The following is a 144,179-nucleotide window of genomic DNA, read 5'->3' on the forward strand; positions in this document are numbered from 1 at the left end:
TTTAAGAAATGTAGTTGAATTAAAATTAATCTTTTAATTTTTAGGTCTTAACAAATCTTTCCATACATTAAGGTAAATATAATTTCCTATGAATGTTTTTCAAAGTTCAAACTTTAATTTTGTGTTTCACTTTTAGGCCTATAATCTACCTGAAAGTGATTTTCTCTGTGTATTTTTTTTCTGTGTAGAAAACCAATTTTATATTAAAGTACTTTAAAAAAAGGTAAGTGATTTGGGGCCATATTTTATTCCACTCCTGAAAAGAGAAAACCCATTTGCATGCACTGGGAGATAGGCCAAGATGCCATTATTAATCATTTACCCCATTTATCATTTACTGATCATCTTTGTTGAGTCCTAAACCTGGTGGCCTCTGGCTAGGGAAGGTAGGAAGGAGGAAGGCTCTACACTGGCTGAATTAACAGGATTAAAGCACAGGGGAAGGGAAAGTCTGCTTATTGAAGTTCAAAGACCTCGAACTTGCCTCCCTCAAAAGCCAAGGCTGTCTCAATATGGACAAGGAAGCAGGCTTGCTTCCTTGCACCCCTGGAAGGGACTGTGGGACCCCGCTGGCCCCAGATGACCAATCCAGATTAGGAATTTAACTCATGCAGGATGAGCGGATTTCGAGTGAGGCCTCCGATTCCACAGGGCTCCCCAAAGGTGTTTCAGGGCACGGTAGATACCCTGAGATTTAAATCGAGGTTGCTGATTTGGCTCCACTGCTCGTCTCCACCAAAAGGACAGGGACCAAAGGCATCAGCCTTTGTGCATCTCTCAACCTAGGAGCCTCTGGCACAGATTAGATACTGAAATATACTGAAATGAAGCGACTAAAAGCAGGTAAATGTGAGCGTTTACCATGTGCCACTCTTATCACTTTTAATCTTCACAACTCTAAAGCAGGTACTGTTATCCCCACTTTACCAACAAAGAACTGAGACAGAGGGGTTAACTGGCCAAGGTCACGTGCAGTGAGTTTGTTTAACCATTACACCACTCCCTCACTCCTTCCTAGTCCAGGTAAGGGCAATGCTTTGCACAGATAAGGGACTCAGGTTGAATTGTTATTATCCAATTAAGACAAAAGTTTTTTAGAAACTCTGATTTATGTCTTCTGTTTTTCTTAGAAGCAAGTGGAGTGCAGGGTATTAAATAAAGGCTATTGAAAAGGTACTAAATAAAGATTATTAAACAATAAATAAATAAATAAATAAAGGGTACTCACTAAAGGATATTAAAAAAAATAAAGATGCCAAAAAGAAGCCCCTTCATTCAGCCTCAGGAGCCTTTACAGATCAAGGGTTCAAGGAAGTTAAGAATCACAGCTCCAAGTCAGGCTATTTCCGCAGTAAAATGAAAAGTCTTCACAGCTTATTTCCTTTAATTACATCATAAACCAAAAATTAGAACATACAGGAAACAATAATAGTTACATAACAATTTACTTTATATATTCATATATAAAAAAACATTTTTTTTAATTTTTTTATTTTTTTAGTCCAAAGATTTTTAAAGCAAAAGGAATCCTCTACTGCCACCTTGGATTTTATTTATTTTAAATAACCCTCCCTCCCTCCCCCCATCCTCAAGCGCCAAAAGTACTGGGTGGAAACGCAGTCGCTTGGACAGCTAATGGAGGCTGGTGTTAAGTCACCATGTAGGGAACTGTGTTGCCCCAGGGACCGGCTAAGTGTTGGGGCAGGCCTGGTGGAGAAACAAGCAAGCAGCAGCTCCCACACACTGAAGCTCTCACTCCAGAGCAGGCCGAATGGCTGGACAAGGCTTAGGCCAGACAGCAATGTTGGGGATCAGACCCTGCTAGTCAACCATCCTCTGCACTTTACCCCTTCCTCAGGGGAGTGGGGATGGAGGCGGGGCAGTGCAAAGGGCGAAACAGCCTGGTTTGAAGATAAAAGTTGCTCCCGCAGCACCATTTACCCATCCATCTCTGTCCCCAAGTAGAGTCTGAAAGGCAGGGGTAGTCCTCACAGTTCTCTGAGCTCTGCACAGGCCCCGTCTCTCAGGTCTGTGCTCTCAGGGTCACTGGAAGGTGGGCAAAGGTGAGGAGAGCAGTTGGGAAATGACCGAGGCAGGTTACTTGGAAACAATTCCTGGGAGGAAAAAGGAGGCCGCCAGAATGGGAGGCATCTGAAGGGTGATCATAAAACAGGAATGGAGAAAGGCAAAATTAAGAAAGCCTTTCTCTGCCTGTAGTAACCCTTCGGACTGGGTAGTCACAGATCCTCAGGGGCCAGCTCTGAGAGCTGCAGCATGATGAGAAAAAAAACCCACAAGCATCTTATGATGAGCCCCATCTCATGGATCTTATATATGTTAGAGGTTAGTGTATAACTTGGGGGTAGCGTGAGGAGGGGAGTAAGAGAAGAAATCTCAGGTTCACCTCTTCCTGTACTTACTAGAAATTAACAGTCATAAGAGAAGCACAGATAAGAAATTATTTTTAAGGGAAGGAAAAAACTGATGTAAACCCAGAAAAGTAGCAGCAAAGGTTTCACTTATTACAGATCTATTATATAGCACTAGGGAAGAAAATCATTCAAGTCTTTAGGGGGAAAAGGTAAAGTAATTAATCAAACCATGCCAGTTAGAGACTCCTTTTCAAGTTAGGATTTTCTAAGACTTTAGGTTCTCATTCGCTAGTGCCATAAAAAAAAGAAAACAGAAAAATGACTTCAGGGGCTGAGAAGGGTTAGGCTAAGGTAAGAAACACATACATGTACGTGAGCAGCAGTGTAGTACAGATTTGAATGAATAACAACAAGTAGTATAAGAGACAGTGACAAGCTAAAACTTAGTGGGGTAAATCTTTCTTCATCCACTTTAATTAAAAAAAAGAAAAAAAATCACTTCAAAGATTTCCCTGGGTTCTTGGGGATATGGCAGAAGAGAACAGGTATGTGTCTGAACACCTCTCTTCTCTTATCTCTCCCTGGGGTGGGGATTCTCATTTACTGCCTACTTGCTCTTGCCCTGGTGAAAATCATGCCCAGAAGCCGATGGGAAGCACTGGTGGTGTTCAGTGGTGCCAGTCCCCATCTGGATGACACTGGTTAGGTGTGTAGAAAGTAGAAGCCCTCCTTGCCACTAAGAAGGGCATGGAGTTCATTACATGGAGAGGAAAGTAAACCTATTCACATGTTTCTACATATTCAGCTGTTTCTATATATTCAGGACAGATGCTTGTACCTGAAGCAAAGTACCCCAGTTCCAGAACTGATTCTCTCCTCTACTTTGAATGTCAACTACCATTTCCCCACCCCAATTCTTCAAAACAAGACACTGAAAAACACAGAAAATAAACAATGTCAATTGATATAGTTTTGGTTGTTCATGGTTCTTTTTCCTAAAAGGGCAGTGAACTACCCTGGCTGAGGAAGCACTAGGTCTCAACACCTATGAACCAACCTCTACTAAGGGGTTACTCAACAAGCACAGAAGGCAGAGACGGAGGAAGCACATTATGGAATTTTCTTAACACACACATGATTTTGTCCAACAATTTTTTTCTCTGCTGAAAATTAAGGGTAACTCTCTTGGGCTCCAAAGATTCACTCAGACTCAGCTGAGAAGGTCTTACTGACTTTCCAAAGGATCAAAGGCTTCAGAGATGCAGAACTGATGTTCTTAAGAATAAAAATGGGCAAAATAGGTAGACTTGCCTTGGGAGGGCACGGGGGTGGGGTGGGGTGGCGGGGGCGGTGCTGCAGAAGCCCTTCACGCAGAAAACTCACTTGCCTCAAATGGTAGTTTCTGGTAGGTAGAAAGTTTGTCCCAAGTGAGAGGGCAAGGTTAGAGCAGCACGTTCTTTGCTGGAGACCCAAGATGTTAAGTCTGGGCATCTGGATATAGCAAATATAAGCCAAATTTTATTCCCAAATTACCTGGGTTAATTATACCCTATCGACATGGTTGTATACAGCTCTCTGTATCTTCCAATCTTACAATTAAAATTTATGAGAGAAATAAAGGTGAGGAGAGGCTGAGACTATTAATTCCCCTCACCCTCCTGACACTTTAGCATTCTTTGGTCCAAGATCATTGTAAGCAGGAGGGTTCTGCCTCAAGACCTCCAATGAAACATCCTACACGTCTTCTCAAGCAAGACTTGACTAATTCACATGGCCTGGATTTGAGGTGGTTAAAAATCCTAGAACTGGTGGGCAGACAGAGAAGGCAATCTTTGTATAAAATGTTCCGGAAGCTCAGAGCATACCACTGCAAGAGTCTGTCAGCCAGGATGCACAACAAGGATAGAAATCTAACCTTAAATCATGTACACAAGGAGGGAAAAAGCAGAACAGTCCAATTTTCTTTAAACCCTTCCTCTCTCACTAGTGGCAACTGTCATAAGCAATCTGACTTTCAATAAACATTAAATGGACAAGGGTCCACCATGATCAAGTGTTCCTCCCCTCTAAATACAGTCACCAAGGATACGCTGCCCACAGGCAGGCAGGAAACCACCTCTTCTTTCCAGGGACACTCTCACACTTCCTAACAACTTCAAACCAAGACAGGTTCCAACTCATACTTTGTTTAGCGCCCCCATGGCATTAGTGGGTTATCAGACCAGTAACAATGCATTTTACAAGGCAATTAGAAGAAATAAAAGAACTTGACTGCTATATAGCATTGTAGCTATACTGAACCATTCAAACAGTTTGGAAAGCCCAAAATAAAGCCTCATAAAAATATTTACCAGGTTGCCCTCTAAAATGTGATATAAGGCATATGAAAAATTTCTGACTTGTATGTCTGCTAAATCAACTTAATGGATGTGGAAATTTATAAAAACCACTTAATCTGAAATACTTTTACATCCACTAAAGAGCAGAATAGGAGGAGAAAACATTTTTTTACATGAAGCACGATGTGCTTTCACATTCCAAATATTGGAAAAAGGATGAGGGTAGATCCTCTTACTCCTCATGTCTAACAGTTTGATTTCAAATCCAGTAAGCAAACATCAAAGATCACCCAGTGAAAAATGGCCTGAGCTACCTGACAGTTACTGAATTCAAGGCTGCCCAGGATAGTTTGCCCAGATCAGGACAAGGATCCAAAGAGGAAGCTAAACTGAAGACACGAGAATAAATTAGCAGCATTGCTGGGAGTGAGATGGAAGCTTTCCAAATAGAGGGCAAGGATGGGTATAGAAAGGACATACGAGAAGTCAATGCAAAAAAAAAAAAAAAAAGCTGGAATCATCACCTTGATGGGGCCAATGAAGGTGTAAAAGATACTGATGATGCTAAAACATGTAAGGGGAAAAGGCTGCTTAGGAAAGAGATGATCCAGATGCATAATAACTTTGAGGGCACCTTCTTACTTATCCCAAATCTCTTCTCTCCGTTCGCTCTGTATTTTTTTTTATTATTGAAGGCATATTGTGGAGTGGCTCTGGAGTCAGACAAATGGACCAATAAGTTTTTCCTAAGGAAGAGTTTCTCCTACATCAGTAAAGCCTTATTGGACTTTCAAGAGTGTCCCTGAAGATGAGACAGGAAATACTACGTTCAGATGGCAGGGCCCTTCCACCTGACCAAAACTTACCATGTTCTGTGTTCTCGAAGTCCTGGTACATTTCATCAGCTGACATAGGTTTTAGATTGGCATAAAAAATACATGTCCTTCCAAGCTTGGTGGGCCAGAAGTTTGCTTCAGAAAGGAGCAAGGTTCCTGCCTGACCACATACATGCCAGTGCTGCACACTCCAGGGCCTTTATTCCCTCTCTTGACTCTGTTCTTGGCCCAGACAGGCAGGGCTCGCCTCCACATGGACCTGCACATGGGTACACTCTTTGAGAACAGAAACAGCATTTCTAAGATCTTCATGTACTGGTGAATAGGGTTTTTTAAATAAAGAAGTACCTCAAGAGCTTCAACTATTGGGAAATTCGAATCCACACTCACTAATAAATCAGGGTTTTGTTCAGACACTATTTTTTTTTTAAACTTGTACGTTAGAGCACCTGCACCCTAAATATTCTTCTTTTTAGTTTTATTTGAGTGAGGACCCAGGGATCTGAATATTATCAACCACATCTGGAAGTGTGTGTGCACATGTGTGTATCTGTATATGTGGGGTATAGCCAGGAGAGTGGGTCTCACTTTAAAAAGTATATTCCTTATATGGTAATCTGAAAAGAGGATAAGGGAAGGGAAATGAAAAACACACATAATCTGAGCTTAAAAGGGCACAATGGGATTTAAAATAAATTAAGCGCTAAATAATGGTGGATAGTACAGATTCCTAGGACCTTTTCAACTGATCGCTTGTGGAAAAACAAATCACACTTTATTCTTACATATGCTGGTAGAACCAGCACCTACAAGCATTAAAACAAGCCTGATAACAGCCTGGATCATGCAGAAGATGACCTAAGATTATAGTGGACTGGACATTAATGTCCTAAAAGACAAAAAGTCACCCTACTAAAAATCACACAAGGTCTCTAACCTTGATATTTAGAAGTCTACTTCTCGTACTTCAGAAACTCATTATATTTCCCTCATCCTCCATGATTTTTCTTTTTTCTTTTTTTAGTGGGGGGAGCTTCTTCTTTGACTCTGAGTCACGGGCACTAAATTCCCTGCCCTCAGCTCTGGTGACCAGGCTGGGAAGAGACACTGAACCCCCTACTTCCTCTCAATGTTCTCTTTCTGCTGCCCCAATGCCTTCACCTGGCTACTACAGTATTTCATTCACAGAAACTCTGGAGCACAAGAGAGATATGGCTGACAGGTTCTGGTCCTTTGAGGCTCCAACATTAGATATGATACCATCAACAATGACATACAGTTGACCAGCTGTGATAGGGTCATTCTTGAACCCCTGATAGGCTGAAATGGGGGGGAAAAAGAGAAACTACCCGGCTCAACCGCACAACTCCTCTAGCAGCATTCCTGCTAACGCAGAACAAACCTCAGAGACACAAATCTTAGATGCCACTGATCACACCTAGATTTCGGTGAACACACAACACATCTGAGCTTGGGTGGCGGCAGCTTTCAGGTTCAGTTTTGGGATTTGCCATTCCACCGTTTCCTAATAATGCATTTCTCTCTCCTTATTAAGTTAGATGGAAGGAAAAATGTGCAGGGGGAATACCGGGCATATCATGCATGTTATCATTTATCACAAGATATAACAGAAACCAAAAGGCAAAGTTTGTTTTCATCAAAATAGTCCTAGCTCAATTTCTTCTCAGAATTTTTCTTGCTTTTGTTATAGTTTCCCTTTAGACTGGCAAAGATTCAGGCAGGGTCCCCTAACGGTAAAATTTAGAATTAAAAAAATATTTATTGATAATGTCTCTCTTAAAAATGTTTGGTAACCCCAACTAATCATCCAAAATGCAAACTGTAAACATAACAACAGCGAAGGAGTAACAAGTGTGAGTAAGCAGACTGTGCACAGACGACAGACTGAGCAAGAGTGCAGGAGGGAGCAACAGAGAGTGAAAGACAGGTACACAGTGTGCTACAGAGAGTGACAATTTGAGTGAATACGTCATCACTTTTGGACCACAGCGATTTCAATGCAACCATTTAGGAAACCTCTGGGCCAAATACTAAAACACAGGAGGAGGAATGGACAAGCCTTCTTTGTGAGCACGCTCGGCATGTTGGCATGGGAACAAGGAAGCACAGAAGCTCTGCAGTCATCTTACAATGGATGGCTACCATTGATAGGATGCAAAGAAATCTTCTCTCTGGTCCCTGGATACAACATGTATTGTTTTTCTATGCTTTCCTTGACCCTGGAGGACTGCAGCTGCTGTTCCAAAACTGCCAAAGAAACCCCTTAACAAAATAAAGAAACCACAGTAGCAGTAACACTGGGTTTGCTGGAATGCCCCCTTCCGTCTACCTTGCTTCTGATTTTCTTCTGGGCACATCCAACAGGAATGGTGAAGTTTTACCAATCCGCATGATAAAGCCAGCACAAACCCAATCCCCTGGTCACAGAGACAGAGTGGGTGGGGGTGAGAGTGGGTATGCGTATGTATGTGTGGCTCTGGGGATCTGGACGCTGCCCTCACTTTGTAACCTTTGCCCGGAACACTGGGGTCGCTTCCAATGGAGATCCATGGTAACTCTAGAAGTGTCATTAAATACTCAGTTCACCAAGGTTGACCACCTCCATTGTCATAGGATGATGCAGCATCTGCAGAAGCGCTGTCTGCTGCCCCCTACTGATGGGGGTGGAGTGACAGGTGCGAAGTAGGCGTGGACTTTAATATTGGGTAAATGGGTCTGAAACAAGACAGAAACATTACTAAGAGAGAGGGCTTAAACAGAAAGAGCAATGTTGCTTTTCAGAAAAACCACTGAGGGACTGAGTGTACATGAGGGCAGGGCAGAAGCTGAGCACAGACGGGATGTTGAGAGACCTGGGTTCTACTTTGTACCATCCCATGTTATTCTAAAAGACCAAAAAAGCTCACATAACTGCTTCCATAATAATAAAACTGGGGAAAAAATTCATGCTAATCTCTTAACCTGTCCCAAAGGGGTTCCCAGAGCTGGAAGAAATCATATAAGCTTAAAAACTTAATTTTTTCCAAGCCATTATGGACAATGTTTCTTCTGATATTTAAAAAAAACCTCATTATCCTCTTTTAACAACATGCTTCTAATTTTTACTACATAGTTTCTAAATTCCTACTATGTTCAAGGCACTGTGCTAGTTATGTAAAAGGGCTGCAAAGATGGTCAAGATGGAGATCCTGCTTTTAGGGGACTTATAGTCTAGACATGCACATAAATAGCTAAATTAGAGTGTCAAAGTGCTAAGTGACTCTTGAGGATTCAGAGGTGGAAGAGACTCCTGACAGTCAGGCAGGTCCAAAAACCCTAATGTACGTAGGCCATACAAGACGCTCTGGTTGACCTGTGGCTCTCCTCCTCTTTTGGTGTTGAAGAGATATGAGTACAAGGCCTCCCCATTGCAGTTATGTTCTCAGTCCTCTAGGTCTGAAGGGAGAGGCGGAACTGAGGTCAACTGGAACTCAAGATGAAGTGTGCTGCTCCTTTATGCACTCAGATGCCATAAGGCCAACATGGGTATTTTTAAAGGTTGATTGTAAGGGCCAAATTAAATTAACACAGTGCCTTTCCCACAACAGGCGTCAGGCAGATGTTCCAATAAATGTCTGTTGAGCTGAATAATCCAACATATAGATTCATCCAGTCTTTTATAAGCTCCTTGCTGGCAATCTGTCTTTTAGTCATTTGGCTATACATGGGTCTCTCTATTATGAAGGATGGGGCAAAAGGAAAAGGTAAAAAACCACGTGATCCATTTGTTGCCTTAAAAAAATATGAACCGCAGCAAAACACTTTGATATGAAAGGAAATACAAATTAAAATTTTAAATCCCATTTAACTAAATATTTTCTTTATGTTACTCCTTTTTTTCCTTTAGAACCAAAATCTGACATTTGCTTTTCTGACTCTGGGCATGTTATCAGAGAGACTGCTGGGAGGAGATCTACTTTTCGTCCCTTCAGTGGGTATTTTCCTACCAAATATCTGGAACAACAGGTAAGAACTATCTACCCTTAGGTTTGCTCTCCATCTTTTTTTCTCTTTGCTGAATGTCCACATAAATATAAATAATCACAGGAATCTAAATCTAAAAAAAGGAAATGGAGGGAAAAAATAAAGAAAGAAGGAAAGCGTGCTGAGAACACTAGAGCCAGAGGGTGATGCCACCATCTTTACCCTGAGTCTCTTGATTCCAGCCCGTGTGATTTGCTGGCAGTCATAGAGTTCTATCCGTTCAAGGCTGTGACAGCTCTTCAAGTGCTCCAGGGATGCATCTGTAATTAGGGGGCAGTTGTCCAGTTCAATCACCTCCAGCTGGTCATGGGCGCAGGCCCCGTTCCCCAGGTGACGAATTCCATCGTCTGTGATCAGCTCACAGTGAGACAGACTCTGCAGCCAAACAGAGCAAGGAAGGACACTGAAATATTTAATGGCATTCTTCTACCCAGAGGCCTGTGTGCAACCAAAAAGGAGAATTTTCTGGTTTGAGTCTGAAGTATACGGAGCCATCACTGGAGCCATGTGGTGAAATAAAGAACACATACTGGAGTTGCTTGGGTTCTGCTTTTGACAATCAATGATCAACATTTCTCTGTGTGATTCTAAATATATTTTGTGAATTCCTATAATGACTGTGAAATAGTTGATAAACAAAATATCTCCCCCCACGCTCTCCACACACAAATTATTGATACTTTTCTTCTCTACAGGGACAAGTGGGGCTTAAGCTTTTCCTGTAAAAAATTTTCTGGAATTTGGACTAAATGTTGAATACCTGGTGCAGGGGCATGCCCAAATAGTTAATTAACCTAAGATAACTCTTACAGCTGTAAGATGTGGTCACCTCTTCACTTTACGAGTTTTCCTTAAATCCCTGGTTCCTCCATGCGAAACTCAGAACCCTCGACCGAAACATAGTTTAATGTGCCACAAAACACCAAAATAAGCCTAGGTACAGAACAGTCAACCAGAATGCTTTCCCACAGTGTTACTGGAAGCAGTAGCAGAGAACGACCCCTAGTAAAGCCTTGATTGGTTTTATTTTATAGGAACACTTGGTCCCAATGGGAAGCAAACCGTATTTCAGGCCATCTCATCTCCTGGATCTCTGGAAATTTAAGCACTGTTCAGGCTGGAGTGTAATTCATGTGGGAGCGAGAACTCATACTCTCCATGTCAGTTTTCAAGCTCCAAGCATTGATACAGAAAATGTTTAACTTTTCCAGTTTCTATCTCAGTTTCTCCCTTCATGCAGGTCCTCCCTTGGTCCTCTGTAAGTTGACAATTTGGAGAAATATGCTTTCCCCAAATGGTAGCCAGGCACCAAGATGAAAGTAAGAGCTGGGTTTTGATTAAATCCAATAGATACATAAAACTTCCACAGTGAAACTCACCAATACTTGAAGTCGAGGACAGTGTATAGAAAGTTGGATTAATGTGCTATCTGTTATCTGAAAGAAACATATAAGTTTATTTTAGGTATAATTCCAAAAAACTCATAGGTCATACGTCATTCTTGACTACACTAGTATTTTAGACTGATATCCTGATATCACTCATCAAATAACAGAATCGTAAGGTTGAAATCCCATCAGCTACCAGAATCTGTTCTTCTTCTTTTTTTTTTCATAAATTTATTTATTTCATCTATTTTATTTTTGGCTGAATTGGGTCTTTGTTGCTGCATGCGGGCTTTCTCTAGTTGCGGCAAGCAGCGGCTACTCTTCATTGCGGTGCACAGGCTTCTCATTGCAGTGGCTTCTCTTGTTGTGGAACACGGGCTCTAGGTGCACGGGCTTCAGTAGTTGTCGCTCGTGGGCTCCATAGCACAGGCTCAGCAGTTGTGGCGCATGGGCTTAGCTGCTCCGCAGCATGTGGGATCTTCCCGGACCAGGGCTCGAACCCGTGTCCTCTGCATTGGCAGGCAGATTCTTAACCACTGCGCCACCAGGGAAGCCCCAGAACCTGTTCTTTGAGAACCTATCCAGGCTGGGCTTAAACTCATCTAGTCATCTTTGAACAGGTCTGTCGAAAATTGTTTGTTTTTGAAACAAATGGAAATGTGTTCCCTCATAACTTCCACCCACTGGACTTTGACCTCCTTAGAACCATCACAGAAGTGAATCAGAAGACACTGCTCCATGAAAAAAATTAATGTAGGAACACCCTCAAATTTTTAGATATCTGGCCCATATTTTTATAAGCCATGTCATAACTCAGGATTGATAATTGGCATGTCAGTTATTTTCCCTAAGGGTGGCAGAAAGAGGCTGCTGCTGGGTTAACTACGAACATTCAGTAGGAAGAACTCCTGAAGGAAGAACAGTATTTTATAGTTATCTTAGGATGGAGAGTAAATCAGCATTTCTTTTCAAATTTCTCTCCAATTCTGAGATTGTTGTTATAATACACATAATTTCACAGGGGCTAAGAAATGGCAGAGGTGGGGAACTGGAGTGTGCACATCACTCAGAAGGACTAACACTGGAAAGGACACACAGGACATTTAGGCATGTGCAAGAAACAGATGGATGTGAATAAGTTTTACTTTAATAAGAACTAATAGGGACTTAGTGTCCGGATAACAAGTAATTTAGAAAAATTGGCGTCTATAGTTATTGAAGTATGTTCTCTTCTTTATTTTTACCATTAAAAAAATTCACTGTTCTATCTTCTTTTTAGGAGTCCCTCTTTAAAATTTCTCCCCAGCCAACTAATAAGCTGAAAGCTCTTAAAATTGGTAATAAAAAAAACCTGTTGATAAGAAGCTAAGTCTGCCTGCCTGAAGGGCAGGGTTCCATACAGAGTTGGGTCTCCAGGGTTAATGATGTAAGGGGCACTGGGTCCAGTTAAGCTAAAAAGGGGCAGTGATATCTATCAGTGTGCTGGGCCTTTAATTGTTTATTAGCATCATAACCCTGTAGGTCTAAGGAAATATCTTAGTATCTTTATGGTCTAAATGCCTGAGCCATCTTTCTTTCCAATGGCAATCTTACTGATGGCACGTATTTTCCTAGTTCCTTAGCAAAAATACCATGAGCACCTCTGCTGGTATGCCTGGAGGACACCTCAATAAATGGAGAGTCAGCAGTGCTGCAGGCTCCCCACTATACTAGGGTAGGGAATTGAATGTTCTGATGTGCATGTATTGTGTAAGTCTCTACCGTACTATATTTCTGAGTAAAAATCCACAATCTTACCTGAACACACTCTTCCAGGTCCATCTTTTCAAGCTCATGGCAATTCTATAAGATATAAACCCAAACATTACAGTACAAACATTTAAAATTGGGAAAAAATTAAGGTCAGAAAACTAAGAAGTCGTATTAAATAGACTGATGAAATCTTAAGAGCTTCAGTGTTGGTATCATTCTTACATCACTTCCTGCCTTATTCCATTAATTACATATTTTTTTAAAATTTATTTTTATTTATTTATTTTTGGCTGCATTGGGTCTTCATTGCTGTGTGCGAGCTTTCTCTAGTTATGGCGAGCGGGGGTTGCTCAGCAGTTGTGGCGCAGGGGCTTAGCTGCTCCGCAGCATGTGGGATCTTCCCGGGCCAGGGCTTGAACCCGTGTCCCCTGCATTGGAAGGCAGAGTCTTAACCGCTGCGCCACCAGGGAAGTCCCTAATTACACATTTTTAAAAGGCCTTTATCACCGTGAAATTTCTCAATTATTCCACACTTAAAAGTATCTAACATCTTAAAAGTCCAAGGGAGTAAATTTCCTGAACATTGATACTGAACTAATACAGAGATCCTTTCAACCAAAAATAATTTAATGAAAATGATTTCTTTGTAAGCACAGAAGGGGAATTTGTATGTCCTCATCTAGTTATGCCATGGGCTGCCCCCACCCCCATTAGTATTCCACTGATCTGCCTGAAAGCAAATGCCCTTCCCATGTTCCATTACACTGGTCAAAGACGGTATAATTTTAAATACTATTATTATACAGTGATTTACAAACCACTCCATGTATTAAAATCTTGTGGAGAATACAGAAAATCTCTTAAAACCTCTCCATTTAAATCAGGCTTATATGTTTCTTTCAACATTACTCTCATCCACCAGTTGCATACCAAATAACCAAATAAGCTTCTTTCAAAAGCACTAGGAAATTCCCACTTAGTTTAACATAATCTTATGAGGCGGCGGAAAATCAAGTCTCACGAAGGAATGTCATGGTCTCCAACGCACGTCTGCCTTTCCAGAGCAGCTGCCTGTAGCTGCAGCCCAAGGACGCTCAGGAACACCAGCCACAGAGACGTCCCCCCACATCCTACACCCTCAATTCTGGTGCCATTCCACATTTCCCTCATTGCTCATTCTTCTGAAATAAAACAAACCCTGAACAAAACCTACAGAACCTGAAGAAAACACTTACCCTGGCCAGAGTGGTAAAGCCTACATCTGTTAGTTGAGAACACCTTGCCACTTCTAATATTCTGTTAAAAAAACAAAGTGAAAGTCAACCCATTGGTCCCTGAAAACTGGGTTTATTAAAACAGCCAGAATTTAAGAAAACAACCTCTTATTCCCTAAGGACTATATAACACGGAGTTACATTCACAGCTAAGCAAGTCTGTATACAGATCTTGCTATTCATTTTCATGGAGTCATCATAAAGTGGTCCTGTAAATACCACATTTTAGGGTGATGCAATCAGAAGAATATAATAGAAGCTTGTAGTTAATGCCAAAATGCATGAGAAACGCATTTAAAAGCCTTCTTGATGGCATACTGCTTACCCCCAGAGGGCAGCCTGCTCCTAGAAAACAAAGGAGATGGAGATAAATACTCTGTCTCAGTTAATCTGTTGCTAAAGTAAATTATTCTCTTTCCCTATTTTACATGTAGGCTCACTAAGATTTAAATAGCTTTTCAAAATACTATGAAGGGACTGGTTAATCATAGGCCTGTCCCAAATATGAAATTCCATACTTATGAAAAAATACCCTTAAGCTTCCTGCCTCCTCCCACAGGCTCCCAGGGAGGCCCAGTGGAGAGGGCAGCTGAGCCCCTATCAGAACTGCTGAACACCACCCTAAATATCAACCACAGGGCTGGGGAATCAAAAATAGTAGCTCTTCTTTGTGAAAAGTCTGGTGGTGTCTGCACGACAGTACCAAAGAACACTGTATGTTTGCTTACAAATTACTACAGAAGTTGAAAAAAAACATAAAGCTAAAGTATAAGGAATCATTATCAACTGACAATCAATTAAAATACTGTATCTAATGGGAAAGTATGATCTGACTGAACCCAACTTTTAAGTATCACATTTGAGAGCCTTTCTTTTCTAACAATAAAATAAACCATGAAGGAGAATGGAGCTGAACATCCCTGTCTTTAAAACAGAAAAAGGTAATACGTAATGTTTTTTAGAGAGAAGACTGGCTACCTCCTCAGCTCCTGGCGAGTATTCTACTCTAGGCTTCCGAGATTACGAAGGCCCGTGGCCAGGTGATTACAAAAAAGTTTTAAGAAAGTTTTTATTGGTTTACAATGATTCTTATGTGTAAGACAAGTGGTTTCATAGGTTCTGGAGCTAGACTGCCTGAGATGGAACACTTGCTCCTGCACTTACTAACTGTGAGACCTTGAACAGGTTACTTGACCTGTGCTTCGGTTTTCTCACCTATAATACAGAGATAATAACAGTGCTTGTATGGTGTTACGATGATTAAATGAAGTAATATTTGTAAATAATTTAAAACAGTGGCTGACATGTTTACTATATAGTAAGTACAATATAAGTTTTGTTTTAAAGAACAAAAAAGGTATACGGGGATTATCCCTATTTATTACAAATAGTGTGCTGTGTGCTCTTACAAAATCAATATGGGCTTGATACCATGTGCATGCTAACACTGCATTCTTAGTGAATAGTCAGCCAATCCTGTATTTAGGTAGAGAAGAGGAGCCACAGAGAAATAAAGCTTGCTTTAAAAGACCATCAGCACAAAGGAAGAGCTGTTTTTTCTCTTTAAATACTCCCTGCTATGTACCTGGCATCATTACTACAATATAAATAATCACAGGGTGGGCTTCTAAAAACTTTCTTCAGAAAGGAATTATATGAAAGTATTAATAAGAGAAAATGCCTTTATTTCTTTTCTCAAGTAATGTGATAAAATGCTGATATTTTTCTAGTATGGATAGCCAAGAAGCAGAAAATGAGGACTATTACCCCCTGGTTCAGGCCAATTACATGGAATCAAATGAGGTACAAAGCAAGTAGGTACGCATCTGAAAGGGTAGTAGTGGCCTTGTAGTGTCTACCTTAAAAAATTCAAGGTTCCAAGGAATAAATATGAGTGAAGGAGGCCACTGCTCCTTTCCCCTGATTTTTTGAGATAACCAAGAAATGTTTACCTAAGCCGTGGGCAGTTCTGACCTAAAGCGTTCAGGATGGCATCTGTGATGTTGGAGCAGCCAGAGGCACAGAGGGACTGTAACTTATGGCACCCTCTGCATATAGTAATGAGACCTTCATCTGTGATTTGCTAAAAAAAAAACAAGAGGGAAAAACCCATAGTTATTAGTAACTTGGCAGAAGATGAAGACAGAAAAAAGCTACCTCTGTGAAACAAGTGCCAAAAAGAAATAAAAGCAGATTTGATATTAACCATGTAGCAGACCTAAAAGAAAATGAATACACTTTGTTTCTTCCTTCCAGTTCCTTTTGATTTAGCTTTCAAGAGAATCTGTGCTCATTTCTGGTGCAAAGGGAAGAAGCTATAACAGGGTTCTTTTAACCTAATGGGACTGACAAGACTGGGAATAGATGGGGTGCATCATGGTGTAGGTTCAATTAAATGATTTTAAAACCTAGAAAACAGATAAAAACAGCAGTATTTTAATAGTATAAATGCATTTACAAGTTCAAAATTGATACTGATGTTAAGATACTTTAAAAAGATGAAACAACCTGTGGATCACAGCTATAATCTCATATCAACCATAAATCCATTTATTTCTAAATTTTAGTTTTATAATATAAAGACTATCCTACCTAGAAACAACCTAAATGTCCATTGACAGACGAATGGATAAAGAAGATGTGGCATATATATACAATGGAATATTACTCAGCGATAAAAAGGAACAAAATTGAGTTATTTGTAGTGAGGTGGATGGACCTAGAGTCTGTCATACAGAGTGAAGTAAGTCAGAAAGAGAAAAATAAATACTGTATGCTAATGCATATATATGGAATCTAGAAAATTGGTAGTGATGAGCCTAGTGGTAGGGCAGGAATAAAGATGCAGATGTCGAGAATGGACTTGAGGACACAGTGGGGGAAGGGGAGGCTGGGACATAGTGAGAGAGTGGTACTGACAATATATACACTACCAAACGTAAAATAGGTAGCTAGTGGGAAGCTGCTGCATAGCACAGGGAGATCAGCTCAGTGCTTTATGACCACCTAGAGGGGTGGGATAGGGAGGGTGGGAGGGAGGCTCAAGAGGGAGGAGATATGGGGATATATGTATGCATATAGCTGATTCACTCTGTTGTACAGCAGAAACTAACACAACATTGTAAAGCAATTTTACTCCAATAAAGATGTATAAAAAAAAAGACTATTCTAATTTAATGGAGATAAATAGTTGTATCCAACTCAAATATAATTTGTCCTGATGGATTTGCTAATTTTGTGTAAGCCTCAGAATAAAGCTCTCCTGTCATTTCTGTTTAATCAAACAGTATTCTTAGGTTACAAGGACAACTGAAACAGAAATCAAACTTTAAATATTCACTGCCTAAATCAGTATGTTCTCAGTATTATAGAACTGAAACAACATACAGATGAAAAATGGATGCTAAGGCAGATACAAGATCTGTCATGAGAATAAACTGATGAGGCATATACACATGTAGAAGTACCTTAAAAAAGTGCCACACAGGGGCTTCCCTGGTGGCGCAGTGGTTGAGAGTCCGCCTGCCGATGCAGGGGACACGGGTTCGTGCCCCGGTCCGGGAAGATCCCACATGCCGTGGAGCGGCTGGGCCCGTGAGCCATGGCTGCTGAGCCTGCGCGTCCGGAGCCTGTGCTCCGCAACGGGAGAGGCCACAACAGTGAGAGGCCCGGGTACCGCAAAAAAAAAAAAAAAAAAAAGTGCCACACAAATGTGACGTATAGTTATTACTAAACAAGGATAACTGAAAGAAATGTAAATAAAGAGAGAAGCAGCAATCCATAAACGTGCATATTTAGCAGGCCAATGGAGTTTGCGGCACACATTATTAACAAAATACTGGGAGGGCTGTGTTGCCTTTTCTTTCTTAATGTTTTGAAATCTACAAGGGATTACTGAGGAAGAAAGTCATATTAACAATACTTTAAATTGTTAAAAGAGCAAAATCTACTAAACTTTTGTGTTTTCAAATTAGTCAAGAAAAAGAGACTACATTAAGTGTGTACTTTGGTCCCTTCAATAGTTCTGGGCAGAAACTTCAAGAAGTGTCACGAATGCTGAGAATCATTTCATCACATTGTACAGAATGACAGAAGGAATGACTCATGCCCTATGATCTGGTTGAAGGTAAACAGTAAAATAAACATATGACAGAGTTGGTTCTTTATGCTTACTAATTGGTTTCTGTCTGCTGGAAGGGTAAAGGAAATGAAACTAAAATGGCAAATGGTAGGTATGGTATACATGTATTTATATGTATGTATGTGTGTACGTACGTAACATATACACACACACATATACAGAGTGCACATGTGTATATTTATGTATGCATATAAATAAAATCTGAAGATGTACAAGAACAGTTTTTTCCTGTCACTGTAAGATGATGGTTTCGTGCTTACAATAGCTGTGTAAGATCTTTCTTTCAGGCCAAATATTTGTTTCATAAATGAAAGTAGGCAAATTCTGGTAGTTAGCAACTATGGAAATCAAAATATCATTCCTTTAACTCAGTCTCTAGGAGCCTCTGAAACAGATCGCTATCAGCACCATCCCTTAAGGGCTGGGAGGGCAGGGTGCTTAAATTGCACAAAACGTGGCCCTATATGTGTCATCTTTAAACTAAACAACCACTATGCTCTAAAGTTTCAGGTGACCAAACAAGAAGGAGAGAGTATTATACACAGAAGGCTTAGCAAAAACAAAGAAAACCCTCACCAACTTTTTTCATTGCTATGAGAGGCTCTCACTCCAAGGCAACACATATATGCAATTTTCAAGGCAAGAGGCAAAAGCTAAAGGTGTATTGTCCATGTTCTAGGATCCTGAATAGTTTCAGCAAATTCTCTGAACAAAATTCAGGGGGTTTGGGATAGACACAAAAAAGCTGATAGTCTAAACAAGCCAAATGTGAACTACAAATACTACTTGAAAATAATTTAAAGGGTACATTTTGCTTGTCATCTGCTTATATCAATGATTCCCAATAGTCATTACTCCCTGATAAATGTTAGTCGGTGTGACTGCAATTAATTTACCAAAAATATTTTAAATGCCGTAGTCTGTGAAAAATTTACTTCTAAAAAGTAGAGTTTTCTTAAGTAGAAGAGAAAGGGGTGGAGCTACAGTTTAGCTTATTTGGAATTCTGTATAAGCTACCCTCTATCTCATCTACGTCAAAGCCCCTAGGGGCGAGTACTGTTGAGCATTTAAAAAGTCATCTATGACTACTGCATCCCCAGGGTTGAAGCAGACAAACTACTGGTCTTTATGACTGAAACTCTTACAATAATATTATTGAAATGAATTACTAATACAGAAGAGTTGTGGGAAGGACTGCTTACTAAGCAAGTCTGCAAGTTCAAAGTCACCAGTTCAGGACAGTGTGCACCTATGTACTTGAGAGCTTCATCTTCTAGCTAGAAAGATTAAAAAGAGAGAAGAAATTATTACTGACATTGTTTAAAATATTAAAACCTTAAATCTTAAAGATTTAAGAGTGTACACATTCATCAACACATTCTAAATATAGCCAACCAACTTTCAAAGGAACAAATGAACCAGAAACAATGAACTATGATCATATAAACGTGTAATTCAAATGATTAGTACAGTTATCAGTATTTGTTATCAGTTCTGACCATGTCAAATTCATATTATCACCAAATCAAGGGAAAGATAAAATAAACATTGCCTAATGTTTATGGATTTTTCTTCTGATAAATTAAAGATGCCTTGCAGCATTTTGCTGAGGGATTTTGAAACTAAAATAACTTTCACATTGCTACACTCCCTGTAAAGTTTCTTAACAACAAACTTTTGGGAACAGGAGCTGAGAAAGAAATCTGTAGTTTATCTGCTGCTAGAAGATCAGTGCTATGCGTACAGTGCGGAGAACAGATCACAAGTAATTGACTATAATGACGCACCCCAATCAATATTTTTCAGGATTCCATAAATAACCAGGAGCTCAAGTTGTTGTTTTAAGGTGGTCATACTTTCAAAGCTCTGTTTCAAACCGTGGAAATCCTCCCTTCATGGTGAAAGAATGAGGGCATTTTTGAATAGAATACAAGGCATGGCTTTAGCAACCATTAATAAAATAAGGTAATAAGAGCCTAGCCCTACTTTGTCAGTCACTTCTAAACCCACTCTTGATCATTTCCTTCCAGGTGTTGTTACCATGTCAACTCCTTTTTTTTCCCCACTGTAAAACACTGAGATATTAAAAATTTTAATGACAAAATATGTTGGATTTGTGATGTGACTGGCAGGAAATAAGCACCAATACTATAAAATGTAGCTTGCTGTATACTTGGCACATTTAAGAAAAGCTCTTGGTAGTTAAACTAGTGGAAACTGCCAAGACTGTCTTCCTTGCCTATCCAGTTCAAGGTCTCAGGCAGTGACAACATGACAAGTTGTCTTTTCAGATTAAATTACATGAAACCCTTCTTGCCTGTGGCACCTGTTCCATATTATGATTTTGTCTTCCCATCTTGCCTCCCCTCAAAAATTTATCTTTGGTCAGGCAGGTGTTAATTCTTCTATTTTTTCACTCTAGGGAAAACCCTTTAATTTTTGGTAAACATGGGTCTTTGGTCAGTAATACACAACTACTACGTATCTCTCAAGCCAACATCTTGGGCTGCCCACCAAGTTCATGGTGCCTCTATCATTCACAAGTAAGACAGGGAGTATTACCTGTGTGCAGCCTTTTAAGAATAAGGCTTTAAGACCTCCACAGCCTCTCACTAGTGCTTGGATACCATCCTTGGTTACTTGGTCACACCAGGAAATGTTTAATTGCTCCAACAGTGGACATCCCTCACTTAGGATAAAACAAAATGAAACAAACATATGACTAAATCCAATTCCAAAGGCACCAAAGTCTCATTTTATTGGCCATCTAGTTGGGGACATATTTACTTAATGTAGATTTAGAATACAGGCAATTCTGTAACAAAAGGGGCATTTATCAACGCTCATGGTGTTCATGTGGACTACATCACTAGGAGGGCTAGCTCAAATCCACCTTAACTAACAAGCTCAGGCACAATGCTGTTTTTCAGATACATCAGATTTTTATGGAGGTTTATACTTTTCAAAGTATATTCTTTTTGCACTTATCACAAATTTAACGGTCTCTATATAGGAAATGGAAATTAAGCGACTGGTTCAAGTTAACAGAGTAATTAATGAAGAGTCAGATTCAAACTCAAATTCTCTATCAAATAATTCAAGTACTTATCAAAGTAATAATGAGGCCATTTAAACTTTTATTTAAAAAATTACAAAGGATCTGTAAATTCTCTCTCTTGGGAAGTATCTAGGGTACAGTTTCCACAGGCTGAATTTAGGATATATTGTATTATTAGATCTCTGCCTTCTATCAAACACTAGCTTCATCTTTGATCTTTGATTTCACATTTAAACTATGGAAGAATCCCAAGCTCTGTGGCATTCTTTGGAAAATACTGCTTTAATTGTTTTATAAAATAAAGCCAGGGGATCTTAGTTCAAGTTTATTCTTCAACATTAATAGTGTGACTTCAGGCAAGTCACTTCGGGAAGCCTGACGGAACCTCTCTTAAACCAAGATTAGCAGTAGCCCTTCTATGTTCTCCCCAAACTAATGCACTCATTTCTACCATAGCACTTTTCCCGCTGTAATATGACAACACATTTAGTTTTTTTTTCTTCTACGAGACTCTGAGCAACTTAAGGGCAGCAACAATATCTTATTCAGTTACCTCCCATGGTTGAATCACAGTACCCGGCATTCAAAAATGTTTTAGATTTTCTTATCTGTAAAGTGTCTGTCCTATCTACCTCACAAGATTTCAAAATAAATGAGATCATTTATGTGAATTACTTATGAACTATAAACACTGTTATACTATCTTATTTATTATCCTACACCAGCCTTAGATACATGTGTTCAGTGCTCATAAGGAAGGTATAGAAGGAGACACATTTTCAGATTACTTACACTCTACTTAACTAAATTTACATTTCATCTTTTAATGGCTTAATTCTTACTATTCATAAATGTAACTAATACATGGCACTATGATCTTTTATAAAAGGCTGATAAAAAAGTAAAAGTACAAAGACATTGGGCATTTCACCCTCCTTTTAAGATATACCTTTTTGTAATGCACTTTTAAAAAATACAGTAACATTAAAACAATGAAAACTTACTGAGCACTTACTATACATACAGAATCCTGCTAAGCACTTCATTCATGTACAAACTGTACTATTCTGTTCAGAAATCCTAGTTACCTCTATCATTTCACCTGAATGTGTCCTGTAATTTGGGCAAGGAATAAAACAAAAGATCTATTTTGAACTACAGTACGTATCTATAAAACATAGTTTCCTTCAATTCCAACTTTATTTTAGTTAATAAAAAAATAAGTATCTGTTCTGATTATTGGACATTCTTGTTGTAAGAAATTTACCTCAGAGCTTTTAGAGACATGTTTGTTATTGATGTACAGGAAGCCAAGTCAAGGTGCCTGAGTTTGGAACAGAACTTGCTAAGGCTAGTACATGTACTGAAAAATGGAAAAAGGAGAAAATAATGAATAAACAAATAAGAACACATCCTACTAAGGATATTAGTATGATATACCAATATCATACACAATTCTCAATAAACAAATAAGAACACATCCTTGGAATATCATACATGACTCTCACATGTTACAAGAACTGTAAAATTTCCATACCCCAAATAAAAGCAGTTATAAATCCAGGGACCTTTCATGCTAAGGAAGAGGCAGGTTTACAAAGGATAAAAAAAGCTGTGCTGTTTATGAGAATGTGCATGAGGGGAAGATGGTGCCTGATTCACATTTGGAAATGTTAGTAGCTACTGACAGCAAACTACATTTGTGCTGATAAGAGATCTACATGCATTTTGTAAATTCAGGAACACCAGAAAGATAGCTAGTACCTGCCAGCAAGTGGTGAAACATGAAGCCCAAAACCTCTGTCTCTGCTCTTTCACTTAAATCTCTTTCTGCTCAGATAACCTTTTGCATGGCAGTAATGAAAAAATAGGATTTTTGCAAGGTATACAGAGGATGGACCAGTGTTGGGCTGAAACAAACTAAGTTATGTAAATTACTGCTTGCTTTCCTTTATGAATTCCTTAAAGGCTCTTTTCCCACAGTGGTCAAGTTCCTCATTTAAAATTTTTTTAATTACAGACAATCTCAAATATACTCAAGAATGAATAACAGAGAATGCACATGTACCATCATTAAGCTTTGACATTTATCAATATTCTACTATTGCTATTTCATCTATTTTTCTCCTTTGTTTGTTTCAGTATTTTAGAGCGAATCCCAGACATATTATTTTACCTGTAAATATTTCAGGACATATTTCTAAATAAGGATTTTAATTCCTTAATGTCTGACACCCAGTCTGTGTTCAAGTTTCCTCAATTGCCTCATAAATGCCTTTGTCAAATTGCCTCTTGTGGTTTTATTTTGCAATTTTGTAATGAACACTCTTTCTTGTGTTTGTTAACCATTCATCTCTTTCCTTGGTGAAATGTCTAAATGCTCAGGCTTTTTTTTTTTAAATTAATTAATTTATTTTTTTGGCCATGCAGCACAGCATGCAGAAAGAACCTTAATTCCCCAACCAGGGATTGAACCCATGCTCCCTGCAGTGGAAGCATGGAGTCTTGACTACTGGACCGCCAGGGAAGTCCCAGGCCTATTTTTAATTGGATTGCCTTGTTATTGATTGTAAGAATTCTCTATATATTCTTGATACACATTTTCTTTAATTTCTCTCAGTAATGTTTTATGGTTTTCAGAGTCGAAATCTGGCATTTCTTTTGGATTTATGTTATCTGCCAAAAGAGACAGTCTTCCTTCCTTCCTATTGGTATGCTCTTTTTTTTTTTTTTTTTTTGGTAAACTTATTGCATTGGCTAGAATCCCCAGCAGAATGTTGAATAGAAACTCACTTTGCTCCTGACTTTAAGGTAAGGCATTCAGTCTCTCACCATTAAGTACATTGTTAGCAGTAGGTTTCTCATGGAAGCTTTTGATCAGATTAAGGAAACTCCCTTCTATTCCTAGTTTGTTGATTTTTTTTTTTTTTTTTTTTTGGCTGCGCCTGGAGGCTTACAGGATCTTACTTCCCCAACCAGGGACTGAACCCGGGCCCTGTCAGTGAAACTGCTGAGTCCTAACCACTGCACCTCCAGGGAATTCCCTGTTTAAAATTTTGATCACGAATGAATGTTGCATTTTGTCATGTGCTTTTACTGTATCTAATGATGTATTAGTTAGCTACTGTTGCTCAGCAAATTACCTCAGAAATGAGCAGCTTAAAACAATAATTATTTATTATCTCATGGTTTTCATGGATCACGAAAATAGGCACAGGCAGCTTAGCAGGGCGACTCTGACGCCACGTCTCTCACAAGGCTACCATCAAGGTACTACTGGCCACAGCTGCAATCATCTCAAAGGTAACTAGGTACAGATTCCCTTCCAAGCTCATTTAGGCGGATGTTGGCAGACCTTAGACGATCTAATTCCAAGCTTACTCATTTGGTTTTTGATAGAATTCAGGTTCTTGCTGGCTGCTGGCCAGAGACCTCAGTTTCTTGCCACATGGACCTCTCCACAGAGCTACTCACAACAGGGCAGCTTGCTTCCCCAGAGCTGGAGAAGAAAGTAGAGCAAGATAGAAGTCACAGTCTTTTTGTAACCTAATCTCCAAAGAGATATCCAATCTCTTTTGCAGTATTCTATTGTTAGAAATGAGTCACTAGGTCCAGTCCACGCTCAAGGGGAAAAGATTACACAAAGGTGCAAATATGAGGAGGTAGGGATTATTTGGGGGTCATTTTAGAGGCTGCCTATCATAGTGAGATGATCATGTGGTTTCTGTCCTTTATTCCAGAGGGCAGAAAATCTCACCAGCTGCCTATTTTTATATGGCCACAAGTCAAGAATGGTTTTGGCATTTTTAAATGGTTGAAAGAAGATACTATTTTGTGACATGTGAAAATTAAATGACATTAAAATCTCAGCACCACGCAATAAAGTTTTATTGGAGCACAGCCATGCTCATTTGTTTATGTATTGTCTGTGGCCACTTTGTAAAACATTGGCAATGTTTGTAAAACACTGGCAGAGTTGAGTAGCTGTGACAGAGACCATATGGCCGACAAAGCCTTAAATATTTCCTTATCCAGCCCCATACAGAAAAAGTTTGTTGATCTCTGCTTTATTCTACTAATTATTATGAACTATTACATTAACTGATTTTCAGATGTTATACCACACTTGTATTTCTGGAATAAATCCCAGTTGGTTAAGATCCAACCCTTTTATATGTTGCTGGATTCAGTTTGCTAAAATTTTGTTAAGTATTTCTGCATCTCTGTTCCTGAGGAATACAGTAGATTTCCTTTTATTGTGAAATCTTTGTTTGGCTTTGACATCAGATATTTTTGGTATCAGAAAAATATTGGCCGGAGAAAACAAGTTATGAAGTATTTCTTCTTTTACTTTATGAGTGAGTTTGAGTATTGGTGTTATTTTTTCTTTAAATATTTGATGGACTCACCAGTGAAGTCATCTGGGCTTGGGCTTTTTTTGTGGGACAATTTTGAATTACTGAATGTACTTGCTATAGATCTATACAGATTGTCTATTTTTCTGTTGAGTCAAATTTGGTAATCTGTGCCTTCCCAGGAATTTGTCCATTTCACCTAAATTGTCTGATTTGTTAGTATGAAGTTATTTATGGTATTACCTGATAAACATTTCATCTGTCTTTTGGCTACTTAGTTCTCTCCTTTATTCGTGCTTTTGATAATCTGAGTCTTCTCTCTTATTTTCTCAGTCTAGGTTTGTCAATTTAAAAAACTTTTTTCAATGAACCAGCTCTTGGTTTCATTGATTTTATTACTGTTTTTGTTTCCTATTTCTCTGATATCCAATCTAATCTTTATTTTTTCCTTCTTTTTGCTTTGGGCTTTGCCCTTCTATTTTCTTAAAGTTGAAGGTTGTTACTGATTTGCGCTTTCTTTCTTTCCTCTTTTGTGATATAGGAATGCAGAGTTGTATCATTACCTTGGCTGAATCACGTAAATTTTGGTAGCTTTTCATTTTCATTCAGTTCAAAATTATTTAGAAGCATGATGCTGAATTTCCAAATACTTGAGCATTCCCCACATTTTGTTCTGTCATGAATCTCTAGTTTAATTCTCTAGTTCTGGTCAGAGAACATATTTTGAATGATTTTAATCTTCTTAAATTGATTAAGACTTGTTTAGTGGCCCAATCTATGCTCTATCCTGGAGAATGTTCCAGTATGTTTGTAAAGAATGTCTATTCTGTAATCATTGGGTGGAGTGCTCTATCTGCATAGTATGCATTTTTCCATCTGTTTACTTTCAACCTATTTGCGGCTTTGAATCTAAAGCATGTCTCTTGTAGACAGCACACAGTTGCGTCTTGCTTTTTGTTTTTGGCTGCATTGGGTCTTCGTTGCTGTGTGCAGGCTTCTCTAGTCGTGGCAAGCGGGGTCTACTCTTCGTTGCAGCGCATGGGCTTCTCATTGTGGTGGCTTCTCTAGTTGTGGGCCACCGGCTCTAGGCACATGGGCTTCAGTAGTTATGGCACGTGGGCTCAGTAGTTGTGTTGTGGGCTCTAGAGCGCAGGCTAAATAGTTGCGGTGCACGGGCTTAGTTGCTCCGTGGCATGTGGGATCTTCCCGGATCAGGGCTCGAACCCACATCCCCTGCATTGGCAGGTGGATTCTTAACCACTGCGCCACCAGGCAAGCCCCAGGTGTTGCTTTTTAATCCATATTGATAATCTGTCTTTTGGGTGAAGAGTTCAGTCTGTCTACATTTAATAAAATTATTGATATGGTTGGATTTTCCCTCCCATTTTGCAATCCTTTTCTGTTTGCTTCATGCTTTTTTCGAATTTGTTTTTCTGTGTCTCCTTTACTGTTTTCTTGTTTTTAAGTGTACGTTTCAATTCCTCTGTTGACTTTTTACCTTTTTCTTTCTCTAATTATTTTCTTATAGTCTGCTCATGAAATACCATATGTATCTTAATTTACCATAATCTATTTCAAAACAATAACTTAGGGACTTCCCTGGTGGTCCAGTGGTAAAGAATCTGCCTTCTAATGCAGGGGATACAGGTTCGATCCCTGGTCGGGGAACTAAGATCCCACATGCCACGGGGCAACTAAGCCCACGCACCACAAGTACTGAGCCCATGAGCCTCAACTAGATAGCCCGTGTGCTGCAAACTAGAGAGCCCATGTGCTCTGGAACCCACACTCCACAACTAGAGAGAGAAAAAAACAACCCGCACACCACAACTAGAGAGAAGCCCGCGCACCACAACTAAAGATCCTGCACACCTTAACAAAGATCCCACATGCCACAACTAAGACCCAACACAGCCAAAAAAATAAAATAAATTAAAACAAACAAACCAATAACTTAATGCGCATAAAGCACAAGCATGTTGCTTCAATACATAATGGTTCCCTCCTCTCTCTTTTGTGCTATTATTTTCATATGTTCAAATATATTTCATATATTACCTCTATATATACATTATAGACCTAACAATACAATGTTATAATGATTGCTTTATACAATCTTCTATTTTCTAAAGAAGTTAAGAGAAGATATGAAAAAATCAGAGTCTTAGATTTACCCACATATTTACCGTTCCCGATGCTTTTCATTTACCAATTCCTAGGGATCCGAGTTACTGTCTGGTATTTATTTCCTTTCATCCTGAAGGGCTTACTTTACTATTTCTTGCCAGGCATATTTACTAGGGACAAATTCTCTCCCTTTTTGTTTATCTGGGAATGTCATTATTTTGCCTACATTTACAGAGGACAGTTTTGCTAGATACAGAATTCTTGTTTTGTTCCTTTCAGCACACTGAGTATGTCACATGGCTCTGGTTTCCATTATTTCTGATTAGGTCACCCATTAACCAAATATTCTTTTTGTATACATGAATTATTTTCCTTTTGCTGCTTTCAAAAATTTCTGTGTTCAATTTTCAACAGTTTGGCCCTAACATGTCTAGGTATGGATATTTTTATCCTTCTTGGGGTTCACTGAACTTCTTAGATCTGTAGATTAACGTTTTTCATCAAATTTGGGAGGTTTTCTGCCATTAATTTCTCACTTTTTTTTTTCTTCCTGCCTCTTTCTATCTTGTCTGGGATTCATTCACATTCTACTCTTGATGTTGTTCCACAGGTCTCTGAGGCTCTGTCCATTTTTCTTTAATCTTTCTGTTCTTTAGACTGGATGGATAATTGCTACAGATCTCTAAATTTATTTTTTTTAATATTTATTTATTTATTTTTGGCTGCATGGGTCTTCATTGCTGCGCAAGGGCTTTTCTCTAGTTGCGACGAGTGGGGGCTACTCTTCGTTGCAGTATGCAGGCTTCTCATTGCGGTGGCCTTTCTTGTTGCGGAGCACAGGCTCTAGGCGCGTGGGCTTCAGTAGTTGTGGCACATGGGCTCAGTAGTTGTGGCTCACGGGCTTAGCTGCTCCGTGGCATGTGGGCTCTTCCCAGACCAGGGATTGAACCCGTGTCCCCTGCATTGGCAGGAGGATTCTTAACCACTGCGCCACCAGGGAAGCCCTACAGATCTCTAAATTTATTGATTGATTACCTGTTTTTCTGGGGTTTTTTTCCCCCTAGCTTTACTGACATGTAATTGACATATAACATTATGTAAGTTTAAGGTATACAATGTGATGATTTGATACACATATATGTTGTGGAATGTTTACCACAAGAAGGTTAGTTAACACTGTTTACCTCACATAAATACCATTTTGTTGTTGCTACAGTGAAAACATTTAAAATCTACTCTCAAGTATACAATACAGTACTGTTAACTATAGCCAACATGCTATGTATGTTTTAGATACTGTATTTCCAATTCCAGAGTTTCCATTTGGCTCATATTTTACAATTTCTTTTAATTGATATTCTCTATTTAACAAGTTATTATCATACTTTGCTTTTGAAAATTGGGTATATAATTAACATGTAACATTATATTAGTTTTAGGTGTACAACAAAATGATTCAATATACACATATATTGCAAAATGATTACCACAATAAGTCCATCCATTACTACGCACGGCTCCAATTTTTTTTTCTTGTGATGAAAACTTAAATTTCTTTCTGGCTGCGTTGGTTCTTCGTTGCTGCGCACGGGCTTCTCATTGCAGTGGTTTCTCTTGTGGAGCACAGGCTCTAGGCGCACAGGCTTCGTAGTTGTGGCACTCAGGCTCAGCAGTTGTGGCACTCAGGCTCAGTAGTTGTGGCACTCAGGCTCAGCAGTTGTGGCTCTCAGGGTCTAGGGCTCAGACTCAGTAGTTGTGGCACACAGGCTTAGTTGCTCTGCGGCATGTGGGATCTTCCCGAAGCAGGGCTCGAACCTGTGTCCCCTGCATTGGCAGGTGGATTCTTAACCACTGCGCCACCAGGGAAGTCCATGAAAACTTTTAAGACCTACTTTCAATTTTTAGAAATCTGATTTCAGTGTATGTAACGTGCACATATTTTTATTAAGTTTATCCTTAAGTATTTTATGTTCTTGGATGTTACCACGAATGTTGCTATATTTAAAATTTCATTTTCCATTTGTTCGTTGATGGTTTACGGATACAGAATTAATTTTTGCATATTGGCCATGTTTCCCGTGAACTTGCTAGAACCCTATCATGCCATTTAAAAATTATTTTCTAATCTGTATGACCCCACTTTTTCTTCCCTTATTGTACTAGGTGGACTTCCAGTACAATGTTGAATAGATGTAGTAGACCTAATATCCATGCTTTGACCTTAGGGGGAAATGTTCAGTATTTTATGACTAAATACAATGTTAAAATTAGGTTTTTCATATATACAAGTTATCAGGTTGAGGAAGTTACCTTCTCCTAGTTTGTTTAGAGATTTTATCCTTAATGGGTGTTTAATTTTGTAAAATGCTTTTTCTGGATCTATTGAGATGATCATGTGATTTTTCTTCTTTGATCTGTTATTAAGTTGGAACTTAATAACACTGACTGATTTTGCATGTTAAAACAACCTTACATTTCTGAGATAAATCCAAATTGATTATGATTTATTACCCTTTTCATATGTTGCTGGGTTCAATTTGATAATATTTTGTTACGGATTTTTACAAGTGCATGTGGGATATTGGCCAGTAGTTTCCTTTCCCTGTAATTTTTATTTTATTTTTGATATCATGGTAATGATGATCTCATATAATGAATTAGAAAGTTTTCCCTCCTCCTCTATTTTTTTGAAAGATTATTCCTTTCTAAAATATTCGATAGAATTCAGTACTGTGCAAGCCTATAGGTTTTTGTTTTTATTTTTTGGTGGTAAGGTTTTTAATCACCAATCCAGTTTATAAAGATATAAGACTATTCAGATTTTCTATTTCTTTACAGTTTTGGTAATTTGTGTCTTTCAAGGAAATTATCTATTTCATCTAAGCTGTCAAATTTATTGGCATAAAATTGCTCACAACATCCTCTAATTAACTTTTGAATCTGTGTAGAAACTTTAGTGATATTTCTTTTTACAGTCTTGGTACTGGTGATTTGTGTCTTTTTTTTTTTGCAGTACGCGGGCCTCTCACTGTTGTGGCCTCTCCCGCTGAGAAGCACAGGCTCCGGACGCGCAGGCTCAGCGGCCACGGCTCACGGGCCCAGCCGCTCCGCGGCATGTGGGATCTTCCCGGACCGGGGCACGAACCCGTGTCCCCTGCATCGGCAGGCAGACTCTCAACCACTGCGCCACCAGGGAAGCCCCTGTGTCTTCTTTCTTGACTAATTTCGACAGAGGTCGATCAAGCTTATTGATTTTATTTCAAAGAAACAGCTTCTGGTTTCATGGATTTTTCTCTACTCTATGCCCATTTTTTATTTCATTGATTTTCACCATTATCTTTTTTATTTCCTTCCTTTTACTTATGTAGATTTATTTTTCTTTCTCTAGTTTTCAAAGGTGGAAGATTTGATTTTAAACCTTTCTTTTAAGATAAGCATCTACAGGACTTCACTGGTGGTACAGTGGTTAAGAATCCACCTGCCAATGCAGGGGACATGGGTTCGAGCCCTGGTCCGGGAAGATCCCATATGATGCACAGCAACTAAGCCCGTGTGCCACAACTGAGCCGGCGCTCTACAGCCCGCGAGCCACAACTGCTGAGCGCACGTGCCACAACTACTGAAGCCTGTGCGCCTAGAGCCGTGCTCCGCAACAAGAGAAGCCACCACAATGAGAAGCGTGCACACCGCAACGAAGAGTAGTCCCTGCTCACCGCAACTAGAGAAAGCCCGTGTGCAGCAACAAAACCCAACGCACCCAAAAATAAATAAAATAAAATAATTAAAAAACAAAAAAGTTAACCAGTTGTAACCTCAAAGAAAGCAATAAAATAAACAATGTGTACCCTGTGCTTGGACTGTCTTCTACTTTCCCTCATTCAAGCAATTCTAAAGAGCCCATCTCTTTCATGAGACCTTTTTGAAAAACAGGAGGATCCACTGACTAATCCTGGCCACTCCCTGTGTAAACATCTTCTTCACCTTCCAATAGGCAACAATTTCCCTACATAATATTTAAATGTTATTTGATACATGTTATTACCAATAGATCCTTAGGCTGAATGTTTTTTATGTCTACCTTCTTATGCCTATTGGGTCTGTGACAGTAAACTCTGAAGGATGGAGGATTATGCTTTCTTTCTTTTATATTGTGACTGACACAAGACACTGTACTTTTAAAGAGTCATTTAATAAACACTCTCTATATTGATTACTCTAAGCTATGTTTAAGATTTTACATCTTTTTATAGCATCACCTGTTTATGTGTCTTTTGAATGATAGCTACTAGTGTCTTTTTGAAATATAAGTAGTCCTATATTAGTATTCCCTACTGCACATTCACTGACTACAGTTTTAAGTTTTCTTTTAAAAATCAAAACAGAATTTGAGCCAAATTCTAAAATAAGTATCTTATTCTATTTCTAAATTTAAACATCTTTCCTCTATAAAACCAAAATGAAATTTGCTAAATATATTTAGTAGTCTGCATTAAAAGCTAGTATAGGCAGGACACAAGAGGCTATGACTTACCCTTCTAAAACATAAAATACTTACGCATCTGTAGTCTTTGTACACCCATTGAGATTCAGTACTTCAATGTTCCTACAGTTTTGTGCAAAGGTCCTTTACAGGAAAGAAAGTAAAGGGTTTGAGGTGAAACGGGCACAATTCTCGGCATTAAAAAAATAATAGAAGATACCAATAGTGGTAATAATGGATATTACTGGTACAAAATGGTACAAAAAGTTGTTCACAATTACGAATAAATTACTTTTCAACCATAAACTTTTAAACATCAATCTTTGTCAACCAAAGTTAAAATTATCCTAACTTCGAGTAAACAAACTTAAAAAAATTTACTCAAAGCTCCAAACGAACCATTTATAATATGGGGAATCTGGCTTTTTGGGGGGAGCACTTGTTCTTGTTTTATTCTCAAAACCACACATCCCACTACTGGATATTTGTGTTATAAGCAGTGAACGTGTATTTGGGTTCAGAATAGCTTAGGAATATGAAAACTATTCCAGCCTTTTCTGGGTGAGACAGTGCTGTTGTTCTTCACTTCAGTCAAGAAGATGAGTTAATCGATAGCTATGTTTTTACCTTAATGCATTGTCTCCCACTCCGAGACACCCACGAAGACTTAGCTTTCGTAAAAAGCCCCCACACCTTTTTGAAATATTCTCCACTACCCGGCCCTGTAAAAAAAGAAGACAGGTATACAAAGATAAGCCACCACACCGTTTTTGAAAAGACCACATCCTCGTTTTTAAGAGACTTCTACTCGTTTTAAAGACCTAATTAGGGCTTCCCTGGTGGCGCAGTGGTTGGGAGTCTGCCTGCCGATGCAGGGGACACGGGTTCGTTGCCCGGTTCGGGAAGATCCCACATGCCGCAGAGCGGCTGGGCCCGTGAGCCATGGCTGCTGAGCCTGCACGTCCGGAGCCTGTGCTCCGCAGCGGGAGGGGCCACAACAGTGAGACGCCCGCGTACCGCAAAAAAAAAAAAAAAAGACCTAATTAAATCAATATGAAAATTTCAACTTACTGGGAGAAAGCTTTCCTGATTAACCCATCTACTTGAAACATACCTAAACCCTATATTGTTATTTACTTTGTTCCTCTTGTAAGATACCCTGCATTTGAGGAAATGGTGCTCTGTAGTTCTCTTATGCCACTACATCAATGTAGATTCCCCTCCTGCAGCCACAGGACATTAACTCTCTCTATTATTTCTGTGTATTTACTATAGTGCTCTAAATACAGCAGAGACTCAATGAACACTTCACAAAAGCTTGCTGAATGGTTTTGTAGGCCAGGCTGCTTTAAATATTTACATCCATGAAGATCAGAGAATTGTGAAAAACAGAAAAATCCAGCATGTCGGTGGGTATCATTTTAAAAGTACTTTATGGGACTTCCCTGGCAGTCCAATGGTTAAGACTTCGCTTTCCAATGCAAGGGGTGTGGGTTTGATCCCTGGTTGGGGAGCTAAGATCCCATATGCCTCGTGGCCAAAAAACCAAAACATAAAACAGAAGCAATATGGTAACAAATTCTATAAAGACTTTAAAAATGGTCCACATCAGGGCTTCCCTGGTGGCGCAGTGGTTGGGATTCCGCCTGCCGACGCAGGGGACGCGGGTTCGTGCCCCGGTCTGAGAAGATCCCATATGCCGCGGAGCGGCTGGGCCCGTGAGCCATGGCCGCTGAGCCTGCGCGTCTGGATGACTGTGCTCTGCAACTGGAGAGGCCACAACAGTGAAAGGCCTGCATACCGCAAAAAAAAAAAAAGGTCCACATCAAAAAAAAAGTCTTTAAAAAAATATTAAAAAATAAAAGTACTGGGCTTCCCTGGTGGCGCAGTGGTTGAGAGTCTACCTGCCGATGCAGGGGACACGGGTTCGTGCCCCGGTCCGGGAAGATCCCACATGCCGCGGAGCGGCTGGGCCCGTGAGCCATGGCCGCTGAGCCTGTGCGTCCGGAGCCTGTGCTCCGCAACGGGAGAAGCCACAACAGTGAGAGGCCCGCATACCGCAAAAAAATAAATAAATAAAATAAAATAAAAGTACTTTATGAAGATAATATAAAGTTCATGTGAGGTTTTTTTAACTTCTTACATGGATTCTCAAGACCACTAAGTTCCACTAGAACTTAAAAAAAAAACAAACCCAACAGAAAAAATAGCTACATCTAAATCTAATTTAATCCTTATAACACAGTGAGGAAGCTATTACTTCCACTCTCCAGATGAGAAAACCAAGGACTACAGAGCTCAAATTCAGGTTAAATAATTTAAGCTTAAGCCATTCTTCTCCATTTTAGAGAAAATAGGCAATACTAAGAGATAAAATATGGGGGAGAAGTGAGAAGGGAAAAAATCTCTCCCCAATAAAAGTAATCCAATTCATTCTCTACAAAAACTATCTATAGGTTCCCCCAGAACCCAGAATGCTCATCAAGAAGAATTTATGCAGATATCATGCTCCAATAAATTAACTCCACTTATTTTTAAATAAACAAATATGAAAAGACTTCCTTAAAAAGAGCAAACAAAGGTTCACATTTCCACCACAAAAATAAAAACAAAAATGAGTCCTATTAAAACTAAATAACTCAGTATTACTTCAGTAAAATAATTCTGCTCATTCTCAAAAACTGAACCAGTTCTTGGGAAAATTGCAAGCTCCCATGAAGTTCAGATGCGCTGAAATGAACAGTCTCTCTCTCCAGGGAAAGGAGATTTATGTGGTTGGGGCTAATCTGTCCTATATGCTGCAATTACATTCTAACGAGAGAGATGGGGCCACACACCACGCAGTCATACCTCGATATCCCTCTGGAAATCAAACAGGTCAATTCGCTGCCAGTTACTGCCATCCAGAGCCAGAACATTCCAGGCCTATTTTGAAGAAGAAGAGACAGAATGAACAGAAGCTGAAATGAAGGGGAAAAGCTAGCAAAATTCAAGTTCACAATTCAACCTACTAATGATTGAAATTGACCAAAAAATTTCTTAGCACCTCCACCATTAACTCCCCAAAAGTCAGTCTTATTTCTGATTCATACTTTATTCTCCAAGTAGATTATCTCATAAATGAGTGGGTACAGAAATTAGTAGCTACGAAAGATCTTACATTAGCGGGCTGGGGAAAGAACAGGTTGTGATAAGTATCACAGCCGGAAACTGTTTTCTAACTTGAGTTTCCAATCTCAAAATGAGATAATCCAGCTAATGAAAAGCAAGTCTGTTACTCTATCCCTCAACTAGGAACGAGGTGAGTGTGAAACCAAAGAAAGAAGATGGCACTCTGAATGTAGTGTGTTCAATACATATGCCATGTTCAATAAAAATATGCTATTCATAGCATCACTTGTTTGGACCCAAAACTGTGATATGGTGACCTGGGATTTACAAAAGACACTATCATTTCTCAGTATACATGACAGAGACTTAATGCTTTCCTCATTACCAATTTGCTCACTCAGGCATGTTTTTCAATTGGTCATCTTTTCCTTCAACTTGATTCAGTGGTAATTTTAAACACTGAAAGTTTTAAGACTTCTCATACATTTCTTTAATTACCTAAAGGGAGGCAAGAAAGCTTCCAAGATTTTCAACCTTTCAGGATAAGGTGAAAAATGACTCCACTAAGAGTTAACCTTTTGCGGATCGTTCTGTATTTTAATCAGAAAGCCTTTAAACGTTTTCCCTACTGAATTTAAAGTGTAAACAAAAGTCTTAACACTGTTAAGTTATAAACTTAGAATATTATCTCTTACTACAACAATTCAAAACACAGATTCGATACTGAAATTCTAAAACGGAAATTAAAGATACACTTATAAGCCCCAGGTAACTATCACACAATCAGTAAGAAAGATGTCAGGGGTATGAGGGTTAACAAAGTTATTATTATAGAAATCTTTAAGGTTTTCTCAGGATTTCGATGTTACTTTTCTTTTTGTGGCTTCATATTTTTCCAACAGTTTCTTAAATGGCTCCATGGGAGACAAGAGATAAAACCTTTAAAGATCATATGTTTACCAGATTCTTAGGCTAACTCTATCTCTGATTTGATACTTCTCATTTCCTTATAGTATTTTCTTCAGCAAGCAGGACACATGCTAAAGTGAGACTAAAATTAGGAATGACAGGTTCCTCTCTAGAGTTTTTGTTGTTGTTTTTTTTTTTTAAAGCAAATTAACTAAATACTTCAAGTACAGAGAATAACAGGCTAACTACCGATGTTCCAATTGTACAGATGTAATGAAAATTGGCATTCTGCTTCCTTTTAAGTTAAAACACATTAAGAAGGAAGAGGAACCTGAACATGAAAACAACAATTAAAACTCACTCAAATCAACATTCTTGAGATGAGACTCTGCAACCAAACAGGTTAAGACACTGGTCTGGGAATTTTGTTTCTCAATGATGACCTCAGCTTCATATGGAGACAAAAAAGAAACCCCACTCATTTGTACCAGCCATGACTAAGGCAACCACTCAGGTACCAGGAACAGAACTGTCATGAATAGAAATCATCAAAATATGCCTGATTGTTTCTTAAATAGCTGAGATACAGATTTAGTATGGCTTTTAGGATGTAGAAATTACATTAAAGTTAGCAAGATGAGGTGGATTTTCTATGGCAAGTTTTGTGGGGGTTTTTTTTGAAGGAAATTGGTGATGGAAATTTGAAGGAAAACCTGGGTCCACTTAACAGAGGTAAACACAATACTCTGATGCTGAGTATTGTGATATAACCATATTACATACTCAGCACCTAGGACTATACCTGGTACATAGTAGGTTCTCAATAAGTATTTGTTAAACATCAAAAAGCCATTGTCCAGTTTATAAAAAGATGATAACTGTATGTACTCATTCATTTTATTAATTATTATATATCTGTATTACAAAAGAGACTATGAATGATTCATAAAGCAATTTTCCCACAACAGAGATTCTATTCTTAATATTAGTGGCAGCAATAAGATTGTCTCACTGTTTTGTCATAGTAATGTCAATTGACAAAAATGGATAAGTAAGAGTAATGCAGAAACTGACTTTGAGAATGGAATTTGGTTTGCTCTACAATTTCTTAAAAATTAAATTCTAGCTATAACCTTTTGAGAAAAAAATATAGGGAGATATCAAGAGCCTTCCATGTATGTACATAAAATGAATAAGGGAAACATAATGAAATACTATATTATTACAGTTCTGAGTAAAGCCTATTCTTTTAATTTGCATGTTTAGTGCTTTTTCCTTGAAAATGTTTCTTCTGTTTATATTACACAAATAGTCAAGAATTTCAAAAAATTAAAGTTAGAGATAGTACATATAGTAGAATTCCACTGTAGAATTAACATGGGTTTGGGTATCCCATGGGTGAAACCACAACCTTGGAAACATAACATACAACTACCATCTGAAGTAAATAGTCGGCCTACTACAGAAGCTGATTATCATTAATGTCAGGAAGGGATGCTCTTGTAATCATGTCAGCCATTCTTACCCTGGAGACCTGAGCACAGCGACACAAGGTTACAACATCCAGAAAAGAAAATATCCTAAAAAGAGACGGAGGAAAACTTTATTATATGATGAATTACTTTCTCTTGATTTTTCCTTATAAATAATTGGCGATGTTAACACATGCACAAAAGGGCAGATGTTCTTTAAACAATAACACAAAAAGCTGGGGCAATTTACAATACTGCCCATAAAAATGTAGGGGGAAAAGGTAATCTTTTACTTGATAATGTACGTGTAAGTACCATAACGAGTTCATTTATTCACATCAAGGGATGATAAAATATTTCTGATACTTTTTAAAGTAAAAAACCAATTTCCACATTCTGGTTATCAAAAGAAACAGGCCAGGGGATGGTTATGTTTATAAAGAATTTTACAGCTATGAAGGAAAAAAGATAAAATATTGGTAAAACCTAAAACTGAGCAACTATAAAATGTTAAATCTCTATATATTTAATTCCAATTTGGGAAATTATAAAACTCAGTTAACACATCAATGTCAGGACACACCACCTAAAATTCTTCTCAGTCTTAGAGAGGCTAAATATTTATTTTGTAGCGTTATTACTTGAAATAATTAATTTGCCTAAAGGACGATAACTCTCTATACCATAAACCACCTGTAAAAACAGCTCAGAGCATCCTGGGAATAAAGTGAACGGGTTACTTGTGCCTACAGTTCTCCTTACTCATGAATGCCCTTAAAGATCATTTTGATCTGAATAACAAGTAAAGCTCTTGTGCAGGTGGCAAAAGGTACAACATAGCGTATACTTTAAAGATGATATTCCTTGAGATAGCTGGAGTGTTACAAAATGGAGGTCAGGAAGCATTAATCTGGAGACGAATGAAAGCTACACTTTCTTTTCCGTTATTACTCTGAGTTAGCTTAATAGAGCAAAATTTTGTTATTTAGTGATTAGAGGCTGTCAATCACATTTTAGAACTTGGAATAAACTGAGTTAATAATTACATCAGACAAAGTTATATGCATTTTGTAAATAAAGTTTTTTGAAACTCTTTAAAATTTGGGTAATATACATAACATTAAACTTACCATTTAACCACTTCTAAGGGTATAGTTCAGGAGCATTTAAGTACATTCACACTGTTGTGCCACCACCACCACCATCCATCTCTAGAACTTTCTCATCTTCCCAAACTGAAACTCTGGACACAGTAAACAATGACTCCCCATTTCCCTCTCCCCCAGCCGCTGGCAACCACCACTCTACTTTCATTCTTTACAAATTTGGCTACTCTAGGTACTTCATATGAGTGGAATCATGGTATTTGCCCTTTTGTGACGGGCTTATTTCATTTAGCACCAATGTCTTCAAGGTCCATCCATGTTGTAGCATGTAGTATCAGAATTTCCTTCCTTTTTAAAGCTGTATACCACATTTTCTACATCTGTCCATAGACGGAAACGTTGAAACTTTCTTGTTCCCTGAGGCGGACTTGCTACCACCCTGATGGCTCTCTTTAATAAAATAAATTTCAAATGGCGGAGGAGGAACCAAGTTGGTGGAGTAGAAGGACGTGCTCTCACTCCCTCTTGCAAGAACACCAGAATCACAACTAGCTGCTGGACAATCATCAACAGGAAGACACTGGAACTCACCAAAAAAGATACCCCATATGCGAAGACAAAGGAGAAGCTACAGTGAGACGGTAGGAGGGGCGCAATCACAGTAAAATCAAATCCCATAACTGCTGGGTGGGTGACTCACAGAGTGGAGAACACTTATACCACAGAAGTCCACCCACTGGAGTGAAGGTTCTGAGCCCCACGTCAGGCTTCCCAACCTCGGGGTCCGGCAACGGAAGGAGGAATTCCTAGAGAATCAGACTTTGAAGGCTAGTGGGAATTGATTGCAGGACTTCGACAGGACTGGGAGAAACAGAGACTCCACTCTTGGAGGGCACATACAAAGTAGTGTGCACATTGGGACCGAGGGGAAGGAGCAGTGACCCCAGGGGGGACTGAACCAGACCTACCTGCTAGTGTTGGAGGGTCTCCTGCAGAGGCGGGGGGTAGCTGTGGCTCACCGTGGGGACAAGGACACTGGCAGCAGAAGTTCTGGTAAGTACTCCTTGGCGTGAGCCCTCCCAGAGTCCGCCACGAGCCCCACCAAACAGCCCAGGTAGGCTCCAGTGTTGGGTTGCCTCAGGCCAAACAAGCAACAGGGAGGGAACCCAGCCCCACCCATCAACAGTTAAATGGATTAAAGCTTTACTGAGCTCTGCCCACCAGAGCAACAGTCAGCTCTACCCACCACCAGTCCCTCCCATCAGGGAACCTGCACAAGCCTCTTTAGCCTCATCCACCAGAGGGCAGACAGCAGAAGCAAGAAGACTACAATCCTGCAGCCTGTGGAACAAAAACCACACTCACAGAAAGAAAGACAAGATGAAAAGGCAGAGAGCTATGTACCAGATGAAGGAACAAGATAAAACCCCAGAAAAACAACTAAATGAAGTGGAGATAGGCAAACCTTCCAGAAAAAGAATTCAGAAAAATGACAGTGAAGATGATCCAGGACCTCGGAAAAAGAATGGAGGCAAAGATCAAGAAGATGCAAGAAATGTTTAACAAAGACCTAGAAGAAGTAAAGAACAAACAAACAGAGATGAACAATACAATAACTGATATGAAAACTACACTAGAAGGAATCAATAGCAGAATAACTGAGGCAGAAGAACAGATAAGTGACCTGGAAGACAGAATGGTGGAATTCACTGCTACGGAACAGAATAAAGAAAAAAGCATTAAAAGAAATGAAGACAGACTAAGAGACCTCTGGGACAACATTAAACGTCAACAACATTTGCATTATAGGGGTCCCAGAGGAGAAGAGAGAGAGAAAGGACCCGAGAAAATATTTGAAGAGATTATAGTCAAAAACTTCCCTAACATGGGAAAGGAAATAGCCACCCAAGTCCAGGAAGCGCAGCGAGTCCCATATAGGATAAACCCAAGGAGAAACACGCCAAGACACATAGTAATCAAATTGGCAAAAATTAAAGACAAAGAAAAATTACTGAAAGCAGCGAGGGAAAAATGACAAATAACATACAAGGGAACTCCCATAAGGTTAACAGCTGATTTCTCAGCAGAAACTCTACAAGCCAGAAGGGAGTGGCAAGATATACTTAAACTGATGAAAGGGAAGAACCTACAACCAAGATTACTCTACCCAGCAAGGATCTCATTCAGGTTTGATGGAGAAATCAAAAGCTTTACAGACAAGCAAAAGCTAAGAGAATTCAGCACCACCAAACCAGCTCTACAACAAATTTGCTAAAGGAACTTCTCTAAGCGGGAAACACAAGAGAAGAAAAGGACCTACAAAAACAAACCCAAAACAATTAAGAAAATGGTCATAGGAACATACATATCGATAATTACCTTAAACGTGAATGGATTAAATGCTCCAACCAAAAGACACAGGCTTGCTGAATGGATACAAAAACAAGACCCATATATATGCTGTCTACAAGAGACCCACTTCAGACCTAGGGACACATACAGAAAAAGTGAGGGGATGGAAAAAGATATTCCATGCAAATGGAAATCAAAAGAAAGCTGGAGTAGCTATATTCATATCAAATAAAATAGACTTTAAAATAAAGAATGTTACAAGAGACAAGGAAGGACACTACCTAATGATCAAGGGATCAATCCAAGAAGAAGATATAACAATTATAAAAATATATGCACCCAACATAGGAGCACCTCAATACATAAGGCAACTGCTAACAGCTATAAAAGAGGAAATCGAAAGTAACACAATAATAGTGGGGGACTTTAACACCTCACTTACACCAATGGACAGATCATCCAAAATGAAAATAAATAAGGAAACACAAGCTTTAAATGACACAATAGATCAGATAGAGTTAACTGATATTTATAGGACATTCCATCCAAAAACAGCAGATTACACTTTCTTCTCAAGTGCGCATGGAACATTCTCCAGGATAGATCACATCTTGGGTCACAAATCAAGCCTCAGTAAATTTAAGAAAACTGAAATCATATCAAGCATCTTTTCTGACCACAATGCTATGAGATTAGAAATGAATTACAGGGAAAAAAATGTAAACAACACAAACACATGGAGGCTAAACAATACGTTACTAAATAACCAAGAGATCACTGAAGAAATCAAAGAGGAAATCAAAAAACACCTAGAGACAAATGACAACGAAAGCACGACGATCCAAAACCTATGAGATGCAGCAAAAGCAGTTCTAAGAGGGAAGTTTATAGCTATACAAGCCTACCACAAGAAACAAGAAAAATCTCAAATACACAATCTAACCTTACACCTAAAGGAACTAGAGAAAGAAGAACAAACAAGACCCAAAGTTAGCGGAAGGAAAGAAATCAAAGATTAGAGCAGAAATAAATGAAATACAAACAAAGGAAACAATAGGAAAGATCAATAAAACTAAAAGCTGGTTCTTTGAGAAGATAAACAAAATTGATAAACCATTAGCCAGACTCATCAAGAGGGAGAGGACTCAAATCAATAAAATTAGAAATGAAAACAGAGAAGTTATAACAGACACTGAAGAAATACAAAGCATCCTAAGAGACTACTACAAGCAACTCTATGCCAATAAAATGGACAACCTGGAAGAAATGGACAAATTCTTAGAAAGGTATATATAACCTTCCAAGACTGAACCAGGAAGAAATAGAAAATATGAACAGACCAATCACAAGTAATGAAATTGAAACTGTGATTAAAAATCTTCTAACAAGCAGAAAGTCCAGGACGCGATGGCTTCACAGGTGAATTCTATCAAACATTTAGAGAAGAGCTAACACCCATCCTTCTCAAACTCTTCCAAAAAATTGCAGAGGAAGGGGCTTCCCTGGTGGCGCAGTGGTTGAGAGTCTGCCTGCCGATGCAGGGGACACGGGTTCGTGCCCCGGTCCGGGAAGATCCCACATGTCGCAAAGCAGCTGGACCCGTGAGCCATGGCCGCTGAGCCTACGCGTCCGGAGCCTGTGCTCCGCAACGGGAGAGGCCACAACAGTGAGAGGCCCGTGTACCGCAAAAAAAAAAAAAAAAAAAAAAAAAAAGAAAAAGTTGCAGAGGAAGGAACACTCCCAAACTCATTCTCTGAGGCCATCATCACCCTGATACCAAAACGAGACAAAGGTACTACAAAAAAAGAAAATTACAGACCAATATCACTGATGAATATAGATACAAAAATCCTCAACAAAATACTAGCAAACAGAATCCAGCAACACATTAAAAGGATCATACACCATGACCAAGTGGGATTTATCCCAGGAATGCAAGGATTCTTCAATATATGCAAATCAATCAATGTGATACACCATATTAACAAACTGAAGAATAAAAACCATATGATCATCTCAATAGATGCAGAAAAAGCTTTTGACAAAATTCAACACCCATTTATGATAAAAACTCTCCAGAAAGTGGCCATAGAGGGAACCTACCTCAACATAATAAAGGCCATATATGACAAACCCACAGCAAACATCATTCTCAATGGTGAAAAACTGAAAGCATTTCCTCTAAAATCAGGAACAAGACAAGGATGTCCACTCTCACCACTATTATTCAACATAGTTTTGGAAGTCCTAGCCACGGAAACCAGAGAAAAAAAGAAATAAAAGGAATACAAATTGGAAAAGAAGAAGTAAAACTGTCACTGTTTGCAGATGACATGATACTATACATAGAGAATCCTAAAGATGCCACCAGAAAACTAATAGAGGTAATCAAAGAATTTGGTAAAGTTGCAGGATACAAAATTAATGCACAGAAATCTCTTGCATTCCTATACACTAATCATGAGAAATCTGAAAGAGAAATTAAACACTCCCATTTACCACTGCAACAAAAAGAATAAAATACCTAGAAATAAACCTACCTAGGGAGACAAAAGACCTGTATGCAGAAAACTATAAGACACTGATGAAAGAAATTGAAGATGATACCAACAGATGGAGAGATATACCATGTTCTTGTATTGAAAGAATCAATATTGTGAAAATGACTATACTACCCAAAGCAATCTACAGATTCAATGCAATCCCTGTCAAATTACCAATGGCATTTTTTACAGACCTAGAACAAAAAATCTTAAAATTTGTATGGAGATACAAAAGACCCCGAATAGCCAAAGCAGTCTTGAGGGAAAAAAAACGGAGCTGGAGGAATCAGACTCCCTGACTTCAGACTATACTACAAAGCTACAGTAATCAAGACAATATGGTACTGGCACAAAAAGAGAAACATAGATCAATGGAACAAGATAGAAAGCCCAGAGATAAACCCATGAACCTATGGTCAACAAATCTATGACAAAGGAGGCAAGAATATACAATGGAGAAAAGACAGTCTCTTCAATAAGTGGTGATGGGAAAACTGGACAGCTACATGTAAAAGAATTAAATTAGAACACTCCCTAACACCATACACAAAAATAAACTCAAAATGGATTCAAGACCTAAATTTAAGACCAGACACTATAAAACTCTTAGAGGAAAACATAGGAAGAACACTCTGACATAAATCACAGGAAGATCTTTTTTGATCCACCTCCTAGAGTAATGGAAATAAAAACAAAAATAAACAAATGGAACCTAATGAAACTTCAAAGCTTTTGCACAGCAAAGGAAACCACAAACAAGACAAAAAGACAACCCTCAGAATGGGAGAAAATATTTGCAAACGAATCAACGGACAAAGGATTAATATCCAAAATATATAAACAGCTCATCCAGCTCAATATTAAAGAAACAAACAACCCAATCCAACAATGGATTTAGGCAGAAGACCTAAACAGACATTTCTCCAAAGAAGACATACAGATGGCCAAGAAGAACATGAAAAGCTGCTCAACATCACTAATTATTACAGAAATGCAAATCAAAACTACAATGAGGTATCAATTCACACCAGTTAGAATTGGCATCATCGGAAAATCTACAAACAACAAATGCTGGAGAGGGTGTGGAGAAAAGGGAACTCTCTTGCACTGTTGGTGGGAATGTAAATTGATACAGCCACTATGGAGAACAGTATGGAGGTTCATTAAAAAACTAAAAATAGAATTAACATATGATCCAGCAATCCCACTACTGGGCATATACCCAGAGAAAACCATAATTCAAAAAGACACATGCACCCCAATGTTCACTGCAGCACTATTTACAATAGCCAGGTCATGGAAGCAACCTAAATGCCCATCGACAGACGAATGGATAAAGAAGTCGTGGTACATATATACAATGGAATATTACTCAGCCATAAAAAGGAACGAAATTGAGTCATTTGTTGAGACGTGGATGGATCTAGAGACTGTCATACAGAGTGAAGTAAGTCAGAAAGAGAAAAACAAATATTATATATTAATGCATGTATGTGGAACCTAGAAAAATGGTACAGATGAACCAGTTTGCAGGGCAGAAGTTGAGACACAGATGTAGAGAACAAACGTATGGACGCCAAGAGGGGAAAACCACGGGGGGGGTGGGTGGGTATGGTGGTGTGCTGAACTGGGCAATTGGGATTGACATATATACACAGATGTGTATAAAATTGATGACTAATAAGAACCTGTTGTATAAAAAAATAAAATAAAATTCAATAAATAAATAAAATAAATTTCCCACCTTTTAAAATACTGATTACAAATCATTCCCAAATAAATATATATACCCCCAGGTACCTCAATTCCTAAAACAGTAAGTTTATCTAATGCAACAAACCTTCTTACACTGCTTAAATGCTGCTGCTTTTTCCTGTCATCCACTATATAGTGCCTTTATGTGGAGCTTCATAGTCTAAAGATCCTGTTTCTGCCAAATTACCACTAATCCCTGAGCAATTTGTATAAATATAATATTACACATGGCGGGGGCACAGGAGAGAAATTTTAGATAACGATCCTAGTTAGACTTTAGTAAACTTTCAACAGATAGATTCTTTACAAAATAAAGATGGACATGAAATCTCAGGCTATAGGTCAAATGTAGACCTAGGAGACTCTCTGAAGCACATGCCCCAACAATCATAATTTCATTCTTAGAATGTACTGCCTGGGGTACTTAATGTCAAAATTCCCATAAGTTGGCTTTTCACCTGGGTTTGACATTATGATACATTAAAAAGAGAGAGAGAAGACAAATACAGTCGCTGTGTTCCTCTATCAAGCAATAAGAGCTTGGACTCTCCACTCCTGATTTGGCTCCCTGGTATGTGATAAGCCTCTGTGCTTAAATCCCTTCTACCACTCCACAAGCAGTCTGTCTAAATGTCTGCTATTATTTAGTAGCTTCTGACTTCTATTTATTCTACGTACTTGACAATAGAGACAATTACCTTTAGAAACCCAAATATAAGGATTGATGGGATAAGCTGCCAGAGTTTTAGTTACAGTGATTGGGGGGGTGGGTGGGGATGGAGGATGGAGAGGAGGAGGTTCACAGTGACCATTTATTCTTCTAAATATGGTAACATTAACTTAAATAAAAACCATCACTATAAGTATGTATTTGTAGGATAAATCAAGGGGAAACGACAGTGACATTTCTATATGATAGGCCAGAACAATAAAACATTATACTTAGAACGTTCCTGCTTTTCATCGTCTTCAGGGTTGGTACCTTACACTTTAACCCTTTATATAATTCCTTCTTGAGGACACCTATTATCCATAACCAGAATGGTTATGATCAAAGAGATAAGAAAACTGACGCAGAATGAAAGGTCTGTTATTGTTGAAGGATCCTGCTTGACTGCTTCAATAAAAGTCCTCCTCCTTCTCTTATCAATAGATTGTTGAAAAACCGGCCTAGCTTTGAGGCAAAGTGGGCCTCACCTTCCCCACTCACACAAAAAGACTTTGGCCAGGTCTCTGACACATTATGTGGAAGAAGACGGGGTCTGGTTATAAATAAATCTATTGCTGTATAAAGAAAGAAAGAAAGAAAAAAAAAAAAACCAAACCCTTAATACTAGATTCTTGGAGAACATGGAGCTGGCTGCTAAAGTAAATACCGAGAGTAGATTTGGGGATATGGTTACCCATGGTATGGTTCTGCAAAAAAAGATTTACTCCCAACTTCCTTTGGCTTGACAGTCTTATGACAAAAATCCCAAACCTTCTTGAGCAATACCTCTTAATATAGTTCTGTTTATTAAATAAATTTAAAAAGCATAGCATGATCCTGGAGAAGGTATAACAAAATAAGTAACTCCATTCATATCATGGGGATATCTATGGGTACGACTCTTTTGGAGAGTAGTTCAATAGTACCCATTAAAATAAAAAACACAGGGCTTCGCTGGGGGTGCAGAGGTTAAGAATCCGCCTGCCAGGGCTTCCCTGGTGGCACAGTGGTTGAGAATCTGCCAGCCAATGCAGGCGACATGGGTTCGAGTCCTGGTCTGGGAAGATCCCATATGCCGCGGAGCAACTGGGCCCGTGAGCCACAACTACTGAGCCTGCGCGTCTGGAGCCTGTGCTCCGCAACAAGAGAGGCCGCGACAGTGAGAGGCCCACGCACCGCGATGAAGAGTGGGCCCCCGCTCGCTGCAACTAGAGAAAGCCCTCGCACAGAAACCGAAGATCCAACACAGCCATAAATAAATAAATAGGTAAATAAGTAAAGAAAGAAAGAAAGAATCCGCCTGCCAATGCAGGGGACACAGGTTCGAGCCCTGGTTTGGGAAGGTCCCACGTGCTGCGGAGCAACTAAGCCCGTGCACCACAACTACTGAGCCTGCGCTCTAGAGCCCGTGAGCCACAACTACCGAACCCGCACGATACAACTACTGAAGCCCACGTGCCTAGAGTCCGTGCTCCGCAATAGAGAAGCCACCACGATAAGAAGCCCGCGCACTGCAACGAATAGTAGCCCCTGCTAGCCGCAACTCGAGAAAGCCCGCGCACAGCAACAAAGACCCAACACAGCCAAAAATAAAATAAAATTTAAAAATAAATAAAATAAAAAACACAGACACTACATCCTGTAGAAGCAAAAGTATGAGTAAAGATAGTTATCAGAATGTTTATGGCAGCATTATTTGAAATATCAAAAAGTTCGAAAATGACCTTAACATACATCAATTAAAAAATGCTTAAATATATTATGGTATAAAAAAAAATTTGCACTTTGCAGCCATTTAAAAGAATGAGACAGAGCTACATGAACGGACCTAAAAAAATGTCAATGATTATTAAATGACAGAAACAAAAACAAGTTGTAGAACAGTTTTTATATGTTTTCATTTTTGAAAAATACAATAGGTACACATGAACACATGCATGTAAGCATTGTGCATATTATATATCTAAATATAAGAGGATATATGTTAGCTTTGTGGGGAAAATAGGCTTTTTGCGGGCGGGGGTGTTGAGAAAGCAGGAACAAGGAAGCCATTTGTTTACGATTTTTCATTTTTTTTAAAAAGTGCTGGGCTCATGAGTGATTTACATTTTATTTGTTAAAAAAAAATTTTTAAGGCACTAGATGCAGATCTTTGGCCACATGAGTGTTAAAGCCTGCTCCGAATGTAGAATTCTGATACTTGTCTACTGTCTGACAGAAACTATACTATATTTTCAAAGTTGCAAACCTATTCCTCATGAGACCATCGGTTTGCAGGACTTGTTCATTAAAACTATACGCTAGGGCTTCCCTGGTGGCGCAGTGGTTGAGAGTCCGCCGGCTTATGCAGGGGACACGGGTTTGTACCCCGGTCTGGGAAGATCCCACATGCCGCGGAGCGGTTGGGCCCATGAGCCATGACCGCTGAGCCTGCGCGTCCGGAGCCTGTGCTCCGCAATGGGGGAGGCCACAACAGAGAAAGGCCCGCGTACCGCAAAAAAAAAAACAACAACGATATGCTAGTGTCTTTATTAGCAGACTACAGATGTAGGTTTGCTACGCTCCTGTTTTACTGGGATGTATCATCTTTGTTGTAGTGGCTGGACACTCAACTAAAAATGGGTGGTCTACTACTATGGGAGGGAAATGGAACATGAGTAAAGTCTCTGCCTCCAAAGAAGCAAAAATGCAGATATGCCACATGGAAAAAAAAGAAAAAAAAGAATCCTGTGGAATATAATTTACATTCTAGGAAAGGGAAAATGTGTTTCTCATCATTGGCATTCTTGAAAATGCTCCTGACATATGGATGAGTGAAAAACACAGGTTGAGTAAGAGCATGATGCCATTTAAGACAACTGATAAGAGGACTTCAGGTATAATTATGACATTATTGTAATTAACCATGATCTTGTGAAGAATTCTGCCAAAAGCAACGTATGCTACCTGTAGCTATAATGGACTTATTTCAGTTTGACTCTTTAGACAAGAATGAGTTGTTATATATTAAGTTATAAAAGCTCTCTGTACTTGCTTAGTTATTAATGTGAACACAAAGATGACATCTTCCATATTACTAACTGAATCAAAGCTGGTACACATAATCTGCTACAACAGATAATCTTCAACCTCCTACTGTGCTTTGGTCCCCCATTCCTTTTAAACTTGAACATCAATGCAAAATCACTCTTAAATAAACCAGATGCACAACCCTGGCCATAAAGGAGAGAAAACTACGTCTCCTACTCATTTTTGAAATGACCTTATTTCAAATAAGAAAATACGAAGAGGAGACACATCAGACAATTGGTCTTGTTACCCAGTTACTTACAGTTAACTATTATTATTTTTTTAAATTTTAATTTATTTATTTCATTTTATTTTTGGCTGTGTTGGGTCTTCGTTGCTGGGTGCAGGCTCTCTCTAGTTGCGGCGAGGCAGGGCTACCCTTCGTTGCGGTGCGCGGGCTTCTCATCTTGGTGGCTTCTCTTGTTGCGGAGCACGGGCTCTAGGAGCACAGGCTTCAGTAGTTGTGGCACGTGGGCTCAGCAGTTGTGGCTCGTGGCCTCTAGAGCGCAGGCTCAGTAGTTGTGGCACACAGGCTTAGTTGCTCCACAGCACGTGGGATCTTCCTGGGCCAGGGCTCGCACCCCTGTCCCCTGCATTGGCAGGCGGATTCTTAACCACTGTGCCACCAGGGAAGTCCTTAACTATTATTTTAACCAAGGTTATATTCAGCAGAAATTATGCAAACCTAATCTATCCATATCTGGTAATCCCATGTACAAGATGTGACCATATGAAATCTGTGACTGATTTAGCCATGGAATTTTAACTACCAAATCTAAGTAAACTCCCATTTGAGAAATTTCTCTTAGAAACCAGTGCTAGGAAGCACTCTGTTTTTATGGAATAATATGTATTTTTCTTCTTTTCTGTTAAGAATGACATTTCTATGCTATCAAGAAGTTTAAAGCTAAATTTGAGACCCATCTATAGCAACTACGTAGGCTCGTACAAGGGTGCATCTGTTTACTTTCTGGCTTTGGTTTTCTACTTTTCTTTACATTTCTCATGATTCTGATTATTTATTTGTATTTATTATATTTGCTCCTGATCTAAGGTACCCCAGATGCTCTGGAGACAAATTAAATAAAGTAAATAAAAATCAAATAGGTTTCAGTTATAGCCGACATATTGATTTACATATATTAGATTAAGATACACATGAAATACTGCTAACTCATAAGACATCAATCATCTTAATATAAAATATTTAAGCCAAGAGAGAATATGTAAGAGTACAATTGTCTGGACGTATGGCCAAACCTCAACATCTACCATGTACAACTCTTTTCTAAAGAGTTCCACATCAACTACCAGGTGATGATGCCAAGCTGGTATCTGGCTGAACCTGGTTGGACACCTGACCCAAAGGCTGCCCATCTACAGGACAACCACTAGGCTATATATGATGTTTTGGCCCCAAAGCTCTTTATTTCAGTGTCTGAGAGGCCTTGTGTTTCCTTCTGGTTTCCTTATTTCCCACGGGTACTGGTAAATCCAAAAGAGCTAAATATAATACAGTGTCTCATGGCTTTAGTTACTATATATATGTTGATGACTTCTAAATCATGCTGATAAGCTTTAGACTTGTATATACATCTGCCTTTTGACAGCTCTACTTTGATATTTTCAATTATCAAAACTGAACTATTTTCATTGTTTTCCTCCCATTAGTCCTGTTTCTCCGCCTACTTTCTTTATCTTAGTGAGTATTCCCACTATCTACTTAGTAGAAGGAAAAAAACTTGCGCATCATCTTTCACTCCTTTCCAATACATACCCCCACTGACAATGCGTCAAATCAACCAGCAAATATGTCGCCAAACGTTAACTCTTAAAAATCTCTTGATTGAGTCTATTTTCTCTCTAGCCTATTACTATCATGAGGTTCAGGCCATCACTTTCTCCCAATAAAGGGCAGAATTTTTTGTTTCAAATTTTATATAAGTAAAAATTTATTATGTAATTGTATATTTTACCACAACTATATTTATTATTACACATTTATTATAAATTATATTACTTACTATAAATTAAAATAAGTTTATATACAAGTTATATACACATGAGGAAATTCACAAACCATAAAATTTACCATTTTAAAGCACACAATCCAGTGAGTTTTAGTATGTCCACAATGGTGTGCAATCATCACCACCATCTAATTTCAGAACATTCTCATCGCCCCTAAAAGAAACCTTGTACACATTAGCAGTCACTCCCCATTGCCCCTTTGCTGCAGCCCCTGACAACCCCTATCTCCATGGATTTATCTATTCTGGACATTTAATATAAATAGGCTAATACAGTATGTGGCCTTTGTGTCTGGCTTCTTTCACTTACTGTGTTTTTAATCATACATTTATGTTGTAGCACACATCTGTACTTCATTCCTTTTTATGGCTGAATAATATTCCATTATATAGATATATCATACTTTATCCATTCTTCAGTTGATGGACATTTGGATTGTTCCCACTTTTTGGTTACTATGAATAATGCTGCTATGAACTTTCACGTATAAGTTTTTGTGTGAATATATTTGAGTATAGGAGTAGAATGCTGAGTTATATGAGGAAGGACAGCATCCACAAAGAGGGTGACCTAGTGAGATACTGGACAAGCAGGGTGAAGGGGAAGCCTGGTGTGGGGTGTCACAGGTTGAGGGGGCTGAGAAGGATGTCCGTGTAGGTGATTCACATGACGAGTTGAAGCCCAAAATAAGTGAGGGCATCCATACACTGGGGTGACCTACCATAATGTGTCAGTGCCTGGGCCATATGAAGAGGGCAACCACATGGAGCAGAAATCCACCATGGGTTTTGGAACCCAAGCAGAGTAGAAGGGTGTCCGTGCAAGAGGAGGGGAGTGGTCTGGCATGAGTTGTGTAAACCCAGTGGGGTGAAGATGGAATCCTTGTGAAAGGGAGCAGCCGCAGTCGGAGATTGGTTACAATCAGGAAGTCTGAGTAAATAACAAAATACATTAAGGATAAAGACAGTCAGGTTTGTCACAGAAGGGAATTCAAATCTGGAAAGGGAGGAAACTAGACTTATATGGTGCTGGATTGGAAAATACAAATAAAATATTAAGGACCTACTCATGGGGTATCAGGTTTGCAATTTATTCTAACGGCTCAGGAAGAAAAGTTTTTTGTACCATAATGTAACTTCTCTGTAAATTTGAGACTGTCAAGGAAAATACTCTTCACCTTAATAATCCACGTCTAGGATTTTATCCTAATGAAATCATAAAGGATGGTTTCAAATACTCAAAAGAAGAAAGATCATTATAGCTGTGCTATGATAGCAGATAACTGGGGAAACACCTAGAGTCTAACAAGGAATGGATTTTGAAAACTATGGTAAGGTTAGGAACAAGACAAGAATGACTGATAGCATCACCTTCATTCAACATTTATTTTGGAGGTTGTGGCTAAAGCAATGATGAAAAAAATTACTATAAATAATTGGAAGAGTTTTTTTTTTTGGCAGGAGATACAAATATATAGAAAATCTAAGAAACAACTAAAAATTACTAGAACTAATATTAAAGGTGTGGCTAAAAGATGAAAAATTGATAGCTTTCCCTACAACTAGCAATAACAGAAACAGAATGAAATTTATTAAGAAACTATCATTAAGGACATGAATCAAGACAAAAATAATTAATAACACACAATGTTCTTGGATAGCAAAACAAACAAAAAAAGTTAATCTTGTTAATTCACAGTCACACAAGAAAAAAGGTTAAGTCATTAAGTGTTCACAGAGTTCTTAGTTATATCCAGCACTCTATTAGGCAGAGAGGAAATTCAATAATATAAAACAATATATTTGCCTTCCAGAAGCATATAGCCTTTGTAAAAAGAAACATGTAGACACAGGGCAGCTTATGATTAACCAATATAATGTGTGACCTGAAAATATAAGTGCTGCTGAAAGTAAAAAAACAATGGGGTCAATATGGGTGGAGATAGTCAAAGAGAAAAGGGTTTTTTGTCATCACTCCTTTTTTCTCACTTTACAATCTAATTTGTATCTTTACTACTCAATTGCAGTTGTACCTTGAAGAACACTAATGGTTTTCTTGTGCTATCCAAAGGCCGTTATCAGTCTTCAATAAGCCTTATCCCTCCAAACATATTGACCATTCCCTTATTAAGAACCTCCTCTTCTGGCTTCTCAGATACCATCTTGTAACTGCCACTTACTATACTTCTGTTTTCAAATGAAGGCATTTCCCAAGGTTTAGTTCGTATTCTTTTGCTTTACTCTTTACTAAAGTGCGGTTCATGGATCACTTGCACCAATGTATTGAGTGGGCCAAAAGGTCTGTTCATTTTTTTCCGTAAGGTGGCTCTAGTAGCACTTAGTTGTCTTTAACTTCATTTGAATTTTGTTAGACTGTATGTGACAGCTGTCATATCAGTGTGTGTTTAAAAAAAGACTTATCGGGCTTCCCTGGTGGCGCAGTGGTTGAGAGTCCGCCTGCCGATGCAGGGGACACGGGTTCGTGCCCCGGTCCGGGATCCCACATGCCGCGGAGCGGCTGGGCCCGTGAGCCATGGCCGCTGAGCCTGCGCGTCCGGAGCCTGTGCTTTGCAACGGGAGAGGCCACAACAGTGAGAGGCCCGTGTACCGCCAAAAAAAAAAAAAAAAAAAAAAAAAAAAAAAAAACTCATCAAAATTGGTGAATTTTTGTGTAGCCATTTTAATATTGAAGATGGCAGAAAAAACCCAACATTTTTGGCATATTATGCTTTATTATTTCAAGAAAGGTAAAAACGCAACTGAAACGCAAAGAAAGATTTGTGCAGCGAATGGAAAGGTGCTGTGACTGATCGAACATGTCAAAAGTGCTTACGAAGTTTTGTGCTGGAGATTTCTCGCTGGACGATACTCCATGGTTAGGTAGACCAGTTAAAGTTGACAGCGATCAAATCGAAACAATAACAGAACAATCAATGTTATACCACGCAGGAGATGGCCGACATACTCAAAATATCCAAATCAAGTGCTGAAAATCATTTGCACCAGCTCAGTTATGTGAATCGCTTTGATGTTTGGGTTCCACATAAATTAAGCGAAAAAACCCTTCCTGACCATATTTCCACATGCGATTCTCTACTGAAACATAATGAAAACGTTCCATTTTTCTTTTTCTTTCTTTTTTTTTTTTTGCGGTACTCGGGCCTCTCACTGTCGTGGCCTCTCCCGTTGCGGAGCACAGGCTCCGGACGCGCAGGCTCAGCGGCCATGGCTCACGGGGGCCCAGCCGCTCCGCGGCATGTGGGATCTTCCCGGACCGGGGCACGAACCCGCGTCCCCTGCACCGGAAGGTGGACTCTCAACCACTGTGCCACCAGGGAAGCCCCGAAAACGTTCCATTTTTTTAAACAAATTGTGATGGGTGATGAAAAGTGGATACTGTACAACAATGTGGAGCAGGGGAGATCATGGGGCAAGTGAAATGAACCACCACCAACCACACCAAAGACCGGTCTTCATCCATAGAAGGTGATGTTGTGCATATGGTGGGATTGGAAGGGAGTCCTCTATCATGACCTCCTTCCAGAAAACCAAACGATAAATTCCAACAAGTACTGCTCCCAGTTAGACCAATTGAAAGCAGCACTCGACAAAAAGCATCCAGAATTAGTCAAAAGAAAACGCAAAATCTTCTATCCGAATAACGCAAGACCGCATGTTTCTTTGATGACCAGGCAAAAACTGTTACAGCTTGGCTGGGAAGTTCTGATTCATCCGGTGCATTCACCAGACATTGCACCTTCGAATTTCCGTTTATTTCCGTCTTTACAAAATTCTCTTAATGGAAAAAATTTCAATTCCATGGAAGACTGTAAAAGGCAACCGGAAAAGTTCTTTGCTCAAAAAGATAAAAAGTTTTGGGAAGATGGAATTATGAAGTTGCCTGAAAAATGGCAGAAGGTAGTGGAACAAAAGGGTGAATACGCTGTTCAATAAAGTTCTTGGTAAAAATGAAAAATGTGTCTTTTATTTTTACTTAAAAAACCAAAGGCACTTTTTGGCCCACCCAATACCTAGAGTGTTTAATAGAAATATAAATTCCTGGTTCCGAGCCCAAACCTATGGATTCAGAATTTCTGAGTGTGGAGCCCAGATATCTGCAGAATTTTTTTTTAAAACCACTCTCCAGGTGATTTTTACTAACATTATAAAGGTTACTAATTTATCACTCTCAAAAACATTTATAAAAGATGTGAATTTTGAGGTCAACAATTCAGATATTTTTAAAGCAAACTGCAGAACAAGTACACCTTCATGTTTTTAACCCCCTGATCACAGACTGAAATATACCAGGCTACAGAGATGACAATAGTGCATGGCAGCAAAGTTTTATCATTAATTTACAAATTCACATCTCTAGGTGAAGATCAATCTTTTAGTTAATCCATAACCACTGACCAAAAAAATGGATGTCAAAGATGGCATCTGCCTCAGTTTGAAATCTAACACTCAAGAGAAGTGAAGGTCAAGAATCATTCTTCAGGTACTTCCCTGGTGGTGTGGGTAAGACTCCACACTCCCAGTGCAGGGGGCCTGGGTTTGATCCCTGGTCAGGGAACTAGATCCCACATGCATGCTACAACTGAAGAGTCTGCATGCCGCAACTAAAGGTCCCACATGCCGCAACTAAGACCCAGCATAGCCAAAATAAAATAAATAAATACTAAAAAAAAGAATTGTTCTTCCGTCAGAACTCTTGTTAAATGATTCAAAATGGAGGATGGGGATGGGGTAGAAAGGTGGGGGTGGAGGAACATATCTCCTGTTATACAGATCTGACTTCTGAAACCATGTCTGTTTTATATAGTCAGAAATAAACAAAATCGGTTCTATTTCTGGTCACGGCTGAGTAAATTTTCACTGTTCTAATTCAAACTCTGAACAAAATATAAAAACAACCATCTGGGGCTTCCCTGGTGGCGCAGTGGTTAAGCATCTGCCTGCCAATGCAGGAGACATGGATTCGAGCCCTCGTCCAGGAAGATCCCACATGCCGCGGAGCAACTAAGCCTGTGCTCTAGAGCCCACGAGCCATGGCTACTGAGCCCACATGCTACAACTACTGAAGCCCGTGCGCCTACAGCCCATGCTCCACAGCAAGAGAAGTCACCACAATGAGAAGCCCGCGCACCACGACGAAGAGTAGCCCCCGCTCGCCTCAACTAGAGAAAAGCCCGTGCATAGCAATGAAGACCAAATGCAGCCATAAATAAATTAATTAATTAATTTAAAAAAACAAAACAACCATCTGAAGGCAATGGAGAGTGAACAAATGCAGGTAGCTACTAAAGAGGAAAAGGGAAGAACAAGCGACTTTCCAGTTGTTTTGTTATGTTTTTTCATGGGTTTTATCCTGAGGGCAGATTGTACTTGGGGCCCGTAGAACTTGGATAGAAATCTGTGAAGGAGAACCAGAGAACAAAGTTTGGAGCAACCACAGGCAATGGGAAGTGAGGAGAGAAGGGAGAGAGCCAGAGTGAGGTGAGGGGAACACAAATCCTGTCCAAACCTCTGAGTGACCTCTGAATACTACGTGTGTGGGGCAGACTCCAAGCTGCTAAAGTTAGAAGAACTGAACTTACATTTCAGGGGCCAACCACCACAGGGGACACAAAGTTTGTAGGTTGGTAACTGCCAAGTTACCTATCTGCTAAAAACAAACAAATAAATCCATTGAATAAGGATGGAAAGGAAAACCCCAAACTGAATACAAACAGAGATGAATAAAATGAACTATATTTTTTTTAATTTTTATTTTATTTATTTATTTATTTTTGGTACGTGGGCCTCTCACTGTTGTGGCCTCTCCCCTTGCGGAGCACAGGCTCCGGACGCGCAGGCTCAGCGGCCATGGCTCACGGGCCCAACCACTCTGCGGCATGTGGGATCTTCCCGGACCGGGGCACGACCCCGTGTCCCCTGCATCGGCAGGCGGACTCTCAACCACTGCGCCACCAGGGAAGCCCTGAACTATATTTTAAATGAATAATGTAAAAAAAGAGAATGAACCAATGTCACTTTTTTTTTTCCAATGTAACTTTTGAACTCAGTATTTTCTGTATATCACCAGGCAAAAGACCAAAACAAACAAAAGTCACACCAAAAAACTATAAATAATGAATGAACTCTAATTAGATTTTTTCACAACGTTATGGGTTAATTATTTCATGTGCATTCTAAGATTGAGTAAATAAGTAAACATATTGTGGACAGAGTCATATTTCTCCCTTAGAGAAGACAGTTATAAATATGGAAAGGATGAGAGCTAAAATGAGCCCTATGGTATTAGAGTGGGATTGGGGGTGTTAGTATAAACTAGTTACGTAAGAGTATTGTCATTTTTAATCTATCTATCCACCTATATATAGATACAGACAGACATAAAATTGCATAAAGATATGTTTACGTACCACCCACCCCCAAACATGTATTTAGCTCTACCTGATGAGAAGATCTACAAGCAATGATGCTCCAGTAGCAATAAGCATAGCTAGGGTAGAGATCTTAGCTTCTAAATACCATTCTCCACTAAAAAACATCCCTGAGCTCCTTGCAAAAATGTCTGATTCCAGGACTGGGTCAGGAAAAGTACAAGAAGGTCCTAGAATATCTTGTGTCAAAAAACGAGGATAGTGGAGCGGCTGGGCCCGTCAGCCGTGGCCACTGAGCCTGCATGTCCGGAGCCTGTGCTCTGCAACGGGAGAGGCCACAACAGTGAGAGGCCCGCATACCGCAAAAAACAAAACAAAAACAAACAAACAAAAAAACGAGGATATATTCAAACAACGATGGGGCATATTCCAAGAACACAGAATATAACTGTAGAGGCTCCCACTGGCTAAGTCTGAAACATTCTGAGCAGAAAACAAGGATAACCCAAATGGGATTAAAACACACTGAATAAAGTAGGAATCCATGAGTCTATATTGATATTAAAAAATAAAGGAAAAAATGGGATAGAACAAATACTGAAGCCTGCGCACCTATAGCCCGTGCTCCACAACAAAGAGAAGCCATCGTAAAGATCCAATGCAGCCAAAAAAACCCCCCCAAAAACAAAAACTAGCTTCACAATATCAAGCTGAGCCTGGTGGGAGTTCACGGTATTAGGATGTTTAATGATAGGAAGACAAAAAGGACTTGGAAAAAAAATAGTATCTTCGCATGGCCAGGTGGCTCTTAGTCTCAAAACACAAACAGCTCTGTGTGTCCACATATATACACGACCTAAACAAAGGCAGTGTGTCTAATCTTATTAATAGTCCATCACTACCATGCTATCAAGGCAGCACAGGAGTTGCTACTGGCTAAGAAAATCTGGAGCCAAACAAGAGCTGAAGTCTCTCCCTGACAGACCTAAAATAAAACATCCAATTTACTCCTCAGAATATTTTGTTGTTGTTGCTCCTCCAGGCAATGAAGTGTAAGGCTTGGAAATATTAAAATAGCAAATTGTGGGACTTCCCTGGCGGCCCAGTGGTTAGGACTCCACGCTTCCACTGAAAGGGGCACAGGTTCGATCCCTGGTCGGGGAACTAAGATCCTGTATGCCGTGTGGCACAGCCAAAAAAAAAAAAGCAAATGGCAATTATGAAGAAACACGCAAACCAGGGAGGAGATGAAGTTCTATACACAGGCAGCATCCAATTTACTAATGGACTGTATGTGCGAAGTTTGTAAATTCTCCAATATAAACAGTATCACAAATGACAGTTTGCTTGCCAGGCAAACCTTAGGAGAAAAAATCCTAAACTACAATACTGTGTATTATGCAAAAGAGATTGAGCCTCAAATCTTGTAGTATAGCTGAATCAAAGACCCTTTGCCTCTGTCCACAAAGGGGAAACAATAATCTCCCATCTGAAATGTTCTTCTCCCTCACTCTTCTTCTCTGTCCAGTTAATCACTACTTACCCCTTTACGACTCAACTCATGTCTCATTTCCTTGAAAGCATCTTCTGAACTCTCCAAGGTTGGTTGTAAAGTCCTACATGTGAGCTTGCTGTAATGGTCTAGGCAAACCTCCATTATAGCTCTATATTGATTATTTTCTTGTTGGTGTTTTCTACTACTCGCTGAGCTTCTGAGGACAACGACTCCTGTTTATTTCTATATCTAACATAATGCCTGGTACACTGCATGTTTGCTCCTATAGTAAGGTTGAAAGAAATTCCAAGTATGTAACATTTTGGAAAAAGCAAAACTATGGAGATCAAAAGGGAGAGAGATGAATAGGCAGAGCGTGAAGGATTTTTAGGGCAGTAAAAATACTACGTATGATATTGTAATGATGGATATATTATTACACATTTGTACAAACCCATGGAATCTACAACACCAGGAGTGAACCCTAAGGTAAACTATGGACTTTAGATAATTATGACGTGTTAACGTAGGTTCATCCTCGGCAAAAAAAAAAAGTGCCATTCTGGTGGGTTATGTTGATACTGGGGGTGGGGGGTTTATGCATGTGTGAGGCTGGGGGTACGTGAGAAATCTCAGCACCTTCTTCTCATTTTATTGTAAACCTAAAACCGCTCTACAAATACAAATTCTTTAAAAGAAAGAAAGTTGAAGGAATACAAAGTACAAGAATGAGGTCTGTAGTAATTTTTAAACTGTGCCATTCTGCTAATGCAAAATTCTCTCACCAAGAAAACATATCGATTAATTGCAGTAGCAAACTCAAATGAAAATGCATCATGCATACATGGTATAGGAAAAAACCAGCCTAAATATACGTTTATAGTCATATATGTAACTACTGTGTTAAAAATCAGTAAAGAACAAGATGTACTGACTTATTTTTCTTGGTATTTAATTAAATTTATCACTTGAGCCACTTCCTCCCCAAAAGGTTTAAGGGAATATAATTTAATTATTTCTTGGTATTGCATAGCTTTCATAAAGAAAATCACTTGTCATCCTATACAGTGAAATCCTCCATGGGTAAAGAAGCGACTAAAACGTCTCCTCATTAAATAAGCAACCCTGTACTGTATTGGTTTTGAATGTTACTATTTATTTTTAATTGAAATAACACTGATTTATAACACTGTATAAGCTTCATGTGTACAACATTATATTTCTACTTCTGTATACCCTATAACAAGCTCACCACCAAAAATTTATTTTCCATCCATCCACCATACAGCTGACTCCCTTTACACCTTTCGCCTTCCCCACCACCCCTTCCCACCTGGGATCCACTGCTCTGTTCTCAATCCTACTTGTTTGTTGGTTTGTTTTTTTTCTTTTTCTCCTTTCTCTTTTTTTTGTTAGCAGCACCACAGGGCACGCAGGATCTTAGATCCCCGACCAGGTGCCCCCTGCACTGGAAGCGTGCAGTCTTAACCACTGGACCACCAGGGAAATCCCCTGCTTTTGTTTTTAAAATTAGTTTTTATATATTCTCCCTTACTATCAGATTGCTACTTCTTAAAACTCAGTGGACCCTCTATTAACATAACTCTTCTGATCCCATTTTTACGTACTGCTATTCATAATCAAATTTGTAATAACTGTGTCTAAAGAAAAAGAAAAGGAGTACATAGGGCCTGAGAAATGGCTGGCATGCATCCGCTGAGTAAAATGCACATTTGTTCTTCCAGCTTGCTTCCTGTTTCTTTGATTTGTTCTGGACAATTGAGAAGGCTAGAAAACTAAATGCTCAGTAAGAGCAATATTGGTTTTCTGTTCTTTCATTCAGGAACATCTGCCAATGCACCTTAAAGTTGACAGATGATCACTTTTGGTAGTCTTAGCATCTAATCACATCATTTTATGGTCTATGAGTAAAAAATAGAAATCAATAGTAATATACATAACATTTTCATTGCACTTCCTATGTGCCAGGCACTCTTCTAATAAGCACTTTACGTTTATCAACCCTTTTGATCCTTAGGATAACTCTAAGAGGTAGGTACTAAAATCCTCAATTTACAGCTAGTAAATGACAGAATCCAGGTGTTCAGATTCCAGAGTCCATGTTCTTCATCATTATGTGCCTTTAAAAGTAAGAAAACACACAAACCCCTATCTGCCCTAAATTCCTGGCAAATACACTGAATGAAAATCTACTAGATAGCATCAATGCTGTAAGCTTCCTGGAAGAGAATATAAGATAGCATGTGTACAGAAAAGAGTTCACATAGCAGGCCTATCCTTATTAGAAAGGCCTGCTTGCAGTGCTGACCCTTGGATGGCATTTGAGAATTTGGATTGGGGAGGGTTCCCACTATTCCCTGATAAGCTTCCCTGGTAGACAACATTTTACTTTTTTTGTTATAATTTATTTCTGGAGGAATTAAGCACATCCTGTGTGACTCCACTGGGAAAGGACTCATAAGCCTACACCGGGTTTCCTCTCTATTTCACTCCATGTGCCTTTTCCTTTTGCTAATTTTGCTCTGTATCTTTTCCCTGTAATAAATCATACCCATGAGTATGACTATATGCTCATAGCCTTGAGTCCTCCCAGTAAAACACCAAACCTAGGAGTAGTCTTGGGGACCCCCAACACAGCATGATTATCTCTTTTAGACAAAAAATCCCAGCCAATTCATTCTTTCCATCTAAGTTCAGAAAGTTCATCTACCAACTCACACGTACGTATTACATATTGCATGACAATTATGACCCAACACCCCAAGAGTTGAAAAATTAATGAAAAAAGTTTCAGATTCTTATAAGCAATGATAATCCTCATTCTGAAACTGCACTTTGTTTTATAGCCAAAAGGGCATGTGTGGGCTCAAGCAGTCTTACCACTCACATTATTATCAGTTATCAATATCATCCTCAGAAGGAATCTTCGAGAAACAAAGATTCACTTTGCATTTCACTTTAATGAATGTAATGTAATTTCACTTTACATTAGCTCTTGGAAAACACATAAGAGTCTCTATCTTATAAACACTGACATTCATTTTTCAAGAGGTACTTCTAAATAAATGCATATGGTTCTTCTCTCAAAGGAAGTACTGTCAATCCTGCTAACTGAATTTCACATTATGCAAGCAGTGGATTCCAGCTTGCTAGAGCATTACTAATAAACTTTGTTTCAAAAAGGAAGGAGAAAAATTAGTAAGGTAAAGTAAGTTACAGTTAAGAAAAAATAAGAACACTTCCTTAATTCATTGGTAACTTGGTTGTGGCTCTGGGTTTGCAAGAAAATAGTACAGCCCTAGTAACACAACTTTTCTGCTTGTAGATTGATATATGGTGGATCAAATAATGTTAACATGTAACTTAAAATCTAATCAAACCAAATATTCTATGCTACTTATTAATCTGTATTTTTTAAAATAGCTAATACAGGGACTTCCCTGGTGGCACAGTGAATAAGACTCCATGCTCCCAATGCAGGGGGGCCCCGGTTCAATCCCTGGTCAAGGAACTAGATCCCACATGCATACCACAACTAATGAGCCGGTGAGCCGCAACTAAGGAGCCCACGTGCTGCAACTAAGGAGCCCATGAGCCACAACTAAGACCCGGTGCAACCAAATAAATACATAGTTTTAAAAAGTCTTTATTGAATTTGTTACAATATTAAAAAAAATAAAATAAAATAGCTAATACACAGACATGGTATGAAATTCCAAACACACACACACACACACACACACACACACAAATTCAGAAGACATAAAAAGGCTGAACAATAAGTCATGATAGTAACAATATAATTCATAAAATAAAACAAATATCCATAAGTTTATACTGTTATAAATAACTGAATAAATAAGTAAATGTAATTGAAGTCTCTTCCTTACAGTAGAAGTCTAATTATTATTAATTAGAATAATAGAAATAGAATTTATATGCAGGAAGAATTATAGAAATATAAAACTTTGGCAAACATAACAGTGGTAACTGTTTCAGGTAACAGCAATGAATGCTAAAATTAGTGGACAAAAATGAGTAACAACACATAGTCTTGTAACAACACATATCTCCCCACAAGATAACACAGGTCTAACAACACATATCTCCCCACAAGATATTTATCAAGGTATTCAAAGTTCTTAAGGAAATATTACATTCAACGAATTTCAAAAAATTACAAATGCCCTGGATAGAATTTATTAATAGTTACACTATTGTTATCTGTTTAGTGTAATTTCAAAGATACCACAAAAGCCTCTTTCCTATTTGGCTTAAATGGTTTAAACAAAAAGTTGACCCATTGCCTGAAAGAGAGCCTCAGCTAACCCATAGCTTCATGTAATGGTAAGAAAAAGCCACTGAGATTTAGGAGTTGTTTGTGGTAACAAAAACTGGTTGATACAGAAATTCCTCTTTATCCAATCTTCCCCAAGATACCACCTGTTTTGGCAACTATAGACCTTACAGCTCATCAACAGGTACTAGAGTAAAGTCAAAACAGCAACTAAATCAAAACCATAATGACATATCACCTCATTCCAGTCAGAATGGCAATTATCAAAAAGACAAGAAATAACAAGTGTTGGTGAGGATGTGGAGAAAAGAGAACCCTCATACACTGTTGGTGGGAATGTAAATTGGTATAGCCATTACTGAAAACAGTATGAGGTTCTTTAAAAAAGTAAAGATAGAACTACCATATAATCCAGCAATTCTACTTCTGGGTATTTATCTGAAGGAAACAAAAAGCCTAATTTGAGAAGATATCTGCATCCCCCATATTTGTTGCAGCATTATTTATAATAGTCAAGACATGGAAGCAACCTAAGTGTCCACTGGTGGATGAATGGATTAAAAAAATGTGAGATATGTGTGTGAATGTATATGTGTGTATATATATACGTATACATACACACAATGGAATATTATTCAGCTCTAAAAAAGAAAGAAATCTTGCCATATGCCACAACATGAATGAACCTTGAAGGCATTATGCTACATGAAGTAAGTCAGAGAGAGAAAGACACATACTGTATGATCCCATTTTATGTGGGATCTTAAAAACAACAAAAAAACAAAAAATGGAACTCATAGATACAGAGAACATACTGGTGGTTTCCAGAGGTGGGGGGTGGGTGAAATAGGTAAAGGTGGCCAAAGTTACACATAACTTCCAGTTATTTATAAATAAGTCCTCAGGATGTAATATACAGCTTTGTGACTATAGTTAATACTGTAACATATGTTTGGAAAGTTGCTAAGAGAGTAGATCTTAAAAGTTCCCATCACAAGAAAAAAAATTTTATAACTATGTGTGGTGATAGATATTTTTCTTTTCTTTTCATAAATTTTTGTTTATTTATTTATTTTTTTGGCTGCATTGGGCCTTCATTGCTGTGCGCAGGCTTTCTCTAGTTGCAGTGAGCGGGGGCGACTCTTCATCGCGGCGCACAGGCTTCTCATTGCGGTGGCTTCTCTTATTGCGGAGCATGGGCTTTAGGTGCATGGGCTTCAGTAGTTGTGGCATGCAGGCTCAGTAGCTGTGGCTCATGGGCTCTAGAGTGCAGGCTCCATAGTTGTGGCGCACGGGGTTAGCTACTCCACTGCATGTGGGATCTTCCTGGGCCAGGGCTTGAACCCGTGTCCCCTGCATTGGCAGGTGGATTCTTTTTTTTTTTTTTTTTTTTTTTTTTTTGCGGTACGCGGGCCTCTCCCTGTTGTGGCCTCTCCCCCTGTGGAGCACAGGGTCCAGACGCGCAGGCTCAACGGCCATGGCTCATGGGCCCAGCCGCTCCACGGCATGTGGGATCTTCCTGGACCGGGGCACGAACCCTTGTCCCCTGCATCGGCAGGCGGACTCTCAACCTCTGCGCCACCGGGGAAGCCCGGCAGGTGGATTCTTAATCACTGTGCCACCAGGGAAGTCCCTTTCTTTTTTTTTTAGATTTCTTTTTTTGATGTGGACCAATTTTAAAGTCATTATTGAATTTATTATAATGTTGCTTCTGTTTTATGTTTTGGTTTTTTTGGCCACGAGGCATGTGGGATCTTAGCTCCCCGACAGGGATCGAACCCACACCCCCTGCATTGGAAGGCGAAGTCTTAACCACTGGACTGCCAGGGAAGTCCCGTGGTGATGGATATTAACTAGATTTATTGTTGTGATCATTTTGCAATATATCTTTTTTTTTCTTTTTTTTTGGCTGCACCACATGGCATACAGGATCTTAGTTGCCCGACCAGGGATCAAACCCGTGCCCCTGCAGTAGAAGCATGGAGTCCTAACCACTGGACTGCCAGGGAAACCCCCATTTTGCAATATATACAAATATTGAATCATTACGTTGTATACCTGAAACTAACAGATTATATGTCAATTTATATCTCAAAAAGGAAGGAAGGAGGGGAAGGGAGGGGAAAAGAGAAAGAAACAGTGACTAAAGCTAGAAAGGGCCAGGGCAGGCAATGCAGTGTAAAAAATCACAGAAAATGTTATCTGTGTTACCCTCATCTCTTGCCTGGATTTCTTTAAAAGTTTTCTTGTTGCTTTCCATTCCAATCCCCCAATCTGGTTGGAACATAGTACCCAGACTAATTCTTTAAAAATATACACCAGATCATGTTATTCCCCTGCCATATCATGAGAGGTCTTGTAGGCCACAGTAAGGAATTTGAGTTTCATGGCAAAAACAGAAAAACTCTAATAAAATATAAAAATATAACCACAACAGGATGCAGCCAGTTACCAAAGAGTCAAATAACTTCCATATATCTTTCTGAGTCTCAAGGTAAACTACTGCGGTACAAAATAATGCTTAATATTGAAAATAAGTGTGTCTTAGTCTTAGTGTACTCAGTTTATGGTAACAGTGAAGAACATAACCTGTTTTAAAAATATTTTTCTTTAAGATGGCTAAAATTTCGCTGAAATTTGAGGGATACCCAAGATATTCAGGATACATTTTTCCAATGGTTCTGGGTAGTCTAGGAGGTTCTTTACACTATAGTCAACCAGCACATATGTATGTTTTGCTTTCACAGAAAACATTCATTCCAAGTTCAATTCAGTTCCTTTTTCTTAGCATCTTCAAAGTGTAAGTCCAACGTAAAGATTTATAGGATTTTGTCCCTGCTTCCATGGATCTTGCAATCTAGTGGAGGACTCAGCATGCAAAGACTTAGGAATGCCAGGAATACTCTTTACCAGCACTAGGGCAGAATTTTTCACCCTGAAGCAGGGACTGGGCTGGTTATGGGCTAGACTGCAGTAGCAGCTATGAGCAAGAAAAAAATGTCCCGAGCACAGTATCTTGTTAACTTCTAACATTTGCAAAGAGAATGCGCCTTTCTCAGTCATGATATTCTACAAAAGCGAACAAAGAATGGTATGATTATGTGCCCAAATAATGGGCACTGAAAATAACTTCCCTGGATGCCTGTTTCTTCCCAGGTGATTCCTAAGTCAGAGGTATATAAATTGGGAGCTGTGTGTTTTATGTTACAAGTGATCCCAAATGTAGTTTCTACACATTAAAAATAAGGATGGTAAAATCATAAGTCTAACAGAGCAAAGTGTCAAATAACTTGTCTTTTTAATTTTTAAAAGGCTATATAACCCCTAGAATAAGATTGTTTAACAAAAGAATCAATAAATTTTAAAATCTACATAATCCAGATCCTATACATATATGAAAATTAGCAACAAGTCTAAAATTTTTTTTTTTAATTTTTTTAAACAGGCAAATATGATACACACACACACCCCCAAAAAAAACAGCATAAAGTTAGACTTACCGTAATAGGAGTTCTTTGGGAAGTTTTTTATTAATTACAGCTTCATCACTATTTGAGAACATCTGCAAAAACAAAATCATTGTGTCAAGTGTCACTTAACATTTTATTACGTTCAACTCAACAGTTTAGAGGTAATCCTCTTAGGAGAGAGGTGAATAAGTACAGTGGGTGTTATAAGCCAAAGTCACATTTTCAGAAACTCTTTAGGCTAAAAAATGTCTGAGACATTTAATTTGTTCCCTGTCTTTAGAAAAAAATGAACTAATAGCAGTCAGAAGGATGACATTATGTGCCAGGTGCTATTTTAAGTGTATTTTATGTATTAGTGTACTGAATCTTCATACTACCCTTAATCTTCATTGTACATATAAGGAAACTGAGTTACAAAAGGTTTATTTGCATATCAGTACAGAGTGACCATTTAAAAATGCCATTAAGGTAAGGTTATTCTCCAAATCTAACTCACATTTATTTGTTCACAGAGATGTTCAGAAACCTAGGATAGGAAATGTTCTCTTTCAAGTTTTATATATCATGTAGAAGAGTAATAATGCCTCATAACCACCACCACATGCATTCTGGATGAATGCAGGATCATTTAACAAATTAATGAAATAACTCATAATGGGTACTTTTAACAGAGCCGTCACTATAAGCTTGTCTAGTAAGCTACATAAAAAAACCAAATATCTATATATCCAATAAAAAGCAACTAAAAACAATACACATGTCACTGAAGCTGAGAGGAATATGTTCAGTCCCTGCTATTAGGTATTACATAGATGCCTCTTGACTTCATACAATGAACATTTACTGAACACCCTGTGTTAGGCACTTTTCTAGGCAATGAAATACAAAAACAGTAAGATGTTATCTCTGTACTTAAGGAGCCCCTGCTCTACAATGAAAAACACAGAAATAAGCAAATACTAATTTTGGACTGGCATCAAGGAGATAAGCTAGAAATATATTAAAATTATAGTTCAAGTAAAAGATGATGCAGGTAAGATTACAGGGGTGGTGGAAGTGGAAAATAAAAAAAGTAGACAAAAGGATTTTTAAAGAAGCTACAGGACTTGCTGATGGAAAGTTGGATCATCTACCAAGTTTCAGTGCAACAAACACACTATGTTAAAATAAAAGTAATGCTGCCTGACAATTACATGTTTTTGGAAATTGCCTGACATCAAAGAATAATCTGCTTCCCTAAATTCTCTACCCATTAATGGAAGGTATTAAGAAAAAATCATATCCCTTTTCTATAAGGCAGACTTTCAAAATGAAGCCATCACATTTCCTCCTAAACAAGTTCTCAAATTCCACGGTTTCTAAGACTCTACACCATTAAGATCATTCTTCTCCAGGTACACTTATAGGAAAGAAGGCATGAAGTAGTTATAAAGTATACCCTGAATACTCTAGGGTTGATGACATAAATAACAATGTTATTTGTTGATAACATTATAACATTATGTTATTTATGATGACATAAATAACATTAGCAAAGACAGCTAATGTATCCAAAATTGAGACCTGCCTGGGGGACTTCTTAGCACACAACATATATCTTAAGCTTGAGATCTTGGGGAAAAATCAAGTTAGTAAGTATAAAACAATATCACTAAGCTAAGCACCCAATATACTAGACTATGCCCAACTCAAATCCACAAAATATAAAAGATAATCATTTTTATACTCGAAATACTAAGCTCTTTATCTTGTATATTCAAAGTATTTAATTGAATGCTACGTACCTCACCCACCAAGGCACTTTGCTCACTTGAATATACAGGGTAATTAAATTGATAAAAAATATAAACCTGTTATGTGTTGTTCACATGATTTGTGCAATTCTAGATACAAAAAGGAACAAAAATCACATCCAGGGGCTTCCCTGGTGGCGCAGTGGTTAAGAATCCGCCTGCCAATGCAGGAGACACGGGTTCGAGCCCTGGTCCGGGAAGATCCCACATGCCGCGGAGCAAATAAGCCCATGCGCCATCAACTACTGAGCCCACGTGCCACAACTACTGAAGCCCGCACGCCTACAGCCCCTGTTCCGCAACGAGAAGCCACTGCAATGAGAAGCCCGTGCACCGCAACGAAGAGTAGCCCCCACTCACCACAACTAGAGAAAGCCCACGCACAGCAACAAAGACCCATCTCAGCCAAAAATAAATAAATTTATTTATTTATTTATTAAAAAAAAAAAGTCACACCCAGCAGCAATTTTTTCCCCTAAGTCACTCTAAATAGACCAAATGTTGTCTCTGTAAGAACACGAGGTATATGAAAAGAGAAAAGAAAAAAAGGAATAGACAGTGTCCTGGGAGTATCTGGGAAACATCATGTGTATAGGATATCTGTCCAGACTTATATTTCCCTCCAATTCCTTCTGCACATATGTATCCTACTCCAAGTCTGCAAGAAAAAGATCAGTGGTTCACAAACCATGGTCACCTGACTAACAGCATCAGCATCAAACAGAACCTTGTTAGAAGTGCAAATTCTTGGGCTGTACTCCAGACCTATAGCATCAGAAACAGGATGCCAGGGGTGGTGGAGGGAAAGAGGGGCAATTTGTAGTTTAACAAGCCCTCCAGGTGATACTGATGCTTCCTAAAGTTTGAGAACCAATGGAACAGATAAAATAGATTGAGAATCTCAGGACTTAAGAAATTACAGTTATAACACATAATCAGAATATTTTATTATTTGAAGTAACATAGCAATGGAGCTTAGAAAATAATCCTAGAGGTAGACACACATTAATTTTAGATGTTTTCTAGGAAACCCAAATGGTTTCTGCTCCAGTTCATGGTATTGAGTTTTTTTGTTTGTTTGTTTAATTTTTTGGCTACATTGGGTCTTTGTTGCTGCGCATGGGCTTTTCTCTTGTTGTGACGAGTGGGGGCTACCCTTCATTGCGGTGCATGGCCTTCTCACTGCGGTGTCTTCTCTTGTTGCGGAGCAAGGGCTCTAGGTGTGCAGGCTTCAGTAGTTGTAGCACGTGGGCTCAGTACTTGTGGCACACAGGCTTAGTTGCTCCAGGGCATGTGGGATCTTCCTGGACCAGGGGTTGAACCTGTGTCCCCTGCACTGGCAGGAGGATTCTTAACCACTGTGCCACCAAGGAAGTCCCCATGGTATTGTTTGTAAAATAAATGTTTCACAGAAGCAATAGAATACATGTTTTAGATATCTTACTATTTCAGCTGAATCCAAACTCTAGGTTTCTCATACAAAATATAAAGGGTGTCAAATCCAATTATATCAAGGATATAATGAATTATAACAAATTTGTGAAGGTTTTAGATATAATCGTAGAGAAAGTCACTGTTCAAACATTTGACATTCTTAGGTTATCTGGTTTCATATTAATGTGTGGATAGATTATTATATATTTTAATAATCTAGCCACAAAAAATTACAAGGATATTGTGGGGGGGAACATGAGAACAACTACATTGTTCTCTCTCGATTATTTCTTTCAAGGTAGGACATCATCCCCTAAACAAACAAAAACAGACACTGAAACAGCCCCCCTGTCTTACAGGGATAGGACATTCTTAAATATTCAGGTTTTTAAAAAACTAAGTGATTTGTTTTGTCATACATTAGCATTTATTGTTGTTTTGTATAAAACTGTAATTGTTTTTCTATAAATAACCTAGCTGAGAAATATAACTGTGAAACCACTTGTTGCAAACTGTAATTACAACATAGAGTTCCTGAAGAGTAAGAAGCATTTTTTTTTGGCTATTATTTTAGCCTTTCTGATCAGTTTTTAAATCTTTGGCACATTCTGGGTATTAGTTTACTAACATAGTAAATGTAAATGCTTAGCACACAAAAAAGACACAGGAAACCAATTCAAGAGGCTTTAAATACAGGATCTGGGTGGGAAATGCAGATGGGTTGAACAAAGGAAACAGGAAAAGAAATACTTTCGCAACAGTGACCCCTGCTGATTAAAGTATAGCTACCAACTCCAAAAATGGAAATTAAAAGGTCTGACCTGTTATTCAAGCATTATGGAAGAAATACAAAAGTTAATATATGTATTTTGGCGTAGAATACTAGTATCCCCTCATATCCTCTCTACTCATCTAGAGTAACAGAATTCCCAATGTTTAGCTAGCACATGGCTGTGTGGAAAGAAGACTTTATTTCTCATTACGTTCTGGCCAATGGAATGTAAGAAAAAGTGATGTGTGTGGTATCAGGAGGATCCTTAATGAGAGAGAGTGTGCCCCTTCTTTACTCCTTCCTCTAGGATGATGTGTCCATTACATCAGAGTGTAAACTCTGAGAGGAAAGGGGCCTTGTCTGTTTAGTTCAACCCAGTATAGTCAGTAAGCAACACGATGCCTAGAAATTCCTCAACCAATGAATGTCATTTTTACTAAATAGATCAGGAAAAACTTTTTGACTGTAAATTCCCAGCAGGTTTCCATGGTTTTTTCACTTTGTATCTCAGGAGGGGAGGGAAGAGGAGGGGAGGGGAGGAAGAAAGAAATTTAATAAACTGAATGTTACTCTAAATTCAGCAAATAACATGCAAATGACATCAACACAGCAACAGACTGAATACATTACAAAAATAACGATTAAAATACCTGAAGAAAAAAGTTTGAAGATTCAACTTATGGCCCATTTATTTCAAGGGATATGATACATTTCTTGTTTAAAAAAAAAAAAGTTGTAATAATTCCTAAGTTTTCACCATCATGGGATTTCATCTGTATACAGCATTTTTAGCAGCTTTATTATGGCATAATGCAAATATCGTAAAATTCACTGGTTTTAATTATACGCTTCAATAATTTTTAGTAAATTTATAAAGCTGTGTAACCATCACTACGATTCAGTTTTGATGAATTTCCATCACCCCAAAAATATCCTTTATGCCCATTTATAATCAATCCCTGTGCTGATCCCCAACCTCAAGCAACCACTTATCTGCTTTCTGTCTCTGTAGATTTTCCCTTCTGGGCATTAAAAAAAAATGGAATCATAAAATATGTCATCTTTTGCATCTTTTTTTATTCTGCATGTTTTTGTTTTGTTTTGTTTTGTCTTTTGCGGTATGCGGGCCTCTCACTGCCGTGGCCTCTCCCGTTGCGGAGCGCAGGCTCAGCGGCCATGGCTCACGGACCCAGCCGCTCCGTGGCATGTGGGATCTTCCCGGACCGGGGCACGAACCCGTGTCCCCTGCATCGGCAGGCGGACTCTCAACCACTGAGCCACCAGGGAAGCCCTCTGCATGTTTTTAAGTTCACCTATGTTATAGCATGTACCAGCAGTTCATTCTTTTTTATTGTTGAATAGTATTCCAGTGTATGGAATTCTATATTTTGTTTATTCATTCCTAACGGACAGACATTTGGACTTGTTACAATTTTTTTTACTATTATGAATAATGCTGCTATGATCATTCTCATACAAGTCTTTGGGTTGAAATATGTTCTCATTTCTCTTGGATAAATTCTAAGGTGGATATTTTCTGGGTTGTATCATATGGTTAAGTGTTTTTTGTTTTTTTTTTTTTAAATAAATTTATTTATTTATTTATGGCTGCGTTGGGTCTTCGTTGCTGCGCACGGGCTTTCTCTAGTTGTGGAGAGCGGGGGCTACTCTTCATTGTGGCGCGCGGGTTTCTCATTGCAGTGGCTTCTCTTGTTGTGGGGCATGGGCTCTACGTATGTGAGCTTCAGTAGTTGTGGCACATGGGCTCAGTAGTTGTGGCTCGCGGGCTCTAGAGCGCAGGCTCAGTAGTTGTGGCACAAGAGCTTAGTTGCTCCGCGGCATGTGGGATCTTCCCGGACCAGGGCTCGAACCCGTATCCCCTGCATTGGCAGGCGGATTCTTAACCAATGCGCCACCAGGGAAGTCCTATGGTTAAGTTTATTTAAAACTTTTAAATTGTTTTCCAGAGTAGCTGCACCATTTTACATTCCCACCAGCAATGTATGAGGTTTCCAGTCTGTCCCCATCTTACCGTTCCTTGTTGTTGCCTTTTTTATTTCAGTCAGTCTAATGGGGTGGTATCTCATTGTGGTTTCAATTTGCACTTCCCTAATTACTAATGCTGTTGAGCATCTTTTCATGTGCTTTTCAGCCATTCAAAAGACTTCTCTGGTGAAATGTGTATTCAAATCATTTTCCCTTTTGAGTTGTTTATCTTCTTACTATTGAGATTTAGGGGCTCCTTATATATTTTGAATACACATTCATTATCTACTCGATGACTTGCAAATAGTTTCTCCCATTCTGTGTGTCATGACTTCTATTTCTTAATGGTGTCTTTTGAAGAACAAATATTAATTTTGATATAGTCCAATTTATCCTTTTTTTAACACATCATGCTTCTGAATATCATACGTGTGAACTCTGCCTAACGAAAGGTTATACAATTGTCTTTTAATTCAGAAACTTTTAAAGCCATACCTAGCTGACTCTCTTGACTAGACATAATGGCCTCTAAGAAGCTAAAGGGAACTCATGCCACAGCGGATAGACACAACCAAAGTCAGGAGAGGACTGTCTTTAAAGAGTTATAATGATGTAGCTTTTGGGACATGGAATAACACAAACCAGAATCACAGAAAATTTCATAAATTTTAAAGGAAGTTGTACCTGCTGGGTACAACAAGGGACAGAAACTATTTAAAATGAAAAAAGGCCACTGGGTTCCCAACTTTCTATAGGGAGGAAGTACCCTGAGAAAGCTATTTAGCTTCATAAGATATTTCTTATGTAAACGGAGAGACCTCTCAGAAAGCAGTGTTAAGAGCTCATAATGCAGTACCAAGAATCACAGAGAACAACGGATTAGGGAACCATTCCCAGGAAGCAGAAATGGGCCCCAATCAAGGCACGTTTCCTGCTTCTGGGTTACCAAAAGTAGGGTCCAGCTGTTTGCTGCTCGAAAGCCAATACTTGAGAGGCAAGGTTGGTGGAAAGTAAAATTTGCTTTATTTCAGAGGCCGGCAACGAGGGGAGAGGGTGGACTCATGCCCAAAGGCCAACTCCCCACTGACAATCAGTGGGCAAGAGCTTTTAAAGGGGAGTTTCAGGTGTGTATAGGCGGAGGTAGGGGGCTACATGCAGGAACCAAATAGTCAGCTCTGACAGTCATCTTGAAATTGGTCATGCGGTGGTCTGATCAGCGTCATCCTGATTTTAAGTACAGTTAATCTTCAGTTCCAGGGTCGGTTTGTTCCCACTTCCTTGAGGCCAGTTCTCAGAATTATGGCAGCTCATGCCATGGCTACAGTCTGGTCATCATGTAGTAAACTTCTTCCACCTGGTGGGGGTTGCAATATCTACAAAACAGCTCAAAGGACAGAATATTACCTACAGCCCATGAGAAGGAACTAAAGGTCCTTGAATTTGTTTAATAACTGAACTATCAATATTTGGTCTTGTTTGACTGTTTTCCTTTGCTTCTGCATTTTCTCAATTCTCTGATTAAACTCTTTAGCTAAAGTTTTTCTACAGACAAAAGGAGGCAGAGGACATGGTGGGGAAGGACCATACGGTCCTGTTCCATTTCACCTGGAGTAGGTGACCTGACAATGCGTCTGCTATATTTCAGAATTGATATATGCTATATTTCAGAATTGATATATGCTATATGCCTCCTGTTACTTCCCCTTTTTAGGGTGAATGTATACTGCCGTTATTCTATCTCTGTGAATAACGGTATATGTTGAGTGTATGGGGCAGATAACTTTTCTTTTTAGTTCATAGGTCTCTGGATCAAGAGGAACTGCAGGTGAGGACCCTCATCTACCTCTAAATCAAATGCAGATAACAAGTTACAGGTTTTCACCATTATTTATTTGTGTATTTATACAGGTTGTTTTTGGATATAAGACTTTCAGATGTCTTGGGAGGGAATGATTTGCATGAGACAAGAATGCGAACCATTGGAGCCAGAGGGCAGACCATGGTAGAACCTTATAATAAGGGCCTCTGAAGAATCTTATCTCCTTGCTACAATACCCTTTTGCAGTGGGCTTTTGCTGCACCTCCCTTCAATAGGTGGAGTCTGTTTTCCCACCCTTTGCATTTGAGTTCACATGATGACTTGATCTGACCAAAAGAATGTGGTGAAAATAACACTGCAATTTCCAAGCTAAGCCTTAACCAAAACTTTACCTTCTTCAAACACTCCTGCCACCATGTAAGAAAGCCCAGGCTAAACTTGTGAATGATGACAGGCCTTGTGGAAAAAGAGTACCAGCTGACAGTGCCACCAAGGTCTCAGACTGTAAATGAGGCCATCTTAGACACTCAAGTCCCAGTCAAGCCACCAGAGGACTGCAGCCTCACGGGCAACCTTTTTGGGTGACTAGAAGAAGAAGTGCCAGACTGAATAACTGTTTCAAGCCACTAGGTTTTAGAGCGGTTGTTAGACAGCAAAAGCTATGAAAACACATTCTACATTTTAAAAGTTCATGACTCGTGATCTAAATTTCATAGATTTGAATAAAATTTGAGACATACTGAAGCAGCCCAACACAGGTAAAATCTTTGGTGGGAAGAAAATTTCTGAGAGAGATTAAGAATGAACCATCATAAAGAAATCCAGAGTTGAAGCTGCAGAGATTTTTTGAAAACGATTTTTTCCTATAAGTAGTTTTTACTGATTATGCCATTCCCTCACTCAACCAACACCAGATGTTTTTCCAACTGATTTCTCGCCAAAATCTAAGAGGAAAACATTTTTGTATGCCTAAATAAACCTAAAACAAAGTAAGTTTGTCATTCCTCCACCCAACATCTTGTCCCTAGTAGAAATATAATTGCTTTTTAGAAGCAAACTGCTGTCAGTGCATTACCATATCATGACTAAATTTATCTTAAGAAAGAAATCCCTAGATAAAAACACCAAGGAAGGGATACATTTAGAAAACAGATACATTACTTAATAGATCAAACTTTCTGCTATGGACACTTTCTAATATCTGACTCAATATTACAAGCTTTCTTTTATCCTGACTTCTGTTTCTTTAACCGAAATCAATATCCACTACCAATTCATTGCTCTCAGTCTAAAATAAGTATACACTTTTATTCTGTTTTCTGTTGAGAATTTCTTCCACTTAATCAGTATTAACTATCCACAGCAACATTGCAGAGCACCAACGACTCCATGAACTTCGATGAACTACTGGATATGACTGGGACTCATTTTGGGTACTGCTCAATCCTGGAAATCTTCCATGCCCTACTGAAAACTTCTTTTGAAGTTTTGAAGTGAAAGGAAAGAATTTTAAAGTCAAGGTGGCAATATAATTATATGTCCTCCCCTTTTCTCCTCCACTTACCCCAGCTCCACCACACTATATACACACAAAAGAACTACTAGTAGATACAACAAGGCCATGATGGGATCTGACTCAGGATTAGCAAGCATTTAACTGAATCTCATATTCCAAAATGCCAGAGCGGGTGGTAAATCAGAGGAAAGTAGGGTTTGACTTCCTCATGTACAAACTCTAGTCGATGTGCCAGAAACTGAGAACTGGCAGAATCTGTGGAATTTTCCAAGACATATGTCAGATAGTAATTTTACAACTCACTCACAAACACACATTCTAAATCATCTTACTGCTATGGAAATATTTCCAAAGCAATGGTATTTTAATACAGCCATGCTACTTATTTGTAGAAAAAGCATTCCCCTGTTTTAGATAATGTAAGAAACAAAGTACACAGTACCCTAGATACCCTAACTGCATGCCAGAAATTATATTTTAGATTTAAAAGGAACCAAAAGAAACAATATGTTAAATCAGAACGAAGATTCTTTAAAAAGGAAGGGAAGATATAACTTTGTAAGAAAGTCATTAAGGAAAAGTGATACCAAATTAACAGAGGAAATCTATTAGACTTCCTAGGCCATGATATGAATAAGACAGTGGCTATTATGAACAAGAGAGCTAAACAAAGGATGCATGATATAGCTAAATATTTGGCTGTTATTAATTGATATATATATATCTAGAAAGAGGTCTCTATAATATACCATATAACTTAACTGAATTTTTATATAAAAATTCAACCAAGACAAAAGGACATTGGAAAAACAGTAGGGTCCGCCCTACCCCTATACCCCATCGAATCTTCTAGGGGATTCTTTTGATATTTACCTCTGTTTTTCTAAATATGCTTGATTTATCAAATTTAGATATTACCTATCGACATACTGCCAAGGAATATAAGTATTTAGTTTCAACCTCTACCTCTAGCCTCCATACCCTATGTAATTTTATGACAATCTTTGTTTAAATAAAGAGTGAGTGTGAATGTAATACTGGACAGATACTACTGAGTGCTGAGCCAGCAGAACAATAGGACCATATACTCTTTGTCCCTACAAATTAATGACAACCTCATTCTTCCTACTTTCTATATATTTTTAACTTTTCCTCAAATGCTCCAGCATCTGTCACATGTCTATCAATATTTTCCATATGCTCAAACACACCAGATATTGCTTTTTCCCGGAGCCATAACTTCCCAGAACCCTTTGGTCTTTCTTCTGCTTCCCTCTGTGGGGGGACTCTCTAGACTAGGTACAGAGCTGTCACCTTGGGCTCTCCCTTGGCTCTTCTCTTTGACTGAATTCTGAGTCTTGGACCCGATTTCTTTTCCCTTCCTATTTAAGAGTACATTCACTAGTAACTTACGGGGGAAAAAAGGCTCATGAGAACTGAAATCCTGGTCACTTGCATGTCTAAAAATATCTTTATCCTAGACTCACATTTGATTGATAATATGACTGAATAAAATTATAGGTTGGAAATCCTTTCCACTGAAGATATCTGAAGATACTGCTTAATGCATTTCTGTCTTCCTATGTTACTACTGTGATATGTAATGCTATTCTGATTAGTCCTTTGAATGTAACCTCTAGCTACTCTTGCTGGAAGCTTTTAGTACAGCCTCTGTATCCCCAGTTTACTGAAATTTCATAATCAGTCCTCTTGGTCTGTGTCTTTTTTATTATTCTATCAGATCTTTCAACTTGCAAATCTATGATTCAGTTTGGAAAATGCTTTGGAAATCTGTTGGTATCATCTCCCACTATTTTCTCTGTCCTCTCTTGCTCAAATTCCTATTAGTCAAATATTGGACCTTCTGGTCTATCTTTAATTTTTTAAATTATTTGTCTCCTATTTTCCTCATTTAATATTTTCTAATTCCTAGGAAATTGCTTCAACTTTACTTCCAATCTTTACACTAATTTTTTTTTGGGGGGGTATCATTTTTTATTTCCAAGAGTTATTTCTTATTTATTGAAAGAGTTTCAAAAGACCATTCTGTTTTTTGAAGATGCAACATTTCATTTCTTAGAGATTAATATTTAATCTCTTAATTTAATATTTATTAATATTAATAATTTCCCCTCTGCCCTACCCGCGGTTTTTTCCTCTCTGCTCTCTACCTTGTTTCTTTTATGTGTTTGTCTGGCCTCTCATTTTGGAGGCTTTCCTCAACTATCAGGTTATCCTTGGCTGTCCACTCCTTTTCATGGCATTAAGAAGCTATTGTAAGTTCATTCTTTGGCTCCACATCCCTATCCTTTTCATACATCTGATATTCCTGGATCCAGAACCCTCAGCCTCCATTTTCTTGAAGAAAAAAATGCCCAGTTTCCTAGAGGGGGAAGAAGTAGTTTACATAGGATTCAACCACTTAATTTAAGATTTCTTCAGCCTTTCCGACGGTGACGACCTCCCCATGAGAGCATGCCTCTCTCAAAGGATCTCCTTCGTCCCTCTCCAGAAGAGGAGAAGAGGAAACACAAGAAGAAGAGCCTGGTGCAGTGCCCTAATTCCTATTTCATGGATGTGAAATGCTCAGGATGCTATAAAACCACCACTGTCTTTGGCCATGCACAAACAGTAGTTCTGTGTGTTGGCTGCTCTGCTGTCCTCTGCCAGCCCACAGGAGGAAAAGCAAGGCTTACCGAAGGATGCTCCTTCAGACGGAAGCAGCACTAAAAGCCCCCAGAATCAAGATGAACGGGAAACCATCCCAATAAACACATTTTGGATTAAAAAAAAAAGACTTTCTTCAACCAGTACCTACTTTTAATCTCAAGCCTCATTCTTATATTTTCACTTTTTACTACCAAGTGTTGAGTCTTTTTGGAGGTTTTGTAAACTTGCTTGCTAGTCTCTGCAGACAACCCAGAGTGTACCTCCCTCTACTTGGCTAAATTATTTAACACTATTCTACTAATTTTTTTATCTTCTAAATTTTTTTTGTCATTCTTGTGCCTGTGATCTTATACTCCTTTTTATTCTTTTATTATAATGTTAGTGCTATTTGAAAAGAAAGGAAATAAATGTATTAAAGTCAAACTCCCATGGTTAGCCAAAACACCCATGCAATAGTTTTAGATATCTTGAATACAGTCATAAGCATATTTACTAAACTTCTGGATACCATGAAACTCATTAGGATAAATAATAACGTTGGATAACAGAATCAGGGTTCAACATGATTTTAAAAGGACAGTATCAAGAGGAAACTAGGGACCTCCCTGGTGGTGCAGTGGTTAAGAATCCGCCTGCCAATGCAGGGGACATGGGTTCGAGCCCTGGTCCGGGAAGATCCCACATGCCACGGAGCAACTAAGCCTGTGTGCCACAACTACTGAGTCTGCACTCTAGAGCCTGCAAGCAACAACTACTGAAGCCCATGCACCTAGAGCCCGTGCTCCGCAACAAGAGAAGCCACCGCAATGAGAATCACATGCACCACAATGAAGAGTAGCCCTCGCTCGCCGCAACTAGAGAAAGCCCGCGCACAGCAACGAAGACCCAACACAGCCAAAAATGAATAAATTAATTAATTAATTTTTAAAAATGAGGAAACTAAACAGGGTAAATTTTTTTTAAATCTCTCACTAAAATTAAGCAATTACCAGTTATATAAATATGAAACTAGAAACCTAGTTTCACAAAAAACAGGGAGTTTTAGTTTATCATGAGTTACTTATGTGACTTCCTGTAACAAATTTTAAAAGAAAAGAAAAACTGTATCTTAGGATACACTAATGGAAAGCAGACCAGACCAAGGGACAAAACTACTGTATATTCTGAGTGGTTGTCAATAACTCTAACGTCACATTTGAGAAAGGAAATCAACTAAATATCATTTAGAAAATGGATCCCAGGATATTGAGAGGTTCTAAAGCTAAGTTTTGTGGAAGATGGTAAAGATAAGAGGAATACTCAAAATGTTCAATGGAAGAACATTATAGCTGCTATTGAATAGCTGAAGAATTGTCCTTTACAATCAAGTAGCTCTATACTGTTCAAGATAACCAACCTAGGAGAAGTGGAGACAATGTGTTTAAGACAGATTTGGCTTAACTAACTGTGTAAAGCTGTGAGCTCTCCCCATTACTGGTCAGCCAGTCTCTCCAATATCAGCGATGTCATAGAGTAGATTGTTCCATTGAGAAGGAGCTTTAACTAGATGACATTAAGCCTGGTTCCACTAAAGGAAGACAGAAATAAAGAAACCAAGAGTCAAAGAAGGTCATTGTATAATGATAAAGGGGGTCAATTCATCAAGAAGATACAACAAGTGTAAATATTTATGCACCCAACACTGGAGCACCTAAATATATAAAGCACATATAACAGAACTAAAAGGAGAAACGAACAGCAATACAATAGTAGCAGGGGATTTTAACACCTCACTCTCAATAACAGAACTTCCAGAGAATTAATAAGCAAACAGAAGATTTTAACAACATCACAGACTAAATGATCTAATAAATATACACAGAACAGTCCATCCAGTGGCAGGAAAATACACATTCTTCTCAAGCATACACAGAACATTCTCCAAGACAGAACATATGTTAGGCCACAATACAAATTTCAACAAGATCAGTAAGACAGAAACCATATCAGGTATCTTTCCTGATCACAATGGTATTCAGACATGTGTTTTCCAACACCCAAGCAATACCCGATTTCTTAGCAGACACTGAATGGGTGTCCTACAAATTTAACTCAATTCTGACACTATCTACCAGGAGATAGCATCAGATCTCACAGGTGAAAGGCCCAGTCCCACAAGACTACCCCCACTTCAGACACCAATTGCAAGTCCAGGGTGTTACTTTGAGCTTCTGACCAACTGGCTATAAATTAAAGGTTCCTGCAACCCACTTCTCAGGTTCAATTAATTTGCTAGAAGTGGTACACAGAACTCAGAGAAACATTAACGTATGTCTCTCAGTTTATTATTATTTTTTTTAATTTACTTAATTTAATTTTTATTTATTTTTGGCCACGTTGGGTCTTTGTTGCTGCGTGCGGGCTTTCTCTAGTTGTGGTGAGCGGGTCTACTCTTCGTCCTCAGGCTACAGGCTCAGGGGTTCAGCAGTTCTGGCTCGCGGGCTGTAGAGCACAGGTTCAGTAGTTGTGGCGCACAGGCTTAGTTGCTCCGCGGCATCTTCCTGGACCAGGGCTCAAACCCGTGTCCCCTGCATTGGCAGGCGGATTCTTAACCACTGCGCCACCAGGGAAGCCCTCTCAGCTTTTTTAAAGGATTCAGATGAACAGCCAGATAAAGAGGTAACACAGGGTGAGGTCTGGAAGGGTCCTGAGTGCAGGAGCTTCTGTCGCCATAAGAACTGGGGTGCACCACCCCTCTGGCATGCAGATGCTACCAACATGGAAGATCTCTGAACCTCATCCTTTTGGGTTTTTTAATGGAGGCTCCAATACATTGACATAATTGATTATACCACAGGCCATTGGTGACTGCTTCAACCTTCAGCTCCTCTCTCCTCCCCAGAGGCGGGGAAGGGGGAAATGGGGAGTGGAACTGAAAGTTCCAACCCTCTAATCATAGTTGGCTCCCCTGGCAACTGGTCTCCATCATTCAGTTACCTAGGGGCCTTCAAAAATTCACCTTATTAACAAACTCAGGTGTGGTTGAAAGGGGCTTGTTGTAAACAAAAAGACACCCATTTCACCTTTATGGCTTTGAACTGAGAACAAAAGATGTTCCTACTGCTTGCTTAGGAAATTACAAGGGTTTTTGGGAGTTGTGAGTCAGGAACCAAGAACAAAGACCAAAATATATGTGTTATAAATCACAATATCATGAAACTAGGCATGAAACTAGAAATCAGTAACAGAAGGAAAATAGGAAAATTCACAAATACGTGGAAATCAATCAACACACTACTGAACAACCAATAGACCAAAGAAGAAATCAAAAGGGAAATCAAAAAATATCTTGAGACAAACAAAAACGGAAACACAACAAACCAAAACTTATGGGATGCAGCAAAAACAGTTTTAAGAGGAATGTTTATAGCTATAAATGTCTACATTAAGAAAAAAGAAAGATCCCAAATAAACAACCAACATTTCACCTCAAGGAACTAGAAAAAGAACAAACTAAGCCCAATGTCTGCAAAAAGCAATAATAAAGATTAGAGCAGAAATAACCGAAATGGAGAAAGGAAATCAATATAAAAGATTAATGAAACTAACACTTGGTTCTTTAAAAAGATAAACAAAATTGACAAAACTATAGCTAGACTAACCAAGGGAAAAGAGAGGACTCAAGTAAAATTATAAATGAAAAAAGAAAGAAAAAATTGTAAATGAAAGAGGAGACATTACAACTGATACCACAGAAATATAAAGGATCATAAGAGACTACTATGAACAATCATACCCCAATAAAATGGACAACCTACGAGAAATGGATAAATTCCTAGAAGCATGACCACTTACTGTTAAGGTAATTAAACAAGGAGGCAATTGGGGTTTAATTGTCTGAGGTGGTTCTAATGCCTTGGTAGCCCACGTTGCAAACCAAAACCTAAGCCAGCATAAATGCACTGGAATCTGAGAAAATGAAACTTAAGAACAATCCCAAGTAAGGCAACTCCTTAAGATACAGCCAATCAAATAACTATTTTGCTTCGGTGTCTTGTCTATAAAAACCTTGCCCGTAGCTCCTGTGCATGGAGCACTTCTAAAATCACTTCTGGACTGGTGCTATGCAATTGAAATTAATGTCTGCTCAAATAAACTCTTCAACATTTTAATGTGCAACGGGTTTTGTTTTTCTTTTTTAACACTTCCAAGACTGAATCATGAAGATGTAGATAATTTGAATAGATAAATAATGAGTATGGAGACTGAATCGGTAATCAAAACCTCCCAACAAAGAAAAGCACAAGACTAGATGGTTTCACTGAGAAATTCTAGGAAGCATATAAGAAAGAATTAATGTCAATCCTACTCAAACTCTTCCCCAAAAATTGAAGAGGAGAAATCACTCCCAAACTCATTTTATGAAGCCAGCATTACCCAAAGCCAGAGAAGGAAACTGTAAGAAAACTATAAGCCAATATCCCTGATGAATTTAGATGCAAAAATTCTCAGTAAAATAACAGCAAACCACATTCAACAGCACATTAAAAGAATCATACACCATGATCAAATGGGATTTATCCCTGTGACACAAGGATGGTTCAATGCACACAAATTAATCAATGTGATAAACCACATTAACAGAATGAAAGACCAAAATGATATGATCTGAATAGATAGAAAAAAAAAACACTGGACAAAAGTCAACATCATTTCCTGATAAAAAACCATCTACAAGCTGGATATAGAAGGAATGTACCTCAACATAATAAAGGCCATATATGACAAGCCCACAGCTGACTTCACAATGGTGAAAGGCTGACAGCTTTTCCCCTAAGATCGGAAACAAGACAAAGGTAATCTAAACACTCCTAGTCAACACAGTACTGGAAGTCCCAACCACAGCAATTAGGTAGGAAAGACATAAAAGGCATCCAAATCAGAAGGAAGAAGTAAAAGTATCTCTGTTCGCAGATGACATGATTTTATACAGAAAAATCTTAAAGACTACACCATAAAACCATTAGAACTAATAATTCATTAAAGCTGCAGGTTACAAAATCAGCATACAAAAATCAGTTGCACTTCTATATACTAAGAACAAACTAGATGAAAATATACAATCTCATTTAAAATAATATAAAAAAATAAAATATCTAATAACTCTCCCAGACTTCAGACAATACTACAAAGCAACAGTGATCAAAACAGTGTGGTACCGGTACAAAAACAGACATATGGATCAATGAAACAAAATAGAAAGCCCAGAAATAAATCCACATACCTATGGTCAATTAATCTTTGACAAAGGAGGCAAGAATATAAAATGGGAAAAAGACAGTCTCTTCATCAAGTGGTGCTGGGAAAGTTGGACAGCTGCATGTAAATCAATGAAGTTAGAACACACCCTCACACCATGCACAAAAGTAAACTCAAAATGGCTTAAGGATAAGACATGAAACCATAAAACTCCTAGAAGAGAGCATAGGCAAAACATTCTCTGACATAAATAGTACCAATGTTTTCTTAGGTCAGTCTCCCAAGGCAATAGAAATAAAAACAAAAATAAACAAATGGGACCTAAGCAAACTTACAAGCTTTTGCATAGCAAGGGAAACCATTTAAAAAAAAAAAAAGACAACCTATGGAATGGGAGAAAATATTTGCAAATGATGCAACCAACAAGGGCTTAATTTCTAAAATATAGAAACAGTTCATACAACTCAACAACAGAAAAGCAAACAATCCAATCAAAAAATGGGCAAAAGACCTTAACAGACATTTCTCCAAAGAAGACATACAGATGGCCAGTAGGCACATGGAAAGATGCTCAACATCACTAATTATTAGAGAAATGCAAATCAAATATACAATGAGGTACCACCTCACACCAGTCAGAATGGCCACCATTAAAAAGTCTACAAATAACAAATGCTGGAGAGGGTGTGGAGAAAAGGGAACCCTCCTACACTGTTGGTGGGAATATAAATTGGTGCAGCCACTATGGAAAACAGTATGGAGGTTCCTCAGGAAACTAAAAATAGAATTCCCATATGATCCAGCAATCCCACTTCCTGGTCATATACCCAGACAAAACTATAGCTCTAAAAGATACATGCACCCCTATGTTCATAGCAGCACTATTCACAATAGCTAAGACATGGAAACAACCTAAATGTCCCTCAACAGATGAATGGATAAAGAAGATGTAGTACATATATACAATGAAATATTACTCAGCCATAAAAAGAATGAAATAATGGCATCTACATCAACATGGATGCAGCAAGAGATTATCATACTAAGTGAAGTAAGTCAGAAAGAGAAAGACAAATACCGTATGATATCACTTGTATGTGGAATCTAAAATATGGCATAAATGAACCTATCTACAAAACAGAAACAGACTCACAGACATAGAGATCAGACCTGTGGTTGCCAAGGGGGAGGGGGGAAGGGAGAGGGATGGACTGGGAATTTGGCATTGGTAGATACAAACTATTACATTTAGAATGGATAAACAACAAGGTCCTACTGTATAGCACAGGGAACTATACCCAATCCCCTGGGATAAGCCATAATGGAAAAGAATATTTTAAAAAGAATGTCTATATGTATAAAACTGAGTCACTTTGCTGTACAACAGAGATTGCCACAACACTGTAAATCAACTATACTGCAATTAAAAAAATTAAAAATGAAATAAAATACCTAGCAATAAATTTAAGCAAGGAGGTGAAAGATCTGTACATAAAAACTGTAAGGCATTGATGAGAAAAATTGAAGACACAAATAAATGGAAATATATCCATGTTTATGGACTGGAAACCAAATCACCCAAAGTGATCTACATATGCAATGCAATCTCTATCAAAATTCCAATGCATTTTTCACAGAAATAGAAAATCAATCCTAAAGTTTATATGGAACCACAAAAGATCCTGAATAGCCAAAGTAATCTTGAGAGGGAAGAACAAAGCTGGAGGCATCACACTTCCTGACCTGAAACTACATTACAAAGCTTTAGTAATCAAAACATTATGTACTGGCAGAAAAACAGACACACAGACCAATGGAACAGAATCAAGAGCCCAGACATAAACCCATGAATATACGGTCAACTAATATTTGAAAAGGGAGCCAAGAAGACTCAATGGGGAAAAGATAGTCTCTTCAACAGTAGGTACTGGGAAAACTGTATATTCACATGCAGAAGAATAAAATTAGACCTCTATATTACATCACTCACAAAAATTAACTCAAAATGGATTAAAGACTTAAATAAATGTAAGGCCTAAAACTCCTAGAAGAAAATATAGTGAAAATGCTCCTTAACATTGGTCTTGGCAATGATTTTTTTGGATATAACACCAAAAGCACAAGAAGTAAAGCAAAAAACAAGTGGAACTACATCAAACTAAAAAGCTTCTGCACAGCAAAAGAAACAATCAACAAAATGAAAAGGCAACCTATAAAATGGGAGAAAACATTTGTAAACTATATATCTGATAAGGGATTATTATCCAAAATATATAAGAAACTCATATAATAATAACGAAATAAAATAAATAAATAAATAAAAATGGGCAAAGGATCTGAACAGAAATTTTTCCAAAGTATATGAAAAGGTGTTCAACATCATCAGGGAAACGCAAGTCAAAACCACAATGAGGGGGGCTTCCCTGGTGGCGCAGTGGTTAAGAATCCGCCTGTCAATGCGGGAGACACGGGTTTGAGCCCTGGTCCAGGAAGATCCCACATGCCGCAGAGCAACTAAGCCCGTGTGCCACAACTACTGAGCCTGCGCTCTAGAGCCTGTGGGCCACAACTACTGAGCCTCCATGCCACAGCTACTGAAGCCCGCACACCTAGAGCCCGTGCTCTGCAACAACAGAAGCCACCGCAATGAGAAGCCCGCGCACCCCAACAGAGTAGCCCCTGCTCACCGCAACTAGAGAAAGCCCAGGCACAGCAACGAAGACCCAACACAGCCAGAAATAAATAAATAGTTATTTTTTAAAAATTATTAAAAAAAAAACAACAATGAGATATCACCTCACATTTGTTAGAATCACTATAATCAAAAAGACATGAGGGGGCTTCCCTGGTGGCGCAGTGGTTGAGAGTCCGCCTGCCGATGCAGGGGACACGGGTTCGTGCCCAGGTCCGGGAAGATCCCACATGCCGCGGAGCGGCTAGGCCCGTGAGCCATGGCCGCTGAGCCTGCACATCCGGAGCCTGTGCTCCGCAACGGGAGAGGACACAGCAGTGAGAGGCCCGCGTACCACAAAAAAAAAAGACATGAGGGCTTCCCTGGTGGCACAGTGGTTGAGAGTCCGCCTGCCGATGCAGGGGACGCAGGTTCGTGCCGTGGTCCGGGAAGATCCCACATGCCGTGGAGCGGCTGGGCCCGTGAGCCATGGCCGCTGAGCCTGCGCGTCCGGAGCCTGTGCTCCGCAACGGGAGAGGCCACAACAGTGAGAGGCCCGCGTACCGCAAAAATAAAAGACATGCGATAATAAGTATTGGTGAGGTGGAGAAACACGAACCCTTGAGCAGTGTTAGTGTGAATGTAAATTGGTACAGCCACTATGGAAAACACTATGGAGGTTCCTCATAAAATTAAAGACAAAACTGCCATATAATTCAGCAGTCCCACTTGAGGTATATATCCAAGGAAATGAAATTACTATTTCAAAGAGATATCTGCACCTCCATGTTCACTGCAGCATTATTTACAACAGCCAAGATATGGAAACAATCTAAGTGTCTGTCAACAGATTAATGGATGAAGAAAACATTGGTATATATATACAATGGAATATTATTCAGCCACAAAAAAGAAGGAAATCCTGCCTTTTACAACAAAGTGGATGAACCTAGAAGGCATGGTGCTAAGTCAAATAAATCAGAGAAAGACAAATACTGTATAATCTCATAAGCGGTGGTTGCCAGGATCTGAGAAGTGGGGGAAATGAGAGAAGGTGGTTAAAGGGTACAAATATCCAGTTACAAGCTGAAGAAATTCTGTAAATCTAATCTACAGCATGGTGACTATAGTGAACATTAATTACTATACTGTATACTTGAAAGTTGCTGAGAGTAGATCTTTTTTTTTTTTTTTTTGCGGTACACGGGCCTCTCACTGTTGTGGCCTCTCCCCTTGCGGAGCACAGGCTCCAGACGCGCAGGCTCAGCAGCCATGGCTCACGGGCCTAGCCGCTCTGCGGCATGTGGGATCTTCCCGGACCGGGGCACGAACCCGCGTCCCCTGCATCGGCAGGCAGACTCTCAACCACTGTGCCACCAGGGAAGCCCACTGAGAGTAGATCTTAAATGTTCTCCCACAAAACAAACATCACTGGAACTTCCCTGGCAGTCCCGTGGTTAAGACTCTACTTCCACTGCAGGGGGCACAGGTTTGATCCCTGGTCAGGGAACAAAGATCCCACATGCCATGCAGCATGGCCAAAATAAAATAAAATAAAAACACATTCAAAACAAACATCATTAACTATGTGAGATGACAGATGTGTTAACTAACTTTACTGTGGTAGTCGCAAAATACACGTATGTCAAATCATCATGCTGTGTACCTTAAACTCACACAATGTTATATGTCAATTATATCTCAGTAAAGCTGGATACAAAAAAAGAAAGAAACCAAAGAGGGAACCAACATAAATAAAGAAATGTAATTTACATAGGCATACAGAATATACTAAAATAGGTTTACATTTAGTTATTTTTCTTAAACATTAAAAAAGAATCAAAATTAGGACTTCCCTGGTGGCCCAGTGGTAAAGAATCTGCCTTACAATGCAGGGGACGCAGGTTCGATCCCTGGTCAGGGAACTACGATCCCACATGCTGCAGGGCAACTAACCACTGAGCTCACGCGCCTCAACTAGAGAGTCCATGTGCCGCAAACTACAGAGCCCACGCACTCTGGAAGCAGAGCGCCACAACTACAGAGCCCATGCGCCCTGGAGCCTGTGCGCCACAACTAGAGAAGAGAAAACCCACACACCACAACTAGAGAGAAGCCTGCGCGCCGCAACGTGGTATCTCACATGCCTCAACGAAGATCCCACCTGCCACAAGTAAGACCCGATGCAGCCAAAAATAAATAAATAATGAATAAATCTTTTTAAAAAATCAAAATTAAAATCAACACAGACTGAGAAAAAGCAAGCCAGTGTCATTACCGGATGTACAAACAAATTAGGACTTAGCCTAGAACACAGGCTTGATAACTCTGTTCTTTGGCAGTATGCTTGACCCTATCTCCCCAAACCAGTGGTGACCCAAGACAAAACAAAAACTATTAGGACAATGATATTTTTCATAAATCTACATGCATTCCATTTTTAAATGCTGGGATTATACCCTTTAGAGTTGGTTTAAATTAATCTGTATTTTGTTTTAAAATATCAATGGTATATGACACATTTAAGAAAATGTTGGCAATCTTTTATTAGTTAGCCCCCCTCCCTTTTTTTCTCTCCATTTTACTAATCCAAGGCTTTTGAAGATTTCCTAGAATGTATGTTTTATGGGACAGTTCTATAAAGAGTTTGGTCATGAATAACTTTACAAGGTTGTCTGCCAACAGCCATAGAAAATAAACAAAAACATGTTTACAGATTTTTTTTTAAAAAATCAACACTGATAGGCACAAGCCTATTGATACATAAGCAGAATTTTAAATTCAGCTACCTTTTCTCTGGAGCCTTCTCTTACTAGAAGGAAGACTCTAATCCCTTACCTGCCTGATGGAATTCTGGAACTACGTGAGGGAAGGAGACTAGCAGGTTCCACTGTTCACTGTGGCATCTTAGCCTCATTCGCCTCTGGGCTTAGTGTCCTAGGTCCTGAACTTCTCATGTTCAATTCCTCCAAAGAATAATGTCCTGACTTCTGTAAGTCTGATGGCAGTCATTCAACTGATCAGGGTGCATGGGGTGAGTATGGGGGTGGGGGTGGTGGCAGAGAGGGGTCCATCCCCCATTACAGATTTTTCAGACAATGCTCCCTGTTCTCAGCCTCCATCTGTGGTACATGGTACTTCCATGTACTGAGCTTTTCAGGGGTCTTGCAGAGAAATCATGATCTGTCTCTTGCCAGTATTCTCCTCTATAGAGTTTGACCTTCCTCTCCTCTGTTAGGTCACTTACTACTTCTTTTTGCTTTCCTTCTTCCTATACAAGTAGGATTACAGATGTCTTATCCTTTCAAAATGGAGTTTATTCCTGTCTTTAGGTGATTTTCAAAAAAGCCTGGAAATAATTTTACTTTGCTGTCTTAAAACCTGAAAGGGATGGTTTTTGTAATCTTTTAAGTCAAATAACCTTGAAATAGAGCCAACTACTGTTCAAGAGCTAAATGTTTATGTTTGATAATAACCCCCAAAGGATAACACTATTGAAACCAAGAACTCAAATGCTCAGTTAAATTAGACTACTACCTCTTTTTCAAACAAAGCCTATACTTTCTCATCTCTATGGCTTTATGTCTTCTACCTAGAAATCAATCCATTTTTTAAATGCTCTGCTCCAATTTCATATCCTCCATGAAAGCTTCACTGATTCTCTCTCCTAGGAGGGAATGCCTTTTTCCCACTTCAGGTTTTCATAAGAAAGGACTTGCACTAAACACACTCCTGACTTCTCTGTACTTCTTTACTTACAGAGACAGAGTGACTTATCTGAACCTGTCTGACTAGTTAATCTTAGAAGAGTGAAGAGCAAACTTGGCCCATCTCTGTGCTTCTACCTTTCCAAGGTGTGGAGCAAGCATTCGCCGCTTATTTAGGGCCAGACGCTCCCTTGCATAGGGAGGCTTGAGTCAATATAGCACTGCTTGGAGGCAGGTTGGTCTACCTAAAGGACTTCAGTTAAAAGGCACAATTTGGCTCACGTACTGAAAGTTGTATCCTCCAACCTGGTCTCTGTTAGTAATAAAAGTGGTATTTTGACCCCTACCTGCCACTCTTGTTTTCTTTATTTGTTCAGAACTTCAGAAAGGATAAGAGATGCTTTACCTGAAACCTCTTCAGAAATCCCAATCTCTAGGTGGAAATGTTTTCCTACTTTCCTATAATCCAGAACTTTGCTTATAGTTCTATTATAGATCTTAAATTTTTTCTTACAATGTGTTGACAATCTTCTAACCTACTAGGCTGTAAGCTTTTAGAAAGTGGATTAACCACAGTGCCTTACACATGACAAATCATAATATAAATATTTGTTGCACTGACTGACTGAAGGGCTAAATGTTTCTTTAAAGTAAAAGTAAAGAGAATTTTATGGTTTCTAGCTATTTCAGGTTCTACTCATTCTAAAGTCACAGCAAGTGCATATCAAAGACTGCCACATTATAATTAATCTTATAACTAAGATGTTGTTTTCCCTTGTCAAATTTCCTCTGCAATACATTGGGTCATTATCACCAGTTCTGTTTTTTTGTCTGCATGCTCTAGGAATTTTAAAAGCTAATTAGGGGCTTCCCTGGTGGCACAGTGGTTAAGAATCCACCTGCCAATGCAGGAGACATGGGTTCAAGCCCTGGTCCGGGAAGATCCCACATGCCATGGAGCAACTAAGCCCGTGTGCCACAACTACTGAGCCCGTGCTCTAGAGCCTGCGAGCCATGACTACTGAGCCCACGTGCCACAACTACTGAAGCCCACGCGCCTAGAGCCCGTGCTCCACAAGAGAAGCCACCACAATGAGAAGCCTGCGCACCGCAACAAAGAGTAGCCCCCGCTCGCCGCAACTAGAGAAAGCCTGCACAGCAACGAAGACCCAATGCAGCCAAAAATAACTAAATAAATTTATTAAAAAAATAAAAGCTAATTATACATCCTATAAACCTAAAATTGAAAATAATTCAGTTTACACTGAGGAGATGAATTCAAATGAAATGGATAGAATCTAAGCTGCTATCTCAAGATACCTTTCTATAATATAGGACAAAGACAATAACCACTCAAATTCACTGTATTAATTAATCATCATCAGTAACTGTAGTGGTTAAAAATAAGTAGTACGTAAAAATGATTAGGAGACGACATGGCCAAACTAGTGGTTGTGGTCACTCTTCTGCAGAATAAAAATTAGAAATTGAGAAAGTACATTTTTAGTATAATTGGAGTATTTCAAAATTAGGGAGCCAGAATTGGGTTTCTTCTAAAACCTCAGATCAAAAGCGTACTCAGAGGTGACATCAGCAAAAATGGTGGAATAAGGAATTTTGAAATCCCACCTCCCCATAAAAGTAACCAAAAAACTGACAAAATCAAATATTTTTGAACTTCAGAAACTAACCGAAGGCTTGCAACAGTCCACGGAGTGTATATTCAAGAACAAAGGCTGAATCTCAGTAAGAACAGAGAGCTTTGAGGCATTTTAAGTTACCCCAATCCCCACATTTGCAGTAGCACTATCTTGAAAATAACAGCCCGCACTGCTGGTAACTGAGGAACCAGAACATATCTCATTTTCAAAGTATTGTAATGATTTGTCTTGACCTGTCTGGTTGCTCCCTGGAAGATCAGCTCAAAAGGCTTGTCTTTATTTTGCCCAACTCAAAAGGGGCCTAGTGCTAAAGAAATTACTCCACTTTGTTCAAAACATTTACAGGCAAATGTTTTAGTCACTGCTGCCTAAGGAACAGATAACAATTGGGGCAAACAATAGACTAACCAAAGAGGTTGAGGGGAAAGGGCTAGAGAATGAGATGTCCATAACGGTACTGAAAAGCTCCTATATCCTGGGAATCTAGAAGGCCACATGCATGCCCAAGGTTGTGCACACACTCAGGAAAAACCTGAGAAGACCCTAAGCTGTCACTTCTGGTTGATCTTGAGGCGTTGCAGAAACAGGAAGTGAAGGCTAAGGCATAATTGTAAACTGCCTGGCTGAGTGCTGAAGGCATGCCCTAACATGTACAAGAAGCCCCTCAGCAAAGACTGAGAGAATTTCTGGTTCCAGATGTTTAAGGAAATCTCTGTACAATCATTAGCTGACTACTAAGCTAATAGAACAGAGATTTCAGTGGCCACACACGACAAAGAATAGAGTTTATAGAACTAGTTCAGAAAAAGACACTAAACAAACAAACAATACTACTACAATAAGCAGCATCAACAAACCCAGGAGGGGAGGGAATGTGATTCCTACAGTTGCTATATTTTAATATTCAAAATGTTCAGCTTTCAGCAAAAAATTACAAAGCATGCAATGAAGTCATTTGCAAATTATATGATACGGGTCTAGTATTCAAAATAAAGAACTTTCACAACTGAACAATAAAAATACAAATAACCCAATTTAAAAATGTACAAAGAATATAAATAAACACTTCTCCAAAGAAGATATACAAATGGCCAACAAGCACATGAAATGCTCAACATCATCAGTCATTAGGGAAATACAAAGCTAAACCACAATGAGATAGCACCTCATACCCACTAGGATATTATAATTTGAGAAAAAGAAAAAAGAAGGGAAAAGAATAACTGTAAGAATATGGAGAAATCTGAACCATTGTACATTGCTGGTGGGAATGCAAAATGGGCAGCTGCTGTGGAAAACAGTTTGGCACTTCCTCAAAACGTTAAACATAGAATTACAACATGACCCAGCAATTCCACTCCTAAGTACATACCCAAAAGAACTGAAAAAAGGTTTCAAACACATACTTATTCATAAGAATATTCATAGCAGCTCTATACGCAACAGCCGCAAGGTGGAAACAATCAAAATACCTGTTAATAAATGAATGGATAAACAAAATGTGGTATAGCCATACAACGCATTATTCAGCCATAAAAAGGTAAACATGCTAAAACATGGATGAACCTTGAAAACATTATGCAAAGTCCAGAAGCCAGTCACAAAAAACCACATACTATATGATTCCATTCATATGAAAGTCAGAAAAGAGAAATCTACAGAGACTGAAAGCAGATGAGTGGTTGCTTAGAACAAGGGAGTGATAGGGGATAAGGAGTGATGGATAAAGGGTACAAGTTTCTTTCTGAAGTGCAGAAGATGTTCCAGAATTGACTCTGGTGATAGTCTGCACATATCTGTGAATATACTAAAAGCCACTGGATTGTATACTATAAAAAAGAGAACTTTCTTGTAATGTGAATTGTATCTCAATAAAAAATATAATTTAAAAATGTGTACTCAACAAGCTCTTTGAAGAAGAAAGATAAAAATAAATTCACAGGAAACTTCTCAGTAACAACAGAACTTGGAAGATGATGGAGAAATATCTTTAGAGTACTCAGGGGAAATAACAGCAACTGAGAACTTTGTACCCAGCCCACCCTAGATGACCCTAGCAATGAGGAGGAAAAAAAGATGTTTCCACACATAAGTAATTAGGTAAGTTCACCACTTAGGTCCACGGTAAAAGAACCTTTTTAAAAGGATCTACTTTCAGAAGAAGAAAAGTGAACCAGGTACTCCTCCTGCTTTTGGGAGTAATGGACCAGATTATTTTCATGAACCTTTTAAGGACCACTAAAAACTCTGGTGAAATATTAAAAATAATGACAATAATAATAGTAGATTTTTTTAAAGCACGGATGAGCAAAAAATAGTATAAAGAACTACCAGTCCAAAATCTAGAATGTGAGAACCCAAAGTAAGCCCAATACTCAAAAATAAAATGACTTTACAGCAATATTATTAGATAAAATGAATTCAAGGAAAAAATCATTAAGAGTTGAAGGAGAGGGCTTCTCTGGTGGTGCAGTGGTTGAGGGTCCGCCTGCAGATGCAGGGGACGCGGGTTCGTGCCCCGGTCCAGGAAGATCCCACATGCCGCGGAGCGGCTGGGCCCGTGAGCCATGGCCGCTGAGCCTGCGCGTCCGGAGACTGTGCTCCGCAACGGGAGAGGCTACAACAGTGAGAGGCCCGCGTACCGCAAAAAATAAAATAAGGGTAGTTATAAGGTAGAGAGTTAAAATTATCTATAGGGACTTCCCTGGTGGCACAGTGATTAAGAATCCGCCTGCCAATGCAGGGGACAGGGGTTCGATCCCTGGTCCTGGAAGATCACATATACTGTGCACCACAACTACTGAGTCTGAACTCTAGAGCCCGCGAGCCACAACTACTGAAGCCCGCATGCTTAGAGCCTGTGCTCCACAACAAGAGGAGCCACTGCAATGAAAAGCCCACACACGGCAACGAACAGTAGCCTCCGCTCACCGCAGCTAGAGAAAGCCAGTGCGCAGCAACGGAGACCCAACGCAGCCAAAATTAATTAATTAATTAGGGGACAAAAGAGAGACAAAATAGACAAAAAGTTAATAAAAACCTAGAGGATTTGAATACCACATATTACAAGTTTGATCTAAGAGATATGTGTAATGAATTGAGTCAAATAGTAACAATAAACTTACTGAATGTATATTGTATACCTTGAAGCCTTGTAAACACTTTATATATCATGTAACTCTTAAAACAACCCTGGATAGAAAGATTCTATTTTGTCTCCATTTCCTAAATTAAAAAATTGAGGTGCAGAGATTAAATGTATTCCAAAGTCACACAACTTTAAATAGCAACCTCAGCCAAAATATGAACTGATAAAAATTTAGCTTTGCCATAATTCGACAGTACTGCATGTCAGTAATTAGGAATCGGTAAGACTCTAATAAAATAATAAATCCTTAATGTTTTATTGGACAAACAGTATGATCCCTTTCAAAAGTGTCATCAGCCCTTTTGAAGTTTTCCAAGTTTAAATTGACTTTTTAAAATGTTGTAAGTCAGAAATATGAGGTCCCCTTTGTATTTAGGGTTCATCATTAGGCTTTTCCCTCTTCTACCTAAGAGTCTTCTTAAGGGTTCTGAGGCTTGCCTCCTCTGTTGATCCATCACAATTTCATATTTAGATATAAATAGAAAAACCATAATTTTAAGAAATGTTAAGAAAACGGGGTATTCTGGTCTCCAGTCTCTGACTGGTAAGTACTTCTCTTCTTCCTTCCTACAATGCACCCTTTAAAAAGGCAGTCTAATTTTAAAATTTTGTGTCTGTGATTTTTTTTTTCCCCACATCAAACCCAAGCATTCAATAAACAAAATCTTACTTTGTTCCAACACAGAACACTTACAAAAACTGATGATGTACTTGGCCACAAAGAAACTTTTAAAAACCAGTTATCACGGGACTTCCCTGGTGGCGCAGTGGTTAAGAATCCACCTGCCTGCCTGCAGTGGTTAAGAATCCACCTGCCAACACAGGGGACACGGGTTCGAGCCCTGTTCCGGAAAGATCCCACATGCTGCAGAGCAACTAAGCCCGTGCGCTACAACTACTGAGCCTGCGCTCTAGAGCCTGCGAGCCACAACTACTGAGCCCGCGAGCCACAACTACTGAGCCTGTGTGCCACACCTACTGAAGCCCAAGCGCCTAGAGCCCATGCATCACAACAAAGAGTAGCCCCTGCTTGCTGCAACTAGAGAAAGCCCACGCACAGCAATGAAGACCCAATGCAGCCAAATAAATAAATAAATAAAATTTAAAAAAAAACACCTGTTATCATAAACCACTAATACACTTATATGTAACACAATAAAATTAGAAAAGAACAACAAAATAGCCCCTTGAGATCAATATACCTGAAATTTTAAAATAGATAGGAAATAGCAGAGCTAAGATTTGAACCCAGTCAGTATGGTTCCATTGTTTTGCTCAAACCCTAAAGTCCTCCTAATTATTAGGTTCCAAGTCTGTGTTACCCAAAGTGTGGTACTCATTTAGGCATCACCTTTATATATCTTAGAAATGCAAGTTCATGGGCCCAGGTGATTTGCCAGTTTTCCAGATGACTGTCAAGCAAATTGAAGTTTGAAAACCACCTCTCTAAACCAAGGCTCTTAATCCTGGTAAAAGCTCTGCTTTTGACTCCTTATAATGTGAGATAAGGAACACCTTATTCTTTAAGCCACTAAAAGGGTTTTCTACTATTTGCAGCTCGGAGCATGCTAACTGGATACAAAAATGAATCACAAAAATCAATACACCAACTTTATAGGTTCCTAATGACAGTAAATCCTATCATTTCTACCTTTAAAATATATCCAGGATCCAATTACTTCTTACACCTCCATCACAATCAACTTCATACAAGATACCACTATTACTTTTCTGAATTACTCCAAGAACCCTTAACACCAGTTATATATATATTACTTCTCTACAAAGCAAGAGTGATCCTTTCAAAGCCTGAATGTTCCTCTTCTGTTCAAAAATCCCTATGGCTTCCCTTGTCAGAATAAAATCCAGAGCGCAAAACGGCCAATAAGTCCATTTATGACCTGCCCTGCTCTCCCATGCTCCCCACTCCCCACCCCACCCCGACCCCCGACTCATAACTCTCTGACCTCTTCCCTACCACAGTTACCCAACCTCACCATGATCTGGTCACAGTGACTCACCTGTTCACTCTGTTCCTAGAATACATCAAGCACACTCCCACCTTCATTTTTGTATTCCTTCCCCTGTAAGGGTTTGCTCCATCATTTCTTTAAGTCTGCTCAAATGTTAACCACCAGTGAGGTCTTCCTTAACCATTCTATGTAAAGTATGAGCCATGCCCACCTCCCTTCCTCTTTTTCCTGTCCCTCATTTCTGTCCATAGCACTTATCACCATCAGACACATTACGCATTTACTTTTTTATCTGTTTCATGTCCATTTCCCTTCACTAAATTTTAAACTCCATTTGGGCAGGATTTTGTGTTCTGTCCACTTTTACACTCTCAGCATCTATAACAATATCTGGCACATAGAAAGTGCTCGAATATTTGCTGAATGAATTAATCATTAGAAAATGTAAAAGAAAGAAAGAAAAAGAAAAAAATGTAACAGGAAAAAAAAGCCCATTTGTAATAACTTCAAAAACTATGAAGTTTGCAGAAATAAAAGGAAAACTGTGTAAAATCTTTTTTTTAAATTTATTTATTTATTCATTTTTGGCTGCATTGGGTCCTTGTTGCTGTGTGCGGGCTTTCTCTAGTTGTGGCGAGTGGGGGCTACTCTTAGTTGCAGTGCTCGGGCTTCTCATTGTGGTGGCTTCTCTTGTTGTGGAGCACGGGCTCTAGGCTCGCGGTCTTCAGTAGTTGCAGCACGCGGGCTCTAGAACGTAGGCTCAGTAGTTGTGGTGCACAGGCTTAGTTGCTCCGGGGCATGGGGGATCTTCCCGAACCAGGGCTCAAACCCGTGTTCCCTGCGTTGGCAGGCGGATTCTTAACCACTGCACCACCAGGGAAACCCAAACTGTGTTAAGATCTTAAAGGAAGAACTCCCTATCATATTCTTGAATGGGAAGGAAAATATTATATAAATTCCCTCATATTAATGTAGAAAACCAATCAATTAAAATTGTGGTACTGGCGATAAAAAAAAAGATGAAAGAAACAGAACACAGTTCAAAACAGACCTTTGAATTCAGTTAATTGGTTTTATGACAGAAATGGCATTTCAAAACCAGTGGGGAGAAGATGAACTATCAATATGTGGGAAAATTCAGTTAAAACTCTACCTTATATAATAAGCTCTAGGTATGTTAAAAACTTAGATTTTACAAAAATTAATGTAGCAAGATATGGAAGAATATTTATGATCTTGGGATAGGAGACCCTTTTTTAAATAAACACCAAGAAACACTGGACAAGCCCATTCAATGAAAACCTTTGCAAATATATGGGTACACAAAGGGTTAGTATCCAATATATAGAATGCCTAAAGGGATTAAAAAACAAACAAAAAAAGGCACGAACTAATTTTTAAAACTTGACAAAGGATAAAATAAACAAGAAAGAAAAATTTCTTTCTTATGGAAGAAACACATGAGATCAATAAAACATTAAGACTAAAACAAGAAGATACTCAACTTCAGTAGTAATGCGGGAAATACAAAATATAATAAAACACAATTTTCCTTCTATCACTGAAAAACTTTAAAGTTGGGAAATATCACATGTTGGTAAAGATGTGGAGAAACAAGTTCACTCACACACTATGGGCCAAAACATAAATTAGGAAGGCAATTTGACAATATCTGATAAACTTAATAATCATATATTCCCTATGACCCAGAAAACCCTCTTCTTGGTATTTAACATAAAGGAACACTTGCACATATATAAGAACATTCATTGCATTTGTGTTTGTGATGCAAAGGAGAAAACCTAAAGGTTAATTAATAGCTAGCTATACAAACTAGAATATTCATAGAATAGAATATTATGTAACTGTGAAAAGAAATATATCTAACAGACCTCTAAGACATATCGTAGTTAAAATTTCTGAATGCCAGATACAGTATGAGGCAACTTACATAAACACACACACAGAAAACTAAGGCTATGTAAAAGCACAGAAAAAGACTTGCAAGGACACTCATCAAATTTAAAATTGGTCCTTATCTCTCTCTCTTTTTTTTGGTTTCCCCCTCTTTAAATTAATTAATTTTTTATTGAAGTATAGTTGATTTACAATGTTGTGTTAGCTACTGCTGTACAGCAATGTGTATATGTTATACATATACACACATTCTTTTTTTTTAATTCTTTTCCATTTTGGTTTATCATAGGATATTGAATATAGTTCTCTGTGCTACACAGTAGGATCTTGTTGTTTATCTGGCCCTTATCTCTTTAGGTGGAGAGGATCAGGATTATGGGCAGTATAAAAAGGAATTATCATACTCAAAATGTTTTAATTTTTAAAGAAAAATGTATCCACATATTTCTTATATAAATTAAAACTTACTATAATTTTTTAAAAGAAGAAAAAAGCGAGTTTCTAAACTGTATGTCCAGCATAATTTTGCTTGATCATAAAATGTGAACATATCCATACATATTAAATAGATAAATAATTTTTAAAAGGATACATATTAAACAGTTAACAATTGTTCTTCTAGAGAACAGAGAGATGGAGGAATTGCTTTTCACTTGAAACTCACTTTAAGGTGCATAGTAAATTATAATTTAACTTCTCTTCCAAGAACAAATACTAAAGCAACAACTTAATTTAACCCCCACTACCAGTCCCAAATTAAATCATAGGCCTATAACTGTCTTATTTTTGCAAAATACAAGTGGGCAGAAGAAAGACACGTCCCTGAAACACATTAAACTGAGAGATCTGAGGCTACTTTAGGACGGCCAAAGCAGATGATGCTAAAACTGACTTTGTCTAAAATAATGGTACACTTCACAGAGATTGCATGCCATTTAATAAGCCATAGTCCAACCCAGCCACAGTAAATAAAAGCTACAAGAAAGTTTACTAGGCTAATTCTTGGTTAAGTTTCACTTAGATTTCAATTTGATCATTTCCTTTTTAGTGCCACTGGCGTTAAGCAAAACAACTACTTACAAATACTATTTGGCTGGCTATGCACCTTCAACATGAATGCGTATCCAGGCCTAATTCCACAAGAGAAAAACATTATTTCCAATTAAGATAATGTGGAGTGGCATGGACATATATACACTACCAAATGTAAAATAGATAGCTAGTGGGGAAGCAACCGCATAGCACAGGGAGACCAGCTCGGTGCTTTGTGACCACCTAGAGGGGTGGGATAGGGAGGGTGGGAGGGAGATGCCAAGAGGGAGGAGATATGGGGATATATGTACATGTATAGCTGATTCACTCTGCTATAAAGCAGAAACTAACACACCCCTGCAAAGCATTTATATCCCAATAAAGATGTTAAAAAAATAAAAAGGATAATGTGGAGCATATATATTCTCCCCTGGTTCCCAGCCTCATGTTGAATTGAATCCTGTAGTTTTTCATTTTGTTAATTCATCTCTGAAACAGTATCGTTACTGGAAATACCGACAAGACCCCAGTCACTTGACAACAGCCAGAACATGTAAAGTATAGAAAAATAAAACTGGATCCTAGGTAGGTATATAGTATAGACAAGACTAAAAAGGTAATGTAGTGAATTATCACACATTTCATATAAATATATATTTGATAGCTGTTAGAAGAGTCAGATAGATCTTGGCCATAACTCCAGAACAGCTTGCATTTTATGGATGGGATCATTTTTAATGCAAATTTCAGATTATTTAAATAATTTAAACACTCTAGAAGACGGTAATATTGCTTCTTGGTATTCTTTCTGATATTAAACTTTTTTTATTCTACTAAACCTACTTGATCTTTATCTAGACATGTCTGTTTATTCATAAAATACTATATCCTAAATGTTTACTATTTTTCACTCAACAGTGGTATACTGCTACCTTTCATCTTTAATAATATATTATGATAAATTGAGTAAAATGCTGCCCAGACTTTATACATCAAGCCTAAGAGCAAAACTTGCAAAGAGGCTGAACATGAAGCCTTATAAACTTATATTCAAGATTCTACAAATACTTATTATAAAACTTTTAGTATCTCACTCCTAGTTCTCATGAGGAAGAATTACAGTAAAGAAGGTAATCAAATCAGTTTTATTCAACATATGAATGATACGCTAACAGCTTTTGCTACAAATGTAATTTATTACATAGGTATCTGAAAGGAATTTACAACTTAGCGTGATTTATCCAGAATATTTGTTCATGGCTGTTTAAGAGTTACTTAAGTTGGCTAGTAAGCCAAAGTACAGGTTCAATGCCCATGTTTTGCAGTCCCCACAAAATTAACTTTGCTCAATTCTTTCACCACAAACTCAAGTGTTAATCAACCCTAACCAAACATCTTATAAATACTTGCTATGGATCAAAAGAATAACAATGGGTAAACTGTTCACAACAACCCATTCTCGGGGCTTCCCTGGTGGTGCAGTGGTTAAGAATCCGCCTGCCAATGCAGGGGACATGGGTTCGAGCCCTGGCCTGGGATGATCCCACATGCCACGAAGCAACTAAGCCAATGAGCCACAACCACTGAGCCTGCGCTCCAGGGCTCGCGAGCCACAACTACTGAGCCCATGTGCCACAACTACTGAAGCCTGTGCGCCTAGAGCCTGTGCTCCACAACAAGAAAAGCCACTGCAATGAGAAGCCCGCGCACTGCAATGAAGAGTAGCCCCTGCTCGTTGCAACCAGAGAAAGCCCGTGCACAGCAACAAAGACCCAACAAAGCCAAAAATAAAAATAAAAAATAATAATAATTATTTTTTTTTTTTTGCAGTATGCAGGCCTCTCACTGCTGTGGCCTCTCCCGTTGCGGAGCACAGGCTCCGGACGCACAGGCTCAGCGGCCATGGCTCACGGGCCCAGCCACTCCACACCATGTGGGATCTTCCAGGACTGGGGCACAAACCCGTGTCCCCTGCATCGGCAGGCGGACTCTCAACCACTGCACCACCAGGAAAGCCCCAAAAAAATTTTTAAATAAAATTAAAAAAACAACCCATTCTCAGCTGATTCACTTCACTGTACAGCAGAAACTAACACAACATTGTAAAGCAATTATACTCCAATGAATGAAAGAAAGAAAGAAAGAAAGAAAGAAAGAAAGAAAGAAAGAAAGAAAGAAAGAAAGAAAGAAAGAAAAAAAGAAAAAGAAAGCAAGCAAACAAAAAAAAAAATTCTCAGTCAGCATGCCCTAGAGGCAAGTATAAGAAACTTCAAGTCAACTGGATTAAAGTTCTGGCTTTTATACTCAGCTATTTAACGTTGGTAAAATAACAGCCTTCCAGAGTATCTGCTTTCCTACCTATAAAATAGCAGAAAAATATCCCCTACCTAACATACAAGATTTTTTTTAAGTTCAAATGAAATCATAAATGGGAACATGTTCTTTAATGTGTAAAACACTATATTAAGTGGTTATTTAAGGCAGTTCAAAATATGTGCCCTACTAAAGGAAGGTTAGCAGGATGCCCTCCATAAATGAGGGTCAGTATTATTCAGTCATTCATAAATTCCTTAACAAAATTTATTCTTTGCTTTAAAAACAAATGGAACAATATGTGTATAACTACCTACTATATAATTAATTCCTGGAATTACTGGTGAAAGTGTTACTTTCCTGTTACTCTTCTTCTAACCCTGTTTAATTTCTGCTTACATCTCTGAGAAATGTCCAGCTTTAGAGAAGAGCAGTTACTCTGATTAGCTCTATCATTAGTAGTCCCACTGTTTTGTTTCCCTAAAGATGTACCAGTAAAACCAAAGAAATTACTAATGAAAACATGCCTCTTTTCCCTTGGTTGTCCCTGGTACAGATAAGTATAAGTAATTCATACCTGTATTTTTTAAAATAAATTTTGGACTTCCCTGGTGGCACAGTGGTTGAGAGTCCACCTGCCAATGCAGGGGACACGGGTTCGAGCCCTGGTCTGGGAAGATCCCACATGCTGCGGAGCAACTAAGCTGGTGCGCCACAACTGCTAAGCCTGTGCTCTAGAGCCCGCAAGCCACAGCTGCTGAGCCCATGTGCCACAACTACTGACGCCCACGCACCTAAAGTCCATGCTCCGCAACAAGAGAAGCCACTGCAAGGAGAAGCCCACATGTCACAACGAAGAGTAGCCCCCACTCGCCCCAACTAGTGAAAGCCTGCGTGCAGCAAACGAAGACCCAATGCAGCCAAAAATAAATAAATAAATAATAAATTTATTAAAAAAATAAATTCTTACACCTGACAGTAGAGTGCTAATATTTTTTAAAAGCAGCCTCAATGGATTTTTTCTTTTAAAAGCACTAAATAAAATGTAATGCGTTTCATATAAGCAGCATGAGGATCACAGAAAGTGTGAATGCTTTTCATGAAATTGGTTCTTATCACGCTCCCATATAGCTATCACTGCATTTACCAGAACCCACTAAATTATTTTTCTCATGCAGTTTTCTTCTTAACTAGACAACAAACTCCCTGAGGAAAAGACAATGCTTTGGAGCAGCTTTGTACCTCTAACACCTATCAATATCTGACACATATTGGTGCTAAATAAAATCTGAAGAGAACTGAACTATCAATACCATGCCCTGGTTTTCTTTTTCTTTTTAATTTATTTATTTTATTTATTTATTTTTAGCTGTGTTGGGTATTCGTTGCTGCGCGGGGGCTTTCTCTAGTTGCAGCGAGCAGGGGCTACTCTTTGTTGAGGTGCGAGGGCTTCTCACTGCAGTGGCTTCTCTTGTTGCGGAGCACGGGCTCTAGGCATGCAGGCTTCAGTAGTTGTAGCACGCGGGCTCAGTAGTTGTGGCTCACGGGCTCTAGAGCTCAGGCTCACTAGCTGTGGCACACGGGCTTTGTTGCTCCACGGCATGTGGGATCTTCCTGGACCAGGGCTTGAACCCGTGTCCCCTGCATTGGCAGGCGGATTCTTAACCACTGCACCACCAGGGAAGCCCGCCCTGGTTTTCTATAATGAGATTTTCTGTGCCCCGACAAGGTCAGATAAGCTTTGGTGAGTTCCCAGACATATTTGTTCTTGGTAGTTTGAGAGGCTGTAGTGTGGTGTGGTGGTTTCATTAGTAAAACTGAATGTATCTGATTCATGTAAAACGTACAAGTTGTAAAAGAACTGTATTTTAGGTGCTATACATTAAATATTGCTCCTGTTTCTAGGGCTGAAACATCTAGGATAGGATATAAACTTACGAAGAGATATTGGTTTTATAATGGCAAATCTATGGTATGTAAATTGATTTCCCAGCTTGCAAATACAAGTTAACTTTGTACTCTTTATCCCAGTGTTTCAAGGGATTAGTACTGTACAACAAACTTCACTGGTGATTCTGATTAGACATTCAGGTTGTTACTTATTTATCTCTACTATGGAATTCAGTTGCCATAAATTAAATTTAGTTTCATTTATTTCTCCTTAATAATACCCATTTAACTCAGGGAGTACTAGAGGTTTTAGGTTTAATCTTTTTTGTTTCTATTGAGGTATAATTGGCATACAACATTATATTAGGTTTAATCTTTAACATTAATCCAGTTTGTATTAAGACAGGGAAATAGATATTGGAAATCTTATTTTAGAGCTGTAAAGACAGAGAAGTAAGTGGTTTTCCCCAGCGTTCAGTTTGAGTTCACCGTACTGTCAACATTAGGCCCCTTGAGTTCTTGATTCCTATAGGCCAAACTTTTCTGTCTGGACCATTTAGGGCCTATAATCCACCTTCTGAGGCAAAAAATCTAAATACAATTTTTCTTTCTTAAGGAACGTGTTGACCTCAGTAAAACTGCATTTTTTGTTGTTGTGTAGATCTAGATTTGGGAAGCTGTTTTTGTATAACTCCAGTCAGCTGTGACTAAGAACACTGAATATAAAGTCCTTTATCTTCCTGAAGTTACCATTCATGATAATGTTAGGAAAGTTACATTATTAAATAAATGCTTTAACTTATCCAAGGATACTTGCAAAATATATCATGTTTCCTTCCTACAAACGGGTTGCAGAAGTAAGTTATGATGTGATTTTTGCAACGTGTCTTCAAATGAAGGACATGTAAATAATTTTCCAAATAAACTGATAAGGATGAGTGTGGGGAAAGGGTATTAGCAATGCGGTGCTCTTTTAAAAAAATAAATGCATCCCTACTTACTTGTCCATGTTCAGTCATGCCATAGCTTTATTTTCTACAAATCAGAGATGGAAGAATGACCAGTTTCTGGGGTAAAAGCTGACTGTTTTAAATGTCAACTTACAATTTAGTTCCAGATTCTCATCTTAGGAGACATATATCCACATTTGCCTAACAATGAATGCAATAATGGTTACAGTATAAACTCCAAATTGAAACACTGTTAATTACTGTTCAACTACATTGGTTAAAATTCATAGATGTTCCTGTTCAATAAACCTGATATATAAAATTGAATCAGATGAAAAGAGATCATTAGTTACATTCTTTCCTTTTAATACACTTTTTCCCAGCCAGGGTTCAAACTCAGACTTCAAAGCTAATGCTCTTAAATAGGTTCTCTATATATAAATACATAAATTCCATAAATATTAAAAACTGAATCATAACACCCTAAACTCCAGGATATCACACAATCATATCCATTCCTCACTCCCTTGGCAAAGGTCATTTGGACAGATACACCATAGTTGTATATACATATACATGTACATATGGTTTACACGTACTTGTGGTATATACACATACCATACTTTTTGTCTTTTTCTTTTGCCAGTGCCCACCTCCATTTTCATCAAAATTCAGGGCAAAAACAAGCAGGAATCCAAAGCAGAATATAGGTTCAGGTCACAAAGGCTAAGTAAGTGTTTTGTGTTTAACAGCAGTTAAAAACAAAGAAATGTAAGAACACTGGCAATAAATTGAATATCTAATATCTAACTCACAGCAAGTTGGGGGATTTATTTACAGAGAATCACAGAATTTCCATGTGAGAAGGAACCTTAGAGTTCAGATAGTGGGGTCCAGAAGGCAATTAACCCAAGGTCACATAGATACACACGTGTATGTGTATGTAATATACATACACGTGTATTTCATAGTTCAGAAGTTACTTCCCCCTGTAAAATCCTAAAGACATCATCTTAACGTTTTCATTTTCTTTTTTTTTAAATTAATTGATTTATTTTATCTTATTTTTTGTCTGCATTGCATCTTTGTTGCTGCACATGGGCTTTCCCTAGTCGCAGTGAGCAGGGCTACTCTATCTATCTATCTATCTATCTATCTATCTATCTATCTATTTATTTATGGCTGTGTTGGGTCTTCGTTTCCGTGCAAGGGCTTTCTCTAGTTGTGGCAAGCGGGGGCCACTCTTCATCGCGGTGCGCAGGCCTCTCACTATCGTGGCCTCTATTGTTGTGGAGCACGGGCTCCAGACGTGCAGGCTCAGTAATTGTGCCTCATGGGCCCAGCCACTCTGCGGCATGTAGGATCCTCCCAGACCAGGGCTCGAACCCGTGTCCCCTGCATTGGCAGGCAGATTCTCAACCACTGAGCCACCAGGGAAGCCCCAGGGCTACTCTTCATTGCGGTGCGCAGGATACTCATTGTGGTGGCTTCTCTTGTTGCGGAGCACAGACTCCAGGGGCGTGGGCTTCAGTGGTTGTGGCACGTGGGCTCAGTAGTAGCTGTGGCTCACGGGCTCTAGAGCACAGGCTCAGTAGTTGTGGCGCACGGGTTTAGTTGCTCTGCATCATGTGGGATCTTCCCAGACCAGGGCTCGAACCCATGTCCCCTGCACTGGCAGGAGGATTCGTAACCACTGCGCCACCAGGGAAGTCCCATCTTAATGTTTCCATCCTCTCCTTACTCAAATTAATTTCAAAATTAGAACATTAAAGTACATAGATGATCTAGTTCAAAAAATAAGATGACAAAAAAATGGATAACGTATTCTAACAAAAAACTCTGGAAAACCTTGCAGCTAACATTTATAGTTAATATTAAATTGTTAATTTTCTCTTTTTTTTAACATGTTTATTGGAGTATAATTGCTTTACACTGTTACATTAGTTTCTGCTTTATAACAAAGTGAATCAGCTATATGTATACATATATCCCCATATCCCCTCCCTCTTGTATCTCCCTCCCACCCTCCGTATCCCACCCCTCTAGGTGCTCTCAGGGAGTTGGTCTCCCTGTGCTATGCGGCTGCTTCCTATCAGCTATCTATTTTACATTTGGTAGTATATATATGTCAATGCCATTCTCTCACTTCGTCCCAGCTTACCCTTCCCCCTCCCTGTGTCCTCAAGTCCATTCTCTATGTCTGCATCTTTATTCCTGTCCTGCCCCTAGGTTCTTCAGAAATATATTTTTTTAACTGTTAATTTTCAAGGAACTGCAAATCCCTTCTCTTTTTTTTCCTTTCACCCCACCCACCTCAAAAAAGGAAAAAAGAAAACAAAGAACAAAACAAATTTGGCTCTTCGCTGGTAACTGCAATTCAGGACACAGGCAGTTGGCGATGACCTTTCCAGGGCCTAAACTGTCAACCAAGGATGACAGAAAGAAAGCATAAAAGAAGAGGTACTCTACATTTAAAAACCTGCCCTAATCTAGAAATTTACTGCTTTCTTTTGGCCTGTCCCTCCTGCCACATAAATACCTTCATACTGCATATAGTAAAAAAAAAAAAAAAGTACTCAGAATAGCTATACCTATGGCATATTCTTATTATTGTAAATTGTAGTAAAACTGAGAATGCTTTTCCATTTTTTACTTTTGAATGATCATGAAGAGTTAGTATATGCACCCCTTGTTGTTCTAACCCATTCTGAAAGTACAACTCTTTTCATGTCAGCAAAGATCTCCCACTTTCTCAGTCCCCGAGATATCTATTTCTTCTTGGTGGGAAAAAAAAAACAAAGAAACCCTTGGCTACAAATTCTAAGATAGGGAATAAACCACAGTCTGACTCTGAATTCTTGAGTTTTGTCTGTGCATGTACCCATAATTATCCACTCTTGTTAAAATATAATTAATTTATAACTCTTTAAGTCATGTAGGAAATATTATATAAAAATAAAGTAGCAGAATAAATCAAAAATAAATAAATAAATGATCGTGAAATTATATCTGCCTGCATCCTTCAGTTAATCAGAAAGTTACACTCACCAACAAATATCACAATAGCTTTTACATTTGATTATATAAAACTGGGCAGGCATTCGATATATTGCCAACCTTCACCTCCTTGTTACTAGATATTTCTGTCTTAGCACCAAAGTAATGCATAAAATCAATTTACTATTTACTTTCAGTGTTCTATTTCCCTTTTTTTACTTTTTACTAGAAATTCCTGGGATCAAGGATAAAAATGACAGAAGACATTGCCAATATATGTTTCATAACTGACTAAACCCTTGTCTACCATGTTTTAATAGGTGACTTTTACCTCAGAGCAACTTAGAAGACAGCAAAATGGATTAAATTACTTACATTTCCACCTGATTACAACTGTCAGATATGAGGCTTATTAAAGCCAACAGAATATCATAAAATCAAATTGGAGGAAATATGATTCGGGAATAAATAGGTTACTTACCTATAGCTTTAAATCACATGCCTGCTAAATCGTTACTCGATATGTGCTGAAAATAACTAGCCAGCAAAGCCATTCTTTTAACAGAAATAGTCTTCAAAAGCTAATGCAAATCTGTTTTGGATTTATTACCTTTGAATACATACCTTTCTTTTTAAAGTTATATAATAAAGCAACATGAATCAAGCATAAATACTACTGCATAGTTCAATACCACCACCTACTGTAGTTGCTATTAAGTTAAAATCTTTTTATCAAATGGGTTCAAGTGCATTAAGACGTAAAACTATAAAACCACAGGTGGATGCCTTCATTTTTCTGAGGCAATTTTTGGGTAGGGGTCTGATCTAAGAATTCACTAAGTCTGGGATATTAAATAGGAAAACTGTGTAAAGACAACTGCACAAGCAGCTAAATTTGGTCAGTTTAAGGGCATTCTTTCTTCTTCCTCCCTCCCTTGGATTTTCCTGGTGTAACGGAATATTTTATTTTGGACATCTAAAAATACCCTTGCAAGACCACAGTATTAGTTAGATTACTGAAATTTTTAATTTAGTTTCCAATCTGTCACCAGTTGGGAAACAGTAATCTAAGGGCTAGCAGTAACAAAAGTACTCATTAATTTAGAAGAAATATGAGACCAAAATTTCAAAAGAGGCAACTCTGAGGATGAAAATTGAAGGATTTTTTAAAATTAAGATTAAAAAACAACACCAATACTAACAGCTAAAACTGACAAAAGGCCTAGAACATGAAGACATGACTTTAAAAGTGTGGATACTTCTAACAGAAATACTGCTTTAATGAATGAAAATCTTCAATGTAGAAACAGATTACATCGGGGCTTCCCTGGTGGCACAGTGCTTGAGAATCCGCCTGCCAATGCAGGGGACACGGGTTTGAGCCCTGGTCCGGGAAGATCCCACACGCCGCAGAGCAACTAAGCCCGTGTGCCACAACTGCTGAGCCTGTGCTCTAGAGCCCGTGAGCCACAACTACTGAGCCCACGTGCCACAACTACTGAAGCCCGTGCGCCTAGAGCCCATGCTCCGCAATGAGAAGCCACCGCAATGAGAAGCCCGCGCACCACAACGAAGAGTAGCCCCTGCCCGCCGCAACTAGGGAAAGCCCGCACGCAGCAGCGAAGACCCAACACAGCCAAAAATGAATAAATAAGATAAATAAATTTATTTTTTAAAAAGAAATAGATCACATCTTATAACTAGGATTAAATATCAACAATACATCTTGTGAAGTTTTTGCCAAGTTAAAAAAATTTAATGACTTAATGGAAAGCATAATTTTCAATACATAACTGTTTATCTTATATATACTGTAGCAAGAGACAAACATATGTTTATTTTAAATAATGAATGACTACAATATAAGTACATGATACAGTGTACTGTGCTTCAAAAGGACCCATGATTATACAATAAAGAAATATCAGTAACATTATTCAAAAAAGGACAGATTGTCTGAATGGGCCTAAAAAGCCCAGACTTTTAATTTGGATTTTCTATAGTAATGTTAGATAATTGCTTTCAAACCAATCTCTAAAGCATTAAAAACAAAATTCCTTAGTTTTACTAGTACTCTTTCCCATTGCAAGGCCTTTCAAATAGAGTGACACAAATGACTCTCACCCACTGGAAAATATAACATTTTCCACATGCACCAACTTGGAAAATATGGTTATTTACTATGCAGAATGTTCTTTAGGTTAGAAGATAAAACCTTAAGGGAGAAAAAGGGTCATTACTGCAGTCTTAACTGTACTGTGTGACTGAGCCTACAAACTTTAACAAAATACTGGAGTGGCTATTTCAGAAGAAAGGACCAAGGTAGGCTTTTATTCAAAACTTACAGATTCATAGGATCTGGAACAAAAGGAACCTTAATAATTGATTCTAACTCCCTTTTCTTACAGAAGAGGTAAATGACCAAACCAGAGAAGTGAAAAGAGATGACCAAAGCTACAGTTAGTTGGTGACAAAAATCAAGGTTATCTAATATCCAGTTCTCTTAACTCCCAAAGCAGTATTTTCTTTCTGCCACAGAACAGTTTATGATTTTTCTTATTTTGGACAAATTGAAGCAATAAAATGAAGCAGGTAAAGAAATATTACAACCTAATCATACAAACTATAGTATTACAGATTTATCAGAGAGGCAGTGAGGTATAATGAAAAACAATAATGAACAGGGATTCAAAATACCCAAATTGGAACTCATCACTTCCTAGCTATGTGAGTCTTAACATCTCCGGGGACTGATTAAACTGTAAAATGGTATGTGAATGTCAGTGAATGTTACCACTATAACTTTTTTTTTTAAGTTATACTTTTTAATAAACCCAAATAAGAATTTTTTCCTCCAATAATACTACATTCTCATAATGGAGCTACTAAGAGTATGACAAGTGGAGAGTCCTAACTGAAAAAAATCTAAACTTGGATTCAAGGGCTAGCTTAGATATTTACACATGTCTGTCATTAATTTCACTATGTTAAGATAGCATTGGCTACAGCACTTAAAAAGAAGGATAGCTGTATTCTCTCGATAGCAAAAGCAAAATAAAATATACTGGATGAAGAACTTTAGGAAAGCTCTTTTCCACACATTTTATGGGCTTTTATACTATGTTATGCTAAAAACAGAGCAGAATGATAGAGTGGAGTAAAAAAAAAATTGCAGATTGGAATCTTGGCTCCCAAAAATACTAGCTGTGCAACTTGAATACTTCTTGGGCCCTAGCTTTCCTCAAAAGAGAATTGTGAGAATTAGAAGTAACCAAGGTAAGACATCTAGCTCAGTGCACCTGGCATACAGGACATATTTAATAATCATTATTAAATTTGAAAGGAAATCATCAAAATTTGCCACAAAACAAAGTGTACTGCAAGTAATATAAAAGTATTTGGGGCTTCCCTGGTGGCGCAGTGGTTGAGAGTCCACCTGCCGATGCAGGGGACACGGGTTCGTGCCCTGGTCCTGGAGGATCCCACATGCCGTGGAGCGGCTGGGCCTGTGAGCCATGGCTGCTGAGCCTGCGCGTCCGGAGCCTGTGCTCCGCAACGGGAGAGGCCACAACAGTGAGAGGCCCGCGTACCGAAGAAAAAAAAAAAAAAAGGATTTTAATGAATTTCAATTAGAAGACTAAGACAATTCAGTACGCATTATGTTAACTTATAAGGGTTATTATAGTACAGATTTAATGCCAAAGTGATACAGCAAAGAACAACAATAATTTTCACACCTCCATATCTTTTTTTAAACTCTTTTATCCAACAGTCATCTACTTGGCTATTCTACAGGATACTACATAGCTGCCTAACAGATACTCTTCTCCCTTGATTTTAACTTAAAATTTTTTTTTCTACAACTCTACCACTGAGTGTGAGATTTAAAGTGTGTGGCCTTCACTTACAACATCCAAAAGCATAATACACAGAATATTCCCTAAAAAAGGTTTTAAAGAATTAAATAAAAAACAATAAGCTTTAGTTACCTTCTGCCCAGAAAAAAAAATGTGGCCAAGAAAACAATCTTTCACTTTTTGTATTAACCATAACTAATTTGAAATTAGTTGTTATATATTTGCTATAGAAATTTCCCGCACTCACAAAAATTTTCAGAGCTATCTGCTTACCATCATAAAATTATCAGTCCTTTAAAAACCTGTGATTTTTGAGAATTAAAAAAATAATGTAAATATTTTAGATATGAAAAGGCTGCTTCATCTTATCTACATCTTTTATCCATTGAAAGTAAACATTTAAAATGTTTTCAACGAATTAGCAAGGTTTATTACTTCATGAGAGACCAAAGTTTATTGCTTTATTACCTGTAAATTAGGTCATTAAGGGGTAAATGACTTTAAGAAACATCAGACAATGAAACTCATTAACACATATCATTTCCAGTCCCTTCTCATTTTTATTTCAGCATGAACACTTCACTTCATAATAAGAGTAGCCTTTTGTTTACAAATAAACACTGCAGAAGAAGGAGTTTTCCCTCCCTTTTTATCTTAGACATGTTAAGAAAACTTTAGTTGTACCAATCAAGGTAAACAGACATGCTTGCAGGACTTCCCAGGCAGCACAGCAGTTAAGAACCCGCCTGCCAATTGAGGGGACATGGGTTCAAGCCCTGGTCCAGGAAAATCCCACATGCTGCGGAGCAACTAAGCCTGTGCGCCAGAACTAGCCGGTGTGCTGCAACTACTGAAGCCCACGTGCCTAGACCCCGTGCTCTGCAACAAGACAAGAAACCACAATGAGAAGCCTGCGCAGCACAATGAAGAGTAGCCCCCGCTCGCCACAACTAGAGAAAGCCCGCGCACAGCAACTAAGACCTAGCGCAGGCAAAAATAAAAATAAATTTAAAATAAATAAATTTATTTTAAAGACCCAGACATGCTCAAGAAAGCAATATATTCTCTTATTATTTTAGTACCACCAGTACAGATAAACTACAAATTAAAATATAAGATAATTACAAAAACAGGATATAGCAATGCATTTTTAAAGCACAAACTACAAAGAACTCTTTCCAACAATTACTCACACAACCTAAAAGTGAATAGCAAAATGATAAAGAGCTGACTGTAATGGCAAAAGGCCACCCTCCACTCAATTCTTCAGCATTTGGGTTTCAGTAATTTTAATGGCAGTCTGGACTTTTACAGTAGTACTGAATAGGAAACCATCATAAATTAAGTTTACTGGGTCTCTCTACACTAGGGCAACATAAAATTCTATTAAACACCAAAACATATCTACTATAATAATTCCTTCCCATGATGAAGGTAAATATGAAGACTCTAAGGAGACCAATTCCTTGATTTTTCTCCACTCCTGGCCTGCAACAGTAACACTGTAGCTCTGCAGTTAAACTCTCCCCAACACTCCCTGTCTTGATCTTTATGGGCAAATTAAAATATTTTTCCCATAAGCATAAAAAGAAATCAAGGAATAGACTAAACTGAAGACCTTGGGTAACAATTTCATCCTCTGCAACTAGTTGGCAAGCTTCCTGAAACTTCTGTCTCACCGTCTTACAATTTCATCCTTCAAATGGAAATGAAGAAAAACACCAAGTGAGATGTACACTGAGCTGTGAGTGATCCCAGGTCAGCCTGATTCTCTGCCAAAAAAGGCCAGGCAACATTTACTCTTCTTGCTGTAGTTTCTTTCTCTTTCTTATCCCCTCAAAACACCTTCCCGTATATTACTATACTACTGTAATTCACCTGTAGCTACGATACTTCACTTCCCAAAGGAACCACTTCCTGACACTGACTACTCTCTAAAGACGCTTTCGGATGTTTTATTTCCTCACCCATTCCTTAATTACATTACTATAAACCTCTCTCGCCAGAGGTGGAGTTCTTAGAGACAAAGAGACTTGAATGGATTTTAAGTCTCTCAGAACTTCGTCCCAACCTCAAAGCCTGTACACGTCTAAGAGTTCCCAGAAACAATGAGCTACAAAAGTACAGACTAAACGGGAAAGAAGAGGAAGTATCAGAACAATACCCAAAGCAAACAGCACCGAAAACTCGTGGTCGTCTCTATCATCTCAGTCTACCACCCCCACTTCCCTAGTTTAACCAAGGTCTCTCAAACTCGGAGAAAAGCCCCCTAGCCCATAATTTCCCCCTCGCTTCACGAAGAAAGTGGCAGAAAGAAATGAAGCTAGCTCCCTCCGGTCGATCGGAGCTGTGATGCTTTTTCTGCCGGGTGAAGGGAGGCAAGCCAAGGGTTGTGTAAAGAATGGAAAGCTGAGTGATACTGGGGGGAGGGGGAATTAGGGCGCCAGAGCTAATCCCCCGCCGGGGCCCCGCTGGTGGAAGAGGCAGGAGGCGACCGGTCGGGAGGAAGAGGGAAGCCGGGCTGCACTGGGCTTTCGGGTCGCGAAAAGGGGGAGAGAAGTCTGGCAGTCCTAGAGGCCGGGGGGTGACGGCGCCAGACAAGGGAGGAGGCTCAGTGCGGAGCGAATTTTTCGGGGCACGAGAGAGGGAATCGCCTTCCTCCCGCCACCCTAGCCCCCTCCAAGCGCACACCTCAAACCTGCTCTTGGTCACTCCGTTCACGTCCCTCCTCATGGGGCCGGCGGGTGCGGCCGGGGCCGGGCGCTGCGGCGTGCGGAGTGCAAAGACTGGGGGCCCCGGGCAGGCCCGTGAGTTCCGGCACCGAGAGGAGGCAGAGGAGCTGCGGGCAGGGGCCGTCGGCGGGGAGGAGAGACCTCTCGACTCCGGCAGGGCCTCCTCCACCTCCCGCGGTGTGGCGACGACTGCTCGTCGCTAGCTCTTCTCTCTCCTCAACCTCAACTTCAACCCAAAACAAAAACACTCCCCACCTACCAGCAACGCCGCTCCTCATTGGGCAGAGCCGCCCGGGCCTCGGAACTGCGTGGGGAGGGGGAGGAGGAGGAGCGCGCGGCGGCGGCGGCGGCGGCGGTGGCGGCGGCGGCGGCGGCGGCGGCGCAGGACCACCCCTCCCCCACCCCCGGGTGCAGCCGGCGACCATCAGCCCGGGAGCAGCCGGAGCGCGGCGGCGGCGGCGGCGGCGGCGGCGGCGGCGGCGGCGGCGGCACGAGCCCGCTCTCGCCTCCAAGGCAGGAAAGCCCACCGCGAGAAGGAGAGGCAGGGAAGTGCCTATGTGTCTGTGTGTATTTATGTATGGGAGGGGCTGTGGGGCGGATGCGAGTGCGCGCGTGCTCGCCGACCCGTGAGAGAAGAGAAAGCAGGACAACTGCACACAGCACCCGAGCCCACTCTCCTCTCCTCCGCGGGCGAACAGCACGCACCAACTCACTAAGCACTTGAGCTGTCTGTCTTGTCCTCCCAGCCCCCTAAGTCTTGTCGCTTCCCCGATAGCCTGTGCTGGCGCACATGTCCTTCCCAGCCACCCAACTCCCTTCCCCTATCACTCACTGTCGCCTTGAACCCAAAGTGCAGCAGGCGGTCCCTACTCGGAGCCATTTTCCTCGTCTCTGGTTGTCTCTAGATTGGGGCAGTGCTGCTGCCGCCGCCGCCGCCGCCGTTGCTGCCGCCTCCCCCGCCCCCGTGAATTGCATTACCGGGTGTTGCAGGGAGGCTTGGGGGGCCGCTGCGGAGCGTGGATCTTCCTGTGCATGGATCAGGAGGACAGAGGGACAATTGTGCTGCCCTCTGCTCCGGGGACGTGCGGCAAGGCGCACCTCGTGCCTTGGGGTCAGGGGGTGCAGCGCAGGAGCTGGGCGACCATTCCTTTAGCCGGGGGAGGGGCGCGCTTTGGTGGAGGTGGGGGCGGGTGAGGCAGAAAGGCCTCGGCTTCACCCGCTCCTCCGCCGCCCGACCGCCGCAGGCACCCAATGGGCTCTAGTGCCTACCCGCCCTCCAATCAGGGCTCTGGTTGGTGAGAACCTGATCATGACGCCACTTTGGCGGGAGAAACAAGCGTGTCTGAAGGAGCAGGCGGGGGCGCTTGCCCAGCCGTAACATTCATTATGACTCTTTCTATAGAAGCTAGATTGTGTCATATTTTAGCAACCCCAGCTCTCAAGGTCTCAAAACTTATGATCTAATTTCTATGAATTAACGAATAAGAATTTACCCTTAGAGCGACAAACTACAGAATTGTATCCCAAAGATAAAATATTAGAAACTATCATAAATTCTAGCAGTCCTGGCTGGACCACTTCTAACTGTATTACAAAGTAGATGAGTTTGTCTTCTTACCTCTTTTCACTTGCACATTCAGTGACTGGCTTATTAGGAATGTCTGATTAAGAGATGAGCTTATTTAAGAGCAACTAGTGCTGGAGATCTTTTAAAATAGGCATATTTTTGCTGGAAGGCTTATGAACCAACTCTTCAAGAACTTTTTTAAATTTTTTTATCCTAGAAAGGGCTTCCTAAGCAAGGAACCCAGCTTCAGAAACTCATTCTCAGGCCCACAAAGCCAGGTCTAGATGTTACAGCCTCCTCCCGTCCCAGATACTTTTACTGTTATTGCTTCAGTTCAGTCAAATAAGAACAGCATTTTAGTTGCATCTCATCTAAGAGCAGTTTTCTCCCAGCAAGCACTGCTGATGAATTTAGTGACGAAGGCCTGCAAAAGTTAGTAAAACTGGCTTGAGCAGATAAATCAGATGAAAACTTTCACGGGTCTGTTTCCCTAATTTCAATTATACTTTCCAGTTAATTTCAAGTAATACTCAGCAAAGACTTTTACTTTGTTAGTTAAAATTTTTTGACTGGACTTTTAAAAAGCTGAATAAACAAAAATTATTCAAAGGTTAAAAATTTATTACACATAGGCATGTTGCTTTTTATCAAAGAAATTTATTCGCATGTAAATAAACACGTTTTTGTAATGTTTGGGGGGAAAAAATCCCACAGATTTTTATCTACTTTCAAAAAAATGAAAAACCCCCAAGTATTTACAGAACGGCCATATGCACAGAAAATCAAATTTGAAAAGATTTTAGAAAAGACCCTCCCCATCTGCTCCTGATGTACATTTTTGAAACAAAATTTAAAGCTCAGCTTTTGCAACTGAGCATGTTTCCCAACCTAGCTTCTGATATGTTAAGTACTTCCTACCCCTCAAAAAACTAACTCAAGGGTAGAAATCAGGGGGGAGGGAGATTGGGGGGGAAAAAAAGGTAAAAGAAGATGAGATTGCTTAGGGATTGTGAATAATGAGTTTCCTATACTGGAATCTGCTTTAAGTGACTCAGCTGGATACTATGACTCACTGGCTCCCTGGAAGGTTTCTTTTGAGAATTCATAATAGTGCTGCCCTAAATTTTCAAACCTAGGCCTTAAGGAAAATCCTTCCAAGAGCCACCAACCTCAAGCCTAGTTTTGGCAATTATATCCTGCTTCATTCCCACCGCCTCCCCCCCCAATACTTGTTTTAAAAGAAATTGATTTTTGAACCTGGAATCTTCATGTACATCAGAGCAGGTTTTGACCAAGAACCCCTAACATGAAGCCAAAAGACAGAAGAGGAATCAGGTCAAACTAAGAATACATAAAGACTCCAGCAGCAGAAGATAGGTAGAAGTTGACTTCATGTCCTTGCCGTCTTTTGAAACAGGAGAATGAGTACACCTAGACAGGAGGGAGGTGTCCCAGGCTTGGTTTATTCTGCCTCTTCTCCTCCACCCTGTGGAGAAATGCAGTGCTCCCTGGTTCTCAGGCAGGGTGAAGCAGTTTAGCCCCGGCTCCCTGTTAAGCAAGTTCAGATGCTGGGTCAGTGTGTGGGGTGTGCCCATCGACAAGTCAGGGGCTTATCCTTCATCCAGATCCTAACTCGGGATTCTTTGATCTGGGATGAAGACAGAAAGAGAGAAAAAGCTTCCCAGTTTACTCATTTTGGTATTTGTTGGCTCTGCTTGGGGGAGCTGAGCCCCTGATACTATGCAGTACATTCCCCATAAGATTTTCCCCACCCAGACCAACTTAAAAACCATTTTTTTTTTCCTGCAGAAACCAATGGGATAGGATTCAAAACTAGGTGAGAAATCCAACCTGGTTGTGTGTCTGAGAGGCTGCTACTGTATCAGCATCACAAGATAAAGCACTCTGGTATCACCTTGCCCATGTCCTCCTTAGTGTCACCCAAGACATTTGACTCTGATACGGTAACCGATAACTTTTCTTGCTCCACTTTGCAATGTTTCGTTTCCTACTTCTTATTACCTTGGGACACAAAAGTGGCAGAGTTGTTGTGAGCTGATGACCAGAAAAGGGAGAACACTAAAGGAAATCAGAGACAGTCAGGAAAGAAAGCCAAAGCTGATTTTCCAACTCTATGCTAACTCCAACCTGCAGAAAGGGATGAATATAGAAATCTTCAATATCTGATGAAGTCACTCCATTTATCTCACACACATACATAACACACACACACACACACACACACACACACACAAATGAATCACCTGGCTTTTTTTTTTTTTTTTTTAATCCAGAAGAGTTGTGCTGGGGATCATGCCCCGTCCTGCTGACACAGAACCTGAATGGAATCATCAGGAATGGCACAGTGCAGGTGTCAAAATCAAAGTAAGGCCGCAGAATTTTGAGAGGACCCTCCAAATACTGAGAACTTGTGTTGCACTCAAATGGTCTCCTGGATTTCTATATTTATGAGAAGGGCTTCTTATTGATGTCCCCCAGAATCCAGACTCAGACCTGTTCCTCCAAAAAGGTCCAATTGTGTTGCTACATAGTAGCAAGGGTTTATCTTCATACCCACCTAGCATTCCAGGCCCCCGCCACATTACTTCAAGTGAGCGTGGAACTGTTTTAAGTGAACTATGGCTGCAAATTTTTTACTGTTTTATCTAAGGGAGCATACAATGGAATAATTAAAGTCTGGACTCCTTATCCTTGTGATGAAGGGAAACAAGGAGCCCAGCTCTCAGGAATGGCATCAGTTCTCCTACTAACAAAATGCTGGGATGTGGACTTTTGGCACATTGTAGAAATAGGAGAACTATTAATTCTGTACTGGTTTTCATGCCACTGGATCAAAGAGGCTGTCCCACTTTTAAACCTCACTGCATCTGAAAACACGTTTACATCCCAAAAAGCCAGCCCAGCTTTCTTTAAAGGAAAAAGAAACTATAAATCAATACCTCCACAGAAAGATCTCTCTTAATATTCCTATGATGTCTGAACCCTATGAAAAACCTCCTAAAACAAAAATACCATTTTGGTTTTCTACGTAACTCCAAAGGTGGACTCTGACTAATCTGCTTCAGCTTGATACTGCAGTACCAGCACAAGCTCCAAGCTCCCTACCACCAAATAAGCCTCGTTCTTCCACCTCCCATCATTTTGAACCCTGAACCTCATAGAATTAGAAAAAAACACTGTATAAAAGCAAACAGATAAAGGATTGAAATATTACAAATAAATAGCTAAAATCATCTTCCCTCCCCAATCACTCCTAAGAAACAGACACCAAACATTACTTAAGTGTCCAAAATGACCAAAGTCCTTCATTTGCCCACGCCTCAAATGGACAACTACCCAAACAAAGGTGAACAACCTTCATGCAAATGCATCAAGGAATGTATTGCTTTTTCATTTTCTGCCCAGCCCTTCAAATACATGCACTAAAATGTGTTTAAAACATGGCCTAAAAATGGAAAGAGGGAGAAAAAATATATATGAATATTTCCCACAAAACTGGTTCCCACCCTTCCCTCTCCCTAAGCCCTTCCCACCCCCTCCCTTTCATAAGCAAGTATTTTAACTTTTTTTTTTTTTTTCTGGCAAAGGAACAAGTGATTCGTGGTAACCAGAATCAAACCCTATGGTCTCTTTAGTAGGGTCTGGCTATGCCTTTCTAAATTCACCCCACTTGGTGTCAAAGCCATGCCATTTAAGATTCTTAAAACACAAAATCAGACCTGTCTCACTCCTTATGGTGATTTGCCTATACACTTAGTTTTTCTCTGGCCATGGTTTTTGCTTTAAAAAGTAAGGTTCCTAGTTGCCAATCAGGGCCACATCCATAAGATCGTCATCTTCCTCCCCAATCATAAAGTCAGGGCTAAGCCTTGAGGGCCTGTCTGTAGATAAGATTGTGTTACTTGTCATAGACAAGGACTGGTCTGAAGAGATGGGTGATTTAGACCAACTCTCTGGCTTGATGCTATGAGATTTTTTCTTGTCTCGGTCTTTGTCCCGGTCCCGGTCCCTATCTTTGTCTTTTACTTTCTTCTTTTCTTTTTTGTGCTTCTTATGCTTCTCTGTGCTGTACTCTGGAAGAGGTCGGATGCCATCATCTGAGCTGGGACTGTTCTGATAAGACTTCTCTGCTATGGAGGAGCCTGACTCACTCTCACTGTCCAGATTCTGGGGGGTATATGCTGGTGACTTACTATGACTGGGAGAGCCACGCTCATGCTTTGGAGTGGAACCACTGATGAGTGGAGAGCCATAGTTTTTGGAGGAGGCCATCTGAGGCCTCAGCCCTTCACTACTTTCCCCAGGTTTCTGCAAAGTCACTTTGGCTTTAATGCTGGGGGATCCCCCATCATGCTTGCTGATGATAATTTTTGCCACACCCGTGCTCCCCACATTTTTTGACTCTGAGGTCTTCTTAGATGAATCCACCGAGCCCCCCAAGGTGGAAACCTTTGATTTGTCTTTATCACTTTTCTCACGCTTGCCCTGGAACTCTCCTCCTGACATGTTATGTTTGGAGGACACAGGATGGCTAGAAGAATTTGTGCTCACCCCCACCTGGCCGTCCATTGGGTCTTCACCCCCAGGGCCACTGGTGACAACCCCATGCTTCAGTTTATCTATGACAGCTGTTAAGGACGGCTTCTTATTTCTGCTGGGAGATTTCCCTTTGGAACTCCCATGCTGGTTCTGAGAGGATGACATGGAAGAGCCACTTGAGGAAAAGGAAGAGGAAGATGCTGTACAAGAGTTAGATGATGGGGGAGTTTTCTGAGACAATGAGCCTGAAGATCCTAACCCTGAAGATGACTTCATGCCAGTGCTTGAACTAGTTCCAGACATGTGAGAACCACCAGAACCTGAACTGATAGGAGACTTGGCTTTAGAGGATGGGGGAGTCCCAGGAACAGGCTTCATTGGAGAGGCAAGCTTATCAGAGCCTCCAGGTGGCCTTGAATGGGAAGGGGATATGTTTGGTTTACTCAAAGAAGGATTCATAAGTGATGATGGCTTCCCTTGAGGTTTCATCTTGGTGCTGCTGGAGCCACTGCTCAGGCCATGCTTGGTAATAGGAGAGGAGCCAGGCTTCCCCCCAGACTGGGATGAATTTTTGGACTGGCTAGATCCCGAAGACCCCTGGCTAGAATATATACTGCTACTTAACTTGGAACTTGATGAACCTTCTGATTTACTGCTTTTCATCTTGCCTGAGTTGGAAGCAGAAGACGAGGAAGAATGGCTATGGTGGCTTTTACTTCCTGAGGAAGACACAGAACCACTGCTGGTATACTGACTGTGAGAGGAGGGCTTGCCCACCATCACGGTTCCCTTAGGAATCTGAATAGTGATTTTGGGAATGGGTGGTGTGGCAACACCTGGGGGAGTCTGAGATCTTCCTGAACTGCCTGGAGATTTGGATCCACCTGTACTAGTAGGTGGGGTGAAAGGTCGGTTAGAACAACTGTGAGATGGAGACTTCCCCTCAGTGTCTGCCTTCTTCCGTTTTGGAGGCTTATCTTTGCTTTTGCCATCATTAGAAGGGGTTCGACTGCGCTTCCCTGGTTTGCTGTCTAATCCTGGCCCTGATAGACTACTGTTACTGGTGCCATTGCCTTCCTTTACTCTCTTTTGAGTCTTTTCTTTCCCTAAGTCCCCAGTGGTCAATAATGGACTCTGGCTACCACTGTGATGCTCCATAAGATCTGTAGGACCCAAAGCCTTACCAGCCACTGCTATTATACTGAAATCAACTGTGTCAGCTTGGCTATTGCCTTTAAACTTAGTCTCCCCATTATCACCTCCAAGCATTGGCACCCCCAAAGTATTTAGTGCCTGAGATGTAAATCCTTTGAAATCATCATTATCTCCACTTTGGCTGCTTTCATCAAAATATTCTTCTCCAAAACCACTTTGGCTCTGGCTGTTCAACAAATCAGGATTGAAATCTACTCCATCAGGAAAAAAATGATTGGTAGGAGAGTCACTACTGGGGCTTCCAGCAGCATCTGCAATAAGGTCAGCTGGATCAGTGTATGGATTTTCATTATTATTGGCTTGAAAGACATCAGGGTCAAAGAGGGCACTCTGAGAATGCCCAGAGCTTGAAGAATCTCGAACAGGGGTGCCAATGGGTGGACAATCGTCACTAGTGCTGGGAAGCTTAGAAGCTTCTTCTGCAATGTCTGAAAGGATATCAGTTACATCCGGGCCAATGCTGTCTGAACTGGATAGTCGGACCATCCTTTGAATACTGGATTGGGGATGAGGTACTGGTTGTGGGTAAGTTGTTGGGGGAGTGCTACACTGGCTTGGAGCTGGAGTGATGTGTGGCGTATCCAGCGTGTCAGCTGTCATGTTGACATCAAAGATAGGGTTCTGTGAGTCAACATCCATTGAAAATAGCTCCCTCTGAAAGTCATCTTCAGTCTGGTGCTTGGGTTTGTCAGGTGGTAATCTTGATGACTTCTTCTTCTTTGCCTTGTTGCTTCCCGAGCACATTTCCATCCGGGGTGAGCCGGAAGAGGAGTTCTGCCTTTCTAAAGGGCTGCTTCCATAAAGGGTTGAGAAATCCTGGGCAGGATTATCTTTAAGAAGGTTCATGAGCATCGGGTGGTTCTTGGTGTTGCCGGCCATCGAAGAGACAGGTGGCGGCGTGTGATGAGGAGGGGTCGGACTCGAGCCAATGGTAGACCCCCCGTTCCCTGTGATTTGCAACAAACTGGTAAGAATTGGGTTCTGAGATACCTTGCTGAAGTCCTCCCCATGGCCCACCGACTCATGCCGATCTTTGATGCTCATGCTCATATTAAACAAGGTGGTAATGGGACCCCCCGGAAAGGTGTTGGTTGGTGTAGTGGTACCACTCATTGGGTTGTTGCCTGTGGTCATGCCATACCCTGGGCTGCTAGCCGGGGGCAGGTTCTTTTTCACCATGTCTTCAACTGTCTCTGCAATGAGGGACAGTGCTGGAGTGTCGGCCTGAATGGTTTCAGCTTTCCTCCGAATAGCCCTCATCGTCACAGGGATGGACATACATCTGTAAAATAAGATGGAAAAAACAAAGTTAATATTGCACTAGCTGCTAATGAAACCAATTTTTTATTTGGGAAAACAGGCTTTAATTTTGCCTGAGACTTACATATGCCAAAAGGTTTACAATAAGCAGCTTTCAGGCAAGGCAAATAACCCGCAAGGCAGGAGCAGTTCTATGAAATGCCAGAGCTTTGGGTAAACTCATTCTAAAAGAATCTGGGGGCTTCCCTGGTGGTGCAGTGGTTAAGAATCCACCTGCCAATGCAGGGGACACGGGTTCAAGCCCTGGTCCGGGAAGATCCCACATGTCGCAGAGCAACTAAGCCCGTGTGCCACAACTACCGAGCCTGTGCTCTGGAGCCCATGTGCCGCAACTACTGAAGCCCGTGCGCCTAGAGCCCATGCTCCGCAACAGGAGAAGCCACCGCAATGAGAAGCCCACGCACCGCAACGAAGAGTGGCCCCCGCTCACTGCAACTAGAGAGAGTCCACGTGCAGTGACAAAGACCCAACGCAGCCAAAAAAAAATTAAAAATAAAAAGAATCTGAATGGAATTCCCTGGTGGTCCAGTGGTTAGGACTCCATGCTTCCACTGCAGGGGGCACGGATTCAATCCCTAGTTGGGGAACTGAGATCCCGCAAGCCTCACAGCACAGCCCCCCAAAAAAAAACAAAACAATCTGGACCAGAGGCAATCATCAACCTCTTTTGAAGTGCCACCAAATAAACCAACCATAAACAAGAGTCCAAATAATTAGACATCATACTGAACTAAAATAAAACTGGTAATAATGAACTTAGTAAGAAAATGCCGTCCTTTTGGGCTTTACATGTGATTAATGGTATATATAATTTATATTAATTGATGAATCATTAGAAAAACCTCTTGACCCATCAAGTTCTAAACTTTAATGGCTTAGATCACCCCAAAGCTATACTGTGAAAAGTGCTACCACTGGCAGTAAATCTTTTTTATTTTAAAGCAAAGCACTTTTGATGTTACAGATAAATTTATGTTTATAAACATGTTTGAAAATATTTTGCTCTAGAATATGTCAGCAACCTTTCTTAAAGGACCAGATAGTAATGTTTTAGACTTTCAAAGATCATATGGTTTCTGTCCAACTACTCTGCCATCTTAGCTCAAAAGCCACCGTAAACAATATGTAAATGAAAAGATGTGTTCACTTACAGATATGTTTTATTGTGTTCCAATAAAATTTATTTACTAAACAGACCACTGGTACCTACTCCAAAAAAATCTTGAAATTACATATTAATGTTTATGGAAAGCTGACTGGCTTAAGGATCTTCCCACATACTGCCATGTGACACATTGTATGTGTTTAAAAAAAAATGACACAGAGGAAAAAGTGGAAAAAGATCTACATCTTATTTCAGCTCTCTCCCTCATAAAAGAACCCTAATGCGGGGCCTGAAGTTACCTACCTTACTTCCTATTACTCTCATAATGAGATTTATAAAACCAAAAGCTCATATTGCTTCTGATGCAAAAGCAGAGAAGGGTGGATTCAAAGCAGTGACTAAATGCTTTCCTACTAAATTTCCAATTCACTCTAATACTGAAAACAACATTCCTTATACACCTCTTAATGGGACTCTGATGGAAAAGGGCCAGTGCTACCTTTGAACAACTTTGGCAATGAAGTCATCTGTGCAGATGAGTGCATCTGACAGCCCCTTGTAGAGTTTACAGCTCACATGTGTTGAGTCCTGCACATCCATTACCACTGAAAGACAAAATATATAGGAGGCATTTAAGATAGAGTCAGCTTCAGTTTCTGACTTTCCAAAAAAGATAAAGGGACCAAGCTGCTGCCCTGAGAGAGGTGCTAGCCACCCACATAACTCACCACACACCAGGGAGTCATTCACAGGGTGCTGAAAAGATACGCTGAAACGGGATTCTGAGAGGGGACACACTTCAAATTGGAGTAGCCCAGGAGAATCTAAAAGGCAAAGAAAAGGATCATAAAATAATCAACCAAATAAAAGACTTGAGACATGTAAATGGTAATTATTAACTATGAAATTTTCTCTCCCTCATTGGAAACTAAATCCCACACACATTTTTTTAATACACAAAACCTACTATGTCACCCACAGGTGACTAAAGGTATCAGATTCCAAGGAATCTACCAGTGTATGTTACGAATACTCCAAAACAAATAAGTAACTAAACTTCAGTTTTCTAAAATGAAGGCACTTAATCCCAATTGATGAAGTCCTTGGCAGATATAAACACCCGGCCTTGAAAGTGAATTCTGAAAATAAATGTGGCCAAGAGGAGCTTCTCATTCTATTTGATAAGCAGACATTAGAACCACTACCATAAACCCTGCTTTCTACCAGTATACAGCTGTTAGCTATACACTCCATAGTTTGGTAAGCACAGATGTAGGGGCTACAATCTAAAATGATACATTTATGCCAAACACACACACACACACACACACACACACACACACACACACACACACACACACTCATTGGTTGGGGCTACAATCTAAAATGATACATTTATGCCAAACACACACACACACACACACACACACACACACACACACACACACACACACACACACACACACACACACACACACACACACACACACACACACACACACACACACACACACACACACACACACACACACACACACACACACTCATTGGTTTCTAAGCCAAACAGGCTGACAGCCCAGAGACAAGGATTAGATACTTTCTTGGGAAAAAGCATGCATCTCTGTAGGACTAACTTCATAACTACCTCACAAAAACTCATTTTTAACCGTGAAGCTATGTGGAAAATTCTCCTAGGATTGAAATATGTGAAATAGAAGGGTCATAAGGACACTTGCACATGCTCTGTGTCATTACTCCAACTTTCTAAAATTTCTCATTTCTAAAGCAATTCTTATTCCCATAAAAGATGTCTCCTGATTTACCTTCCATTTCTTCTTGCCTACCATTTGTGCTGATACAGCTCTATCACTGAAGTGCTTTACAACTAAAGTAAAAAATTAACTGTGGTTAACTAGAGAAGCCAAAATTCGTATCAAGATTTCTAATAGCAAACTGTTTGAAAAACATCAGCATTCCAGCATCCTGGGAGAAAAAAGAGAAGGGCACAGGTCTCATCCCTTTTTAAGCTATATGATTAAGTTCTCCAAAGAATGGGGAGAGGGAATATACTCAGGACTAAAATGTGGGAACCACTGTCCTAACAACCTAAAATTTAGATATCAAGAACTCCTCTCTTCCTGCAGAATCCCAAATTCTACCTTATATATCTGTTGCAAGGTTCAGGCCCTTAGGTACCCAATTATATTGCTGCATGCAGAACAAGAGTAAGTCCATTGCAACAAAATCCAGTGGTTTCCAAATGCCAATTTACAGACTGGTTCCATCAAAATTATTCATGGAGCTTGAACTAGATTCCCAACTTCTCCCACATTAAGTTCATTTGAGTATGAAAACCAAATGTATGTAGTTTTAAAAGCTCCACAGGTGATATGATGGGCCACAAAATTAGAGAACTACTAGAGTAATCAGTTTCCATTTACCAGTAAGTATATCAAAAGGAAAGGCAGTACCTTCTTTCAGAATAGTTCTTTTGACACAGCTTCCAATTAGGGTGTTATAGGCCACTTGGTGTCTGATCAGATTCAGGATAAGAGGAACCCGGCCAGGGTGCTGAAAGGTGATTTTGCTAACAAGGGTTCCCTGTAGACTTCTACCATCTGGAAGAGGAGCATCTTTGTTGAGGAAATAGCAATGCTGCTGACCTGGAAGAGCCTGGGCAAAAAGAACAAAGGAAACGAATGCTATTTACTCACCCACTGTACTCCAACCACAAACTATCCTTAAAAAAACCCTACTCCTCAAAAATCAGCAATTTCTTGCTGAATATTAAAGCTCCACAGTCAGTTCTTTGGTCAGCTAATGTTAAATGCCAAATACTCGCTTGGCTGAAAAGACCCCTTCTTTGTAAATGTTCCGCTAATGGTTTCCTAATCTAGCTAATATAAAAATTACCTCAGAAATCTGTATAAGAGAGGTCCCTGGACCACAAGTGCAAAATCTATATTTTTAATAACACCCTATATAGTTATAACAGAGCCAGAATTTGGGAACTATTACTTACTCCAGACTACTGTCAAACATTCAAATAAATTCAAGTCCAGATGTGGTTTTAAAACGCTCCTTAATTTATTCATTCCAGTACTTTCTTCTCCATTAAATACTTTGCAGATTATAAGCTCATGGCACTTGAAAGAATTAAACAGCAATAACTCTTAATACCTACTTATGTGCTTGTAAAAGTTCAGAATACCATTAAGACACTTTCACCTGAAATTTCAACAATGAAATGTACGTTGTTTCCTGACTTGGAAGCTCATGCTTTTCCTTCAGTATGTTTCACAGATTTCTGTAATTTCCTGCCTGACTGAGGAAATAGGACATGATCCAGCGGTCCAAAAGAACATCATCTGACCTCAGTTATCCTATAAAAGGAAGATTCTGATCTTGGGTCCAAACATAATCTACAACAATTCATAAGGACTTACTTACAGCATAAAATCGCATGTTGTGATTCAAAGGTATAGGGTCAGGGTCCTTTGACAGCTCAAATTGAGTGATCAGTTCATAAAGGGGTACATAAGTTGGTTGGGTTTCAAACAATGGAATTCCTAGAAAAACAAAGATCAATACAATGATCACAGTGAGATGCAAACGTTGACAGCTCAGTTTTCCCTTCATGAGTTCTACTTCATTCGCCCATTTATTCAAAAAGTACTTACTAATAAGCAAAAGCACCATGACATCTATACCCATCAGTGGTTTTTTGAGGCCAAGACTGAAAGGTCTAAGATAATCTGAATGTGAAGTTTGCTTTTCACTTTTATAACAATTATTAGCTCCTGATGCTTCCTAAAACTCACCTGTGCAGTTCTGAAGTTTCTGAACAAATGCTCTAGATACTGGGATTGGCTGGGGAAATTTCAAGAAGAAACAGGCAGGAAGATCAACACTGTTGGCACTGGTGATTGAGGAGAAGGAGGGAGTCCTTCAAAAAAAAAGAAAAGGTGGAGGATTGGGATTTTGAATGATGTGAAAATGAAAAATCTAAACACTCATTCTTAGACATGTCTGTATCATATAACCACCTACTCACAAAACCTATCAAAAGTTTACTCTTTGAACTTCCTTCCCCCAATTCCAAAATATCCTGTTTGTTAACCCTAGAGTATCTTACCAAACATCTATCCTGAGGCACGTTCTCTAGTTATTACTCCAGTATAGCTCTAAATCAACATAAAGTCCCATAGGAAAATCCCATAGAGCAATCATTAAACCAGTGCAAGTAGCACAGTTCTCTTCTTTCTCTCTCAGGATAAGAATGTGTTCTATGAGCAGACTTCAAAGAGGAACATGCAGATATTAAAAAGAGAAATTAAATGGGTAAAACAAAAAGCCCATCTCTAGAAAGTCCACTGGGGGAAGAGCCAAGTCAAAGTAATACCCGTTTCTTACTGGGCTTAAGGTTGAAATAAATGGACATTGCTAACCTACAATTATATTTAACTTACCATTTGTTGTCAACTGGATGTGACCCCATAATTAATGGTGCAATTGGGAGTTTATACATAGCAGATGTTCCTTCGATTGTCACTGATGCATTCATGCCCAAAGATCGAGGAACTGAGAAAAGGAAAGAAAAATGGTATTCTCCAAAGTAACACGAATTATAAGGATCTTGAGTTTCCCTGGTGGCGCAGTGGTTAAGAATCCGCCTGCCAATGCAGGGAACATGGGTTCGATCCCTGGCCCTGGAAGATCCCACATGCTGCGGAGCAACTAAGCCCATGTGCCCCAACTACTGAGCCTGTGCTCTAGAGCCTGTGAGCCACAACTACTGAGCCCATGTGCCACAACTACTGAAGCCCGTGTGCCTAGAGCCCGTGCTCCGCAACAAGAGAAGCCATGACAATGAGAAGCCCACACAGCACAACAAAGAGTGGCCCCGGCTCACCGCAACTAGAGAAAGCCTGCGCACAGCAATGAAGACCCAACACAGCCAAAAATAAAAGCAAATAAAAAAATAAATTTATTTTTAAAAAAAAAGAAAAAATTATAAGTATCTTAACATTAAAAAAAAAAGCTAAAAGCTAACTTCTGTAAAATTTGTCAGCCCTAATTTGTTTGTCAGATACTATAATACCTATATAACTCAGAAACACTACAAGTTATCTTTCTAACCAACCAATATTTCTGTCAGTAAATAAAACAAAATACAGGAAACAATGCAGTCAAAGGAAAAAAAAATTTTAAAGGCTCATTACCAATATTTACTTATTTTCTCCAACTTCAGAAAGCATTTAAGTAGAATTATGATTATAGGATAGTCAATGATTGAAGTTAAAAGGGGACCAAATGAGGTATTAGGCCATTTCTCATTATGTTTTAGTCTATTAACGTGCAAATATAGGGAATTCTCTGGTGGTCCAGTTGTTAGGACTTCGGGCTTTCACTGCCAAGGGCAAGGGTTCAATCCCTGGTCTAAGATCCCATCAAGCCGTGCTGTGCAGCCAAAAAAAAAGTACAAATTCAAAGTAAGATCCATTATTTTAGTTCTTTAGTAAGTTGGCTAATTTCTTTACCTTTAAAGTAATGATTAAAGGGAATTATTTCAAGTCAGATGGTTTACATTTTTTTATTCACTCATTTACTTATTCAAAAGGAATTATTAAGTTTTTATTATTATGTATGTATGTGTACATATAGATATGTATATCTGTAGGAGTGTATGTGTATGTATCAGATGCAAACTCTGGTAGAAATGGAAAACTTTGGTAGGGATGGCAGATTTATTTGGGAGTAGCAAACCAGAAAGTACAGGCAGGCCTGGGCATTCAATTTTTTTTTTTTTTTTTAATTTTTTTTATTTTTTGCAGTACGCGGGCCTCTCACTGTTGTGGCCTCTCCCGTTGCGGAGCACAGGCTCCGGACGCGCAGGCTCAGAGGCCATGGCTCACGGACCCAGCCTCTCCGCAGCATGTGGGATCTTCCCGGACCGGGGCACGAACCCGTGTCCCCTGCATCGGCAGGTGGACTTTCAACCACTGCGCCACCAGGGAAGCCCGGCATTCAAATTTTTGAAAATATTTTTTAAACACTGAGCAAAACCTTCAGTTAATTTACAGTGAAAGTCTTACCATTATTCTCATGCAAAATGATAGGGGATGTAGTCTTATCATCCAGCAGGTCAGAAGGAGAAGCATAATACTTCAAGTTCATCAAATGACCTATGCAAAATAAAACTTATCACTACTTTTTTATCAGGTAAATTACAAATAAAGAAAAACATTCCCATTCCTATAAACCTATATACAAGAAAAGAGTTTCAGATATGAGGACTAATGATCCAAAGCAGCTTATGAAATATGACAGAAGCATAAATATTGATTCTAGCAGCAACAATTTACTTCACAATTTTAAAAAAAAAACTAGGGGAGGGCAGGTGTTGACACCTTAGAAACCATTAAAAAAAATACACAAATGAGAGAGGGATAAATTGGTAGTTTGGAATTGGCATATACAAACTACTATAAATAAAATAAACAACAGGGTCCTACTGTTGTACCATACATAATATCTTGTAATAAACTATTATAGAAAATGTGCAAAAAAAAAAAACATATACACACATATATATAACTGAATCACTTTGCTCTATACCAGAAACCAATATAACACTGTAAATCAACTATATTTCAATTAAAAACAACCAGAAACACAAATGACTGGTAATTTTCACCTTCTGCTTATAAACCCAAGGTGAAATTGTAATAACCCCTCAACTAAAATTAGACATTTTTCTAAACAGGTAAAATAGAATCACATACCCCCACTTCTTGGAGTGAGATAGCCAACACTTCCATGAAGAATCTTATCCAAGGGACCAGCATTGGTTGCTTTCCTGCAAGACAAATGATCTATGTTTGCTTATATTTAAGCCCTGAAGGTATTAGTGTACAATGTGATAATGAGTTCAGCTCTTAAACATATTATAATTCTATCCTAATGACTCTATGTTGTACCTGGGCATTTAACAATTGTATTTCAACTTCAAAGTGAAGGGATTATTTCTAAGAATACATGTATTTATTATGTAATACATGTATTGTATATAATATGTATGTAATATGGTGAACAAAAATTACAACTATACTATTATTTATCAGAAGGGAAGCCAGGGCTTCCCTGGTGGTGCAGTGGTTGAGAGTCCGCCTGTTGATGCAGGGGACACGGGTTCGTGCCCCAGTCCGGGAAGATCCCACATGCCGCGGAGCGGCTGGGCCCGTGAGCCATGGCTGCTGAGCCTGCGCATCTGGAGCCTGTGCTCCGCAATGGGAGAGGCCACGACAGTGAGAGGCCCGCATACCGCAAAAAAAAAAAAAAAAAAAAAAAAAAAAAGGGAGGCCAGGTTTGACAAGTCTTCTGATAAAACCTAAGAAATAAAAATTTAAAAAAAAATAAAAAACCTAAGGAATACCAACCAACAACTTAGGGATACTGATACTCAGAAAATGGAATGCAATCATTTGGGAACTGAAAGGATATGGACAAGATGTACAATACAGGTAAAACACAGATGCATAGTAACATACATCTATAATATATATTTAAAAAAATAAGAGCCTAGTAACCCCATAGACGAAAAACTTTAAGAACAAGGTCAAACAGAATTGACACTTTAGCCAGTCTTACCAATACATAACTGCCATTTTAGATAGATCCTGTTCTAAGGATTGGAGAGCCAAGTACATTTTAGTCTTTAGTTTGCTAGAAAGTAAATAAAGAAAACAAGAATTAAATAGTTGACAAATATATGTACACACACACACAAACATGAAAGCCTAGAGAGCAAGTCTACCTTGGAGGCAACTAAGATATCTATATAAAAAACAAAATAAAACTTTAAAATGTTAAAAAATCATTACTGATCTACCAAAGCTAACTTTTATCTCTACTTAAAAGAGCCAAGCAGGTATACAGAATCCCAGGTAGGTTAAAAATAAAAGTGGCAACCCAGTTCCATAACAATTTCTTTCAGCCTAGAAATCAGTATGTTGAAGACATCTCAAGGATTATCTTCTAGCACTATAATCCATTAATGCAGATATTTGTTTATTTAATATACCTTTAAAAGACATTAAGCTGGAAGCTGAGCTATACATTGTCAGTATGAGTAGAAATCACAAATGAGCTAGGGCCGAAGACTTGGCAAATTTCTAAGTACAAAATGGTTTATAGATTTATACTAATTTTTCCAAAAAAAGCAAAAAAATAAAAATACTTACTTGTCCCCTGGAAGGTTATAAAGATTAACAAGACCCTTAAGGTGCTTAGAAAATTCATCAAAATTTTTTTCCCTATAAGAAGTTCAGGGGAGAGGGAAGAGAATAAAACATACAATTACTATTCAGTCTTATCAGCAAAGTGCCAAAAATCATGGCTATATAAAACTAATCTTAATAATTTACTTTACTCTTTTTCCCCCAAAGTTTTCTAGAATCAATCAAAAGTAGGAAAAGAAAATGCAGTGTATCCCTTTCTCTGCCCCATTTTTCTGAAGGAGGTGCTAATAAGCAGTATAAAAGATAGTCCAAAAAACCCGATAACTCATATAGTAATTCGCTCTTAAGTAATGAGACTTGGTTTAAATAAATCACTTCTTCTCCTCTTAATCTGTAAGTGAGATGATTGGATGTCATGAGGAAAAAAAACTTTTGGAGAGAACATGGAAATAAATAAATTGGGAAGATAGAACACTTTTCATGTATACAGATAGAACACTTTTCATGTATACGGCAACATAAGAGCAAAGAAGGAAAATGAACACTAGGAGAGAGATGGGAGACCTAAGGAAAAGGGGAATGGGTACTGTGGAGGCAAACCACATATTCCAAAATGTTCCTATGACTAGCTTTACCCCAGGAAAAAGTAACTACTACCATGAACCCCTGGCTTCCCAGAACCTAATATTCAGGCATGGTTTCTTAGTCGAATAAGGTTTTGTGGACAGGAATCCAACATAACTCGACAATTCTAACTCTCTACATCTATTTCAAACTTAAAAACAAAAAAAAAATGTCCCTTGAAAGCTGTACTGCTCTGACAACGTCAGATACTTGGTCGGGCATTTATTGACCACTTACTGCCCAAAGTGCCATGAAGACATTAAAAGGAAGCAAGAGCAGCAGCAAAATATATTCCCTACCTTAAAATTACCATCTATACAAAGTGATCAAAAATACCAGGTAGGACTTCCCTGGTGGCGCAGCGGTTAAGAATCCACCTGCCAATGCAGGGGACATGGGTTTGAGCCCTGGTTCAGGAAGATCCCACATGCAGCGGAGCAACTAAGCCCTTGCACCACAACTACTGAGCCTGAACTCTAGATCCCACGAGCCACAACTACTGAAGCCTGGGCACCTAGGGCCCATGCTCCACAACAAGAGAAGCCATCGCAACAAGAAGCCCGTACACCACAACGAAGAGTAGCCCCCGCTGGCCGCAACTAGAGAAAGCCCACGCACAGCAACGAAGACCCAGTGCAGCCAAAAATAAATTAATTAAAAAAAAAAAATACCAGTTAAAGACCAATATTCTTCTTAAGGTTCCCACTTTAAAACATGCCTACAAATTAACTTTAGAACACCATCAGTTCATAAATTGGTATGGTCTCCTACTCCACATTAGAGCCAGACATATTTTTTTCCTGGACTATTCTGGTAATACAACTTTGCTAGACTTACTGAGTTAATGAAATCATAAAATGTTATTTTTTATGTTACACTGCAATTTTTCAAAGCTCGTTCAAATCTGGTGTATTTGGCTATAAGGACATTAAACTGATCATTGAGAAGACTGAGTGTAAAACTTATTTCCTCAATATTAACACCCTTTCTAAGACGCCTCCATGTGATATCTGATAACTTCACTATAATTTAAAATATAAAATAGATGTAATGACTTTCTCAAATTCCCAGAGAGTTAACTCTGGGTTTAAATTTAAGCATGAAAATTTCCACTCAATTCAAAGAGAAAAGATAAGCCAATGGCAAAAAACATCAATTACTAAAAGAGACTGTCTTCAAGCCTAGCACTTTACTATAATGGGACCCATATACCTTAAATAGAAAATAATTTTTCTCAAAGTTGAAGTGAAAAAAAGTTCTTTTCATGGTATAGACTCAAATTTCTCAAGCTTTCTTTGATTCAATAATTAGGTTCTATTTATTTTTGTTCCACACAGAATTCCTAAGGTTAGCTCAGTAGTTCTCAACCAGGAGTGATTTTGCCCTCCAGAGGACACCTGACAATACCTGGAGATATTTTTGATTATCATAATTCAGGAGATATTGCAACTAGTTGGGAGAGACCAGGGATGCTGTTAAACATCCAACAATGATCTGGGCATCCCCCTACAGCAATGAATTTCCCAAACCAAATTTCAATACTGTCAAGGTTGAGAAACCCTGGGATAGACGGAATAGGGTAAAAAAAAATCAAGCTAAGTCAATTCTGAAAGTGAACAAGTACAGACTGTGAAAAATCTTGACCCAAGAAAATAAATTTGTTCCTCAGGAAAGTAACTTCTGACCATCCTCAAAACTTAGCTATAAAGAATAGCACTGTCGGGCTTCCCTGGTGGCGCAGTGGTTGAGAGTCCGCCTGCCAATGCAGGGGACACGGGTTCATGCCCCAGTCCGGGAGGATCGCACATGCCGCGAAGCAACTAAGCCCGTGTGCCACAACTACTGAGCCCGCGAGCTACAACTACTGAGAATGCATGCCACAACTACTGAAGCCCGCGCACCTAGACCCCATGCTCCACAACAAGAGAAGCCACCGCAATAGAAGCCCGCACACCACAACAAGAGTAGACCCTGCTCGCCGCAACTAGAGAAAGCCCACGCGCAGCAACAAGGACCCAACACAGCCAAAAATTTAAAAAAGGAATTAAAAAAAAAAAAGAATAGCACTGTCTGCCAGTATCAGGGAATATAAATGTCATCTGCTCACCTTAGCTGCTGTACAAGCTCTGGACAGCTCTGAAATTAAAGAAATTATGTTAAAACTTTAAACTACTTTAAGACACTTGAAGACATCAAAAGTTTTTCTCTTTTATTAATAACACATGCTTTATAAAAAAAACATTAAAACTATGGAAGATTCTTATATTAAGATATCAAAAATATCTTCTTCCTACTTGGTAAACCATGGGTTGGGTCAGGAAATTAAAGATTAAAATATATATGAAATAGCTTATAAAGGAATCAACTTTCAGCTGCTTGTTTAAAACATTAGGACCTCTCTTTAAAGCCATCCTTGGAATCCATATTCAACTGTCTGGTTATACACATTTTACATTCCTCTCTATTACAGGGTTTTTCAGAGACATTAGTTATGTACAAGATTATCTGTCCTTCTTGATTATAAGTTCTTTGAGGTAGGAACTTTAAATTATTTGTATCCCCAGAAAACTATTGTTCAATTGCGGCTCATGTTTGTTGATATGAAATGGAAAGGGTTCCTCTGGTGTTTCCTTTTGTCAAAGCCTCTGGATGATGTCAGAGATGGACCCAGATTATACTAAATTCCACTCTACAGCTACTGATGTTGTAGCCCATCACATCATCTCTATAGTGGCTCATGAAAAAAACCTAAACCCAAGCTATTTCAAACCCCAACAATTCCTTTTAAAATTAATGTCCCTAAGTAAACCCCACAGATTCCAGTGAAATATCAACAACACATACCACAGGATTCTCCCCATGGTGAGCCACTTTTACATCACAAAGCTGTCCTGCAGGATCTAACTGCACTTCCACATAGAACATATCTGACGTGATGTAACATTCAGTGCCACTGGCACTGAGATGAGAGCCCAGTCTAGCAGGAACAAATCAAAACAAAAATTAATAGAAGACACATAAATAAAGCCACCCAAAGTCAACACTAAGTTAAACATTTCTGCCTACAGATAGACTACTTACCCATTCTGTCTTGCTATAGACTCCAAACGGTCAGTCATTGCTGGTAAAGATGTTACTACAAAAGGGTGAAAAAAGGAAATCACAAAAGATGTTCCAAATAAATTGTATTCTTCAGAGTCAGAAACATCTCAAGAGTATATCTATCCTTCCAAAGCCAGAAACATATTCAATAGTTCAAATGCTTATAATGCGCATAAAGTTCATTGGTAAGGCTTAGCTGTGGCCTAAGCAGTAATAAGGATCAAAAAAAAGATCTATTTGAAAAAAATGATTGCACCTTTCTCGTCTCTCTTTTTCATTACTCATTTGGGACAAGTTATCTTTAATTTAAAGAAGACACACTTAGGGACTTCCCTGGAGGTCCAGTGGTTAAGACTACGTGCTTCCACTGAAGGGGTCGCAGGTTCAATTGCTGGTCAGGGATCTAAGATCCTACATGCCGATCAGTGCGGCTAAAAAAAAGACACATTTATCTGCTAATGCTAGAATAAGGAAGATTAACATCAAAACCAGCATAGAAACAAATATTCTATGTTCACAGTGGCATTATTTACAATAGCCAAAAGATAGAAACAACCTAAGTGTCCATCAATGAATAAATGTATAAACAAAATGTTATTTTGTTTACATATAATGTATACATACAATAAAATATTATTCAGCTTTCCTAAAAAGGAAGGAAATTCTGATATATGCTATAAAATGGATGAACCTTGAAGATATTATGCTAAGTGAAATAAGCCAATCACAAAAGAACAAATACTGTATGATTACACTTATATGAGGTATCTAGAGTAGTCAAATTGTTAGTCAGAATATAGAATGGTGGTTACCAGGAGCTGGGAAGAGGGGAAATGACAAGTTACTGTTTAATGCGTTCAGAGTTCCAGTTGGGAAGATGAAAAAGTTCTGGAGATGGATGGTGGTGATGGTTACACAACAATGTGAATGCACTTAATGCCACTGAACTGTACAATTAAAAATGGTTAAAATGGTAAATTTTGTTATATACATTTTACCACAATTTAAAAAAAAACAATATTCAGCTGAATCAGGTTCATTTGTGATAATCAGAGTAAAATCTGTTTTTACTTTCATTTTCCTTCAAAAACACACAGAAGTACTAATTATAAGCTTGAATAATCAAGTTCATGATTTGAATTTTATGTTTGCTTGCCTGAAAACATTCTTTATAAACACTGTAAAAATCTCTTAGAGTCAAAAAGTCCATCTTCTTATTGAGTTAATTAGGAGAGAACATGTGAAGGAAAAAAACTTTCCCCTGCTATCTGCAATCTTATAGCTACCCTCCATCAATTATCTTTTGAGTTTCTACCAACCTCCAAAATGGGATAAAAAATAAATGTTTCAAAAGTTCAGGTAAGAGCTCATCTCAACTCCATAATGAAAGCAAGAACAACACCTAGCATAGAACGGTTGACCTATCTCAAATTTATATTTCTAGTGTAAGTATAAAATAGTCTTTCCTAAACTGGGTTTTTTTTTAAAGAAATTAGCATATTTCAAAGATGTTTACAAACCTTTGAGAGCTTTCTGCAGCGTCTCCAAGCAGCTGACCAAATGTTGGTGCCCTCCAGAACTCATCACAACCCTCTTCTCCTGTATTAAGAAGGAAAACATTTCAGGTAAAAACTAACAAAGCCAACAGTGTTTTGGGTAAACATACACATTATCCCAGAAATAACATTTCAGGATAGTCTATATATTATGGTATAGTCTATATACTCTATATTTTCTATATATTCTAGATAATCTATAGATTTTTAACTGTTAGTCTGTCTATCCATCCAAAAGAGGAAAGGTTAATATACATGGATACAGGCATATCCATATCCATGAAAGCAGAAAAAGGTATTTCCAGATCTAGGACTTCCCTGGCAGTCCAGCGGTTAAGACTCTGCACTTCCAACGCCGGGGACGTGGGTTCGATCTCTAAGATCCCACATGCTGCATAGCATGGCCAAAAAAAAAAAAAAGCCTATACCAAAGGTATTTCCAGATCTAAAGTAAGATAACTTTCAGGGAAAAATTAGGAAGAATCAAAATGTAATAAATGAGATCAGCCTCCTGTAGAAGTGACTATATCCTAAGATTCAGTAACTTAAATGGGGTGGCTCAGATGGGACAATTCCCAAATCTAATAAGGTGATATGCATGTAATCTAAGAAATACAGCCAGACCTTAGTCAAACTAGATTGACTCTAAGAAACAGGATACGTAGTCCAGAAAAAGCCAAAGAGCAAAAAATTTAGCATAGTTTTTCTAAACATATCCAGGGAAGAAGTTTCTCTTTGCACAACATTCTAGTCCCCAGAAGTATGAACAGTTTTATGATACAAGGATAGTTTTTCAGACTTTTCCACGCCCTAAATCCATCTCTCTTGGCTCTAATTCCACCCTCACAAATATCTGACTAATTAATAATCTAGCTCCCTTTGTACCTTGAATATACAAGGACCTTGTCCATTGCAAGGACAATGGATACCAGTACTTTGGTAGCTGGAAAGACAAACACTCTGCTGTAAATTAATAAACTGGCATTCTGATTTCCCCGTTAATCTACTGAAATTTTGTTAGTATGTCAGTTGTTGAAAACTCTTCAAAATCTTTTACGTACCAATAAAAGTAGGTTTCTGAATCTGCAAAAGTGAGAAGTAGACAATGGAAGCTATGGTGACCAAACCAAGAACTGGTAACCCAAAAGAGGGTCTTAGTAGCCACCTGGAATCCCTCTATGTCATAATGTCTCCCTAATGACAATATCACTTATAGACCATATTTCAAACTAGAATATGGCTGCCTTATAGTATAAAAATGACAACCTCTGAATTCCCAGACTGGAAAAATTGCCATTCTTTAAGACTTCTAAAAAAAAACAAAAAACCTTTTTTATGTACACAATCCTGAGCCAGAAGATATCTGTAGAACTTAGTTATAGAAATCTTTTAGCAGCATGACACTTTGGTGTCCATTATCTCATTTGATCCCTACAGCAAAAAACTGGTGTTGTGTGTCTCTACTTTCCAGATGAGGAAACTGAGGATCAGAAAGAACAAATAATCTGTCCAAGGTCACTTAGGTAGAAGTACTGGAGTCAAGACTAAAATACAGGTTTTTTGACAGCAAATTCAGTTTTTTTACTAGGCTATATACTGATATGATCATTTTAAGCTCTAATAAATCTACTAAACTGAACTTACACTGGACCCGGTGTAAGGTTTGGCAGAGGGGTACTTTCACTGAGTATAACATGTATACAGAAAAGTATATGAATCTGAAGTGAAGAGATCGTTAATTATTACAAAGTGAACACAGACATATAACCATTGCCCAGGTCAAGTCATAAAAAAGTACTCCTGTAACATTTTACTACCACTGGATTCATATGGATGAACTTTTAACATCCAGCCTCTACCCTCACCCCACTCCCTGTATTCCACCTAACTAAGGGCTCCCCATACTGGTGAATGACTCAGAAAGGAGAAGTAGTACTGTAGAGAAAGAGGGCCACAGAGTAAACAGGTGAAGTTAATTAAAAATGAATTGCAAACTCAACTAGCAGAAAAGATACAGTGACAGTATTAGCACATTAGAATCAAGGAGCTTGACAGGAAGTGAAAAATAAATGTCTCTCTATATCAGTCTGTCATGTGTATCTTTTTTTTTTTTTTTTGGCGGCACTGTGGTCCTTGTGGAATCTCAGTTCCCCAACCAGGGACTGAACCTGGGCCACGGTAGTGAAAGCCAGGAATCCTAACCACTAGGCCACCAGGGAACTCCCTATCAGGTGTATCTTTTATAGGTGTATTTCTTAGCACTTTGCCTAAAGTACCCCAGTGTACTATAACTCACAATTAACACAATTCTATAAATATACCTCCTTCTTAGGTAGACTCTTAAAAGTTGAAAGCCATCATGTGCTTATGATTTTATGAGAAATAAAACTGAAGACACACCATAATAACTAGTTAGAAAAAGTCTACACAGGGAGCTTAGCTTATTAAATAATTATCTAAGCACAACACTTTATCCACTTCACCACAATCCTCACCATGACTTGACGCACAAGCTTAATGGTTTCACTCCAAGGTCTATTTTGGTTAAATTTTGCATGGAGTCGTTCCAAGAGAGAACTCATCTTACTCAGCTTTTCGGACTCTAAGATATAAATCAGAAAACATCATTAGCAACTGTTCTTTCAAGACCTTCCACAGTTTTTCTTGCAAACAAAACTCCCATACTTCATCCTGGTAAGAGCTCAGTTAAAATATTTTCCAATATGATTTACTTCAAAACATATGAAGAATTTGTTTTTAATGACAAGAAGACACACACAATTGTGGGTCTAGTCTAACAAACACCATAGAAGGGGACTGCTTTCTATTCAAACTTAATGAGAACCAAAAAAAGAACCATCTCTAATGCTGTTTAAGGATCAAGACTACCATTTAGTGACAAAATAATTTCATGGTATTCGTGAAATCCCTCATATGATATATGCAGAGCACACATTTGAACATGGCCTAACTACGGTTAGTTGGTTTTCAAAGTGAAAATACAGACTTTCTTAATTTTTTCACATAATTTTAAGAGATCAATTTATAAGTATTATCAAGAAAACAGGCTTTATTTGCCATTCAGATTTTTCCTATTTAAACTCAAACTATATGAACAAGGACGATGTCAATGACTAAAGGATGAGTTTCCAGAAAAGTTAAGAGAAAGGCAGAAAAGAATGGCTCCTGGATAGTGTGTGAAGGAACCTCCTACACCCTCCAACACTCCTGTAATTCTTGTAACTGCTTAGCACGAGCAAGGACCTGTGCTGGAGACCACCGGCAGTGTAAAAATACAATATGCCTGAGATGACACCTGTGAGGGGGTGTGGGTAAGTTACGTGAAAATAACCGTCACACAAAGCAAAATGAGATTTGTTCTTAAAAACAAAGACACATTACTACTGAAATTCAAAGGAGGAAAAGTTTGTAATTAGTTGTGGGGATGTTACAGAAAAGGTGCCATTGAAAGATGTATAGAATGTCAGCAATCTGAGTTGAGGTAGTGACATCTTCTAAATCAAGATTCAACTCCTCCCTCCAATGCCTTCATCTTCTGGAAAACTGTTTTTTGGTTTGTTTCAGCCAATTTATAGTTCTGGAGAAATGTCTGACAATTCCCACTTTCAAGACTCATTCACTCAGGCACTATTTTACATGATGGAGATACAGCAGTGAGCAAACTAGACAAAACTGCCTCATCTAGTTTCCATTTTACACTTGTCATTCCTCTGCACCAAGAAGTATACCTTTTTTTTTCCTCCCCTTCAAAACACACCCCCCTTCTTTCCCTTAAGAAGCCTGATGATAAATATCTTTACAAAAATGCTCTAATGAAACATTTTTTGAGCAACTATTATGTGCCAGGGACTGTATAATGATGAGTAAGGCAAGATCCTGATCTACATAGCTCAGAGCACATTGGAGAAGACAAGTATATAATAGTGAGCTGTATCAACAGAACTATGTCCAAAATGCTAAGGAAGCATTTAAACTGTAAAGTGGAACGTCAGAGAATCTATGTAAGGTTACACAGAAAGCTGTTTTTCAGCAGTTCTGAATTAGTTCAGACATTGAAAGATTGAAATTCAACGCATTTTTAGAATATACAATAGCACAAGATGTGAACACTGTGACATTCTTGAGAACTGCTGGCTTTTAATACCATAAGTACCTAATCATTTCATTCACGCGAAAACATTCTCCAGTACTTTGACATACAGCGCTGTATTACTGTTTTTATGTCATCATTCACACTTCTCTTCTGGAAGGAGCAAGTTTTACATTCACTCGCCGCGTCTCCCATCCCTTTAGGCTAAAAATGCCCTGAGGCCCAAATGATTGCCCCTAGCTAAGCAGGAAACCTTAACATAAGTTGGGAGCCCCCATCTCCCCAAAGTCAAAGCTCTCCATCACCAAGGAAGGCAGTCGGAATCTAAAACTCACACACATCCCGCCTCCTAGACTCTGAGCCCTCGGGAGAGTGGCCCCCGCGGAAGCATCTGCCCCCCAGCTCCTCTCAGAGATTGGCTCCCCCAGCTGTGTCCCGCCCCCTGCTTTTCCCCTCAGTCACTCACCCTCGGTTTCCCCCTGAGCCTTCATCCTGACAGCGGCAAGGGCCTGAGTCCTACACAAGAGGATATGCCCCTCTTCACCACTAACAGAGGAACCAAGTTGGTTCGGGCTCCCGGGACGCAGGGCGCCTGCAGTCCCCACTCTTCCCGGGAAGGCTCAGTCTGAAGTCCCCGGCGGCAAGAAGAGAAGGGTGCTCGCGGCCGCCGCCATCTTCCGCAACAGAACTTCCGAAAGATCGCGAGATTAACCGTGATCCTGCGAGAGAGAGGAAAAGGGTTGGGCACCAAATATCGCGAAAAATGGTTAATACGTTGCTACTCGCGAGATTCTCCCCACCCTTCCTTCTCTCTCAATTGTCTTAGGCTTCTCGGCCGTAGGTATGGAGTTTGCTAGTTGGAAGTGTTCGGCTCCTCTGCGAAAATTGGCACTTTCGTTTTGGCTTTTAAGCAGTTTGCAAATTTAAATCCCCAGCTCTCTTTACTAAAAGACTAGCTTTTCGAAAATATTGTTATCGGGAATATTTTATTAAAATACTCGCTTTCTTGAGATACTAGGTGGAAAAAAACGTTGGGTATTTGTAACAATGTCCCAAGCTAGCCCGGTACACTTAATTTACATGTCCTAATTTTCTTTTTAATTTCAGAAATATTTTTCTTGAGCAATTCCAATATTTTTGAAGATCTGGGAGATTCCGGATTAAGAAAAACTTGTTTGCAGCAGTCAGATCATCGGATGCTGTTAATTATCTTTAGGATCCCAAAGGTGTTCACAATTGATTGTATCTTTTTTGTAATCATAGTGAAAACAAGCAGTTTAGCTAATACTCTACACTACAAGTCACAAAGAATGTGTAGTCATATCTCTTGTATCAGTAAATCCTCCCAAAGAGAAAGCTGGAGTAATGCCGATAAGTTCGTGGCCACTGGAACAAGAGCCAGGCTAAAATACAATTGTGCTAGCATTGGGTGGAAGTTCTTAAAATAGTTAAGGCTGCATTTTTTTTTCAATGTTCTTTTTTTCCATACACACCCTTGAGAATAACTGCTGAAAAGTTGGATTTTACCTAGTTTGCTGTAAGGATATTAAGCAATGGATTTCCACTGGTTCTTTAGTCTCAGACTTTCCCCATATTTCAAAAATGATATGCAAACATCCTCCAAAGCCATTCCAGCAGGTAACTGCAGTTCAGATGAGCAGGCACAGCAGTGTAAATTTAATAAGAATAAATCTTTATTTGCCACATGCTTATTGCCACAAAGATATAAACCATGCTCCTTGAAAGTAGAACTTAAATTTTACTTCTTGTCTATTCCTCGTGCCCTCATTCCTTTCAGTCACTACACAG

General features: G+C 39.2%; 3 protein-coding genes across 6 annotated transcripts; 1 reads left to right on the top strand and 2 right to left on the bottom strand.

The window, feature by feature from the left end:
- Positions 1-1,399: 1,399 nt before the first annotated feature.
- On the bottom strand, positions 1,400-115,191 carry FBXL20 (F-box and leucine rich repeat protein 20). Of its 3 annotated transcripts, none has more exons than XM_060133767.1 (15): positions 114,930-115,191; positions 66,925-66,986; positions 37,712-37,766; positions 35,017-35,091; positions 32,794-32,888; positions 32,242-32,310; positions 22,472-22,567; positions 20,709-20,835; positions 19,349-19,423; positions 15,958-16,088; positions 13,967-14,027; positions 12,777-12,821; positions 10,971-11,027; positions 9,754-9,966; positions 1,400-5,806 (listed from the first exon to the last, which is right to left on the bottom strand). In XM_060133767.1, the coding sequence occupies exons 1-15, from the start codon at positions 114,969-114,971 to the stop codon at positions 5,747-5,749; spliced, it is 1,263 nt and encodes a 420-aa protein (XP_059989750.1). In that variant the 5' UTR covers positions 114,972-115,191; the 3' UTR covers positions 1,400-5,746. The 3 variants fall into 3 exon arrangements, with proteins under 3 accessions (XP_059989750.1, XP_059989749.1, XP_059989751.1); XM_060133766.1 differs by lacking the exon at positions 1,400-5,806 and adding an exon at positions 6,412-8,283; XM_060133768.1 differs by lacking the exons at positions 1,400-5,806; positions 10,971-11,027 and adding an exon at positions 6,412-8,283.
- LOC132511143 (small ribosomal subunit protein eS27-like) lies at positions 78,663-78,944 on the top strand. The gene has a single exon (XM_060133996.1). It carries the CDS (start codon positions 78,690-78,692, stop codon positions 78,942-78,944), a length of 255 nt encoding a protein of 84 aa, XP_059989979.1. The 5' UTR covers positions 78,663-78,689.
- A 4,912-nt stretch (positions 115,192-120,103) lies between the features above and the next one.
- MED1 (mediator complex subunit 1) lies at positions 120,104-143,047 on the bottom strand. Of its 2 annotated transcripts, none has more exons than XM_060133425.1 (17): positions 142,837-143,047; positions 140,755-140,861; positions 138,224-138,302; positions 136,683-136,737; positions 136,446-136,578; positions 135,709-135,737; positions 132,981-133,052; positions 132,388-132,462; positions 131,523-131,596; positions 130,833-130,922; positions 129,207-129,318; positions 128,559-128,683; positions 128,188-128,306; positions 127,209-127,410; positions 125,466-125,561; positions 125,237-125,342; positions 120,104-123,594 (listed from the first exon to the last, which is right to left on the bottom strand). In XM_060133425.1, exons 1-17 carry the CDS (start codon positions 142,859-142,861, stop codon positions 120,357-120,359), a joined length of 4,737 nt encoding a protein of 1,578 aa, XP_059989408.1. In that variant the 5' UTR covers positions 142,862-143,047; the 3' UTR covers positions 120,104-120,356. The 2 variants fall into 2 exon arrangements, with proteins under 2 accessions (XP_059989408.1, XP_059989409.1); XM_060133426.1 differs by having other exon boundaries at positions 142,915-143,042.
- Between the last annotated feature and the right edge of the window lie 1,132 nt (positions 143,048-144,179).

The sequence above is a fragment of the Lagenorhynchus albirostris genome, chromosome 20 (assembly GCF_949774975.1).
Source record: "Lagenorhynchus albirostris chromosome 20, mLagAlb1.1, whole genome shotgun sequence".
Taxonomy (NCBI): domain Eukaryota; kingdom Metazoa; phylum Chordata; class Mammalia; order Artiodactyla; family Delphinidae; genus Lagenorhynchus; species Lagenorhynchus albirostris.

Excerpts from the sequence above, each read along its gene's own strand:
- LOC132511143 (XM_060133996.1), top strand. The coding sequence starts at position 78,690 with ATGCCTCTCTCAAAGGATCTCCTTCGTCCCTCTCCAGAAGAGGAGAAG.
- FBXL20 (XM_060133766.1), bottom strand. The coding sequence starts at position 114,971 with ATGAGGAGGGACGTGAACGGAGTGACCAAGAGCAGGTTTGAG. Across the intron at positions 35,092-37,711 it reads GCTGTGCTCAGGTCTCCAGG|GCCTGGAATGTTCTGGCTCT; the intron begins GTAAGAATGGCT and ends TCTTCAAAATAG. Across the intron at positions 14,028-15,957 it reads CAGAACTGCCCACGGCTTAG|AATATTAGAAGTGGCAAGGT; the intron begins GTAAACATTTCT and ends TTTTTTTAACAG.
- MED1 (XM_060133425.1), bottom strand. The coding sequence starts at position 142,861 with ATGAAGGCTCAGGGGGAAACCGAGG. Across the intron at positions 133,053-135,708 it reads GAGCTTGTACAGCAGCTAAG|GGAAAAAAATTTTGATGAAT; the intron begins GTGAGCAGATGA and ends AACTTCTTATAG. Across the intron at positions 130,923-131,522 it reads TCTCACTCCAAGAAGTGGGG|GTCATTTGATGAACTTGAAG; the intron begins GTATGTGATTCT and ends TATTTTGCATAG.